This window comes from Fusarium fujikuroi, chromosome FFUJ_chr08 (assembly GCF_900079805.1).
Source record: "Fusarium fujikuroi IMI 58289 draft genome, chromosome FFUJ_chr08".
NCBI classification, from domain to species: Eukaryota; Fungi; Ascomycota; class Sordariomycetes; order Hypocreales; family Nectriaceae; genus Fusarium; species Fusarium fujikuroi.
Genome location: NC_036629.1, coordinates 1,409,292 through 1,546,495, shown reverse-complemented (window position 1 = coordinate 1,546,495; position 137,204 = coordinate 1,409,292). Strand labels below are relative to the sequence as shown.

General features: G+C 45.4%; 39 protein-coding genes; 16 read left to right on the top strand and 23 right to left on the bottom strand.

The window, feature by feature from the left end:
- Positions 1-3,471: 3,471 nt before the first annotated feature.
- FFUJ_12282 (putative translation initiation factor FUN12-like protein) lies at positions 3,472-7,938 on the top strand (the record flags this gene model as incomplete). XM_023581869.1 has 5 exons in its annotated part: positions 3,472-3,702; positions 3,906-5,126; positions 5,179-5,588; positions 5,755-6,071; positions 6,125-7,938. 5 exons carry the CDS (start codon positions 3,472-3,474, stop codon positions 7,936-7,938), a joined length of 3,993 nt encoding a protein of 1,330 aa, XP_023434491.1.
- Positions 7,939-8,755: 817 nt separating this feature from the next.
- Positions 8,756-12,114, top strand: FFUJ_12281 (putative translation initiation factor FUN12-like protein; the record flags this gene model as incomplete). XM_023581868.1 has 4 exons in its annotated part: positions 8,756-9,223; positions 9,305-9,799; positions 9,854-11,814; positions 11,868-12,114. 4 exons carry the CDS (start codon positions 8,756-8,758, stop codon positions 12,112-12,114), a joined length of 3,171 nt encoding a protein of 1,056 aa, XP_023434490.1.
- Positions 12,115-12,930: 816 nt separating this feature from the next.
- FFUJ_12280 (probable heat shock protein Hsp88) lies at positions 12,931-15,723 on the bottom strand (the record flags this gene model as incomplete). XM_023581867.1 has 5 exons in its annotated part: positions 12,931-13,212; positions 13,267-15,232; positions 15,341-15,372; positions 15,520-15,581; positions 15,711-15,723. 5 exons carry the CDS (start codon positions 15,721-15,723, stop codon positions 12,931-12,933), a joined length of 2,355 nt encoding a protein of 784 aa, XP_023435163.1.
- A 2,183-nt stretch (positions 15,724-17,906) lies between these two features.
- On the bottom strand, positions 17,907-20,328 carry FFUJ_12279 (probable chitin synthase D; the record flags this gene model as incomplete). XM_023581866.1 has 3 exons in its annotated part: positions 17,907-20,010; positions 20,071-20,237; positions 20,296-20,328. 3 exons carry the CDS (start codon positions 20,326-20,328, stop codon positions 17,907-17,909), a joined length of 2,304 nt encoding a protein of 767 aa, XP_023434489.1.
- Positions 20,329-21,529: 1,201 nt separating this feature from the next.
- FFUJ_12278 (related to regulator of nonsense transcripts) lies at positions 21,530-25,310 on the bottom strand (the record flags this gene model as incomplete). XM_023581865.1 has 8 exons in its annotated part: positions 21,530-21,817; positions 21,870-22,166; positions 22,219-22,500; positions 22,551-22,705; positions 22,758-23,049; positions 23,097-25,129; positions 25,193-25,237; positions 25,292-25,310. 8 exons carry the CDS (start codon positions 25,308-25,310, stop codon positions 21,530-21,532), a joined length of 3,411 nt encoding a protein of 1,136 aa, XP_023435162.1.
- Positions 25,311-27,014: 1,704 nt separating this feature from the next.
- Positions 27,015-29,795, top strand: FFUJ_12277 (probable nitrate reductase; the record flags this gene model as incomplete). XM_023581864.1 has 2 exons in its annotated part: positions 27,015-28,830; positions 28,888-29,795. The coding sequence occupies 2 exons, from the start codon at positions 27,015-27,017 to the stop codon at positions 29,793-29,795; spliced, it is 2,724 nt and encodes a 907-aa protein (XP_023434488.1).
- Positions 29,796-30,122: 327 nt separating this feature from the next.
- On the bottom strand, positions 30,123-31,676 carry FFUJ_12276 (related to vacuolar Ca2+/H+ antiporter; the record flags this gene model as incomplete). XM_023581863.1 has 4 exons in its annotated part: positions 30,123-30,882; positions 30,938-31,144; positions 31,201-31,339; positions 31,397-31,676. 4 exons carry the CDS (start codon positions 31,674-31,676, stop codon positions 30,123-30,125), a joined length of 1,386 nt encoding a protein of 461 aa, XP_023434487.1.
- A 1,839-nt stretch (positions 31,677-33,515) lies between these two features.
- On the bottom strand, positions 33,516-36,987 carry FFUJ_12275 (related to helicases; the record flags this gene model as incomplete). XM_023581862.1 has 2 exons in its annotated part: positions 33,516-35,434; positions 35,487-36,987. The coding sequence occupies 2 exons, from the start codon at positions 36,985-36,987 to the stop codon at positions 33,516-33,518; spliced, it is 3,420 nt and encodes a 1,139-aa protein (XP_023434486.1).
- A 656-nt stretch (positions 36,988-37,643) lies between these two features.
- FFUJ_12274 (uncharacterized protein) lies at positions 37,644-39,209 on the bottom strand (the record flags this gene model as incomplete). XM_023581860.1 has 4 exons in its annotated part: positions 37,644-37,715; positions 37,775-38,172; positions 38,303-38,801; positions 38,862-39,209. 4 exons carry the CDS (start codon positions 39,207-39,209, stop codon positions 37,644-37,646), a joined length of 1,317 nt encoding a protein of 438 aa, XP_023434485.1.
- Positions 39,210-40,319: 1,110 nt separating this feature from the next.
- Positions 40,320-41,357, bottom strand: FFUJ_12273 (related to Yip1 domain protein; the record flags this gene model as incomplete). XM_023581859.1 has 3 exons in its annotated part: positions 40,320-40,569; positions 40,623-41,193; positions 41,279-41,357. The coding sequence occupies 3 exons, from the start codon at positions 41,355-41,357 to the stop codon at positions 40,320-40,322; spliced, it is 900 nt and encodes a 299-aa protein (XP_023434484.1).
- A 653-nt stretch (positions 41,358-42,010) lies between these two features.
- FFUJ_14913 (uncharacterized protein) lies at positions 42,011-44,115 on the bottom strand (the record flags this gene model as incomplete). XM_023581858.1 has 3 exons in its annotated part: positions 42,011-43,665; positions 43,730-44,026; positions 44,088-44,115. The coding sequence occupies 3 exons, from the start codon at positions 44,113-44,115 to the stop codon at positions 42,011-42,013; spliced, it is 1,980 nt and encodes a 659-aa protein (XP_023435131.1).
- A 4,472-nt stretch (positions 44,116-48,587) lies between these two features.
- FFUJ_12272 (related to `extra sex combs` protein (WD-40 repeat family protein)) lies at positions 48,588-50,696 on the top strand (the record flags this gene model as incomplete). XM_023581857.1 has 10 exons in its annotated part: positions 48,588-48,650; positions 48,701-48,737; positions 48,819-48,895; positions 48,953-49,027; positions 49,084-49,209; positions 49,275-49,295; positions 49,352-49,513; positions 49,574-49,633; positions 49,683-49,783; positions 49,832-50,696. 10 exons carry the CDS (start codon positions 48,588-48,590, stop codon positions 50,694-50,696), a joined length of 1,587 nt encoding a protein of 528 aa, XP_023434483.1.
- A 33-nt stretch (positions 50,697-50,729) lies between these two features.
- FFUJ_12271 (uncharacterized protein) lies at positions 50,730-51,938 on the bottom strand (the record flags this gene model as incomplete). Its single annotated transcript, XM_023581856.1, has 1 exon — positions 50,730-51,938. The coding sequence occupies one exon, from the start codon at positions 51,936-51,938 to the stop codon at positions 50,730-50,732; it is 1,209 nt and encodes a 402-aa protein (XP_023434482.1).
- Positions 51,939-52,396: 458 nt separating this feature from the next.
- FFUJ_12270 (probable NADH-ubiquinone oxidoreductase) lies at positions 52,397-53,216 on the bottom strand (the record flags this gene model as incomplete). XM_023581855.1 has 3 exons in its annotated part: positions 52,397-52,457; positions 52,511-52,615; positions 52,675-53,216. The coding sequence occupies 3 exons, from the start codon at positions 53,214-53,216 to the stop codon at positions 52,397-52,399; spliced, it is 708 nt and encodes a 235-aa protein (XP_023434481.1).
- A 596-nt stretch (positions 53,217-53,812) lies between these two features.
- Positions 53,813-55,140, bottom strand: FFUJ_12269 (probable BAR domain protein; the record flags this gene model as incomplete). XM_023581854.1 has 6 exons in its annotated part: positions 53,813-53,848; positions 53,913-54,044; positions 54,101-54,701; positions 54,773-54,855; positions 54,915-55,038; positions 55,097-55,140. The coding sequence occupies 6 exons, from the start codon at positions 55,138-55,140 to the stop codon at positions 53,813-53,815; spliced, it is 1,020 nt and encodes a 339-aa protein (XP_023434480.1).
- A 768-nt stretch (positions 55,141-55,908) lies between these two features.
- Positions 55,909-57,948, bottom strand: FFUJ_12268 (probable amino-acid N-acetyltransferase; the record flags this gene model as incomplete). XM_023581853.1 has 2 exons in its annotated part: positions 55,909-57,657; positions 57,715-57,948. 2 exons carry the CDS (start codon positions 57,946-57,948, stop codon positions 55,909-55,911), a joined length of 1,983 nt encoding a protein of 660 aa, XP_023434479.1.
- A 1,738-nt stretch (positions 57,949-59,686) lies between these two features.
- On the top strand, positions 59,687-61,039 carry FFUJ_12267 (uncharacterized protein; the record flags this gene model as incomplete). Its single annotated transcript, XM_023581852.1, has 1 exon — positions 59,687-61,039. One exon carries the CDS (start codon positions 59,687-59,689, stop codon positions 61,037-61,039), a length of 1,353 nt encoding a protein of 450 aa, XP_023434478.1.
- Positions 61,040-61,382: 343 nt separating this feature from the next.
- FFUJ_12266 (related to gamma hydroxybutyrate dehydrogenase) lies at positions 61,383-62,362 on the top strand (the record flags this gene model as incomplete). XM_023581851.1 has 2 exons in its annotated part: positions 61,383-61,427; positions 61,484-62,362. 2 exons carry the CDS (start codon positions 61,383-61,385, stop codon positions 62,360-62,362), a joined length of 924 nt encoding a protein of 307 aa, XP_023434477.1.
- Positions 62,363-62,773: 411 nt separating this feature from the next.
- FFUJ_12265 (putative H(+)-transporting V0 sector ATPase subunit e VMA9) lies at positions 62,774-63,135 on the top strand (the record flags this gene model as incomplete). XM_023581849.1 has 3 exons in its annotated part: positions 62,774-62,784; positions 62,846-62,929; positions 63,006-63,135. 3 exons carry the CDS (start codon positions 62,774-62,776, stop codon positions 63,133-63,135), a joined length of 225 nt encoding a protein of 74 aa, XP_023435161.1.
- A 228-nt stretch (positions 63,136-63,363) lies between these two features.
- FFUJ_12264 (related to ARV1-involved in sterol uptake and distribution into the plasma membrane) lies at positions 63,364-64,378 on the bottom strand (the record flags this gene model as incomplete). XM_023581848.1 has 4 exons in its annotated part: positions 63,364-63,827; positions 63,878-64,034; positions 64,087-64,140; positions 64,244-64,378. The coding sequence occupies 4 exons, from the start codon at positions 64,376-64,378 to the stop codon at positions 63,364-63,366; spliced, it is 810 nt and encodes a 269-aa protein (XP_023434476.1).
- A 637-nt stretch (positions 64,379-65,015) lies between these two features.
- Positions 65,016-66,896, bottom strand: FFUJ_12263 (uncharacterized protein; the record flags this gene model as incomplete). Its single annotated transcript, XM_023581847.1, has 1 exon — positions 65,016-66,896. The coding sequence occupies one exon, from the start codon at positions 66,894-66,896 to the stop codon at positions 65,016-65,018; it is 1,881 nt and encodes a 626-aa protein (XP_023434475.1).
- A 1,658-nt stretch (positions 66,897-68,554) lies between these two features.
- Positions 68,555-71,736, bottom strand: FFUJ_12262 (related to cutinase transcription factor 1 beta; the record flags this gene model as incomplete). XM_023581846.1 has 4 exons in its annotated part: positions 68,555-68,621; positions 68,674-71,273; positions 71,503-71,527; positions 71,588-71,736. 4 exons carry the CDS (start codon positions 71,734-71,736, stop codon positions 68,555-68,557), a joined length of 2,841 nt encoding a protein of 946 aa, XP_023434474.1.
- A 2,583-nt stretch (positions 71,737-74,319) lies between these two features.
- FFUJ_12261 (probable protein MCD4, required for GPI anchor synthesis) lies at positions 74,320-77,522 on the bottom strand (the record flags this gene model as incomplete). XM_023581845.1 has 6 exons in its annotated part: positions 74,320-75,095; positions 75,146-75,254; positions 75,311-75,446; positions 75,496-75,683; positions 75,729-77,284; positions 77,342-77,522. 6 exons carry the CDS (start codon positions 77,520-77,522, stop codon positions 74,320-74,322), a joined length of 2,946 nt encoding a protein of 981 aa, XP_023434473.1.
- Positions 77,523-78,400: 878 nt separating this feature from the next.
- FFUJ_12260 (uncharacterized protein) lies at positions 78,401-79,909 on the bottom strand (the record flags this gene model as incomplete). XM_023581844.1 has 3 exons in its annotated part: positions 78,401-78,618; positions 78,671-79,090; positions 79,144-79,909. 3 exons carry the CDS (start codon positions 79,907-79,909, stop codon positions 78,401-78,403), a joined length of 1,404 nt encoding a protein of 467 aa, XP_023434472.1.
- Positions 79,910-80,553: 644 nt separating this feature from the next.
- Positions 80,554-81,877, top strand: FFUJ_12259 (probable MSP1 AAA ATPase protein; the record flags this gene model as incomplete). XM_023581843.1 has 4 exons in its annotated part: positions 80,554-80,580; positions 80,646-80,916; positions 80,977-81,349; positions 81,397-81,877. 4 exons carry the CDS (start codon positions 80,554-80,556, stop codon positions 81,875-81,877), a joined length of 1,152 nt encoding a protein of 383 aa, XP_023434471.1.
- Positions 81,878-82,804: 927 nt separating this feature from the next.
- Positions 82,805-84,193, top strand: FFUJ_12258 (probable cystathionine beta-lyase; the record flags this gene model as incomplete). XM_023581842.1 has 2 exons in its annotated part: positions 82,805-84,049; positions 84,098-84,193. 2 exons carry the CDS (start codon positions 82,805-82,807, stop codon positions 84,191-84,193), a joined length of 1,341 nt encoding a protein of 446 aa, XP_023434470.1.
- A 761-nt stretch (positions 84,194-84,954) lies between these two features.
- Positions 84,955-85,323, top strand: FFUJ_12257 (uncharacterized protein; the record flags this gene model as incomplete). The annotated part of the gene is made up of 1 exon (XM_023581841.1): positions 84,955-85,323. One exon carries the CDS (start codon positions 84,955-84,957, stop codon positions 85,321-85,323), a length of 369 nt encoding a protein of 122 aa, XP_023434469.1.
- An 814-nt stretch (positions 85,324-86,137) lies between these two features.
- Positions 86,138-87,622, bottom strand: FFUJ_12256 (related to TMS1 protein; the record flags this gene model as incomplete). XM_023581840.1 has 2 exons in its annotated part: positions 86,138-87,514; positions 87,572-87,622. 2 exons carry the CDS (start codon positions 87,620-87,622, stop codon positions 86,138-86,140), a joined length of 1,428 nt encoding a protein of 475 aa, XP_023434468.1.
- Positions 87,623-88,431: 809 nt separating this feature from the next.
- FFUJ_12255 (MCH1-like monocarboxylate permease) lies at positions 88,432-90,305 on the top strand (the record flags this gene model as incomplete). XM_023581838.1 has 5 exons in its annotated part: positions 88,432-88,521; positions 88,581-88,944; positions 88,982-89,582; positions 89,635-89,768; positions 89,824-90,305. The coding sequence occupies 5 exons, from the start codon at positions 88,432-88,434 to the stop codon at positions 90,303-90,305; spliced, it is 1,671 nt and encodes a 556-aa protein (XP_023435160.1).
- Positions 90,306-91,063: 758 nt separating this feature from the next.
- FFUJ_12254 (probable sphingosine-1-phosphate lyase) lies at positions 91,064-94,496 on the bottom strand (the record flags this gene model as incomplete). XM_023581837.1 has 2 exons in its annotated part: positions 91,064-93,907; positions 93,972-94,496. 2 exons carry the CDS (start codon positions 94,494-94,496, stop codon positions 91,064-91,066), a joined length of 3,369 nt encoding a protein of 1,122 aa, XP_023434467.1.
- A 2,323-nt stretch (positions 94,497-96,819) lies between these two features.
- Positions 96,820-100,009, top strand: FFUJ_12253 (related to DNA mismatch repair protein PMS1; the record flags this gene model as incomplete). XM_023581836.1 has 4 exons in its annotated part: positions 96,820-96,894; positions 96,944-98,251; positions 98,314-98,398; positions 98,463-100,009. The coding sequence occupies 4 exons, from the start codon at positions 96,820-96,822 to the stop codon at positions 100,007-100,009; spliced, it is 3,015 nt and encodes a 1,004-aa protein (XP_023434466.1).
- Positions 100,010-100,210: 201 nt separating this feature from the next.
- Positions 100,211-102,099, bottom strand: FFUJ_12252 (uncharacterized protein; the record flags this gene model as incomplete). XM_023581835.1 has 3 exons in its annotated part: positions 100,211-101,626; positions 101,682-101,877; positions 101,936-102,099. 3 exons carry the CDS (start codon positions 102,097-102,099, stop codon positions 100,211-100,213), a joined length of 1,776 nt encoding a protein of 591 aa, XP_023434465.1.
- Positions 102,100-102,656: 557 nt separating this feature from the next.
- FFUJ_12251 (related to NADPH:adrenodoxin oxidoreductase precursor, mitochondrial) lies at positions 102,657-104,196 on the top strand (the record flags this gene model as incomplete). XM_023581834.1 has 3 exons in its annotated part: positions 102,657-102,809; positions 102,866-103,324; positions 103,375-104,196. 3 exons carry the CDS (start codon positions 102,657-102,659, stop codon positions 104,194-104,196), a joined length of 1,434 nt encoding a protein of 477 aa, XP_023434464.1.
- A 72-nt stretch (positions 104,197-104,268) lies between these two features.
- On the bottom strand, positions 104,269-105,370 carry FFUJ_12250 (probable electron transfer flavoprotein alpha chain precursor; the record flags this gene model as incomplete). XM_023581833.1 has 2 exons in its annotated part: positions 104,269-105,015; positions 105,074-105,370. 2 exons carry the CDS (start codon positions 105,368-105,370, stop codon positions 104,269-104,271), a joined length of 1,044 nt encoding a protein of 347 aa, XP_023434463.1.
- A 904-nt stretch (positions 105,371-106,274) lies between these two features.
- On the top strand, positions 106,275-108,434 carry FFUJ_12249 (related to nucleosome remodeling complex subunit RSC8; the record flags this gene model as incomplete). XM_023581832.1 has 4 exons in its annotated part: positions 106,275-106,368; positions 106,427-106,495; positions 106,544-106,962; positions 107,010-108,434. The coding sequence occupies 4 exons, from the start codon at positions 106,275-106,277 to the stop codon at positions 108,432-108,434; spliced, it is 2,007 nt and encodes a 668-aa protein (XP_023435159.1).
- A 1,963-nt stretch (positions 108,435-110,397) lies between these two features.
- On the top strand, positions 110,398-112,352 carry FFUJ_12248 (probable carnitine O-acetyltransferase precursor; the record flags this gene model as incomplete). XM_023581831.1 has 3 exons in its annotated part: positions 110,398-110,440; positions 110,506-112,168; positions 112,226-112,352. 3 exons carry the CDS (start codon positions 110,398-110,400, stop codon positions 112,350-112,352), a joined length of 1,833 nt encoding a protein of 610 aa, XP_023434462.1.
- A 391-nt stretch (positions 112,353-112,743) lies between these two features.
- On the bottom strand, positions 112,744-114,614 carry FFUJ_12247 (related to adenylate cyclase-associated protein; the record flags this gene model as incomplete). XM_023581830.1 has 6 exons in its annotated part: positions 112,744-113,187; positions 113,238-113,497; positions 113,568-113,761; positions 113,811-114,133; positions 114,211-114,502; positions 114,568-114,614. The coding sequence occupies 6 exons, from the start codon at positions 114,612-114,614 to the stop codon at positions 112,744-112,746; spliced, it is 1,560 nt and encodes a 519-aa protein (XP_023434461.1).
- Positions 114,615-115,159: 545 nt separating this feature from the next.
- On the top strand, positions 115,160-116,263 carry FFUJ_12246 (uncharacterized protein; the record flags this gene model as incomplete). Its single annotated transcript, XM_023581829.1, has 1 exon — positions 115,160-116,263. One exon carries the CDS (start codon positions 115,160-115,162, stop codon positions 116,261-116,263), a length of 1,104 nt encoding a protein of 367 aa, XP_023435158.1.
- A 943-nt stretch (positions 116,264-117,206) lies between these two features.
- Positions 117,207-118,523, bottom strand: FFUJ_12245 (uncharacterized protein; the record flags this gene model as incomplete). Its single annotated transcript, XM_023581827.1, has 1 exon — positions 117,207-118,523. One exon carries the CDS (start codon positions 118,521-118,523, stop codon positions 117,207-117,209), a length of 1,317 nt encoding a protein of 438 aa, XP_023435157.1.
- Between the last annotated feature and the right edge of the window lie 18,681 nt (positions 118,524-137,204).

Genomic DNA, 137,204 nt, shown 5'->3' with positions numbered 1-137,204 from the left:
CATGTAGGGCCATCATTAACAGAGTGAAGATAGGTATGCACGGAACAGTCACCCGTTAGATGCTGGCCCTAGCATGGCCAAAGGGATCTGGAAGTCTCCGACAACGGCTTGGCGTAACTGACATGTCGTGTTCGAGGTACAAACCATTGTGAGCCACATTTTACAGGGCCGGCATGAAAACAACTTCCCCAGGAGCTACAGACAAAGACTGACTCGCGCGAGCTGTGATGGTCTCAAGACCAAAACCCAAACTTGAGTCTTCTGCTGTAGTAGTTGTCAGCTTGGAGCTTTCCCTAGCTCTGGAGTGGAGTTGATAATTGAAGTGTCCGGAGTACGGGTAGAAGTGTCGAATCTAGTGCCGTGGGGGAGAAAATGGAGTGGATCACAAATCCTGGCTCAGATCAGTCCCACTAGTACAGCTTTAGGTAAGTTTGGATTTTGAGAGCTGATGGCGACTAGCCTAGTAAGGTAGCTGGGGGAGCAAGAAGACTTTGGACATTTAGCTGCGATGATGAAATAAGCAAGTCTACAAGACCATTAAATTCATGCAAGACTTACCTAAATCTTTTCATCACTTAGAGCATATTGCAAGCTCCTATAATCCCCATGATAGGAGATCTGCAAATTGGGGTAGTAATTGCAGTTGGTGCCAGAGTGCCACGGGAAAGACTGTGGCTGGTTTAGAGATGGCAAAAGCCCAAGAATAGGTTCGTTCTCGAGATACACTCGAAGGTCCCCGAATGCTGAGACCTCTTTGTAGATCAAACGGCATTAATAAATAAAGAAAAGCACAAAGCCATTTGATTGATTGACTGGCTAAGCGTCATTGTGACTGAGTTCGTGCCCACTTGGTCCTTAGGCGACTAATTCAAGTCGGTGTGACCAAAAAGGCAGAAGGGCATACTCTGTGTCTCGTGTGAGGATGGATGGTGATGACAAAAGTAAAGGGACGGAAGCTGAGACACTTGGCTGGTCCAGGCTCGGCCTAATGGCTGCTGGAATTCCCACAATCGTTCTTCTGGATGATTTATTAATGATTTCGGGAATGTCAAGAGCCGCTCAGGGTGAGAATGTGATATGCCGTTGGTTGAATCGGAGCGAAGTCCCATGTACTAGACTAGGTTGTCTGTGGTCGGCCCAGCTCAAGAAGCTCAGCTAGAGCTAGCTTTCTTACTAGTCGATCGGTAGGAAATGACGAAGCTGACAAGAAAGATAGTCGAAATAGTGCATCCCCTAAATTCTAGTAGTTATCCGTGATTTCCTATACGTAGTACGTAATTCGGACAGCAACTTCCTCTAAGAATCGAACTGCAACACAACACAACGCAACGCAACACAAAGGCCGATGTGAGTAGACAGCCAACCACATGAGGTGTGGTTGGCACCCGTTTGACCTAAGAAGAGCCGCTCGAGTTACCGACCCCCTGGTTCTCGGTCGCCTCTTGCGGAGTTTTGGAGTGCTCAGGTGCTCATCAGAACCGAGCTGATGAGCCTTGGCCGACTACCAATTCTGCTGCATACCAAACTCCAGGGTCATGCTTCATGGATGCTTTCTCAAGAATGTGTGGCTGTCCTTGTGAAATAACAGGGATCGGCCGAAGTTCGAGGATTCTTCACCAGTCTGTCGAGATCAAAGGCTCTTCCCTGCGATGCCGGGTATCAGATCGTCATCATTGACGAAGATGGTACGTTATGCACAGGGATCTAGGGTTGAACATGTGCTGTATGTGTAGGTATATGTACGTAAGCACAAAAATGGGTTCTTCTTTGGCTGAATAGTAGTCGAGATTGGTTCTGGGAGAGGGATTATCAAACCTCCGTGGGGGTTCCACGAAGCAGTCCTCTACGGAGTGCTCAGGCGGAAGATTCTTCTCAATCGCAGTGAATGGAGGAGGCTCCAAGCACACCTACCTGTTGGTTGCACACTACGATACAGACTAAAGCAGACAGGTGGAAGGTAGGTAGGCACCTTACCGACTCAAGGTACTAGAGTTTTCATGGGAGTTACCTTGGACTACCTGGCCTTTATCACGGAGGCAATTGGTGTCCCAGGGCAATTCTGAGTAAGATACTATGGGCAATCTTACAATGTTGCTTGAAGTTGCTGGCCTGGTTCCATAGGTAGGTAGGTAGTATACGCAAGGTACCTTAGTACCTAGGGTGAAACCGGGTCGTCCAGCTATCATCACTCAAGGCAACTTGCAGGTGAACAAGGATTCATGGCGCGTCGAGCATCAGAATTTGACCTTTTTAGTGCTGGGGACAATGATTCTTTTGTGTCACTCGTTACACAGGGAATCTTGCAGGGACCCGACTGGCGCTAAAAATCTATCCGCCGCTCGAGATCTTTACGGCAGAAATGGAAGTGGAGGGCAATCAAGTGGAGTGGACCTCGGGCTTCCATGTCGCTTCTTAAACTTTGATTCCCGTGGAGCCTCACACGCCTCGCCTCGAATCTCTCTCTGTCCGACTCTCTATCTCCCTCTCAGACCAGTCTGATTCTTATACCGACTCCACGCCCATGGTGGCTCTCATTTCAATTCAAGTCCCGAGATTGATTCACCAATCCTTGGCTATAAGTGCCAATCACTGAACGAATAGGGCTTCTGTCTAACACGCTGCCCTGACCTGATCAATGATCGATCCATCCTTGGAACAACTCACGCCTCATTCTAATCTCCGCGGTGTCTCCAAAAACACGCACACACACACACAAACCTTCACAGCTCAATTTCTTCTTCTTCTTCTTCTCTCTCTTTTCTTTTTTTTTTTTTTTTACCTCACAAACAAGAATTGGTCGTCTCTCTATCACCCTTGATTGTTAGTTTCGCCGGTATCTTTTCCGAGCTCAAAATATTCGCGCTTTCGATAAATACTGCATCACAGATCGAGCCAGCTCACTTAGCCCTGTACGACTTCCTTAGCTTCTCTTCCACCCGCAGTCTTCTTCCACCTGGATTCCAACCTTCAGGTATCAGATACAAAAATTCCTTATATCGCAGCTAGCCCACTGCCTAATAGAGGTTGAGACTTTGTTCAAGCTTGTTCATCGACCCCCTCTTCCATGACACTCAGTCTTCTGCAGCTAAATCGTCATTGTCGAAACCAGGAAACTGCTGTTAGGCGTTAATCAGGCGGCCTCACATTGGTGTTGGACCGTCGCGCATCTTTCCCCACTGGACAAACGCCAGCACCAACAACAACAGACCAACATTGTACAGCACAGTCAGTACATGCAGTAGCGAGGCACCTGGCGTTTGAGTCCGTTCAATGCTTGCTTTCTCGATAATCTGGCCCCCCTCACCTGATTGTACTTCGACTCGGCATATTAGCTATCACTGAAACGTCACCAATGTCCTGCGTGATATCCTTCGCTTCATCGTTTTGACAGCCTCCTGCAACCATCACTCCCGCCATTGGGACATCATCCGCCACCTATAACTCAATTTCTAATGCCATGAAGCGGACAGAATGGCTTTTCAGAGCAGCGTTCTTAGAGATGGCGAGTGGGTGACGCAGACCGTTAACTTTCAAGATGCTTTGAACGCTTCTTCGACCACACCCAAAGCTGCCTCAGATCCAAGTCTCAAGGCACCTGAGTGTGGAATACTCTCTAGGACTGTCGTTGAGAGCCCTGTCGTTCATTGGATCCTCCCAGTTTGCTTACGATTGCGCTCTCACAACGACATCGCATTCATTGGCGTAAGTCTGCTGTTTCTTCCACAACCTTCGTATCCAAGCCCCATATGCTGGCGTCATCCCTGGCTGTGGCCATTTAGACTGTGATTTGAGATGCTACGGAATCACGCCTTTTCTGGATTACTTGTCCATAAATGTCGGAGCTTGAGCTTGATGTTGTTCCTCAATGCCTTGTCTAAATGCTGAGTTGTTGCTAACTAGCCTAGGATCGCTTCGTCCAAATCAGCGAACTCCGCGATGACGGACAAGTGCATGAGGTTATACGAAAAGCTGACTTTGGTACACGAATCCGAAATGCGATAGTTCTAGGAGGTCCGCCCAAGGGAGACATCCCTGACGCAGCCGCTGCTTCAACCAAGACCGAAGGCGCTGATGTTCCTATGAAAGATGTCGCAGAGGCGAGCGAAGCCAAAGAAGCCAAAGAAGCCAGCGAAGCCAGCGAAGGCGAAGAAGGAAAAGTGGCCAAAGGGGCCAAGGGGGCCAAAGAGGCCAAAGAGGCCAAAGAAAAGCGTGCACTACCACCACAGCTACTGGTCCTAATGCTCGAGACTGGTGATGCTGTTTTTCTCTTCATTCAAGAACTTTTCGATGGGACACTGCGCTTTGAAACTACCACGTTTGAGAGCCCCAGAAATCTACAGTTCTTGGGGTATCACCTGTCCATTGACCCCTCGTCGCGATATATGTCTGCTGGATCCGCTGAAGGTGGATTCATTGTCTACGAGCTGGAGTCGCTGTCCCATATGAAATCTCAATATGAGGACGGCGGATCCTTGAAGCCTGTCAAGTCTACCCGCGTTCGAATAACGCAGGGCGTCATACACAAAATGGAGTTCTTATATCCACGACCGGAGGACGATTACCATATCATTCTCCTATTGATCATTGTTAGACGTGAAGTGAGTAAGCAGGCTCACGTGTCTCGCATGGTCGTCTACGACTGGGAGCTTGGCGATGAACTTACCGCAGTATTTCGGTCAGAGAAAGGGACACCACTGCCAAAAGAGCACCGAATGCCTCTCATGATCATTCCCCTCAAAGTCAATACTGCCTTCTTAGCAGTTTCAGAACACTCGATTGGCATAGTAAAGAACGCATTCACAGGGCAGACGTCGTTCGATACCTTGGAAACACACTCCCCTCAACAGACTAAGTTGCATCATGGAGCTGCCGAACCGCTCTGGACCACCTGGGCGAGACCTTTTAGGATTAACATATACCTGGAGAAGATGGATGTCATTTATCTGGCTCGCGAAGATGGCGTTATTGCACATATTGAGATCGATTCGCGAGATCTAGTTCCAACAGTTATGACTCTCGGAACCATCAGCACCAACATCACAACCGCTTTCACTACAGCTTATGATGTCTTCTCGGATGTTTTGATAACTGGCGGCGACTCTGGTCCAGGTGGAATCTGGAAGGTGGTTCGCATTGTCTCTTTGTATCTTGGCCTCAGCTAACATCCGATTTGCGCAGCTTATCCCTCGCAAAGATCCCCAACAAGTCAGCATCATTCCCAATTGGTCTCCTGTGGTCGATTTGGTCACGACAGATACCAATATCTCCTGGAGGAGTAATAGCAGGAGGAAAGATCTTTCGACGAAACGCAAGGTATCATCAAACTCAAGACCGAAGTCGGATCGCATCTTCTGCACGTCCGGCCGTGGGCCCCGGTCGAGTTTGACAGAATTGAGATGGGGCATTCAGGCACGGATCGGCCTTGAGTTCGACCATGACCAACATGTCCGCCAGTCCTGGATGTTCCCAGTTGAGGCTCAAGGAGAGCGAGGCTTCTACGTAATTTTGTCACTGCCGCATTCTACTGATGTCCTTCACTTCCCCGCTGATCTCAGCAATGCGAATGCTCTGTCGCCAGAGGCCTGTCCGTTCGATACATCGTCGCGAACAATCTCGGCATGTCAGACAGAACAGACCGTGATAATTCAAGTCAGTGAGACCTCCACGTGTCTTGTTACACCTACACAGAGGCGAGTATTGACAATCCTGAATTCATTCTCTTTGATTCTGCGACAGCAGCTAATAGAAGTCTAGCTCACGCTACAATCATGGTGAAGTCTGTGGAAACCCTCTATTGCTAGCTGAACATGCGTGCTGCACAGATGATATTGTAGTGATATCCTCAAATGGCGCAAGCGCTTCCCAACTTGATGTATTGCTGGTTGACCAAATGAATCTGAAGCACTCAACGTCCATTAATGCCAAAGGAGAAATAACTTGCATTGGTCTTTTCAAGACGTCAGCACAGACCTACATCATTGCAGGTTCTGTTACGGAAGGGTTGCCACTCTTGACTATATACTCGCTGGCTGGCCTTGAAATTAGCAGCAACGCCCCTCAGCCAGACCTTGGTAAGTCTGATGTTGGCTATCGATAAAGAATGAGTTTGCTGAAGTACTCGCAGTTACTCCTGACCAAAAAGGCCACTCTCATATGGAAGCATATACAAGTGTGCTAGCCATCCATGATACCGCTGAGAAGGTCATCTTGGTGCTTGGCACGAGAAGCGGTCATCTTGTGACGATCCTGATACCAGGAGAGGATATTGCGCATTACTCACTTTCAATTGAACAGATTGGCATTTCACCAACCAATGTATTCCCGGCATCTAGCCTCTTTGATGGAAAGCAGGCCTTTTTCACATGCTGTGACAACAGCCTATCCATTATGACGGACTTTTCACCAAAGGGTAGTAGATTCAAGACCAAGACCCGAATCTGGGCAACCGACTCGAACGAACCTTCAATGTCATCACCCCCCGTTCATGCAGCCTTTGGCCTCCAAGGCAGCCTTTCTGGATACGAACGCCATATGTCCCTGATGTTACTATCCGGGACACGAGTTCTTCTCGTTGATATATGGCCGCATGTTGGACCTGTTCCTCGCAACATTCTTCTCGGCGGAACACCGATGCGCGTCATCTATTCTCAGACCTGGAAGGTCTTGGTGGTTGCACACTTGAAGGATGATCGCCCGACACTCTCCTTTATCGATCCCGAAAGTGGTGCGAATGTCGCAACGGCAGCTAACAAGGATAAGCAGCCGTCCGATTTTATTTCCGGCCTAGGACATCTTGGCGACAGGATATTTGGTCTCTATGAGTGGACCTATGTCAAAGATGGGAAACATTTTCCCTTCATCATCGTAACCACTCAACATGGTCGACTGATGATTGTGTCTGTGACAGCGGTCAAGCCTGAGAGCGACGATTGCCCGACAAGAAAACTACAGTTCTGGACCCGATATAAGAAGAAGGGTTTCGCCGAGCCTATTTACACAGTCGTTGGAGACGATGTGGGTCTTCTATTTTGTGTTGGAAAGGTTCTTCACTGGGAAGTCCTGGACCTCGCGGAGAAAAAGCTCAAACCTATGAAGCAGTTCAGGCTGGATTCTCCAGCCACAACCCTGCGTGTGGAAGGCACAAAAGTCTGCGTCTTGACTGCCCAACACTCCCTTCAGGTCATTGACCTGAACGTGGAATCGGAAAGCAGTGACCCTTCTATTATCCACAGCGACCGAGTGACTCGGTTTACGGGGCATGTGATAGAGATGGGAGACTCTGAAGAAGAGCCAGGTAAGTGGCCAGTGAGTCTTATATCCACGGCGCAAGCAGGGTTTGCAGGAGTTTGGATCCCATGGAGTCAACGCCATAAAGAGTTCGAGGTTGTCGTCGCAGGGCTTTTGCCGACATCTATCAGAAGATTCCGCAAGGGCCACACTCGGCCTTTCTGGTCGGCTGTTGACCGCCAAAAACGGTACAATACTTTGTTTAGCACGGCGGATCAGGCAGACATACTGGGAGTGTCTATTGATGGTTCACTGCACCAATTTTCATTGATAGGTTTGGATCTTTGGCGGTTCCTCAGATTGATACAGAACTTGGCATACCAGGACAAGGAGATTTGCCCCTTCGTCCGGAACAGTTACTCGTCCGGGGCCAGCGATCTGGGGATGGATCTGGATCCAGAGCTCGAGCCCCGGCGTGCCCGGGAGATGATGCATATCGATGGTGACTTATTGCAACGTTGCCTTGATATGAGTGCGCTGGAAAAGCTGGTGTTGATTGGGGACGGGATTGATTTGTTTTGCGAGTATTTGGACGGGATTGACGATGGCATATATACCGAAGGTTTCCGAGAGACTGGCTCTCAAGGACGAAAGAAGTACATTGAGCTGGGCTATGAGATTCTCGAGTATGTTCTTGCTCTAGCAATCTGAGTTGGGAACATGTCGAATCACGTGGAAGGGCATTTAATATGGTATAGATAAAATAACGACTCTTGACAGTAATAATCAGATTTGTGAGTCAGATCATGACTAAATTTGACTTCTGCCTACAACGTCAGGTCATCTTATGCTCAAGGCTTGAGGCTTCATCTCATCAAGTTTGCGCGTTGGTGAAGGCTTACATAATATGGCACATTCACAAAATAATCATGATTCCGGGGGTTTTTGTCATTGCCCCGCACTAACTAGACTGAGCATCTGAGGTCGGCTTGAATTACCTGTTGCCAAACGTTGTGACTTTTTTGAGAGGGGCAGACGGAGCAGACCAAAATTTAATGAGTGACAAGTGCGTGCGAGACAGACATGTCGTACGCCTTTTAGAGACTGGACATGTCACGAGAACAATATTTAAGAGTCTAAAGATTCGCCACCGAAAAGAAAGCCCTGGAGTACGGATACAGTGGTTGCCCGCAGCATTGCCCCGCCTAAATTGGTAGCCCAACCCACCTACTCGCACGCTTCAACCTGGCCTGACCATATAGTCTAGGCGTGCGTTCGATCCTCTCTGCCTTGCTTGCTTGATAGTGTGTGTGCGCGTGCGTGCTTGAGAGAGTGACCGAGACCACGGAAATTTAGTCAGTAGGTTGCCTCGTTCGTCTGGCACAGTTTTGTAACGTTATCTTTTTTTGGGCTTTGGTACTTTGTTTCCGCCTAGGTTGCCCCCAAAAATTCCATAAATAAGGAACGTTTAGCCCCGCCAACCTTGACGACTGTATCTCGAGTTTCACCCAACAAGACAACCGCCGAGATGCCGCCCAAGAAGAAGGGAAACAAGAAGAACCAGCAGGACGATTGGGAGGCCGAGCTGGGCGAGAGTATTGCCCCGCCTGCCAATGCCAACGGTACCGATGGCGACGCCAACCCCAACGACGACGACGATGATGGCGGTGCCGGTGGCCTGATGGCTACTCTGCGCAAGAACAAGGAGAAGCGCAAGAAGAAGGGTATCGTCGAGCCTGAACCCGAACCCGAATCTGAGGCCCCAGCTGCCCAAGAGCCCCCCGCCCAAGCCCCCGTCGAGGCCAACATCGACGATGAGTTTGCTCTACCCGAGAAGAAGGGCAAGGGTGGCAAGCAGAACAAGCAAGCTGCCAAGAAGCCCGAGCCTTCTGCTGCTGCTGCTGCTGACGATGCCGCCGATGGTGGCCGTATTCTGACCAAGGCCGAGAAGGAGAAGCTCAAGAAGGAGCGTGAGAAGCAGCGAAAGAAGGAGCAGGTACGTTACAGCTACACCATGGATATAGCATGGTTCTATTCTACCTAAATACAGCCTGCTAACAACCCGACCCCGCGATAGGCCGCTGCGAAGAAGAAGGGTGGCGCTGCACCAAAGGCTGCCCCTGAGGTGGAGGAGAAGCAGGAGATTGCCCCTGTTGAGGCTGCTCCCGCTCCTGAGCCCGCCGCGGGAGGCAAGAAGAAGAAGCTCCCTGCCCATCTTGCTCTGCTCCAGAAGCAGCAGGAGGAACTCAAGCGCCAACGAGAAGAAGCTGCCAAAGCCGAAGCGGAAGCGAAGGCCCAGGCTGAAGAAGACGAGCGCCTAGCTGCTGAGGAAGAAAAGCGACGCGAGGAGGCCAAGGCCATCAAGAAACAGAAGGAGAGGGAGAGAATCGAGCAACTCAAGAAGGAGGGCAAGTATCTCACAAAGGCCCAAAAGGAAGAGAAGGCCCGAAATGAGCGAAAGCTTCAGCAGATGCTGGCTGCCGGTATTCAAGTTGGACCTGCAGGCGAGCCCAGTGAGAAGAAGTCCAAGCCTGCGGACAACAGGAGAAAGAAGGGCCGCGCCCAACAAAAGGTATACCTTGTGATAAAAGACATCGAGAGATCAGGATTCGCTAACCCCAGGCAGATCGATGAGGAGAAGGCTCTCGCAGAAGCTGCTGAGCGAGCTCGACAAGAAGCTGAGAAGGCTTTGAAGGAAGCTGAAGAGAAGGCTGCCCGTGAGAAGGCCGAGGCCGAGGCCAAGGCTGCTGCCGAAAAGAAGGGTGCCGAGAGTGATGTGGAGGATGATTGGGAGGCTGCTGCTGCTTCTGATGACGATGTCAAGGACAGCTGGGATGCCGATTCTGACGATGAGGCCGAAAAGGCCAACGGCACATCGGAAGCGAAGGCTGAAGAAGAGTCTGGAGACGAATCCGAGGAGGAGTCTTCCGATGATGAGGCTGCCACAGCTGCACAGTTGGCGGAGGAGAAGCGGAAGCGAGAGGCTGCTGAGCGTCGTGAAAAGGCTCACCAGGCCGCCCTTGCTGCCCGATCCAAGGATAACCTGCGATCGCCTATTTGCTGTATTCTGGGCCACGTCGATACTGGAAAGACAAAGCTCCTGGACAAGGTCCGTCAAACTAATGTCCAAGAAGGTGAAGCTGGTGGTATTACACAACAGATCGGTGCCACGTACTTCCCTGTTGAAGCCATCCGACAAAAGACGGCTGTTGTCAACCCTGACGGCAAGTTCGAGTTCAAGGTCCCCGGTCTTCTCATCATCGACACACCTGGTCACGAGTCCTTCTCTAACCTCCGATCTCGTGGTTCTTCGCTCTGTAACATTGCCATTTTGGTCGTCGATATCATGCACGGTCTCGAGCCCCAGACACTCGAGTCTATGCGCATGCTGAGAGAGCGCAAGACTCCATTCATCGTCGCCCTCAACAAGATCGATCGTCTCTACGGCTGGAAGCAGGTTGCCAACAACGGTTTCCAGGACAGTTTGGCTCTCCAGAGCAAGGCTGTCCGCAACGAATTTGAGACCCGCCTCGAAAAGACCAAGATTGCCTTCGCTGAGCAGGGTTTCAACTCCGAGCTCTTCTACGAGAACAAATCCATGTCAAAGTACGTCTCGCTTGTGCCCACTTCGGCACACACTGGCGAGGGTGTCCCTGACATGTTGAAGCTCATTGTCCAGCTCACTCAAGAGCGTATGGTTGGCTCTCTCATGTATCTCTCTGAGGTCCAGGCCACTGTGCTCGAAGTTAAGGCTATTGAGGGTTTCGGTATGACCATCGATGTAGTCCTGTCCAACGGTATCTTGCGAGAAGGTGATCGCATTGTGCTGTGCGGTACAGAAGGGGCTATCAAGACAAATATCAGAGCACTGCTTACACCAGCACCCATGAAGGAATTGCGTCTCAAGTCCGCCTATGTACACAATAAGGAGGTTAAGGCTGCCCTAGGTGTCAAGATCAGCGCCCCTGGTCTAGAGGGTGCCATCGCTGGCTCACGCCTGATGGTTGTTGGTCCCGATGACGACGAAGACGATATTGAGGATGAGGTTGAGTCCGATCTTGCTGTCCTCTTCAACCGTGTCGAGAAAACTGGTCGCGGTGTCAGTGTCCAAGCGTCGACTCTTGGTTCGCTCGAGGCTCTGCTCGATTTCCTCAAGGACTGCAAGATTCCCGTTGCCAATGTTGGTATCGGCCCCGTTTACAAGCGTGATGTCCTGCAGTGCGGTGTTATGTTGGAGAAGGCACCAGAGTATGCCATCATGCTCTGTTTCGATGTCAAGGTCGACAAGGAAGCACAGCAGTATGCAGAGGACAATGGCATCAAGATCTTTACAGCTGATATTATTTATCATCTGTTCGATGCCTTCACCAAGCATATGGACGAGCAACTCGAGAAGAAGAAGGAAGAGTCCAAGATGCTTGCTGTCTTCCCTTGTGTACTGAAGCCCGTCAAGGTCTTCAACAAGAACGACCCCATTGTTATTGGCGTTGATGTCACTGAGGGTCAGCTCCGAATCAACTGTCCTGTCGCCGCTGTCAGGAATAACCCTACAACCGGTGCCAAGGAGATCGTCAAACTGGGCAGAGTGTATGTTTCTAGATCCTCTCCTCCCTCAAGAACCCCTATTAACAGTCTTATAGTACATCAATTGAGCGAGAGCACAAGCAAATTCCCGTGTGTAAGCGAAAGGAGCCTTCTGTCGCTATCAAGATCGAGATGGGTGGCAACCAGCCCATGTACGGCCGCCATCTGGAAGAAGACGAGACCCTTTATAGTTTGATATCTCGAGCCAGTATCGACACCCTCAAGGAATACTACAGAAAGGAGGTCAGCAACGATGAGTGGCAGCTCATCATCAAGCTCAAGCCCTTATTCGACATTTCATAAGTAGCCAAGATTACAAAAAGTTAAGAACATGGGTGGTGTGAAGCTTCTACCTCATCAATCGCGCCGGGAGCTTGGCTATATCCTGTCCTGGAGGCGAAACTCAATGTTTCGATAACATGCTGACAGGACATCAGGTTGCAGCCAGTTCCCTTTGCGTGGAGAACAGTTCGAGAAATACAATGCATATCAAAAAGAAGAGAATAGGAAAAGAAATTGCATCAACTTGTTTGGAGGAATTGTGTACGGTGTTGATTTACATTTTTGGGCAGTAAAAAAAGATTGAAGAGACGTGAGTTGAAGGGCAAGGGACACCCTCAAGGCAACGTAGTCGTATAGAGTAGGGCTCTTTATTAACGAGGGCTGAAATGACTGAATCTCATGTTTGCTGTTGCTACGTCACGAGTGTGAACTGGATCAACGTCACCTGCTAGGTATTCAGTCCTATATGCCCTCAGCCGACGCTCGCTTCCAACTCATCACGATAACACACTTGAATAGTGACGGAAGAAACTGAACCAAACTGGAGTGTATGGATCCTAACTACTAACTTAAAAGTAAAAAAGTGGTCTAACGTTCGGGTTACATATCCGTCATGATGATCCGGGCCCCTTTCTTCCAACAAAACAAACAAAGCCGTTTGCAACCATATCGCATGTTCTATTTCTCCTTCTCCCAAACCCGGTGCCCTTTCTTTTTTCAACATCCGTAATCTTTTTAAGCGTCATTCATCTCATCGCATATCATGCAAGCATCACACACGCAGAGCCGACCGAGCATGCATCTGCAGTGTTGAAATTCCCTCCCTTTATTTATAATTTACTGCGGGTCGGCAGAGCCCTCGGTCTCCTGTTGCGGAGCGTCGGCATCCTTCATCTCTTGGTCGGCATTGACTTTCTCGGCTTCCGCAGCCTTGCGAGCATCCTCCTCAGCCTTCTTCGCAGCCCGTTCGGCCTCGGCTTTCTCCAGAGCGGCTTGTCGTTCCGCCTCGACTTTCTCAAAGTGACGCTGGACAATGGGACCAGCCATGGCGCGGATCTCGTCAATCTTGGCGACATACACACCCTTTGTGGTATCATCACCCTCCTCGTACAGCCAATCCTAGAATTGCTATTAGTATGAATCTTCGAGCTATCAGGGAACTTGTGAACATACCTCTGTGGCCTCAAGCTTGGCCTTGATGGTCTGCTTCTCCTCTTCGCTGGCAAACTCAGAGTACTGCTCGTCGAGCTTGGCACGGAGGTCGTAGATGTAAGCCTCGAGCTCGTTCTTCTTCTCCTCGGTATCGGCAACAAGCTTGTCCTCCATAACCATGGCAGCCTCCTTCTCGAGAAGGCTGGCCTTGGTGGAGTCGTCAAGAGAGGCACTGCCTGTGGAGATGGGCAGGTCACCCTTGCGGACCTGCTTCTTCACCTTGCGAGTCTTCTTGGGGGCATCCTTATCGGTCTCCATGGCCTTTTGGGAAACGAATGTTAGCGATCGGGGTTCATAATTCGATTCTTCTAAATGTTCTGGAACAGCGAAAGCGGGACGAGACGAGTCGATTTCTTCATCATCATCGAGTCGCGGGCGCTTTGCAGGATATGCTCGGCTATCATCTCCAACGGATGCGGACGATGAAGAGGCCGAGTCCTGATCTTGGACATGGGGGGAATCATTGGGCGCCATAAACGGCTCGGACAAACTCACATCGGGATCCTCGTTAACCTCCTCCTCAACCTCCTCCTCCTCGACGTAGTAACCAGTCTCGACGTTCAGGACGCCGTGGATGTTGACACGGGCCTTGAGTTTGCAAATCATGAAGTCGTCCTTACCATCGGCCTTGACGTTCTTGACAGAGAAACGGCCAATCCAGGGGTTAGTCTTGCCGGGGAGTAGCTCAGGCTGGGCGTATCGGGCCTCGAGATCGAAGGGCTGTTTTCGATAGAAAGTAAGGATCTTGGTCGAGGGCATGACGTTGCCCTTGTTGAAGACAGTCAGGCTGGTGTCCTCGTCAGGAATATCGGGGGCCTTCTCCCAGGCGAACTCGATGGGGTAGCTGATGATGTCCTGGACAGAGAAGTCTCGGACACGGAAGACAGGGGAGAGAATGGCACAGCTGAAGGCAGAACCACGGGCAAGAGCCTCGTCGGCGTTAAGAGTAAACGAGAGAGGCTTTCCAAAGAACTCCTGAATGCGCTCCTTAAGAGCGGGGACACGGGAACCACCACCAACGACCTCGATAACATCGATATCGTCCTTGGTGAGCTTAGCCTGGGCAAGGGCCTCCTCGAGGGGAAGGTGGGTTCGGGCAAGGAGAGGCTCGATCATGGCCTCGAACTCCTGGCGAGTGATCATGGCAGAAGCATCAATGTCGTTCATGAGAGACTCAATGTTGACAGGAGCTTGTTGGTTGGCAGAGAGAATCTTCTTGGTCTTCTCAGCGGCGGCGATGGTACGGGCAAGGGCACGGCCGTGGGTCATGATGTCGACCTTGTATTTGCCCTTGAACTCCTTGGCGAGGTGGTCAACCAGAGCCCGATCGAAGTCACGACCACCGAAGTCCTTGTCCCAGGTTGTGGCCTTGACAGCGAGCTCACCTTTCTTGAACTCAACAATGGAGACAGTGTAGCTGCTGTGGCCGATATCGACGAAGCAGACACGGCGGGGAGCCTCCTCAGGGGCAGGCAGGTCGAGCTTTGTGATGCCCCAGCCAAGAGCGGCGGCTGTGCCGTCGTTGATGAGACGGAGAACACGGAGTCCAGCAATCTCGGCAGCGTCGATAAGAGCACGGCGCTGGACATCAGTGAACCAAGGAGGGACACTCAGGCAGACGTCTTGAACAGGCAGCTTGAGCTCGGCTCCAGCGGTCTGCTTGATCTTGCTCAAGTACATAGCGACCAGCTGAGTGGCTGTGAACTTCTCCTTCTTGCCCAGGTAGTTGATTTCAGCACCGACCTGGCCATTGCAGTCGGCCAGAGGAGCGGTCACATATTGCTGCTCAATCTGAATATCGGGGTCGTTGAATTGTCGGCCAGCAAGACGCTTGAGGGAGCTGACAGTGTTCTTGAGGTTGGAGATTTCCTGGGTCTTGGCGGCCTCTCCAAGGTAACGAGACTTGGGTCCGAATCCTACTAGGGAACTTGGGAATAGAATTGTCAGTATATATGTGTCTGATAAAGGAATGTTGTGGAGGGTTATTTGGCCGCACGCGACAAGCAACGGGGTCAAACAAGAGGTATAAACATACGGAGTTGCTCGGTTTGAAACTTCATTGGTGACCTGTACAAGACAAACGAAGTCAGTTATGGGGAGCCCTTGCAGTTGTCCATCAATCCCGTGAGAAGTGTAGGGGCGACGAGGAAGAAGGTATGGAGGGGCAGGGCAGTCGACTGGGATAGATGGCGGGGGTTATGAGGGTTTACGCACAACATCGACACCGCGGTTTCGAGCAACGGCGATGACAGTCTTGAGGGTTCCGAAATCGATACCTATACAAAGGAAAGCGATCAGTCAGTTTTGGTGTTGTTCAAAGTTGGGTTGTTCCTTGTGAGGAATAGCGATTGGCCGAGCACCGCCAGCAAGAAAAAAAAAGTGAGTACTCGGAGGGCGTCACTTACCAACGACACTCATGATTTCGACGGGTGGGGTTTGCCCCGAGACACGGTATTAAAGTAGAAAGAGGAAGGGGGATGTAAAGTTGAGCGATGCGCGGGAAAGCTCAAAAGAGAAGAAGGAAAGCGATCACAAAAAGGCGGGAGATAGAGGGAGGATCGTGAGAATGGATAAGATAGAAAGAGTATGGAGGGGAAGAGTAAAGGTTGGTAGGGTATGAATGGCTAAGGCAAGGTTGGTTTGGTTGGGCGGCGGTTGTTTATGGCCTGGCCTGGTCCGCTGGCGCTGGGTCAATTTTTTTTTGGTGGAGGGGCAGCGAATGGGGGATCCTGTTCAACGGGCTGCACTGTACTGAAATTTTCAATGGTTCAGTAGCTACAGGGAAGTGCCACTGTATCCAGTACCTGCGGGTCGATGTACGATGTGGCGGACCTGCAGTCAGAGCGATGATGTAAACCAAGTATACACTACTTGAAAGCCTTTCGCGATTCGATTCTTTTCTTTAAGCTGTTTCTAGAAGATGCGAAGTTTCGTTTCTTCAAAAGAGTTTAGAAATGTCTTCCGAAAAAGATGTCCTTCGACTTTTTATAGCCATGATAGATCTATCTGGTGAGGATAAACCAGCGCAATATCTCGCTTGTGGTCACGTTGGACAGTCGACTAGACTTAGCAGACCCTAGAAACGACGATAGATTTCTGTGCGATTCTGTCACCAGATCCAACAGCTCCGAGCTCTGTACGCAATCAAATTGCCTTACAGTGGATATCAGGGATTTAAAGCAGATACAGAATCTCCACAAAAAAAGAAACGCAAGGCACCAGCATCAGCCACGACATTACATACATGGTATGATACATCACAGCAACTACTAAGGTACTCGGACCTAGGTAGTAGGTAGGTAGGTAGGTAGTGAGTGATACCCTTGACTCGAGCCTTGGCCTCAGGGAGCAAGAAAACACTGGCTGGACCTTAATAGAGGATGTCAAAATAAACTTAGTTAAGAGTCCTCCAAGTTTAGACTAGATGTACCTAAGCATTTTTATCACTCAGGGTCAAGGTCTTGAGTTTTCTTTCCTCCCCTAGCTTGGATGAAGCAAGCAAAGATGGTGAATGCCTTTCCCCCCTCCCCTGTTGTCCTACCAGGACAAAGTACACCTCAGCAAGTACAAATTGAGTTGTCATGCCCCTCCCCCGCTAACAAGGCAGACACAAAGCTTTGTTAATGGAGGGGCACAAACAGTACAGAAAACCCCTCTAAACGGGTGAGAGCCCCTCTGATAACGATAAAGCAAGCAGCAAGTAATAATATGGAAGTCTTCTATCCATGGATGAATTCCTCGCTACCTACTAGACCTAAGCTCCTTTAGTCTAGTTAGGTATTCAACATGGCAAACTTGACTATTCCATCACATTGAATCCCAGCGCACTCCTAACCCCAAACTGACGACACAAGAATATTTCCATCAAGAATATTGAAGAAATTTCGAGACTACTTATTTTGGTCGAGCTCAACAATACATACCACCACCTTAAACCGGGGCTAACCTCCGGGTGTGACTAAAGACTACATTTGCATGATCTTGACACAGCCAAACAAACCGTGCCAAGCTGTTCGAAACTAATATCATGCACTTTTCACTCTTGTGCTCCGCCAACTTGGAAATGAATTTTCAGGTGATCGACTGGAATGGACTGGACTAACTCACCGACAAAACCCTCATTTGTCTCCCCGGAACACCGAACCGACAATTTGTCCATGAATTAACAGGAGTAACCTCATGTTGGTGACATTTGTTGAAATTGCATATACATCAGGACGCCACATGTCAGTGAGGCTATTCCGTTTGCTCTCGCCCTACCCCGTCCATACTGTATCCGTAGTTGGTTGTGCATAGTAAGTGATAGGGTCACTTGGAGCATTCGACCCCGGTCAACGAACGACCTGCCTGACCTTCACTGTCTTCATCTCTCTTGTGCTGTCATGATGGCCCATGCAGCTCCAGAATTGCGGGGTAGATGTGGGCTTCACCATGTTTGGATCGACAGCCATCCAACGCAAAACCTGCTGTTCGTTGTTCGAGATAGCTTCACTTTTTATACTGGATATGTATAGTCTGAGAATGATGAACCACACAAGCAACTGGCTCAACCTAAGCAATATAAACACTGGCTTGATCCAGGTATAACCCATTGCCTTATTCTAACGGCTTTTCTTCAGCCTCCCTCTCGTCATTCGACTAGCAAACGACATGTTTGATCCAAGCCTTGTTTGTTCCCCTTCAAGGCTGGTACCAATGCTTCTCTCCGTAGAATTTCGACAACGAGATTCAACTGGCTCATCTTGGGCGACCTGATTGTATTCGATAGGACTTCGGGAAGTGGTCATATCTCCCGAAATTTCAGCACGCCTCATAGATGAAGCCGAGAAGCCGTGGCTAGACTGGATGCCCTCCAAATCCCTCACTTGAGAAGCTCGGTCCTGTATTTGTTGTGCAATCTCATACTTTCGAATGTTTTCCTCATCCATCAGGAGCTTCATTCTTCCCTGTGTTCCAACTTCGAGATCCGCACACTCTTGAGGCTTCGAAAACACGTGGGATGTTGCTTTCCCCATTTCAATATCCTCTGTGCTGGTATCGATCTCATCTGGATGAGCATATGTTCCCGATGCTGTCTTCTGACGTGCTGAGAACTTGCCATCAATCTTGTCTGGTGGTCGCACCACGCTTCGAGTTCGTCCGAGTTCGGTGGTTGCGGTCGACTTACGATTCGAGGGAGCCCTACGTGCTTCGTGTGCCGCTTTAAACGTCTCGGGGACCACGTTTAGTTCGTCTCCCTGTTTCTCAGCTTGTTCCACTGCTTCTCTTGCTGTTGTGTGAGCGTCCGCCGCCGCCGCATCGGCTCGTGGCCCGCCCCAAGTTCGCTGCCCTGCTGTGAATATACCGTAAACCATATACAGCCAGTTGTAGAACGGATTAAGAATAAACATGAGCGGGTAGAGCCAGATTTTGAATCGGCGGAGCTTGGCTCCAAAATACAGCATCAGCAGCCAATTCAGCCCCAGGGAAACAGCAATAAACCCCACAGGAAGGTCGTCCACTTTCTTGACTGTAGTTATCAGGGCCAAAACCATGATGAAGAATAGTAATGCTGTTGTTCGGATGGTATTCTGCATAAAACGAACCAATATGAGAACGGGGTAGCGCTTCCACAGGCGCCAGTCCGTCAACATACAGACCTCGTTTGTGATGAAGCCTAGAAACCATCGGCGCCGCTGCTTAACCAGGGACCGATATGTTTGCACAGCTTCGGTTTTGCAAAAGGCCGATGTGCACATCTGGATCTGGTACCGCTTCCTGGCTCCAATCATGAATAGATGGGTTAACCAGCGATCTTCTCCCAAGTGACACTTAGCAAAATCGAACAGGTCTTCACAGTGCTCTGTTTTGTCTACAAAATAATATTTGGCCATTCTTCGAAAAGCTGAGAAGCGCAGCATCGTCAACGCTCCCGGGAGACAAGTGACAGAACCACAGCCAGATTCGACGGTTCGTTCAAACAACTGTCCATGTATGTATTCCATGTCTTGTAGCAGGGTAATGATGCTATGTTTTTTCGTCGTCGATGTAATGACGCCTGTCATAGCCAGCATGTCTCTAGAATTGCCAGGGCTGAGCTCCATGTCGTAGATAAAGTTTTGTAGGCATACCTTGTCTAGGATACAGTCGGAGTCGATAAACAGAATGAATAGATTGTCGTTCCGCTTGAGATACTCCTCGTACACTCGGTCGATGAGCTTGAAGGTTACTTTCTGGCAGTGGCGTTTTCCTCCATGCTCAAAGCGTGAAATGGTTACACGTGCAGACCGATATGTGACATCAATACTCGTGGGGTATGTCTCCATCTTCATGGACACACCAAGTTTATCGATAGTGCTGAGGTACAGTTCGTCCTCCTCCACCCCGTCGAAGGACAAGAAAACATGGATACAGGCGGGTGGGTAATCGCATTCGACAACTGATTTGACAGCTTTGAGGAGAACCTCAGGTTCCTCTCTGTAACAAGGCATGACTATGACGACCTTTGGCGCAGTAACATCATCGAGCACCTGTTTCATGCGCTTCGTTCGACCGAGTTGATTTGTCACGACTTGGTAGATACAGAACAACCATGGCACTGTCAGGAGGATCGCGAAGGCCCAGAATGCAAACCACTGGAGAAAAGACACCATCTCTTTCGGCCACAACTTTGTAACAGTATCCGGAAGTGGCAGCGTCACCACCATGATTGGGAGGAATATGACCCTAGACTTGATATTAGCTAAAGCCATGTTGTATTATGTTACGGGATGGGGCACGGCTTACCGGAGGAGAACAAAGACAGTGCCAACAATGATGCATAAGACATTAATGGACCAATGTTCTGCCTTCTGAAAGACTTTGACGAGACAGTAGACGAACGCTGCCAGCCAGAGAAACCACTCGAGGCATGCCATCAAAAGCACGATGCCGACTATACTGGTGTATATAACCTGGAATGATCAAGTTAGTGCACATGACGGAGAAAAACACTGCAGAATGCCAACTCACGTTTTGCAACGGCCAGTCCTTCAGTAGGGCCATGATTGCAGAGCGGCATTACCTCCTCGTTTGACAGCAGTCGGCAGGCAACGGAGAGACAGAGTCAGTGAAACAGATGGAAACAGTTCGTAAACTCGACCTGGCGCACGGCGACCACTCCCCAAAGATTCGTGTGCTGGAAGCCGTGCTGGACAGTGACCATGGGAGACAGGAGTCAAAGAAGCACGGGGCAGTGCTCAGAAAGGGGCCGTCTCTTAGGTTGGAGGCACTGCCTTGAGGTAAACGCCCGGCGGGTGCCCGCAGAATATTGCGAGGCTTAGATGAGTCAAACTTGGTGACACAAGCCAAAACGATTAGGAATGAAGTTGAAGGAGAGCAAGTACCATGAATATCAGAGGAAACTACCTTCGGAAGCTGCATAAGAGGGAAGGTGCGAAGAAGATGCTGAGGACGGAAGAAACATAGAATGCAAAGACGTTCAGATCCCCGTGGGAATTCAAGGCAGGATTGTCCATTTAAAGATCAACAAGAACTGGGTGCCATCCCAACCTCGTCATAGTTACACATGATCTATTGCCTGTCAAAAGGTGGACTAATAAGCATTGGTCGATCTGGAAACGAACAAACACGCACAAACCAGTATCAGCGTTAGCATTTCCACTCTTGATTAACTCAATGCGTCCGCCAGGTCCAATGCTCTCTAGCATCAAGTTCAGTATTTCAATCTCAAGCTACAGCGTACTGATAACCGGCAACCGGGTAGGAATTCAAATGCCTTCCTTAGCTATTCATCTGCTCAAGGCATTTTGGGCGTCTAAACATCCTCAACTCCAGGCGACGCATGCGCTTCTGGTGTGCCTTGTCCCTTTCATTTCCTGGCAAACACGTTGCTGCGTCGCGCGTGTGCGACAGGGTCGCTTTCCGACGTCCAAGCTTATACCGCGGAAGCTATCTTACTGCTGCGAGAATACTTCAAGTAATGGAGCTAGACTGCGTGAGGCCGCAGTATTGAAGAGCACAGCTTGCATCAACGCCGAGGAGAATTCAGCTTACTGGACAGCCCTTCGCGCGACGTGCAAAGACGGCACGAATGTGGTACAAGGTTGGTTCTTGATCACAGCAGCCGTGAGCATAATTCGGAAGCGAAGAGACGGTCATCGAGTGATGTTGATTTATCGTTAAGGCTGGTGGTCTCCTGATTAGAAGTCTTACCCATTCGAATATCTTTACCAGTCGACATCGCTCAGTTGGAGTTTACGAGATCTTTGGCTCTTATCCTTGTTCGATCTCTCCAACCGATTGTGGTAGAACGTCGCCGGTCGTTCGTTGCCTGAATTAATGTGTGAATATCGGTGTTGTGATGAATTTGTGTGGGTTGAGGGTCTGTACCACCATCCTGGTCTTCATTCTGCTGAAGATCATAGTTGAGCACCAAATTCTTGATGCGCTGTTGTTCCTCCCTTTCAGCCTGTTGCTGGTTCTTCATTGCAATAGCAAAGGTAGAATCGGAGGGCAGTTCGACCGTCCGTGTCTAATTCCAGGTCAGCATTTAGAGAACGGCACAAAGTGGCAATGTAAACTACCTGCTGGCGGTTGCCCTTCTTCGTCAATAAGGAGAACGCCATAGTATGGCCAGGAGGAGATTCTCCTTCGCCTCCCTCTGTTGATGTGGCCTCGCGATGTTTGGACCGAACTGGAAGTGGCACATCAAAGAGCTGCTTGCGCTCAAACTTGCGCGACTCGAGACTTTCAGCCATCATCTTGGCATACTCGCGCTCAAAATCAGCCTCATCCTCAGGGTCAACTTCCTCCTCTTGTCGAGTGACTACGATGGCTTCCTCGTCAAAGGTACTGTCGTCGTCGGAATCTTCCTCTACGTCCTGTATTACATTTGTCAATCATGGCCAAGTATTTCGCATTTAATTGACTTACCTCTGCCTCCTCTTCCTCAGAAGCACTGTCTTCGTTGTCGTCGCCATCTTCATCATTGTCCACGTTGTCATCGTCCGACGAAGCATCGCTTGTGGCATCATCCACGTCGATTCCCTTGTCAACGCCTGCCGACTTCTGGTCTTGAGCAACGGCAAGTTGGAAGGCTTTTACGGCCTCATCCAAGCTTGTGGCAAGTTTCCATTGTGGCCGAGTCAGAGCAAATGTGTCTTGAACCAAAAACTCGATATCCATTGGCAGGGACACTTTAGTGAAGATGTAATACTGCCAGAGTGTCGGTTAGAGACAACAGAAGGGGGGGTGAGGGATCATACCTGGAAGAATGAAAGGAAGTAATCCAACTTCTTGCCCGCTGCTCCGCGGTTGAAGAACATGCCGCAGGTTTCCAGCATTGTAGATACAAGTCGGATGCGGAAGAAGTCATCGGGAGGATCGAGTGGAATATATTTACCAGGAACAGGTGGGCCGCCTGTAAATTCAGTCAGTTGATGGACAAGTTAGTAGTCTAGGGAACGTCTTACCATATCCGAATGTCATAATCTTGTACATGGTGTCAAAGATAACAGGATGTTCAAGCATACGGTAATTATAAAGCTCGCCAAGATACTTGACTTCGGCAATACGTCGCTGATAGAACCTATAATCATTCTGCTCGAGACCAAACGTCATAGACTCGATCACGTTATCGATAACCTTGACCACAAAGGCAGGATGGTAGCGATAGAGCGCGCTGAGCAAGATACCAAGAAGGTGAACGTTTCCGTACTTGACCTTTCCAGGCTTTGAGAACACCTTCTCCAAGATGGCGACAACCTAAAACTATCAGCACTTGTTCATAAAATACTATTTCTGCAGCATACCTCTGTCTCCTCCCAGTGGAGCCTTCGAATCTGCTTCAAGATCTTGCTGTAATTTCTCTTTGTCATATCAACATAGATCATTTTGCGAACAAATAGCTCCATGGGAGTGCGTTCCTTCTGCTCGATAGCTAAACGCTCTGGTGGGTCGACGTAGTAAACAGCGTTATCGATGAGCATCCGCTCTGGTTGTCCAATATGCTGGACGGACTTCTTGCGCTGCAGAGTTTCAAGAAAACTCGTCATACGAGGAGCTGTTTCAGGGTTTCGAAGGAGATACCGGCCGCAGTTCTCAATGAGGTTGCACAAGATCTCAATGTTCATGCGTGAAAAGTCATCGAGGCTGACTTTCAGACAATGAAAGACAACATGCTCGGGCACAATGCCGAATTTTGTCAACTCAGCAAGATACCGTATGTTGCTCAGACGGACTTGTCCCAAGAAGTCCTTTTCCTTTCGTCGTTGAAGGCTTCGAAATTCCGCATCAAGGTAATCGACCAGGCCTTTTGGAACATCTGGCATATATCGACCCAAAGTCGCCACAAGGCGAGACCATGACGGGAGTAAGTCGCTACGGCCCTTTGGAACTTCCGTCAGGGCCTTCACCAGTCGGTTGCGAGAAGCCTTGGAATTCAGGAAGCAGAAATCGATAGCTGTCTGGTCTGCGATGTCCTTGTTGGTCAACTCTGGTAGACGCGCAAGCAGAGCATCGACTTGCGCTCCAATGGTTCGGTTAGCGATAGATGTGGACTGGTCATCAGCAGTCTCGGCAGTCTTGGGGGCTTCCGAGGCCTCGGATGGGTCTGCCTTCTTCCCAACTTGTTCGTCCGTGTCTGTCTTCTTCTTTTTGCCGTCCTCCAGTAAAATAGCTGGCACCTTGCCTTTAAGATCAACCAGATTTTCGTAAAAGCGTCGCTCATCTTCATCCTCCCAGATTCCGGCACCATCTCCCATGGAACGAAGATAATCGCCAGTTTTGACGAGACCGATAGACCCGTTGGAAGCGGCGAATGAATCATCTGAGTCTTTGAGGTCCGGCATTTCGGCCCCAATTGCGTCCGCAATAACCTGTGCGTTGGAGACGAGGCGTTCTTGAGCCTTGACCTGCTTCTCATAGTTCGCCTGTCGGTCTTCAAAGACTTCACCAGACTTCACATATACTTCGGCATTACGTCGAGCTTGCGACTGTATCGACTTCTGATCCCGAGTGATATGGCCCTTAACATCATCAAAATACTTCTTCAATATGCTTCTGAATCGATCACGCATTTCGGGTTCGGTAAAAGGCTGATCTGCGTCAGGAGACGCCTCATTTCCACCATTGCCATCCTCGGCTTCGTTTCCTTCAGTAGTGCCATCTTCCTCTACTGTCTTTCGGCCATCAGCGCCTGTTGGTTTTACCCCAAGGATATCCCAGCTGAATGACTTGACAAAGATGACAAGAAGCGGAAGGTTGGCATGTTCGCGGTCGTGTCCAAGCAAATCCTTAAGTACTTCGAGAGGGAACGGTTCCGCGCCGGTGCCTTTGTTCGTTCGGGTCTTCAGTTCGGGGATCTTGCCTGCGGCTCCTTTTGTTGCATCGTCGGGCTTGCTGACATCGTCAAGGGTCCTGATGACGCCAACAAGCCACAACTCGGTCACTACACGAAGCAGTGCGCGTTGTCTTGTGATGCGCTCCTTCTCTTCTTTCTCACGAACCTCTAGTGCCAGAGCTTTGAGGATACCCTTATCCGGAGTTGCCATCCCTTTTCCGAGAAGCCAAGCTAAGTATTCCGTAAACTCGTGAGGACCAAATCGCTGATGGAGAGCACTGACAATCTCCACGCCGGCCTCGATCTCGCCAGGCGACTTGAGTCGGCATAGCCCCTCATAGCAAGCAGATATGATCTCGGAAAGGTACTTGTGTAGGCTCAAAGTTCGGATTTCCTGGAGGAAGGTACTGAGGGTAGCGGCGGTGATGGCTGTTCGCAGTCGTTTAATGAAAGCGGTATTCTTCTTGAGAGACGAATCGAGAGTCTTTGCAACAGGGAACAAGTCTACGACAGGAGTTGTTAATAGAAGATGGCGGGGGAGTGGTGGGGTAGACAGATGATTCATACTAGATTCGCCATCCCAGGCCTTTTCGTTCAAAGTGCGCAGTTCGCCTAGAGAGATAATTAGCTACTATACAAAGTAAGAAGGGTGGTGAGAGATTATACGCTTCCTTGCGCGATCCATGGCGGGTCACGGTATGATTGGAGGCGATTCGCGACCTGGTAAATGTTCTAGATCGAATGTGAAATGGGTGGAGGCGGCGCTACATTCAGCGCAGACTGCCTGCTAAGGGATATATTTCCCCAGAAATTGATGCTGTAGATAAGGCAACAGAGCCGACATGGGTGCGTCCGTCAAGCCAGGACGGGGGATATGCAATGTGGCAGGGCTGGTACGCCAGGGCAGTCAGTGTCTGTTTGAGGTTTTGCTGTTACCTGATTTTGAAGTCGACAGCGATGAACGGTAAGGTACAGACTACACCTAAGGGTGGAGGTGCAGGTGCCCAGGGTGGGGTCAAGTTTCGCCTGCCACCAAAGTCATATTGGTATACTCCGTACCTACTAGGTAAGGTATAGGTAGCCTAAGCCTGGTACATAATGGAAGCTTTGATTTCTACCCCATGTAAGTCAGGATCAGTAGGTACATTTGAACGAGGACTCTAAGATACCTCTACTGAACTCACAATTAATTTCCAGTCACAAGATAGGCAGGTAGGTATTTAAGGTAACACAAGACTTTGAGGTTTGGGCAATTACCAAAGCTAACGCCGCACTAAAAGCGTACTCAGAGTTAGGATTCAGTCATCGCATCGCGATTTTATTGAGAGTTGCAGACTATAAGACATATGATTGGGAAACTAAATATTATTGTAGATTGATAATGAACCCTACCGGGTGGTGATCAGCTCTAGGTTAGGCTACTCGTCTATGTGTAAACAGCATATACCTAAGTATAAGTGCCGCGCTGTCGGGCTACTGTAGTCGTTACTGCCGGGTTTGTGTTGAACCAAGTACCGGAACAATGTTCTAGCGTCTGTCCTCCATGAAGGCCTTGATTCGATCTTGGAGCTTACACCCATATGAGATCGAGTACCAAACGTTATCGGCGTATCTGAAAATGGAAAACCATCCGAAACTCACAAATACATTATTTTGGTTCTTTAAGGTATCATAAGCCATTGATTCAGCAAACAATTCCAGCCTATGCAGAGTATAACATCATATCATTCAAGACAACTTAGACATCCATATCAGTTCCTGTTTTATCATAATCCTTCATCAACCTCAACTCTATCCATTGATAGTATGACCATGGTCAATTCTGGACGGAAAATGTGCCCACAGTCTTGAGATGTTTAGCATCTCCGGGCAGAAAACTTGATCACCTATAATCCACGAGACATTACCGACAAGCACCCATCTATGCGCTGCCTTGCTTCCCACTATCTTGATCCCCTTATCAGCCCAGTTGCAATGTGGGCCCTCGGTGATTCAGACATCTCCGGGGGCAATCAGCTAAGGAACAGACGTGATTCGCCCATCGCCTCTATCTCCTGATAACGCATACTCTTCAACCTCCGCGGGATCAGACCAGAGCCCAATGCATCCACTCAATCGTAACTTGCATCTCCTCGCGGGAAATAGAGAAACACGGTATCATGAACTAAGCCTCAGCAGACCCAAATGGAGAACCTCAGGGGGGTCCTAGACCAACGAAACGGACAAGCGGCAGTGCCATCACGTCAGATCACCCGCGATAAGACTTATTATACTGCACTTTCTGCTGCCTCTTAGACTAATCTTCAATTCAAACAATGCTATCAATACATACGGCTGTGTAACCATTCTTGAATCCTCTTCACAACTGGCACACATATCTTGATACACTATGGAGACTCCAACAACAACAATAACAACCCTCCTACATCAGGAAAAGATCCCTGAAAACTCTGAACCAATCTCAGCCCATACACATACCCATAGCCTTCCTCCTACTCCTCCAGGAACAGCAAAGCCATCTCGGATAGGTAGCTTCCACGATCTACAAGAACTCTCATCAATCGAATCCCCTCGTCTCGACCATATCAAGCCTTATCCTCTACCTCCAAAATGCTCTCCAAAGTCTGTCCTTAAGGAGGATCTCAAAACCCCGGACAACTTTGTTGAGAGAGATCCACGCCTCATTCGTCTAACTGGAGTCCACCCGTTCAACGTTGAGGCACCCCTGAGCGACTTATACGACGAAGGTTTCCTAACCAGCGAGAATCTTCACTATGTCCGTAACCACGGACACGTGCCTAGATGTGAAGACGATGATATCCTCGACTGGGAGTTCGAAATAGGTGGCCTTGTCGAAAACCCCATCAAGATGAACGTACGAGATCTCATCAACGACTACCAGCAATTGACTTATCCAGTAACATTCGTGTGTGCTGGAAACCGTCGCAAAGAGCAGAACATTGTTCGCAAGACCAAGGGTTTCTCTTGGGGAGCTGCCGGCCTGTCAACAGCTCTCTGGACCGGTGTTGCCATCGGAGATCTGCTTGCTGCAGCAAAGCCCCTGCGTGGAGCCCGGTATGTTTGCTTCGAGGGAGCAGACAAGTTACCCAATGGCTATTATGGTACCTCCATCAAGCTCAACTGGTGCATGGATCCTAACAGAGGTGTTATGGTGGCTCACAAGATGAACGGCAAGACCTTACATCCAGACCACGGCAAGCCTGTTCGTATCGTCATTCCTGGGCAAATAGGTGGTCGAAGCATTAAGTGGCTCAAGAAGATTACTGTCACACAAGAACCCAGCGACAACTGGTACCACATCTATGACAACCGAGTCCTACCCACCATGATCTCGCCGGAAGAGAGTGCAAACTTGCCCGAGGTCTGGAAGGATGAGAAGTATGCCATTTATGACCTAAGCACTAATAGTGCCATTTGCTACCCTGCCCATGAAGAGAAAGTCTCGCTCACGGGCGCTCCGGCAAGTTATAAGGTGCGAGGTTATGCCTACGGTGGTGGCGGAAGACGCATTACACGAGTCGAAGTTACCCTTGACAAAGGTAAATCTTGGAGACTTGCCAACATCCGATACCCAGAGGATGACTACCGCAACGCCCCTGAGGGTGATACCCTCTACGGGGGGCGTGTCGACATGTGGTGGCGTGAGACATCATTCTGCTGGTGCTTCTGGGATCTTGACATTCCTCTGGATGAGTTAAAGAGTGCAGATGATATAATGATGCGTGCTATGGACGAGGCTATGAACGTACAGCCTCGAGATATGTACTGGAGCGTACTGGGTATGATGAACAACCCATGGTTCCGAATCGTGATCCATCAGGAGGATGATGCACTTCGCTTCGAGCATCCCACCCACGCTACTCTAAAGATCAAGGGCTGGATGGAGCGAGTCAAGGAGGCCGGCGGTAATCTTACCAACGGCTACTGGGGCGAGAAGGCTCCTGGTGAAGTTCAAGAGGTGGTGGTAAAGGAGCCTGAGAAGCAGATCTGCATGACCAACCCTCAGATCAACCGAAAGATCACCATAGAAGAGCTCAAGGCGCACAGTGGTGAAGAAGAGCCTTGGTTCGTTGTCAAGGGCGAAGTGTACGATGGCACTCCTTACCTCTCTGGTCACCCCGGTGGTGCAGCATCAATCTTTGGTGCCGCTGGTCAAGATGCTACTGAAGAATTTATGGCCATTCGTAAGTCCCACCTAATCATACCAAGTCCATTCAAATGCCCACTAACATTTGCATCAGACAGCGAGAATGCAAAAGCCATGTTGCCCACATATCATATCGGCACCCTCGATGAAGAATCCCGTGCCATTCTCAGTGGCGATGCTACCAAGACGAGCGATGACGCAAACCGAGAAGTATTCCTCCAGTCCAAGACATGGAGCAAGGCTATTCTGGATAAAAAGACATCCATCTCACCGGATACAAAGATCTTCTCCTTCAAGCTCAACCACGAAGGCCAGAAGATCGGCCTCCCCACTGGCCAGCATCTTATGATGCGTCTCCGCGACCCTGCCACCCGTGAGGCAGTCATACGCTCATACACACCGTACTCCGACGGCTCAGATTGTGGTCGTCTAGATATTCTTATCAAGATCTACTATGACACTCCTCAGCGAAAGGGCGGTGTCATGACACAAGCGCTCGATGCCCTTCCTATTGGTCACTGGGTTGACTTCAAAGGGCCTACGGGCAAATTTGTCTACCAAGGCAATGGGCTCTGCACAATCAATGACAGAGAACGTCGTGTTCGCCGTTTCATCATGGTCTGTGGTGGTTCTGGAATTACTCCTATCCGCCAAGTACTCCGCGCCATCATGCATAATCCTAACGACACGACACCATGCCTAGTCTTCAACGGCAACCGGAGTGTTGACGATATTCTTTGCAAGGAAGAGCTCGACCAACTGGAGGCTGCCAACCCTGCAAGATGCCGAGTCGTCAATGCCCTCTCTAACCCTCCACCAAAATGGAATGGCCTCAAGGGTTTTGTGAACCAAGCCCTGGTTCCTGAAGAAATGACCCTACCCAAGGCAAGCGGCGAGGGTGACGAGTTGGTGCTTGTTTGTGGGCCTCCACCGATGGTTAAGGCTGTTGAGGCCTCATTTCTGGGCATGGGTTTCAAATCAGATGATTTTGTATTCTTCTAAAAAATCTTTGGGCGATGATCTGATGGTCAAAGTAGACTGCTTATGTATGTAACGATGTTTCCTCATAAGGAGACGTGAGGAAATTGGCGTTTAGAGGATATATAATTTTTTTATTGGGGGGGGGGATTCCTTGCCAGCTCCATAAAATCAGAGTTGAGGAACGTACATATGAACAAACAATATACTATACATGCTTCCACAACCAACTCTGTGCATCTTTGCCGACAGACTATCCTTGAGCAAAAACAAACTGGAAAGGGACTCCTGGACATAAAATCGTAATAGGTTAAATAAAACTGGTGCTATCAAACGAATCGGTGAGCTTTATCAATGTCCACCCTCAGAACTACTTTCAGCACCTCCCTCAGATCCATGGCCAGTTGGATTTGGATAGTAGTATGCCGCAACTGCGATTGCAACGTAGAGAATAATGAGCAGAAAGCCTTCCAGGTAGTTGCTCTTCTGATCTTGAAGGAATCTACCAACGGTTAGAATGGCGAGGATGAGCATGACGAGATCGAAAACTGCGAAGTTGAGATCAAGACCCTTGTTGAGTCCCCAGCTGACAACGACGGCAAGAGGAGCGTTAAAGAGAGCAGTTTGTAATGTAGCCCCGAGCACGTGGGACATTGCCAAATTGATTTGGTTATCCCAGGCCTCATCGATGGCAGTCAAGTGCTCCGCCAGCTTCTCAACAAGTGGAACAAGAATAAGACCCATGAATGCGTCACTGACATCACCCCGTCCGATAACATGTTCGATCTGCATGACGAGAATAACCGCCGTCCAGGCAACGAGACCCACGGCAATGACCAAAGCGATGATGCACTCAGTGAGGGTGAGCTTGGCCTTGGCTTGGTCCTTGTGCTTGTCCCGATCATTGTGCTCATCCTGTTCGAATACAGCAGCGTAAATACCATGGTGAGTTCGAGCCTGATAAAATACATATACAAGGTAGGCGATGATCAGAAGAACCGAGATGATGCGCGAGATTTGGAGTGTCTTGTGATCGAGGTTTGCGCCGGTAAGGGAATCGCCATTGCCAACACCGTACTCGAAGACAGTGGGAAGGGCAAGAACAACACCACTATGAATCAGTCAGTTATTGAAACCAGGGGAAAGGATGCGGAAAGTAAACTGACGCAGTAAGAAGGAGTCCGCTTCCGGCTTCGCTGATAGCCTCGTTGAATTCCTGTTCTTCTTTCAACATGCCACCAACGAAAAAGCAAGCACCGAGGCAGAGTAGCATGGTAGCAAGAATTGAACCCATGATGGCAGCCTTGATAACGAAAAACATATCCTTGGAAAGAAGAACCATGAAAAGTATAATTTCGACGATAGAACCAATGCTACAAATGAAAGAATTAGTTATTGATTCTCGGGCCCACATCCATGAGGAACATACGTGATCTCGAGAAGGACACCCAAGACATGAGGCAGCTTTCGTGAAAGCTCCTGACCAGCAAATCCGATCAAATTGGCACACGGGACCATGGCGATGTAGGCCAGCGCGAAAATGGTGATATGATTATCGGGCATAGCATCTGATACGCGTGAGTCAAGTCTACACAGGAGACGAGATGTTTGTCGGAAAGACTTACAGCGAACAGCAATGGCAGCAGGGACAAAAGGCCAGAGAAAGTTGCAAAGTAAACTAGCTCGACTGGTTGATCTGAACGAGATCTTGGAAAAGTGAATGGGATGGAAGCCCTTTCGGCCACTCTCGCCCGCAGGCTTGATATATCGAGACATTTTGCCGTTGCCGTGATGTCTTTTCTCCCCTCTCTTGTGTTCGCTATATGTATTTGGAACTGGGAGAGTACGGTCGTCGGATGAGACTTGTCGCATGTCGGGAGAGTTGTATGAGCGATGTCGAGGCATGTTGGCTGCCTTTTGTACTCCGTATCTCAGTTATGCTCACTTCACTTCAGTGCAGTACAGTTCAAGTACAGTTTTCCCAAATTTCCGAGAGAGAAGGGTCGAGACCAGGAACTAGGACCTGGGGGCTTGTGGGAGGGAGCCAGCTGCCAGACCGCCCAGGGTATACGGATTGGATAGGTAGTCTAGGTACGGATAGTGTGTGTTTACTTGCTGCGGTTGGAGTGGTTCTTAGTAGAAAAATAAAAGGGAGGAGAAAGAGGACCAAGCGCGTAACAAAAGAGGGAAGGGATGGATGGATGGATATAAATGGATGCGACAGAGACGAGGAAAGCACTGCTGTAACAAGGCACTCGCGTCCTAGTCGATCCTCTACCTATTCAATGGATGCATTGCTGTCCATAGCACAACATGTTTCACACCTCCCGTCTCGGCAGCTAACCCCCCCTTTTAGATCTCTCGATCCATTCACGGCTTCATCTAAATCTCCCAGTAATTGTACATAAAAAAGACTCCTTGACCCTCGTGAGCCAATGAGATAGCTCCAGCATGATGAGGATGCGGTCACCCACAATGCTTGTGCCCTGCCAAGTTTCGTCTCTAGCAGGCCAAGCCGGGCCCAACCGTTAATTTTCGGGGGGTGCATTGCTTGGCGGTGCCTTGGATCTCACCCTAGTCTAGCTACGTCACTGACGCTTTAGCCACTGTCCAGCGGGACAACATCATTGTACGTACAGAGCAGAGCTAACTAGCATTTCTCTTACCATTAAAAGCAGTCTTATCGCGCTCTCACTCGTTCTTCTATCCCTGGCTCTACTCGTCATACCAACAGTGGTGTCCTACGTAACTAACTAACTTACTAACTAGTGCCATTCAAATTATTCTTGTTTTTATCCTTATTTCACATCCTTCACACTTTACCCTTCCGAGGTCTAGACCCAAGCCATCTTACCCCATACAGGCCACTTAGCAACACCAAGTCACACCGCAGACGCTAGACTTAGAAAAGGCCTGTTCATCAGCCAGACAGGGGCATTTATTCTATGATCCCCTGTGCCGGTTTCCCGTCTACCGACACTCCCATTCAAACACCCATCTCTTGCGGCTTGACGCCTAGAAGGAGGCTTCATATCGAATTTGCAAGCCAGTATGCAAATCCTCTCTTGCTACAGTAGTTCCTGTGTAAGATTCTGATATCACAAATGCCAGAGCTGACAGCCTCGCTCTGTTTGTGCCGCTAACCCTGAACAATTTCTGGTATCGTTGGTGCACATCACCATATGTGAGCAGACAACGCAGTAGAGGAAAGAATCAAGACCCCCTATATGCTTATGATGATACTAGGACTGCTACCAGAGCCAGACGAGATAAATCGTGACTACCGGGGACGTGGCGTCAAGTATTCGACAACATTAGAAAGGGCGTCCCTCGGTTCGCCCAGCATTCGGTTGAGTTGCAGCCATTCTGGCAACCCCATAAGCCGAAGTATGTATTGCTACATAGTCGATATTATAGTTTGATGTATCTTGCCATGGAAGAGGGACATTCATCTTGGGCGAGAACAATCTTGGGATTCGAAAGCAGAAGTACGCCCTGAAGGATAAAAGGAAATTAAAAAAAAAAAAAAAAAAAAAAGGAAACTTAAAGAGTCGAGAAGAAGACGAAGTTTGAGCGTGGACCACACATAAGAGAGACTGGAGATCTAAATTCATTACTCGGAACAAAGGTAGCTATATACACTGGGGGGGGGATGCAAGTAAATCCTTTGCCAAGCCGGCTGTAATCAAAGCAGTCAAAAATAACAGTGATAGCAACACGTATCCTCAGGCCTCATGTTGTTATTTATCCGTTGTTATCGGTAATGCTGCGGTTCTCAAAGGCAGTCTCTTTGGCCCGGTATGGAACAGGTTCTGCCAGAACGACTGTCTCGGTACCTATGGGAATGTTTAACTCTGGACCCATCGGCAGTGACTCCATATCAATCTCGACGTTCAACAGAGTCTTGAGAATCACTTGACTACCAACTTTACTCATCACTTCGTTCGCTTGCTTGCACAACTCCGATGCCACACATTCAACACAACCTCGCTCACAGTGACAGTCTTCGACCCGCTTCAACGCATCCCGTAGTAGTTGATCGACATGGTCAAATGCTTTCGTGCTGATACCTGATCCTCCTGCACCACCTTTGGCATCGTAGAATGTTAACCGTGCTGGTCGCTTCCGCTGTGATTCTTGTTTTGCAAACTCTTTCACCGCCGTCTTGCACTCTGTTCGTACATCACCAGGCATGCTGATAACGAAGGCTGGCAGTAGACTCATAATGGCATGCTCTGCAGCGTGTATCGCGGCGGCAATGTGAAGACGTCTCTCTTGGAGAATTCTCATCGCCTTCTTAGGCACATCGAGCCACATTCCCTTGCTGAAACGTATGACTGGTGGATTGTCTACATGTACCGCATCCAACACTCGGTTCTTCTTGTCGACCTTGAAGAATCCAAACACGTTTTGCTGGATCTTGATTGTTCCATAGTAAGCATGCGATCGAGAACTCGAAATTTTTCTGATGGCCTCTGTCTCCGTGGGATCGATATCAGTATAATCACGCTGAACAGTTGTCCACTCAACCTTGACCCTTTCCACCCTGGCCATTCCTTTGTCAGGCTGGAAGTCTCGTACAAGGTAGGGATTACCCTGGTGAAGAAAAATGGCTCCATCATAAAGTGTAAAAGTTGCTCTTGAGGCCTCCAGCTCCTCCAGAACAACATTCCGGCCATTGGTGATGTCTATGATAGCAAAGTGGTCATCTTCTGTGTCTCGTATAGCAACATACTTTGCAGGGACAGGGCGAAATCGATCATGGCAATGATAAAAGCCCATGTCATCTTTGATTAGGCGTTCCATACAAATCTTCGGTAAGTCTTTGCCAAAGTATTTTGCATCATTTTTCGGGCGTATTGGCATTTCATATGCCGCGCATTGAATGTGTCCTTCACGCACAAGCATATTCTCCAGATCAACTTGCAACTCACAATTGGGCTTTGTGAATAGCTCGTCTGGATTCTGCATGTAGTGCTGGTCTGTGGCAAACCCGTCACCAACCAGTATCGAAAGTGAATCCTTGTTGCGACGGCCAGCACGGCCACTTTGTTGTCGCAGGTTGGCAATCGTATAAGGGAATCCCCACGTCATGACACAATCAAGGGAGCCTATGTCAATGCCGAGCTCTAACGCAGTGGTTGCAACAATTCCAAGCAGTTGACCTTGAAACATTTCAGTCTCGATCCTGCGGCGATCTTGTGCTGTATAGCCGCCACGATATCCCATCACCAGATTGGTACATTCTGGCCGCCCCAGGTTCTCGAGCTCCTGCTTGATGGTGCTCACGAGCAGCTCACATTGCGCCCGAACTCTGCAAAATGCAATGATCCTCACACCTCTTAGCATCAGGGCACAAAACAGTCGCGCGCATTCAAACTTGGTGCTGCCGCGGCCAGATGCAGGATCGCCAGGGTCTTTATATGGAGTGTTCCAGCACAAAAACTCCTTCCGTCCTGATGGAGATCCATCGTAATCTATCAGCTGGACGTGTTCTATGCCGAATATTGTTTTGAAGTGTTGCTCTGGATTCGCAACTGTAGCAGAACACGATATAAATTTGACACGCCGGTTTCCCACGGCGGCACATATTCGCCTCAATCTTCGCATGATGAAGGACATGTGAGACCCCATTTGACCATTATAATAGTGCAACTCATCCACTGTTGACGATTAATACGCATATATAAAGGGTCAATCAAAGGAAGCGCTTACCAACGACATATTTCAAGTTCTTCAGGTAAGATCTCCATCGTTCTTCTTGGGGTAATATGGTAATGTGAAGCATGTCTGGATTAGTAAAAATTATTCTTGCTTGCTCCCGAATCTCATTGCGCTCAATCATTGGAGTATCCCCATCGAATGTCTGTACCATAGTCTCTTCAAGACCAGGCATATAACTCATCATCTCTTTCAAGCTCCTCTTCTGGTCCTGTGCTAAGGCTTTTGTGGGGAAGATGTACACTGCTCTGGAGTTGTAATCCTCTTCGAGGGCACGAATGACCGGGAGTTGGTAGATCAAACTCTTGCCAGAGCTTGTCGATGTTGATACTACAACGTGTTTGCCATCGTGGAGACTGTTGAGGGCCTCTGACTGATGCGCATAGAACTGTGTGATTCCCTTGGCGTTATATAGAGCGTTCACCAAATCCTGGCTCAAAAGAAAGTTGAGGTCCCCATAAACAGCCTCCTGCTTCTCAAATACTCGATGCCCATCAGGGACAATCTGTCCAGTATACCAGGGGCTCTCCTTGAGCTCCTGTACGATTTCTGGCACGGTCTTTCGTTCCTTTGGTATGCTCTCTGGTATCGAATCGGCTGCCTTGTCCGGGGCAAACTCTTCTTGGGCAGAAGGGGCCGGGATGTATGCCCGTGTTTGTTCTTTGAGAACTTCAAGTGGATCAATCCCATCTTCGGAGCATTCATTGAGGAAGGCATTAATAGCATTAGTGAATCTTTGGTTACGCCTCTCGATCAGATTGGTCATCTGTTTCTGGCTAAAAACAGGCATTCTCAGCTGCTCGTCTCTCAATTTTCGGTTTGGCTTCGTTGGCTCGCCAGACTTGCCTGGGACTTGTCTCTTCAGATCGCCATCGATGAATTCGAGAAAAAGGACTTCTCGTCCTGCAGGTTCAAGATCCCGATCATGTTGTTTGTCAAGGCCATCCATGCCAGTGTACCCGCCCACTGACGCATCATGCGCAGGAGCCTGAGACCTGAATGATTTGCCAGTTCGGAAGACGTCGTCCCTTTCAGTGCCTTTGACATCAAGTTGTAGCATGTTCTCGTCGACATATGCAAAGAAAAGACCCTCAGGGCGAATCGCTACCATGGAAGCAATCTCATCGACCAGTAGTTCCCGCTTGATATGGGCTTCAACGGCAGATTTTATAGTGTCAAATGTCGTGGCGAGATGTTTTCGTGTGGTGCAAAAGGTGTAGACAAGATTGAGAGCTCGATGCGTTCGTTCAACCTTCTTAAACTCTTCTGGCCATTCCACAGAACAGGGTACGGCCAAACTGCTGGCTTCTTTGTGAAGGGTCGGCCGTGCTTTCCTCCCCTTTCCTCCCCTTCTAGATTTCGAGTTGCTCGGCTGACTTGAAGTCGGACTCTCGGCTGTTGAGTCCTCGCCACCATCACGCTTGCGTTTTGCTCCTGGCAGTGAATATTCTGTGCTAGGACCAACTCGGCCTGATATTTCCTTGCGTTTTGTCATGTCATTAATGGGAACTGAAAGAATGTGCGAGGCGAGGCTGGGCTCATGATAAAATCAAAGCCGTTTCAATACGTGCAAGTGCGACGTCATGCACGGTTCGAGTCACGAAATTGATGCCAAATCACGTGCATTGATTACAACATCACCGACAGCAAATGTGATGAGACATACAAAGCCTACCTACCTTAGCAGAAATGCAGATGTTATTGTATCAATCGAAGCGTGTTTATTTGTACGAATATGACTTCATGGCCAGCACATAGCTGTAACTCAATCTCCATCTACCCTGTCCAGTGTCCAGTGTCCTGTGTCCAGGACTTACACTAATGGCTTCCCAATACCATTGTTAAAGACACAGCAATGCTCCCCAAATGATGGCTCTTTATACACAATTCTATCCATGGTTCCGTACAAAAGCCAGAAAGCGATCAGGCTCTCACGGTGCATCGTATCAGCATGTGTGCTCCAAGCTGGGCACGACTTTCTGACCTTCTAATCATCTGCCCTGCTTGCCACTTGCATAAACGGCAACTGGCTGGACTAGCTCCCCTCATGTATCAATGCAAATCCTCGTTTGCGATTCTATCAGGGCTCGAGGCAGGGCATCACCTCTTTATGGGGGTTTAACAGCTTTGCAAGAGCTTTCCAAACAGTGACTAACTGTTCTGGAGTTCTTTTTGAATGATTCCAATCTCATTCATGAAAAGCTTTGCGTTGGCAGCTGACATCTACGTGACATTTGTCAGTTCCAAGTAGCGTATAGGAAATCCAAGGCATTGCGACTTACTCTCATTGTGATGCTCACGGGTTTGGACTGTTCACCCTCGAAAGCAGTGAAGAGGATGCCAACAGACTTCAATGAAGCCTTTTCTTGGAATTTCATGGCGGCGACAAGCGCTGTGTTCAAAATGACTCGATGTGTTTGATCTTGGCGCATGATGAGACGGGCAACCTTGTGGCCTTGGGATTCTCCTGCAGCCTCCTCGTCCACTTCTAAAGCGGAAGCATCAAATGATCCGGGGATAACAGCGCCATTTTCGTCGTACTCAACACAGGCCTGAGGCACATTAATTTTAAGCATGCCCGCACCTCGTTCTTTCCAGCCGGCCTCTTTGTCGTGGTAAAACATCTTGGCTCTTACAGAGACAACCGTTGCCTCGCCGGCTTCGCCATCGTTGACCTCGACTGGTAACTGTTAGAACTAAATTGACAAAGAGATAGATATGAAACTCGCTTTTCTGCAACTTAGGCTTCTTTTTCTCGTCGGATTCCTTCTCTGGCGAAACAGCACGTTCGGCTTCAGGGGGCTGCTCACTCTCCTCTCTTTCTTCTTCCTCTTCGCCACCGTCCTCGGATTCACTATCCGGGGCTCCAAATGGCTTTGCAGGTTTCTCGCTCTTGAGGGGCTCCGCACCAGGCGCAGCGAAGCTCGAGAGAGGTTTGGTACCCCCTAGAGCAGACCCAAAAGTGCTTCCCCCAAAGGGGCTTCCATTGCTTCCAGTTGATAACCCTGCAAAAGGCGACGCTCCTCCTGAGCTTCCAAAGGTCAGCTTAGGTGGCGCGGCAGGCTGTGCTGTTGTAGATGAGGGCTTAGAAGCAAATGAGGTAAGCGAGGGCTTTCCAGCAGCGAGTGACCCGAACGCACTTCCGCTCTGAGAGGCACCAAGAGAAGCAAAGGGCGAAGTCCCGGACGACAGCTTGCCAAAGCCAGACGCCGCGAAAGCGCTAGCCGATGTTTGCCCTTGGGACTGTTTTGTCGCTGATTTGCCGGCTTCGGTGTCTTTGGTCACCTCGCTGGAAGCAATCGTTGATGGCTGCAGAGAAAAGGTTAGTCCAGCCCCTACACTTGGCAAGTAAAACTGCGGTTAGCATACCAAATCTGCATCTTCGTCGCGATGTCGCTTCTTCTCGGGCTCGGTTCGTAGAGCTCTATCCTTGGCCGAGTCCGATGATGCCACACTGTTCGAATCGTTTTCTTCAGCATCTTTGCTTCCTTCTAGTTGGTCATGCGCGCGCTTCTTCTTAGGGGAGGCGATTTGCTCCTTCAAGTCATTATCGGGCGCATCCGATGTGTTGGCAGCATCTTCTGGACCAGACGTTGGAGGGTCAGAGATAGAGGATTGCTTTAGTTCACGACGAGTAGCGCGAGTCTCTGCGTCTTCCTTGGTCTCGACGTTGAGAGGTTCGTTCTTGGGACTGGCATCGGGAGCGTCGTCGGCCATGGCGTCCAAAGGCTTGGTGTGATGACGGAAGATCAACGACAAGAGGATTGGGTTTGATAAGGGGAAGATGCTGAACTTGAGTTTATAGCGGAGGATATAGAGCAAGACATGTAAGGTCCGAGAATCACGGGTGATGTATGAGCAAAAACATGCGCTGGACTTGGAATCAGGCTGGGCGCAGGTTGTCTGAGTTGGGTCACTCTTGGATGTTGGAATCGAAGGTTGTGTTGAGCGCTGCGTGGAACCAATCAAACACATGCAGAATCGCCAATGTCAAAATAACCAGAGCTAACCAGGTACCTAGACAACTCAGCCTAGGTACTGTAGCTAAGGTATTCACCGCCCGCCTAGCGCTAATATCCACGCCAGCAGGAGGGGTAACAATGGAGGATCGAGATTGGACGTCATTTTCACGATTAAACAAAGACAAAATGATCACAGACAGTTGGGGAAAATGTGAAACGCCCCGAAATACTATATATAAATTGGCTTTGTACTGAAATTTGATCCTTAACCATGACTTTGTTCCACCTTAAAACAAAAACATTGCCTACTTAGGTACCTTGCCTTGACCGATCTTGAATGGACCAAAGCCCGCCAGTTCATATCTGATGTGCAGACCTAGTGCTTCTACTCCGGGAGCAGGGGTTGTAGCATTGCTTGAGGTTCAGTTGTCACACAACAAACAAGTTCGAACTACTAATAGTATCATTGATGAATGTGTGGCCATCTCATTATCAGCCTTTCATATGCCTAGAAATCTCAGTATCTAGGATAGGATAAGATAGGACCCAATAGCTCGGTACCGTATCTGCGCGTTAATCGCTCCAGGATCTGTTCCGTTTCGGGAAAACAAACAAACAAACTGCCATATTCGACAAAGCATACCATGATAAAAGTGATACATGTTTGCAAAGAACAGTTTAAGAACCCTAGGAATCAGTCCATGACTCCACTCCATCACCGAAACACTAAACATCGCAGTCCTAGTCAGGTTTCGGTTCGTTTCAAGTAAGAATACATCAGTCTAAATCAACCATTCTAACCACTCCGTCTTTTCAAATCGCAGCAACTTCATACCGAGTCACGTTTCCTGATAACGAGCCCGTCTTAGCTGATAAAGCACAGACAGCCAAGACCGAGATAAAAGACAAGTAGAGGGTACACTGCAATGGCAACTCGGTTCTTGACAACTCCGCTGCCACCTAAAATGCTGACACCAGCAGCCAGAGACCAACTGATGAGGACGATATAGATGGGGATGCGAGCGATCCAGTGAAGGCCGAGGGCAGACATCATAGCAGCAAGAACCAGGGGGAAAAGCGTGTATCCGATGATGCAGACGCTCTGAGCGAAGGAGCTTTGAGCAAGTTAGCGAATTTCACATGAGCAAGCCCAGACAGCGAAACATACATGTTACCACCCAACAGTTTGATCTGTAGCGTCACGACAGCCTCACCGAGCCAAATCATAGCAAAGACGCCACTGAATACAGCATCACGCTGTTCAGATCGAGCGGTGATGCTGAGGAGAACACTTAGAAGAAGACAGAAGATCAGAGGGCCCCAAAGATCCCAGTCGCGAAGACCAGGAGTCATGTTGCTCTGGAGCAGAGCCTCAGCATCAACCATACGGCTCGCCAGTCCAGTGAGTTCTTCCCTTGTCCCTGAAAGACCAGCGCCACGGATGCTGGAATAAGCGCCGCGCAGACCTCCCTCGTTATCGAACATAGTACCACCCAGGAGATAGCGCGGGTAGAGCACTTCTCTGAGCTTTGCCCAGACAGCGAGCAGGTCGCGACGCAACGTATCCCATACGGACTCGTCAATTGTATTTTGAGGAGCTCTTCGGTCTTCTCCGGGGATTCGTGAGGTCAGATAACCTTCGTTCAACGGTCGCGATGATGAGCTGGAGCCAATGTTGCCTGTCAAGGGCTGACGGGTGTTGTTGGTCGCAAGAGGGTCGTCAAAGTCGTTGAGATCGGCTGGATCTAGGTCAGTTTCCACGGAGTAGAGAATAGAGCTCTGTATGTTCCAGCAACAATAAGGGCCCAGTGTGCGATCTCTTACCATCATCAGGGTCGATCAGGTCGTCCTCATCCTCCAAAGGTGGGTTGGCATAGTGCCCTCGAGCGTTGGAAGCTGACATGATATGTAGAGTATCGTGTCGCTCGGTATGAAAAATCGGTTTTGTAATTAGTTTTGTGGTGTTCTTTCCGGCGTCACAGAGAAGTCGTGTGAAAGCTGATGAATATGAAGCTGACGTACGTATTTCTATGTAGGTAATAACGGCGAAACTTCCACGGTCGCCTCTCCAGAAACGGGCCCCTTGATGCAAGGTGGCCCAAGCTTCCCTTTCACTGCAGCCAATCACAGCGCCGTCCAGGTCAGGTACGGGCAGGGGAGCCTCTAGGTAAAGAGCATCCGTTGAATGACAGATAATTCTGATTCAAACACACATTTGCTATACGAGAAATGGAATCTCTTCTTTGAAGCGCGAAGAAATAAAAATATATTAACCACCTTCCAGGCTTTTACTAATTCATATTGTCTGACGATTCTAACGGCATCATCTCATTTCTCGTCACTAGCGTACAACATCAGTACGACTCAGAGCTTCTTCGTGATTGAGAAACAAGCCTACAGCCACTGGGCTCTTTTGAGTTACTGGCTAATAAGTCAAAGCTCATTGACAAACACACTATTCAATCCTTCCCCTCTCCTTGCATTTGTTCAATATTTCATGATCAATGATGTACGTCTCCATAATACTTTCCAATAGACCCCACCTCGAACGGCATATTAATGCCATCCGTTTGGAGGATTATGGGAATGATCCTCGGCTGACGTGGTGGGAATTTGAGGGTTTCCAAGCCAATGCTGCCCATCGCTCAACTGGCTTGTTTGTTGGTTCACTGAAGAAGCCGAAATATTGGAAGGATCTTGATGGTGTTGACGGCTGTTCTGGGCAAATGCCTCTTGGTTGTGCTGATGAGCTGATGGTTGTGAATACCATGGATTACCATGGCCATTGGCCGCACGGTTCTGATATCCCAAACCAGTCGTACTGTAGTCTGCTGTTCCCTCCATTGAAAACTCAGTTGACACCGAGTCCTGATTATGGAACGATGGCTGCTGTCGTCGGGCCTCTTGAGCCCATCGCTGAGCAGCCTGGTTGTAAGGCCCTTCGTAAGAGGCGTCTACCGCTTCAGGGTCCCATATGGGGAGACCGTCGGGAGGTTGAGCCTCTCCTGACGGTTGGCCATGACCATAAGATGCTATGTTTCCGTTGATACCCACAAGGGCCCAAGCAAATACGGCAACATCTCTAATAGATTGCATGAGCTGATCCATAGGGGGGCCACCAGCAGCTTGAATACCGCTTCGCGGTGGCATACGGTGCGGTGCATACGGAGCTTGGAAGTTGAGAACAGCTTCGTGAGGATAGCGGGGATATACAGGTTGTTGCGCCCAAGGAGCAGCGAAAACACCGTGGTCGAAGGTGGAAGGAATTTGGGGAGGCTCAACACTGGGAATCTGGGGTCTTGCTCGGCGGAGGATGACGACAAGACCATCAGAGGTACATGAGACGACCGCTTCCAACTCGACAGAAGGTGCCAGGTGTCGTGCTGGGCGAGTGCGGGATCTGCGTGCCTGGGACACGTTATCCTCAAGTGGTGGCGGCGACTGTGGTGTAAGAGGAGTCTGGTAACGAGTTGCTCGTGAGCTAGAGCCCAGAGCATTGGAACTCGTAGTGCGGGATTCACCTGATGTTTCGTTGGAAGTAATGCCATCCTGCATATCCACATCAGGTTCTACCTTGATGGAAGGACCTGCCGAACCCCGGTGGGAGTTGGAGTTGGAATCGAGGTCCATGGCACCATCCAACTTAACACCACCTCCCTCAGAATCGCTGGAGCGGCGGCTCTCAGCACGTCGTTGCTGATTCGGAGCCATCGAGCCGCTTCCAGATCCATTCTGGTCTAGGGACGGATTGTTGGTGGTGCCGGTTCTAAAGTGACGGGGCCCCTCGCTTTCATTTCGTCCACCAACACCATCAATTGTCGACTCCTCATCAACATCGCTGCCTTCTTCCTCGAAGTCTTCGGGTCGTCGCGGATCGCGAGACCAGAATCGCAAGTAAGCAATGGAATCGTTGGCTTTCGCACTCTCAATGCACTTGAGTGCATCATCCAGGCAGGTCTCTCGAATACATTCGTAGAAGCTTTTATGTTGAACTTGATCGGCAGGAACGCCGAGGATGGAGGCGACAGCATCGGTTGCAAACATAATAGTCAATGTCCTAGTAAACCGATTAAGGATAAGAGCAGCTCGGGGTTCACGCTCCACAGGTGGCAACCTGAACTTGGGGGACAGGTGTTGCAACATGTGATATCGTGGGTCTCGAGGAGAGCGTGAGAAGAGACGCCGGACTTGTGGTGCGTCCAGGGCACGTCCTGAGTTCTGTTAATATATGGAAAAGGGTATATCAAGGGGGCAAGGTAACTGCGGTGAACATACTCTCACTCTTGGCGTCACGCCTGTAGATACTTATACAAGCAAAAAGAATATCGTGGACGATTGAGAAGCAACATTCACTGCTTACCCAACGACCATCATGAGAGCGAAGACGTGCATAGTGCAAAACGGCAGCCTTGTCCAGCAAGACGCCACGACTATGCACGGATCGCGCATACGGGATTTCATCCGGATGAAAGAACTCAAAAGCAGACTTATTGATGACGTCCTGTGGAGAGTATCCAAGAATTTCAAAGATGGAATCAGACGCGTAAAGGATATTAGCGTCCGGGTGTAAATCTGGGCGAGAACGGGTTAGTGAAGGTCTGAGAGAGAAGACGCAGGGACAGAGATAGCTCACTATGTATAGTCAAGAAAGTATGCTCCATGAAGATGACGGCGCAAGAGCAGCGAGCTCCGCAACGAATTGGCCTGATAGTAGAGTTCTAATTGAAAGCGAGAGATTGCAGTGTGCAGGCCAGGCGTGTCCAGTGAATGTTGGCTAATACCAATCAATGGTCACTGGAGAGACGAGTATTGGATGATTGTTCGAGATCAGAGTTTAAGCGAGTGCACGAAGGGACTCGACAGCGTATAAATCAGAGTCGAAGAACAGGAGAAGTGATGTAAGTGGGTTGGAGGTCTCCCACCATCGATAAGTCTAACTCGCTAACTTGAGATAGTGTCTTTTGGCGTCAACTGCCAGAGTGGATCTAGTTGATAGTAGGTGTGAGACTTTGCGATCTAGAGGCGGGTAGTGGAAGATAACTTGGATGACAGAGCACGGACGTGGTAATCAAATCCGAGGCCCTAATGATATGGGTTTTAGGGACTAGATAGGGACTAGAATAGAAGTACAGTGTTTGGGAGTTGTTCAAGATGAGGCAATTGTTGATCTGGTGATACAGATCACGAATCTCTTGAGGGAGAAACTGAGATTGACGATAATGGACAATCGGAGAGTATTTTGGACAAGTAGTAAATAGATAGATGCTCGGGTACTGAAATACCTGCCAGTTGTAGAGTTCTCTCTATGGTGCCTAAGAGCACTGAGGAGAATGAAGAATGGGAATAAATTGAATTGTTGCGACTGAAATAGACAAGTGCGGACAGCGAAGAAATATATATAAAGCGACCAAGAGATGGCTGTCAACTGTGAACCAGGGGTGTGCACGAATCCAGTCTGGCATGGCCCCGGAGCAACGCGCATCCGGGAATGGGGAACTCAACAGTGTTGTCTGTATGTATCTGTATGTGAGGCTCGACAAAAACAGGGAGTGAAGGGTGAAAAATGAAAAATGAGATTCTCCCCTGGGCTTAACCGGGGGCTTGAAGAGGTAAGGTTGGTTGGTTGGTTGGTTGGTTGGCTGGTTGGTTTGCGATGGATGTTTGCCATTTAATTAGAAGAGGCTGTCCACACTCGGCGTCACAGCTGAAAGATTTGTTAGTTTAGTGCTCGACTATTCTTCGAGTCCAGTCCTGGTCTTTTGGCTTGATTTTGAACTGCTCCTGAAGTCCCCGGATCGCAAATGATATCGTCAACGATATACTTGAGAGACAATGTTGTTGTCGAAAAAGAATCGTCATCCTCAAGTACCTCGTCAAGGAGGCTTATGCATCTGAGACAAGGTTGTTTGCAAGGTATATTCCAACCCCATAACACAAAGGCTCAAGGCTAGGAGGAACACGAAATGCCACTTGCAGCGATGGTGAAGAAACCCCGAAGTTCGTCGGATGCACCGTTGACGGGCGGCGGATTTAGTTACCGTTTGTATGTAGGTACAGTACCGTCCTGTACCTCGACTACTAAGGTACTACCTAGTACCTACTATACCTAGGGAGACTCGACTCGACTCGAAATGAGGCTGCATTTCTGGAGGGTGGCCACGATGTGTTACTGGGTTACGTATTTTCTGTGGTCTTGGTATTAGGGAAAAAGCAAAGAAGCTCAACGCCATCCTTGACACTCAGTGGTGGGCGAGTTTCGAGAATAGAGACAACAAGAGTCTCTGTCTCTGCTGCAGGTTTATCCGGTTGGGGAACCCAATGAATGAATGGAGAAAACAATTGGGACAGCCAACCAAGCCACCAACCCTTGAAAAGCTGAAAGGAAATGGCTTGCAGTCCTCATTGTTCTCATGACTCGAACCGCGCAAACTTTTTGCTAGGTTCGTCTATTCTCGGTACATGTTCTTTCTTTACCTTGGTGCTGTGGCTTTCTTTTTTGATGGCGGGGAAGGGAATGAGGAATGACGTTGAACAGAATGACGAGTAAGATTCACGACCATCTACGGAAGAGGAATAGCTGTCAATCGCCGAAAGACGGGAACCACAATTAATCGCCGCTCCGATGTCGAAACAACAGAGCTTAAACAGGGATCGAGCTTTTTGTACTATCAATCGAGAAATTGGCTTTGTTCTCTCCGATACTTCTCTCAATTATCACTCAGGGATACATATTAGCTACTGCATAACATATAATTTCAGCGTTTCAAGATGAGGAATAACTTCTACAACAATACAGGACTATTGTACCCGGACCAGCATATACCTCTTGTGACACAATTCTTTGTTGCCTCATCTGTAACAGGCAGTCTCTTCCTATCTCTCCATGAATACTAATCGTCACACTTTTGCACGACCAGATCCTTCGTTTTTGTCTGTTGTGCCACAATATGCCATGCCCCCGTCCGTCTCAGCATGCCGCGTTCCTCGATACTCCACGCAACAGCGTTATCACTAAGGAGGGAGCAGCCGTTGTTGCTTTTGTGGCCACCTCGGTAATGCTCTGCCTCTAAGCAGGTATCTTTTGAGGGCGTATCCATCGAAAGACCCTTGCCCTAGCGGAGTGTAACTCAGACCCGGTCTTGGTCCTGGTCTTGGTCCTACTGTAGTCTAGGGGCCGAAGCCCATTATTCAAGCGCGGGATCTGGACGTCGTCGGTTGACGGCGCCTTTCCCGTCACACAACCCTTTGGATAACAGACAACGGGTGGCTAGGTCATTTCGCCCTTGCTGAAGCCACAAGAGACCAGTGGACGGATGAGTTCAATCCCGGCCCAGCCCATCTCTCGATGGAGCACCGTCTGATACTGCAAGACGGTCCTTGTGTCCCTCACTAGAAGCTAGGCGAAGTTTATCGGGAAGTCGTTGCGAGGACCCTTGAACACCCTAGCACGTCAACGCCCGTGCTGCCATGGTGAGTGGGTGGCTTGGTGTGCTCAGTTGCCAGTCCCTGACATTGATGATCGACAACTAACTACATAGGACCTTGATAGTGAGGCTAGCGTGACGGAGGCTTGATTGGTTGACAGGTAGCCATCCATTCTTTGTGCATCAAATGTTACTCTGGTCCTGAAAATGTAGCCAGTAGTCACGAGAGTGCAGGCTGAAACATAGCAAACTGAATTAGACATGAAGACTGGCAGACATCTTGAGCGTCATGAACAGGAGAAAGTCTTCAGATGAAGCGTACAACTTCTAGATTTATTCATGGTCACGGGATCATGCATCAATGCTACACACAGGATTGCGAGACGGATACGAGCCAGAGACACGCCGATGCGGGTGTAATGAGTGACTGTGCGTCAGAATGGCAGTGAGTTCCTTCAAAACACCACGTTTGGATCGGATACGATGAGATCAGGCACTCGGCTGTGCAAGGTGGTGATGCCGGTAGGTGAGATTCTGTATGGACATCTCACAGCTCCGCAATTTCGAGGTGTATGGGTAATAACATGTCCGAGCTCACGACATTCGTTTCTGCGGTGTATGTCAAGACTCATACGAGGCACCAAGAGGGTGATTCTCTACCTTTGCCTTTGGTATGTAAAGCCACAAGCTCTTGAACTTGGAAGCTGGCATTCCAGAGGTGACAATTGCGCAACTGACTTTGAGGATGATTCTGCGGTGCTGCAGGTTCTGCAAGGGAGACTGGATTCAAGATGTGAACGACATGTAACAAGAGGAATGATTGGTGATATGTACTTGGTGCAAGAAGAGTACAGTATTCTGCAACCAGGAGGAAATGCTCCATGGCCATCACGATCCATCTCTTGACATTGACAAGAAGGACTAACCGAAACCCAAAGCAAGCTGGCGGCCGTTGAGACGTACGTTAGATACCCGTCATTGGTCTGGGTATCTTCGCTTAGTCTGATATTTGACTCCTCAACCTAGGTATTTTTATAGAATCCAATTTCAGACTGTCTGATGGTAGAGTATCTCAGGTAGGTATATAGATTTAGCGAAGTGAGGGAGGAAGAGTAGGAGCCTCAGCTCAGGTGGGAAGTAGAATCGATTGCTTCGCCAATGAAAGCTCCCGCTCGTCGATTCAACCAACCAGAGCCTGCGCTTGCTCATCACTCAGATCCACTCTTCCTACTAAGTTACCTTTAGTCGGCGCTCTTCTTTCGACAGCACAACATGAAATCAACGTAGCATCCATCATTCAACTCGACGCGCATCGCGTTGATGATTATTCTTCTTGATCCTGGATTTTTGACGTGAACGGCAAAGCAAGATAAATGGCGGCTTCTTAACCATATTATTAATTCTGATATTCGCGACTCAGACCCCAAAGATTTTGTTTCTTTTCTTGTCTCAAGGCGCTGCTCTTTGAGTTCTCGTCAACGGCGTTTACTTGGTTGTCAGTCTCCCAACCTCGCGTCTCAGACTGAAAGCCTTCAAGGATACAGCATTAGGCAGGCAAGCAGCTTTCGTCTACACGCCCAAGAGGAGAAAACGCTCTCGTCGTCTCGCCGCGATTCTCATACCACCCTGTGTGCAACATTGTAAGGCCGTATCTAAGATTCGTTGCCATACCATAATCTTTAACGGTCACTGTTGATTAGCCAGCTAGTATGGCTATCGCCGATGATAACGCGTTTGAGCTTCCCAAGCTTCGTTCCTCGTTCTCGCTAGAAGTAATTATCAGCAAGCCCCATAGAGTCTTTGAAACTAACAAATGCAATAGAACGATACAGAGTTTCTCGAGAATGACAACGTTGCTGGTATAACCCCTTTTTTTCATTACACTCAATAGTCAATGCATTGTCTTTTCTAACGCGAGAACTATCTTTTCTAAAACATAGAGTTCTTCGATGTGAAGTTCTGTCCTTACCAGCCGCTTGATGCTCAACCAGTCTTTGCCGCTATCAGCAAAAAGCATGTAAGCCTCCCCTCAGCCTGTTCAATGCTGACGGAATGAGTTCTCACACGTGCCTAGGTGGTTATCTGCACCCTATCTCACACAGCTGACAACAACCCATGCGAGGTCCTCTCGGTAATCAGAGATGATGATGTGCGTATTGCTTAATGTGCTCTGCCTGCCCATTGCGGTTTGATAACATTGTCTAGGATGAGGCTTCCGCATGCTGTTGTACTTGGACAAAAGATCCCGTAACAGGCGCCCCCTATCTATGCATTGGTGGAGTCGACGCCAAAGTCAAGATCTATGATGTTGTGAACGGGAAACTATACAGGGTATCCTCTATTCCAGGGAAATGCTGTGCAATGGCAGTCGCTGACTCTTTCTTGCTTGATTCTAGTGCCTGACTGGCCATGGAGGTGTTAGTTCATCAGCTCCAATTTGTCATGCCTTGACACAGAAACTCATTTGAAGCAGGATGTCAATGATCTAGCAACTTCGCCCGCAGACCCGTCTATTATCGCCTCCGCTTCTGGTGACACGAGTATTCGTGTCTGGAGTCTTGACCCAGTCCACGCAAACCGGCCCTGCTTGGTTATCCTCGCCGGCGAAGGGCATTCATGGGATCTTCTGAGCTTGGTGAGATTTTTTACTAATTTCATCATGGTCTTCCTCTTGAATGCTGACAATTGCTGATAGGCTTTCCACGACACTGGCCGGTACATTCTGTCTGCTGGACATGACCAGATTATCAACCTGGTAACTATGCTTCAACAAGCTTCAGGCGGACATTTCTGATTCATCAAAGTGGACGCTCCCAGATCTCCCCACCGAGGCCATCACCACCCCTGTCCGTGTCCATTACCCTCACTTTTCGACCTCAGCAGTCCACAGTGGTATCATTGATTGGTAGGTTCTGTGTTCATATCTGATGATCTAGATGCTAACACGGTATAGCGTGGCCTTCTACGGTGACTATATCCTTTCCAGGGCATGTCATGACAATGTTATCTCACTTTGGAGAATAGAGGGTTTTTCTTCTGCAAATCCTCCCCCTCCCCAGAGCATGGCGCCGACAGCTCAGACAACCGTTCCAACCAATTACGATGAGGCGAGCCGTCTCACACGTTCAGCGTTTGTTCCAACGATGTCTCCCCAGTGCCCTTCTCAGTATACCATGCTACTGCAGTTCCATACCCCCAACTGTGGCCCGCAGTTCTTCATGCGTTTCAAGCTACATTTTGTGCCGGACCAGCATCCAGTTTTAGCATTTTGCAATGCTGGTGGGAACGTTTTCTTCTGGGATTTTGAACGTTTGCTAGCGTATCGAGAGTTCATGGAAGTGCTGAAGGACCCCAACAGGGACAGGAGTAAACCAGTTCCCCATCCAAGTTGGATGCGGCTTGTGAAGGGTCGACCCCCCAAGACGGACTCTAATAAAGGCCGGAGCGGAGGGGCCGACAAGGACATCCCGAGCGCCTTTCGGGCAGATGCAATCAGGCTGAGCGAAGAGATTGGCGACTATAACGCAGAGACCTTAGAGACCTGGGCGTCGAGGTACAGCCAAGAGGATCCCCATGAGCCATTAAAGGCACATAAGACAGAGTCTTCATCTGCCAACTTTGTGGGTCGACAGGCAGCTTGGAGTCCCGGAGGAGAGTGGTGTGTCGTGGTGGGAAGCTCGAATCAGGCATTGATCCTCCAGCGCTGGGCTAACAAAGGGTCAACATCAAGAGCATCTGCCTCCGCGTCCGCTTCTGTATCTGTATCTGCCCCTCCGTCCGCTCCCACATCTGCCCCTATCCAAAACGGTACGAGTTAGTATGGCGGCCGAAGGATGCGTTGATCATCAAGACTAGAGACCCCTAATCGGTAGACTTGAGTAGAGTGGAATGGAAGTATCTCCCTCGACATCACCTGAAGGGTTCAAAGCTTTCCATGCAGCTTTGTCTAACTCGCCTCCATATGTGATTATTCTCTCCAGATGATTTCTGGCACTCTGTTGTTCCGCCAGTCTTGCTTTCTGCGCTTCTTCGGCCTGATACTGCGAGACGGGGCTGATGGGAATAACTAGGTCTGCAATGTAAAAAGAGGCCATGGCGTGCAATCGAAGATAATGTTGATTCCTTGAGTACGGCATATCCTGCATCAACACATCCATCCTCTTCGTGATGTCCTTCATGATGGATAATGCTTGGACTCGCAGCTCGTCCTTCTTGAGAAGTTTCCTCGCTTCCACGCTGTCTGTTTCGTCACTTGCGATGCTTTCATCATTGCCGAAAGACTCTCGGCGAGACTCTTCATCAATCTCGCTCTCCAGTCGATCAATGGCCAGTATATGTTCGGTATGCGTATTGTAGATTTCGCAGCTAAACAGAGCAATCCAGAAATCCAAGGCTGAGACGACCTTTGGGGTCTTGTAGTCATAGGGATGCTGCTGTATCAGTGTATCGAAGTAGGCCTTGACCTTGCTCATATTAGCAGCCCGGCCCCATCTCTTGGTAGATTTCAACTGATTCTCATGTGAACCATCATCTTGCCGTGAAGTGTCTTCACCTTCACGCATGAGAATTTCTGCACCCATGGCCCAGAGATCATGATGTCGAACATCGACAAGGAGACCAGAAGGACGCAGCTGCAGAATAAGGCCATATGCACGAGATGCCTTACGGATCTCTCCTCGATCAAGGAAGTAGTGAATAGACTGTAGGAGGACATCAAAATGACCGCCTCGTTTACGACTTTTGGATTTCTTAGACTTTGGGCGTGCTGCTTCGTCTCCTTCCGTTTCCGGGTCTTCATCACTCTCAGCTTCAATAGAAAAGGCTTCATTAGATGAGCTACCCCGATGCGGAAAGTCGCGTATGCGCTGTGAAGGGTTCTCATCCGTTTCTGAGAGGCCGGCGACAGCGAACTGGGCAACTACACCAGGAGAATGGCTGAGAGGGTTGATGGAGCTTTGGGGCTTTGAGCTTGGAGAATCGACATCTGTTGTTTCTGACCGTTTGCGTTTGTTTGATCTTGATTGTTGTGAGAATGATGGCGGATCGAGTAAGGAGTCCATTTTGCGATGGAATTATGAGTGACGCTGAGGTTGATGCTGGTTGATGTAAGAGATCTTGAAAGTCCTGGTAGGCAAGGTAGGTTAACTAGTAGTTACCCTAGGTATCTACTAAGTAAGACACAAGGCCCCACTGAGGTAGCTTACCTACCTGTACCTAGGTATATCGTTGCTTCGAATTGCAGAAAGATAAACACTTCGGCTGCAACTGTCTTCATACCTAACCTGATGCAATGAACACGCAGGATGAAAACTGAATACACCTCGGCTTGGTGAAGGCGAAGCACGTTAAAGTACTGTTAGCAGTTGATGTCATGAATTCACATCCTGGTTCATCAGGAGAGCTCTTAGGTTCATTTCTAACTATTGACCCAATCACCAAGCCCAGCATAGTCATCCTATGTACATAAATCCCCTCTTCTTTTACAATCAGTTGCTTCATCTTCCACTGCTGGCTCTGTTTAGGTTCGGTCAAAGTAAGTCCACTGACCCGGGACCGGCTTCTCCTCGAGATCCTCCCAGCTATAAGCTTTTAGTAATAATTCCAGGCTGTTGATATAATCGTTGCAACTTACACCTTGGTCTTCTCCATGGTCTCAACTAGCTTAAGCTCACCCTCGGCAACTTGAATAACCTCCTCGATAAGGCCAGCTCCAATCTTCTGCTCGAGCTCGTGGACCCTGTCGTGCGAATTAGCCGGCTTGTCACTTCCAATTATGAATGTCCAGAGATAACGTACTGGTCGGCAGTCATCTGAGGCTCATCCTCCCACTCAATCTTCTCATGATCTTCGAGAGGCTTGCGTTCTGCCCAGGTAACCTGGTCCTCTCGCTCCTTTTGTGTTCGAATTCCCTCGTACTCAGGGCCCTCATCCTCCTCGCCATTCCACTCCTCGACTCGAATATCGCCCGCCTCGTGCTTTCGGCCCACCACAAAGATCTTGTCGCCGAGCTTAACAGTATGAGCTTCGCTACCATCAACGCGACCACTGGCTACTCGGAACTGGGAGGAGTTCTTGCTGACGAGCTCCTTGGCGCGAACCGCCCACTCGTGGTAACCTGGAGGGATCATCTGCTCGACGAGGGACATGCGGTGCTTGGTGACAGCCTCAACGGATTGGCGGTACATGGAGGTCTCGGGGATGCTCTGGAGCTTGCTGAGGGTTGTGCCGTACAGGTAGAGGAGGGTCGATCGGGGCGTGGCATGAGTCCAGAGACCAGTGAGACCGGTGGGAGTACCGGCCTCTAGATAGCGCGCAAACACACGAGCTGTTGGCCTCATCCTGAAGAAGTCAATTGCAATTGCTTCGTCGTGACTTTGTTGACGGAATGGTCAGAGGAGATTGAATTGACCTCATTGGACTCTAGACTAGACGCCCCCAGCATTGACGTCTCAAAATGCACGTGCGTGCTCACGTGACTCTTCAAGCCATGACGAGTTAATGCCAGATCATTGAATATGCAGTTGTAGGTACTCATAATGGCCAGGGACAACTCAATATTTTGCATTGACGATATGTCGCAGTTGTGCATGTCAGCTATTGATCGAGATCATGTAGGTCTAATATCGTTGAACCCATTCACACCACATCACCGGTCTCTACATCTTGGAGCTAGCAATAGACTCATAAAGTCCGTTGCAAGGATAACGAAGAAAGAAGCCCTCAAATCTTGAGTTTATTGATATCTCAATACTTGAATCAAGACAATATTTTATACCTTCCAGGCATATAACTTGGATCCTGAGTAAGAAAACTGAAAAAGAAACACAACACGCGTTGCATTCGCTCATATCATGGACGTAAAGTCCGACTCGGCGTTTGCATGCCGTGTGTTTGAGCGACACATAGTTAAATCACACATCCCTTTGTCACTAACTTAGGAAGACTCCTCGCGGCTCTTTCGGTAAGCGGCCTGTAGCACAACATGTCAGCCCCTTTCTACGTGTCTATGCTCAAAACCCAGAGGCACGACGCACTTCTTGCTCAGACTGGAGGCCCTCGATAACGGGGGCGAGCTCGGTGAGAATCTCGTATGCCTTCTTGTGGTACTCAATCTGGGCGGAGACAAGTTCGGCAAGGTTACGCAGGGGCTCAGGTGTGTCGAGAACCTGATTTGGTCAATACGGTCATGCTGGATGATTAATTGTTTTGGGAGTAAACTCACATTCTTCATGACGCCAACGGCCTCCTCGGTCTGAGTGACAAACTCGTCCTCAGCCTTCTCGATTTCCTCCTGGGCCTCAGGACTCAACTCTTGCTCCTCATGGGGCTGGTCGCCATGGGCATGGCCACCCAGCTTGAAAGTGGTACCCTTGGCATGAGCCTTGACGGCATCCAGAGAGAGGCGAGAGTTCTCAACGTTCTTGCGGGCGCGGGTAGCGAAAGTCAAGTTGGTGTTGAGGGTAGTGTTCCAACCAGCGAGGAAACGGCTCTGGATCTGGGCATCTTGGGCAAGACGAGCCTCACCAACACGCTCGCTGGCAAGCGCATACTTCTCCAGGGCGGTTGCGAGGGGATCCTCTCCGGCGCCAGTGTGGTGCTGGTGGAGGAGCTGGCTGCTAGCCAAACTGGCACGAGCGACAGCATGGCTGAATGTCTTAGGTTGAGGCTTGGCGGCGGGAGGGGCGACGAGGGCAGCCTGGGCTTCGGCGGGAGAGGTAGCAGACGAGAGGAGGCTAACCTTTTCGCTGACGGTGCGGCCAAGATCCTGGAAAGTCTCCTTGATGTTGGGTGGGTAGTCGTAGGCCTCGTTAGAGTACTGGGAGCTATAAAAGCATGTTAGATCACCAACACCCTTGGCATGTGATGACGCAGACAGATTATCCAGTGGACTTACGTCACAGCAAGCATCTTCTGGTGGGCTTGCTTGAGGGCATCGACGCGCTTCTCGAGATCGATGTAGTCAGGAGGGAGTTGGGTCTATAGGCCACATGTAAGAACACCAGCTGCGCGATAGAGTGCAAAACGGCTCAACCCACCTTGTCCTCAGTTTGACCGAACTGCTCCTTGGTATACTGGAAGGTGCGCGACGCAAAGGGGGTGATAGAAGCCCCAAGGTTGCTGTTTGAGCCTGGTGAGCCTGAGGTTCGATCACGGCCAGCACTTGGAGGAACAAGATTGCGCAAATGTGCTATCTCGTTAATTCCAGGGGAGCACATACGAGAGGTTCTTTCCAAGGTTGGTTCCAAAGTTTCCGAAATCCATTGTGTCGGTTTGTCCGGGATAATTGAGTATTCGATCGGTTGTTTGATGCGAGGTCGATTGAAGATTTGGAGAAGTGAAAAGGGGATGCTATTGTTGCGTCAGCGTGGATTGAGGCAGAAGTAGGTGAGGTAAAGGTGAAGGTCAGGTAGGTACTTAAGGTCTGGTTAGAGATATGGGAACGCTGTCACAAGAGAAAACCCCACAGCAGCAGCCCCGGTATTGTAGCTGACTGGAGCCTTGAGTTTTTCCCTTTTCCAGGGGCTCGAGGGCCTTACAGGCTCACCACTTCACAGGCTGTGTCCCCCCCCCTACAGTTGAGTCCAAGCATCCATCCCAGGACATCCATTTAAAACGGGCCCGCCTAGGCGAGTGCAGATCTCGAAAGGTAGGTGGCCCTAGCTCTTCTGATACAGCAAGGTACCGATGCAAAACTCCCTAATAATCAGCCACAACTTAAGGGTAGCTCAGATCAGCCACGACCGCACGAAACTAATAGACTACCTCTAGTAGGTAGGTTTCTGCCTACAAAGATAAGCCGCTTTGATGACGAGTCCTCTTGACGAATCCCTTTTGTAGGGTGTTTTAACCACAACGAATCTGAAGCAGGAAACCACAAGTGAGAGGGTATCTATCGATCAATTGATAATTGTACTGGATGGGATAAACAATAGATCCGATGTTCTTTTAGACTCCGTAAACATTGCTCGTCGAAATGCTTGTTCCGCCTCTTCCTCTTCGAATTGCATGAAAGCTCTATATTCCCATCAATCAATCCAAAATGTGTTTATTGTCAGCCCAAGAAGGTTCGACTCCCCTGCATACCGACTCATAATCTCGCAGCATGGGACTTTGGCTGTCCAAATTGGGTGTTGTCCAGAACATAGTCCAGTTGCACCCAGACAACTTACTGGTACCCAAAGATCGCTCAAAATACCATTTGTTCACCGGGTTATCCTTCCGGCTTCTCCACGATACACCATCGGGGAGACAGCCTCGCACCATAGCGTTGAAAACAATATCAGCGCAACCACCACTGCCCTGGCTCTTCCTCAGGACGGCAAATTTGTCTAGATACGGGACGTAACGGCCTTTCTCGTACGCGGTCTGGTCGTCCAAACCTTCGGGTTTCTCCCACGTCAGGATGGCACCGCCTTCGTATTCTCCAGCGATGATCACGCCGGCCAGATTCTCGTTGACTCTATTGAGATAGTCATCTACATCCAGTTTTCTGCCAAATGAGTCCTCGATGAGATGGACCAGTCGAGGGAGGTCGATGCACTTATCGGTCAAGCGGAGTCTCGGACTTCCAGGCTTGGGCGGAACCCATGGACTCTCCCGAGGGTGAGGGAATACTCGAAGAGGCATACCCTTTTTAAGTAGAGTTGAGCCTCCAGACGCCCCCACTGTGGGTTCCCTACCAGAATTCGTTGGTGCGCGCGCCATTGGGAGGGACGACGAGAAGACGGGCTTGTCTGTGAGAAGGTTGTGCAGTAGTGGGTTTTTCTTCCTCCGAGTTGTTACTATACCACCGATTCCAAAGAGAGAATCAGACCCGGTAGCTTCGTTGGGCTCAAATGACGTTTTCATAAGATTGGCCGCAGCGCCGGGTGTAGTAATGAGAGCAGATGAAGTATGAGGTAGCATCGCCAAAGCATCTTTAGCAAGGGCCAGATTCGCAGCATGTGCAGTGATCGAGGCGCGGAGGTCCTTGTCGTCTGCTAGGGGGGATCCGTCAGGGCCCATGAGTTCTTTAAGAATCGGTTCATATTCTTGTTCCAGGTTAATGAACCGATGGGATGCACCAGGCCGGCCCGTCATTGGTGTTGCCCCAAGTGGATCAAGAAGGATGATTCTCTCTACGAGAGCAATGGGTTTTGAGGGGGCAGCATCGGCCTCAGCAAATGTGTTAGTGGTATTGGATTGCACGCCTGCAAAGTACCTAGTGAGAGCCAGCACGATTTGATTCGAGTCGGCAGGCTGGGGCGGACGGGTTTCATCGCGGCTGGCCACGGAAGGGATAACCGGCATCATGCGGTGATGCAGAATGTGGTTGATAAAGGCAGGATCGTCAAGTCGGATATCAGTCGTCTGTGATTTGCCCTTCTGTCCGACGGGTTCCGAGCACACAAACGCATGCTTTACCACACGAGCGCCATGTTCTCCGAAGCTGTCGATGGCTTCACAGAGGCGGAAAGCCTGGTCTTGGAAAGTCATGCGAGATTCATCAATGCCACAGTCAATGACTACGACGCTCAAGAGCCCGAGCTTGCGCAATTGAGACAGCGTATTTGCTACTCCCGCTAGAGTTGTGGCATCGATCTCTTGTGGAACCCGAAGCTTCATAATAGCAACATGCGGAGGTGCGATGTCCAGTGGTTCCGTTTCCTGCTGCGGATCACCCTGGACGAATAGAGGTGCATCAGTGAGAGACTTTGGATTCTTGCCGGTGTACTTCTGAAGATATCCTTTGGCATCTCGTTTGGTAGCTGATACCTCCAAGACGGAGACAATGAAGTCCTGGTAATAATTAGATCAGTCGTGCAGTGAATAAGTACTGAGTTTCAGGTGGCATACTCTATCAATGGCCTTTTTCTTGGCCAGCGCTGTAGAAGCTGCCGACATGCGACGAGTGGCACCTTTGCCGAGACATGGCAACGAGATGGTATTGCCGGATTGTGAAGCAAAGCCGCGATATCGGGATCGAATCGGGGTCGCAATGCTATTTGAAGATACTATGAGGCGTGAGTCCGTAGATGGTGCACAGTGGCCACATCGAGGTGCCTGTTTCAATACGCGGGGCCAACTCATGATGTCCGGTGGTGATGACCTCGTGCCTGGTTCTTGGCAGGCCGGTACAGAATAAGGTAATAAAAGAACTTGGAATAAGTCTTTGTCTTAAAACAAACACCTCCCCCGAATGACCTGCGGTTTAGTGAAATATAGGCGGCCGTAGGGGGAGAAAGCTCAATGTTAGCTGCAGAGCATCGCTGGGCAGGGAACCCTAGATGAGGGAAAGATGCAAGAGAGCAGTCGTGACAATGCTCTGCTTTCCCGTGAGTCAAAATTGACCGGCACTTAAGTTATCAGATGGCCGGGTAGTGGAGGTGTAACGACTTTTTTTTTGGTTGGCAGCATGTGGGCGATAAGCTGATAAGCCCCCAGGTTATGCCGATGTCGCTGAAGATGACGATGCCGTTCCATATGACAAGAGAATGAAGACTTGGACCTATAAGTAAGGTACTGACCCATGTAATTAGTAATAGTAGGTAGTAGAAATGAGTAATAAAATAGAGGTTGCCTGTTATTTTGCCTCGTTTTTATGGTTGCATTGTTCTCTTCTACCAACGAGGCTAGCCACTTACATGGCCACTACCAAAGGAAGACATGATATAAAGCTCAACACAACCTACCTAGTTTGACCCTTTTCATAGATTGGCATATGTTCAATCTTCCTCATAGTTTGAAGCTTTCTGGTTTCCGCACATATCTCGCGGACAATATCAACATACAATATCCCTGTCAAGCACTAACGAGTCCCCCATAATCGAAGAGATCATAGTCGAGCGCCGTGTCGATAATATGTAGCACATTAAAGCAGCGACTGTTTACAACAATGAGCCAGCAGTCCATCTATCAATAGTAAATAGATATTTATCCAATACCAGAAGAGTTTCGTCAACAAGATAGATTATTTGCATAGAGCAGTTGTGCCTATGTCACGATCCTATCCTCCTTCATGCATCCAGAGTGTCTGCTTCGGCCTGAAAGGAAAGAATGTTATTGAGAAAAGGCACGGCAACACCACCGCATGCAAAAAGTCTCGCCAAATATATATGTATGATGAATCATGAATCATGCTCTACAGCTTGAAAATAGATCTCTTCCTGTCACATGTAAGTGTGGCCCAACCTCGCGGCATTATGCGGCAGAGGCTGATATTGAGCCTATTAACTCATGTTGTATTCGCAAAAGGAATGAACGGCGTTTTGATGCCGAGTTTCAGCTTTTAACGCACTAAAGCCACAATATTGGACGGCCTGTCATTAGCGCGAACTGATAGCATTTCAATAGTCTGAATCAGAGCCGATATATCCGGTTCAACTCGAGACCTTCCCTACCTGTAAGACTTACAATCCTTTGACTACAACATGCTATTTAATGATTAGGTATTGCTTTAAAATCCGGAAAGACTACGAGATTTGCCAGTCCAGATATGTATAATGAAAGCCTTGTTGCTAGAGTACTGGTTGATACAGCAATATAGCCAGGTATTAGTTGATGGCCTGATGATGGCAAGAAAACGATGTGATGGTTGCTGTGGCAAAGGCTGCAATGTCTATCATCACCGCCCTACCTGAACAGCAAGTCAGAGGCCATTTCCAATGCCATCTTTTCAAGGGTCCAGGGCGAGACCCCAGCTCTTCAGGAGATAAGGCTGACTGAGGTAGAAAGAGGGGAACATATATGGGAATGTGATTCTCGTTCTGGTATGTTTCCTTTGTTGCATCGATCTACGCAAATCGTCTCTTTCGGCAAACGGCGCACCATGATCATTACTTCGATAGCCACGGCTGAAGTCCGAGTAGTTCTTCGTGTATACTTCCTCATTGTCCTTGCCCTGACAGGCTTCTTTGTGCGCAGGGTTCTCCATGGACGCAACAAGCTTCGCATATTGGGTGGAGGTAGCATTCTGGCCTCGCAGGCACTCAACTCTCTTGATGGGCTGGACCTTTTACTTGCTCCCCTGAAACTCCGAGCTCTTCCTAATGGTGCTTTTGGCTTCTCCTTCTTACTCTTCTTGTTTGTCCTGGGAAAAGCTGCCGATCTTCTCACCTCCTACCTCGTTGTCAATCACTTGATTCAATCACGCTGCTCGTTCGGTCAGGGCCTTGTATTTGACGATGGTACAAATCTTCCCATGCCGCCATTCAATGGACGGCCTTTCCAAGTTGTGCAGAATGCACAACTGTTGGCCGTCAATAACTCATGTCCTTATGGTATCTACAAGAAGCTCAATACCGATTCAAGCTTCTGTCCAGAGAAGAGAGACATTCTCGGATCATGGAACTGCAACATCGCCAACGACCAGACACCGCAGAGCTGGCCATCTGGAACGAACTCTTCAGATATCACTCGAGACATGAATCAGAAGGGACTGATATATGACAATGGATACGTTGAGCAAACCCAATGGTCCTCCGGATTCGTGAATCATCTCGTTATCTGGAGCACGTCTGCAACTCTCGACAGCGACGGGTCTTTGTGGTCTGTCAAAGCAGCCGTCGAAACAACATACAAGTCAGAGGATGATATCCAGCTCACTCCACTAACTTGCTCCGTCTCGGCATCAGGTGCAGAGCAAACCATCAAAGACATGGCATCTGGAACAACTCTAAAAGAATGGGTCCCAACTTTCCAGGGTTTGATGTACAACGGCTTCAATACCTCCGCCATCCAGGACGTACAAGATGCACTGGCGATACTGTTGAATACCATGACTATGATATCCGGCGGAAACAACTACCTTCTTGCTGAGCCAGGAGCAGGCCAAGACAAGACCCAGGGATGTCTCGCAAGAGCGGCGTACGTCCCGACAGTTATGGTGGTCATCTTCCTCGCTGTGGCAGGTCTTGGTGTCACAGCATTCGTTGCATGGTGCATAACCTCAATCCGTCTATTCCGATCCCCATCTGAGTTGGAGGCACTCCCTCTGAGCGCTGAAGAGTGGGCAACGTTTGCGGCGAGAGGATACCTCAGTACTGCGAACAACAACCACGATGTTGTCGTGGCCCCAGTGGAGACATATGAGTTAAAGAGCTTCAGCGTCGGATTCTCTCAGCCTAATATTGGAAGAATAGGCATGTTCCAGACCAGGCAAGGGAATCTTTTGAATCAGTGAAGTTTTCGAAACAATGGAATTCCTTTGAATCAATTAATCAGCTATATATGTCCTTATGTTTACTTCTTTCGTGTTTGCATGACACTGACGAATGCTGGATATCTATACCCCATACAGCTTACACCTCCACCCAACTGCATTGCATCACAACGGAACCAAACTCCACATCATTCATTATTCCCGCAGACTTGTTGGTTCTCTTACTTGGAATAATTTATAAGCAGATAAAAAAACTACTTATTTCTGACTTGTTCTGCTGCATTGTTGTATGTCTAAATAATCTCAGCATACTAACCGGTAGCTCTAACGTCTGAGACTAATCACCACGGCCTAGCTCAACACGATGCCTCCCACACTACTATGGATTGGACTCGGGAACATGGGGAGGGTAAGACTCATGTTGCTATTTTAGAAAACGAAGGAATGAAAACTAAATGGTGACAGGGAATGAGCAAGAACATCGTTGAGAAGGGCAACTTGGACGGTCCCCTTCTCTTGTACAACCGTTCATCTCAGAGGGCCACTGACTTCAGTGCCAAGTTTCCGGCTGGCAAGACTGAGGTCGTTGAGTCCCTCGCCGACGGCGTCTCGAGAGCCGATGTCATCTTCTCCTGCATTGCCAACGACGAAGCCGTTCAAGAAACCTTCAAGGCGATACTTGAGGAAAACGTCAAGGGTAAGCTATTCATCGAGAGCTCAACAATCCATCCAGACACCACCGATGCCATTGCAAAGGACGTTGTGGCCAAAGGAGCCGAGTTCGTCGCTGCTCCTGTATTCGGTGCTCCTCAAATGGCTGAGGCTGGTCAGCTCATCGGTGTTCTTGCTGGACCTGCTGCCAGCGTTGCAAGGGCAAAGCCGTGGTTCAAGGGCGTAACTTCCAGCAAGGAGATTGATCTCTCGGATAAGCCTTACAGCAAAGCCTTAACTCTGAAGGTCCTTGGAAACACATTTATCCTGAACATGGCCGAGCAACTCGCTGAGGCGCACGTTGTGGCCGAGAAGACAGGTCTGGGCACTGAGGCCATTCATCAGATCGTCGACTCAATCTTCGGTGGGCCCTACGCTGCCTATAGCCAGCGTATGCTCACTGGCGACTACTATAACCGTGATGAGCCTCTTTTTGCAGTTGAGCTCGCCCGAAAGGATGCTCGACATGCTATGAGCTTGGCCGAATCTGTTGGTGTGAGACTTCGAAATGTTGAGGCTGCTGATACGCATTTGGCGATGGCTTACGAACATGTGGGCTCATCGGCAGACATGGCTGGAATCTATGGGGCTATTCGAAAGGAATCTGGTCTCAAGTACGAGAATGATGCTTAGATGTTTGCATATAAGCGTGTGTGAAGCTTTGTGAGTACCGACAACCTATCAAGAAAGCATTGTATATACAAACACTCTCAACTATTTGTCCGCGTACGCTTGGTAGTATCATATAGACATCGATTCGATACTATTTACTTAAGAAGGTATATTTATTGAGTAAGTCATTATTAGAATTCAAGTCCAACGTAGACTGCCTCGAGGTTTAGGGTAGCTAGCTTGGCGTTTCCGCTGACTCAGCCTGGACCTTGAGTGATGCAACCAATTCAGCTACAAGCTCTCAATCATCGAATACACCAACCGTTAAGCAAGCTCCTGTATCCCGAACTCAACCCAACCTCTTCAATCACACGCTTTCTCCGATCGATATTTCCCTGCCGGCAGGACCAGACCCGAAACACAACCTCAATCATGGCTCAAGGGTACGCAACGACGCAATCCCTCTCCTGTAAACGACGCGTGTAAGGTCTAACCAGAGCGCAGATACGCCGTCTTTATCGGCCTCGTTGTCATTGCCGCCCTGTGCGTGGCATCGTGGTTCCTTGCTCCCAAGGGCGAAAACCAAGTGTCGGTCTACCAATCCCGTCGATGCGATGCATGGCAGGCTGCTTGCGACAGCACAGCTGACCCTTTCTTCTTACAGACTCTGGCGATCCTCTGCTATCCTGGCCATCGTGAGCTGCTACCTTATGTGGGCGATTACGTTCCTCGCCCAACTTCACCCTCTTATTGCGCCGAGAAAAAGCGGTATCCGAGAAGAGCACCTCCACTAGATACCCGTCTAGAATACATGCCAAGGAAGAGCTGGAAAGATGACGAGGGCTGTTGTGATGGTACGGTTGTAAATTTACATTGTTGGACTTTTGAAACTTGAACTGGTATTGCTTTTTATTACATATGGAGTTGGAACGCCTGTTATACCAAGCCAAAGACGCACTTCGCAGACCATCATTTTGCTTTGGACAATTCCCGTATGATTACTTGGTTTCAGTGATAAATGCCTACCCGACAGCAAGACGGCCTGCCCATTCCTTCGCATACATCAATAACGCCCATAGAGCTTTGCCGTCTGCTGCCACGCCACTTTCACCTATCGAGTCAACGTCGGCAAGGCCAGCAGCGAGCAAAACAGCCCGGCCGACCACCCAGCGTGAAGCCGCCCCTGCGATAGCGAGTAGACATGCTATGGCATAGTTGCAATCAAGAAGAATGCGTAGCGCCTCGACATTGTTGGCCACGACAGCCCAGCCAAGTGATCGAGCTGAGGCGGGAACGTCATAATCCCATATCACCATCAGGATGGGGAATAGCTTCGTGGAGGATGATACTAGGAGAGCTGTAGACACTGAATTGGGCCTTGTGTACTGAGGAAGAATGCCAAGAAGGTTGAGGGGGGAGAAAGCGGACGATGTGAGGAAGCGTATGCTCACATGGAAAGCTGCTGTCGAGAGCGCGCAAAAGATGACTCGGGCACGAGTTAGTTTATGATCAGAGCTGTCTTGGGAGCCATCTTACGGAAGAAGAGATATTGAAACACAATCGGTTGTTGTGAAAGTTTACCCAGGTTGCTTGCGCCTGGGATGGCAGCAGGCACCATCTGCTTCTCCAATCGTGCCCACGTCAGGTACACATCAAAGAGAAGGAGAAGAGTGCCTAGACGGATAACCGAAGGCTAAGAAGTCATTAGTAAGGTACATATGCCGTACTCTTTATTCATCACTTACATCTAGGCGATCATCATCCCGCATCAAGGTATTGTATAGTAAATGTCGATAGACCTACACCTGTTAGTACATGAGAAATAAAAAACACGCAGTGAAGGCTCGCCTGAGGTTTAATCAGGACTAGATCGATAAAAAGCACGACAAAGTCATGTTCGACATACTTGTCGCAGAAGCGGCCACAGTTGCGACACACAGTGAGTCGGATATTGTGTCCGCTGGCCTTGTCTCCTGCGCCAGAATATGCTGTCCAGAGCGTCTTGACAGGATGTCTGCATTCGATGCAGATTGGCATATTGCCCCGTTACTAGGCGGCTTATAAGGATTGACCATTAATCAGTAATTTAACTGGGTGTCGTCTGGCTAGCACCATATCATGGCCGGGCGGTTATTGATAGTAGCGAGCGAGTCGTGGTGTTTAAAGTACTACAGACGGTGCGAGCCACGAAATTGACAGGGGCTCGGGGATGACGTGGAGATAAGGGCGCTCGCTACCTTGGGATAAATGCCACCCCCTGATTTGATATTCATGAATATTGAAAATTAATGAATACAACCTACTCCGTAGCTACCTGCCAAGCAAGTGCTTACCGATTGCTTGAGCCACTTATCAACAACTGGCATTCTATTTCTGAATTGTGCAATGTTATTGCTACCTACCTATAATTGATCATAAGCTCAAGATCAACCTAAGTATATCTAGATGTATATGGTATATGCAGTCCTAAAACCTATTAGAGTTTTAGAAACACCCCAAGTTCTTCAAATTTGTTATAACGTATGCAGTACCAAGTATCCTGAAGAATTGCGAATGCCCCCCAACGCCTCGCAGCTTAAGACTAGCTCCAACAAACAACGCCCGCTTGTCCCTGCCCAGGCATATCTACATGATTCTCAGCGATGGATCCATTTAGCTCAAGCTCTGGGGCCTCTCAGTCGTCTTTATCACCCTTTGCCACCATTCGTCCTCGAACAGCGCCCTCACCTTCGCTTCGGCTACTGCTCTTAATCTGTAGCGACTCCATGAGGCTGGTCGGTGGTGCCCCGGAAGGACGCCCATCATCACTACCGGTATCTGTCAATTCTATTAGATCGCCGTTTCGTTCGGGTCTGCTGCCTTCAGGCATCCCTCGTATCCTATCCAGTTGCGAACTTGGCTTGCGTGACAGGGCACCCCTAAGCCACGTCTCTACAGCCGCAGCCGCTTTGTCCAGTCCGTTGCCCTGCTGTGTTGAGCCGATTTCTTGGCCCTCCCCTGATGGGTTCTCAACTATGCTCGATGATTCTCCTGATTTAAATCCAAAATGGGCCTTTTCTGAGCCCATAATAGACATGGAGGGTATTCCCTCCAAGGTGAGCCCAGGTAAGTGCTTCTTGGTCCATGTGGTGAGATAGTCCTTATCCGGACCAGGAGCCCGTGTACTCATACCCATGGAGCCAACACCACCAGGCCGACGCATCCAGGCCGGCAAAGTTTCGCCACCTTCGCTGATCGTACCTCGTCCCGGACTTGACACAACGGTGCCAGAAAGCTGGGGTCGGTGACCGAGGGAGCTCTGGCGACGAGACGAAGTGCCTGCAGATCCAGGAGGGTTACTGTATAGATCAAGGCTCTGCCGTGGCGTCGAAAAGGTCGAAACAGTCCTAATGCTCTTCTTTCGTCGAGGCGGGAAGTAACCCATAGCGTTCCTCGCAACCCGTGCAACCTCGACTGGTTGAGGAATTGAGTCAATTTTTACCCAACGTACATGTGTCCACGGTCTTTCTTCTTCAGAAGGTTGTGTCGCTGACGGCGTTCCATTAATTGGCCGGCTAAAGAAGTCATCATGAAGTGCCGATGAGTTCTCTTCCACTGCAGGTGTTGGCGCAAGCAAGTCGACACTATGGGCGTTGTGCCACGAGGGTGGATCGCATGGCCGCCCTCTCACATCGCAGGCATCAACGGGAATTGTCAGCCATTTGCGCACCTGGATACTATCTCGTGTCCAGAGTCCATTGGCCTTCCTGAACGCATCCTCTCGACACTGGTATTTCAAGATTATGCCTGCATATGTATCACTGGATTCAACCTTATGAATGTAGACCAGGTACTCTTGAGCCTGGGATTGTTCGGGAGTCGATTCGTCGGAATTACGGCGTTTATGATTCCCACTGACATCCAGTCCACCGTTGACGCCATCATGGCTTTCCAGCACCATGGCTCTTCTCGCAGCCTTCAGAGCCGTTTCCCGCTCTGCCAGCGAGCCAGCGCCCACATCATTCAGGTTTGGTTCCTGGGGAGGAGCTGGGCCCCAAGCACCACCTGGCTTCTTCATACTACCACTGCCGGAGAAGTCCCTGCCCCAGGTCCCGGGTCGAGGGCCTGCTCGATTATGGGACTGAGACCTTCTAGCTGCGCCATTGTCACCTGATAGGAGAGAGGAGGTGAAACCCTGGATCGAAGCCCAGCTTTGCGTTAGCGAATCGTTGAAGAAGTTGCTCAGATTCGCTGCGCTATTCGTGCGATGAGGGGTAACACCTCGTTCTGAGGGTAGCGGACTCGTGGAGCGGCTGTTGGCAGGGCTCAAAGCTGTCAAAAGGCCGTAGCTCCGCGCAGGAGATGGAGAAGCAGTAGTGTCGTGAACATCGAGGTTACGGCCTCGGCGGGAGCGGCTGGCTTCTCGGGAAGTCGCAGTGTCACTATCGTCGTCGAAGGCACTAGCAAGACGCCGGTTTCGTGGGCGAATAGAGGTAGAATCCGATGTGTTGGCGGGTGCCAGGGCTGATGAGGACCGATGCGGCGAGGGCCGCACAGAGCGTCTCGGTTCGGTCATGATAGTCGCCAACTCGGCGACGATGGGTGCTCTCGGATTGTGCTGTGCGGGTGCAGCTTTTACATTAGTGCGCGGCACTTATGGCACAGCTACCAGAGTCCGTATTCGCAGTCATTCAGTCGAAAGAGGGCGACGTGTCAAGGAGATGCTGAGGGTCGAGGAGGCGAGATAACAAGGCGGAGATGGGATAACTTAGGTCAATGGAGGGTCCTTCCAGGGATCCCCGATTGCTAGCGGAGGCGATGAGTAAGGTCGAACGGAGCCGATTCTCTTGGTGTTTAAATAATGAACGTATTCATGCCCTGCTTTGTGGCTGGCGATCGTGAGGGAGAATATATCTCAGCGGTCGTGGCATGGATTATGCTTCGTCGTGGGATATGATTGAGGTGGTCGTTCTAACTCAGGACAAGGTTGCTGGCTCCTGGCCCACCGAAGCCTACATGGACAGGTAACTAAGGTAGGTGTAGCCAATGCTAGATACTACCTACTATACCTAGGTACCGAGTAAGGTACCTGCTTAGGATTAGGGAGTATCTTAAGTAATCCATGGGGCCAAGGTGGCACTCAATTACAGCCCGGTATCATGGAGGCCAGACCTTCACGGACTTTGCACGGCCTGGACCGAAGTGATGCAAGCGGCATTGACTCGATCAATTCCAGTTCCAGCTCTTCATTCCAATCATTCCAATACAAGCTTTTTCACTACCTGATTTCCATGCTGGGATTTGTTGCTCAAGACGACATGTTGTGCCCCAATCAGATAATTTTAGAATGTATACATAACCAAAGCCCTTCGAATTAGCGAGTAATGGACTCGCTTTAGGTTGTATGTGTTATCGATTTTGGGGGCCGCGTGGAATGAATCTCCCGACCCACGTCCACCTTTTTGCGCTCAAGATTGGCTGATGTTTCTTGCCTAGCGTCACGGATCACAATGAACCCCACTGACCAAGGTGACTTTGGCCCCTGAGAGCGGCCCCAAGTCACTGAAAACCCTTCCAGAAGGCATCCACACCAGAGGCTGAGACTGGGACCCGGGGCAGGCTCCCGTTAGAAACGACTACATCGTCATTGACGACTCCATGTCCCATGATTATTGGGGGAGGGTATGTACGATTTGCGCACGTAGTGAACTCCTAGATGGGTATAAATAGTTCTTTTAATATGAAGTTAAGAATATAGCGCCTTTGACAATAATAATCCTCCATCATTGCTGCTTCTGTCTTCGTTATCCCCAAAGCATACCACATCCAGTTAACATGTCATAATGCCCTTTCAATATAATCTTGCCTGGTTTATGACCTCCATTTCTACTGATGATCTTCTGTGCACCATATAGCTATGATAGTGCCTGGCATCTTCTATTGTCTTCGACAAACAGGGTCCAATTATTCGTCATGTTTTGTCTCAGCGGCGCCGTGACAAACCCGTTCCCTGGCTCCATATCGCAAACTTGAGGTTTATCAGAGACCGTGTTCAAGACATGCCCTGTTGCTCAACCACCTAGACAAATCGCAAAGTGCAAGGAATAGTCATTACGTGGTCATCGGCCCAGCTTTTCTCAAAGACATGAGTTTGTTTACTGTTCGTTTTCATCCAGAACAACTGCAACATCGGTGAAGGCCACCTCAAGTCGATCTGTCCCCATTATTCATTTTTCAGCCGAGGGGCATGTCAAGGTTAATATGATTAGCGTCGGTCCCGTTGATGCCAAAGAATTGGAACCTGAGACATCATTAGCCCGTGCGATATAAACGCAGTATTTCATGAGACTTACCAGTCTTCGACATTTAGTGTTGTTGGCACCGCTTGCCCTGGTCCCGAGGCAGTGCTCCAACTGTCTGGGCTCTGTCCTTCTGGCAAATTCGGATCCATGTTTGGCTGCCACATATTCGAATGTCCCTGAAAACCTTGGGGCATCATCCCATTCCCTCGTTGTTGATAATGTCCGGATTGTTGGCTATGCATCCCGCCTTGTCCGTTGTTCGGAGGTACTGAGCCCATTGCATTGTGATCGAGATTGGAGTGTGTTTGTGTTGGTGACAGGTTAGGGAAAGCTGGCATGGCAGCACTATCTGGGAACAACTGGTCAGGCTGGAAGTTTTCCCAAAGGGACTGTGATAAGTTTGGAGAATTCCTCGTAACAAGATAGAGGTCAGGAGGTGTTGGTGGTACAGAGAATGATGGGTTGAAGGGTGTTGCTGGCCGAGTTTGCGGGCGCGAGTTCGTCCCTCCCATGAACGTATCTGCGGCACTCTGTCGCGCGTTAGGTGACGTGACTGGTGGCGGCTGCATCGTGCTTCCCGATTCGACCTTGACAGCACTCGGAGTCTGGGGGCGCGACCTCTCATACGATTCTTGAGGCTGAGGAGTAGTGGTGCCGAAGTCGATGGCCATGTCGTCGTACTTCCGCTTCGGCGCCTCGGCCTGTCGATTCTGTTGCTGTTCAAGATGCAAGAGACTTTGGCGCAAGTTCCGGTGTCGCTTGCCCTCAGCCCTTTGTAGCCGCTCTTCCAGTACTTTATTACCCATGATGGACTCGAAGAGAGCATAAACCATCTTGCCAACAAGCCAAACTCGCGAGATCTCCTTCATGGCCGACATGCAGCTGCGCAGTCTATCTTGTGTCACCTGCTGGATCGATGGCACTGGAGACTTCATCTGATAGACGTGCATGATGAGAGCAGAAAATAGACTATACACAACAAAGGCTGGACAATATCGCAGCTGGTCATGTGCGGCGAGGTTTTCTACGATCGATGTGATCATAGCTGCCGCCTGAAAAGCGATGTTACGTGAGGGGTAAGGTGAAGGGTCGGGCAATCGTGATGAGCCACCGGGCGGCATATGGGCTCGATGTAGAAGACATAGCGTTGTATAGTAATTTGAGTGTAATAACGCGGACCAGAAATGATGACGAGGCATCTCCCAATAGACAATTTTTGGGCAATTTTGTAGCCAGTCAGCTAAAGCCATGTCGCTGTGTGTGAGGTCGATAGCATTTCGTTGTCTTCCTTTTGATGCCACGGAGTACTGCTGTGATAGAACCAGGCCCATGATTTCGCACAGTTTGACGTATTCGAGAAAGAACTGCACGTGGATAGGATCAGGAGGATACTCGCTTGCTCGATCAACCTCGTCCTCAATAAAGTCGTCTTCAGTCAACATCTCCACATCTGCATCGTCAAGATTGATGTGAACTGGGCGACCCAGAGCAACTGCGACCGAGCGATCGCGGGTGAAGAGGGACCACCATATGCGCTTCCACAGCCTTTTGTCTGCTCGGCTCAGTTGTGACTGTTCCACGGATCGATGCATGCCTGAGCCTTGCGCAACAATCGTCGCCACACGACTCCAATAGAAGACATTTTTAGTGACGTCTTCTGGCCCTTCCCAATACCAGCCCATCAAAAGGAGAGATTGAACAATTGTCACACGATCGTCTTCATAGTTTGCGTCGTACAAGGCCTTGGCACGTTTGTAGAAAGTGAGAGCAGCAGGAGTCGTTGAACCGTTGGCATCCATCAGCTGTGGGTTGTTACAGGCCCGAGTACCCGCCAGAAGAACGGATTGAAGAAGAAGTAACGACGGTGGGTTCTTAGGGTCTCGATATTGTCGCATGAAGCGGGTACGATTGATGACGGGTACGATGGGATGCACCCATTTGAAGTAAGCGTCGATGAGCTCGTCGCATAGTGATCGTGGAGGCAGTAGAAACGCCCCTCTTTGATGTAGGATATCGATTTCGACGTTGTCAAGTTCAGTAAGTCGAGCTCGAGAGCCGCGGACGTTCTCAGGCAGTGGATAATGCACAACATCTGCTGAGCCTTGGCGATCATGGACAAGTAGAGTCAGATTGGAGGATTCGCCAAGGTATGCAACCCGCCCAGCTTCGGTAATGGGAGCGCGTGTAAACTTGGGTTTCATTACAAGGTCAAGATAGGTCCCACTGTCGACCTCTTCTTTACGTGCTTGAGCTTCCGTCCAGTTGGTGGGAGGTGTGCCATTGTTGGAATGATATACCGAAGGAGCTCGCGGGGTGAGTGATGAGGTGCTCGAAGGGGCCACAGGGCGCGGTGAAGGGTCTTCGTTTGCATCGCCGCGATCGCTACATATCACGAAGCCTCTGGTCAGCGTTGAGGATCGAGTAACGATTGGGGGCGCATTCTCATACCTATCGGAGTCTTTATTGGTTTGGCTGCCAGAGCCCTGTGTCTTTTTGCGCTTCGGATTCGGGATACGACACTCGATCTGGAAGGCAACGCAATTGGTGCAGGGCACACCAAGGCTTGCGGCGTCGCATCGAACCTGCAGAATATGATGGTTAATGTTGCTGTTTGTGGTGAAGTCGAGAACCAATTGGGTCGCTCTGGACTCCTATAAGCGAATGTTTGCATTTACCTTTCTAGCGTGGCAAGTCTGTGGAAGCGTTGATTAGCATCATGGTCTAAACTCTTTTCTCAAGAAGAAGATCATCTGTACAGCTGTCGCGGATGCCGTGATAAGAATCATGATGAAGTGGGCTGGACGCCAATGCCTCGGCTCATGTTGAGGGGCAGGCTCTCATGGGTGACTAGGTTCGGCAGAAGTCTTCAAATGTGCTTACCTCGCATGCACGCGATGCTCGCTGTCTGTTAAAAGAACGGGCTTAGTACTTGCAACATCATATCGAGTATAGAACGGCGACTCACCTTCGAAAACTCACTCCGCCAGCGGAAGTCGATGTTGAGGTGCTTGGAGCGGGAGGAGCTGGTGCCGACGACTGTGAATCTGGCTGCTGCTGCTGCTGCTGTGGTTGCGCCTGCGGCGTGCCGCTGCCTGACGACATGTCCACGTCCATGGAATCGGAAATGTCGGGGGCGAGGAATTGAAGCGGAAGCGGAAGCGATCGAGAGACGTCAAAGTCGGTTTCGAAGAGGGGGACAGGACGGGATGGTCGAGTTGAGAAGGCAGTTAAGGTAGGAAGGTAACGTTAAGGCAAAGCAGAGCCAGGCAAGGCAAGGCAAGCCAGGTTCCATGCAATGGATTTGCGCGCCAGGGCAGGCAGACAAAAAGAAGCACTGACACAACCTAACCACACCTACCTCGCTAGGTACCTAGACACCACAGCAGTAACGTAGGTACCTCACTGTCCTGGACCAACCTCACTGGACCTAGCGGGTTTGGTTTGAGCGAACCACACCAAAACGGCAGGTCTGAAGATCTTCGATTGGATCTGGCGGGACTGAGCTGGGTGAAATGAATGAAATGAAACCCTCGGGTACAGACTCCTTGGCTGTAACCTCTACTGCAACCTCGAGCCTTGAAGTCGTTTCGATTTTGAACAACGAAAAGCGCATAGCAGGGGGTCGGCTTCTATGATACCGCCCAGCAACAGCAAGACTCCTAATTGTAAGCAACGGGTCGGTCGGTGGAATGCCCCCGCTGTAGTGGTAATAAGGGATTGCCTTAGAGGATACGGAGTTCAGTTATTAGGTAGGTAGTGGTTAGTGGTTAGCTTGACAGCTACCAACAATGGAATGGAACCGGCCGAGGTGCGCTTTAGCGGCGGGAGCAGGGATATCCATACGTAAATTAGAGATCTGCCCAGTCTTGAAAGTCGCGATGAACTAGTATACGGAGTAGTAATGTAGAGACGGGGAAGATGCTTTCCTAAGTAAAGGGGAGAACGAGAGGTTTAGAAGGATTAATACTGCAGAGAATGACAAAGCATCGACCAACTAACCAATAATCAAAACGTATTTGTCTCGGAGCATGTAAGAAAGGAAGCAAAGGACAAAATGGAAAGGAGAGGAATAGCGGGAGTGTCGGGGGTGCGCGGACCTCCAGATTCTCAACTGCACTGCGGTTCAAGGGTGGCCCTGTAATGTCGGAGATGGTGGACAACACCTCTCCACTATGGGCCCGTCCACCTTCCGGTGTAAAGAACTCGGCGCTCAGTTCAGTTGAAGAGGGTCCACAGCTGTATGGAACTTCCCAAACCGTGTCAGTTGCTAATTGATGCCGTATCAAGTGCAATCCCCGAGAGAGAGGGTAGAGTAATACATACCTACTAAGTTAGACACAACGATTTATGAATATCACAGTACAGAACAAGGCCGGGCAAGATTCAGAGACATCTTCACATCAACCAATATGAGGAATCCTGCTTGATAATATTCATGTGAAAGCCTAGTCAGTCGTCTCACATCCTTAGTATTTGACTGCCTTGTTAGATCCAGGAGAACATGGTTGGCAATAGAGATTACCAGTATCTAAGATTGAATCCTTCTCATCAAAACCCGGCCCCAATGATCCATCTAGAACTGCGGTGTGAGCGCGTGACCAGTCTCTCAGAGTGCATGCCTGCAGTCAGAATTCAGAGAGGTGCAGTCTGTCAACGTTTCACGCCTAAAAAGAGTTTGTGCATAAAATGAAGTCCCCACGAATTGATCGACAGTTGGACCGTTTGGATCATGATGAGACGGCGGGCTGTCTTGTCGACGTCGTCATGGCTGGCACTATGTGGTTCGTGGCATGTGAACGTCTTGAAGACTTATGGCGGCGGCCCAAGTTCCTAATTAAGTTTGGTCTGAACAGTTGAAGCAAGTTCACTAGTCGAAACAGAACAAGTCGTGGCAAAACCTGGGGAAGCAACTTTTGGTGAGATTCTTGTTCGAGCTGAGTTTCCACGCCAAAGTTCAGTGCCTGACGTAAAGTTCGAGGCTGGATAAAGATCTATGCATGCTCTATGTGCCCACCATTCAAGGCACTACTAGGTATACATGTATCTACTAATCGCTCCTCGTTCTCAAAGTCCCATTGTTTCACTTAAGCTTTTCACATGAAAATGGTAACTTACTGGTACGTACAGTACGCCCACATGGTGAGGCCCCCGCAAAATCCGACCCACACCTCCGGGCTTCCGAATCGGTCCCCAGATTCTTCTCAGCCGGCCCTTGCAACACCGTTAATTCGTTGTGATCGTGATGGATGCGCAGCTAAACAGAATACATGTTGCCAAGAATCCTTAGACGCAACCTTTCCATGAACCTGTCACCCTGGAATCCGGCCATCTTCCGGTAGGCTTTCCCTTCAGCCCTATACAGCTCGAGGCTGTGCCCCTGTAGGATGTCACATGTGTTCATACTCGTATGTATTCTATTCAACCCTGATGTCACTTCGCCAATGCCAATGAAAAGTTAGATATTCTAGGAGAGGAAAGAAAACTCAGGACCTCGATCCTGAATGACAAAAAGACTTAGGTAGTATAGCCTAAACTTAGGGGACTCTCAACTAAGTTTATTTTAGCACCCTCTACTAAAGTCTTATGTTTCCTTGCTCCCTGAGGATATTGTTGGTGACTTTACTATGTAAATTGCCAAGAGATCATCATTGTACATTGAACGAATTTTCCTTTGCAGGAAACATTTACTACCCATGGCTACCGTGCAAATGTCTTTGACGTAACCTTGCCTTTTGTCTCAGGCTTGACGCCATTGGCGGCAGCCGGTTGTTCATGTTCGACTTGAATGCCAGCGATGAATGCCGCACTCACCAGCTCGAGTGCCGCGACAAACACACACAAGAAACTGGCGATTGCAAAATGTGTGATCGTTGAACCAATTTCCAGCCATGAGCCCTCATCTTTGACAACCCAGAAAAAGTAGAGTGTCAAAACATCGCTGACTGTGAGGACGACCATGAAGAGCGCAGATGGTGCAACACCTAATCTCTTGTTCAGAACTCCCAAGTTCGCTGATATCAGGAAAAATGGAATAATGATCTTGAGAATCAGCAAAGCACCCTGCGAGAAAGGATCAAACACTGGGATGAGCCTCGATACACTTTCCAAGCTAAACGATGAGATGGAAGCGATATTGCCGGTACTGAAGAAGGCTGACTGTAGTAGAACCATGAAGAACAGTGCTATCCGAGCATCTGAGAGGGTCAATGGCCGGAATGTACCCAATTCGTGTTTCTGCTGCTCAGCGACAGCTGCCTCGTTCTGAGCCTTGCCCTTTGAGAATGCATGTACCGCGTACTCGAGGCGCACCCAAGCCAATAGAGTGACGCTGAAGGCCACATAGAATAGGCCTTCGTATGAAATTGTCAAGATGATGAACGTAGGTGCGCAGGTTAGGAAGATGATTGCAAGGCGATGCATGTAGTGGCTGTTAGGCTGTAGCCGATATGCCAAGGGCATGAGGAGCGACACGACTGATAAATGTTAGTTACATACGACCATGTATCAAATCTGATTGACTCACCCAAGACGACCCAACCGACTACTTGGTTGCCCCTTGGGAGACCGAGCTTGGCTTGCAGTGAAGTGGCACTGGAGTGTGTGACGAGTATTGCAAGTACGATAAGGCCAATCTGAAAACTGTATGAGCGGTGCAATTCTGATATGCTCTATCATAAGTCAAACTTACTTGAGTACCAAGGAGTGTTCGACTTGTATGGAGACGCTTTGATTTGCTTTTGAAAGCGGTGAAATCCGAGAGAATAAAATCTTCGAGAACCAAGTATGCGAGACCGATGACAGTCATCAATCCACCGCCAATCAAACTTTCTAATTAGTGTCTGTAACAATTCCTGGATTGAAGATAAAGCTTACATTAGGGATACATTTTCGACCTTCATCGCGGGTAGAAGGGTGAAAGTACTCATAGCCAAGCAAGAAAAGAACCACAAGAGGGTCAGGAATCCATGGGACTTCAAGAATGAGACACCCAGCGTCATTGGCCAGAAAGCACCCAAGACAAAAAGCCCAGTCAGGACCTCACGATGAATGTATCCAATGGCCTAGGACTAGTAAGCAAAAGGCCGAGTGACATGAAGAGAGCTTACCAGAGATTGAATGATACCAAAATAGAGGACAACATTGAAAATCAGCGCTGCAACCGCACCACCAGACTTGACATTACCAAACAGATTCTTGAAACCTTTGGTAACGCTGGCTCTTCTAGCATACACCTCTTCCCAAAACAAAACAGGGAAAAATGCATACAGATAGTACGCAGGTGGGGATTCAGAGACGACGAAGGATGAGTAAAGAGCGACAAGTACTGAGGAAAAAAACGCCGATCCAAGCAATGTGCGTTGAGGGGGAATGCTCTCCTGAACCACATATAAGGAAAGGACGGTGGTGGTCGCATAGGTCATCCATCCTAAATAGCCAACGGTGATCAAAGCACGTAGGAACAACCAGTCATAAGTCTGCAGGTAGCGAAGTCCCTGAAGCCCAATTTCCATCAGAGCGTCTGATTCTTCAATAGCCTCCTCGAATTGACCAGCGTCAACCAAAGAGCGAATGTGAGCAATGCGCTGCTCAGGGCCAAGGTTCTCATTGCTCAGAGGTCCGTAAGCCTGGTAGCGGAGCTCCACGTTTCTCTTGCTCTCTTCCTTTATACGGTATTGCTCAAGAATTACCTGAGCATTGACCAGGGAAGCTTGTGCCTTTTCTTTTATGTTCGCAGATAGGAAGTTCAAAGGAAGTTGCCCCACGCCGTTCGCTGGAAACTCAGCGCCGATAAGATACGACATCAACGTTGCGACATCAGCCTGAGCAACATCATGTCTTCGAACATGGTCCAGATTCCAGTCTGAAGAGTACTCATCATGGCCAGGGGCAGTATTGTCCGGATGCAACTCGGGAGTGGCAACTCCAGAACCCCATGATATGAGAGGAGTTCTGGTATTATTAGGGTGTCCATCGCCATGACTACCCCAGTCTGTCATGCCGTGGTCGGCTGTAAAGACGAACGCAGTCCGGTCATCGGCATAAAAGCCTTCGATGAGCTCTACCATCTCCTTCACACCTTGATCAACTACTTTTATATTGTGCAGGTACTCTTTGGAGTAAGGCCGGTAAGAGTGTCCAGTAGTATCCAGGCCGAGCAGATGGAGGAAGAAAACCACCTTGTCCTCGCGAAGAGCGGTATTGAGGGTCTCGTTCGTCGCTGCTGCGGCGAAGAAGTCCTTGACATGGTCGAACACCCAGTAATCAAGCTCCGTAGCATCTTTGGAGAAATCCTCAAGCTCAGCTCCATATGCAAATGCATCCACCCTTCCTGGGACAGCGCCATGTTGGAACATTGGCAGAATATCGGGACTTCCCCAACTCCAGGTATGTCGACTGCGATTGAAAACACTATCGAAATTAACCGGGTTCATTTTCCATCCTGTCGCAACGGCAGATACATCCTCGTACAAGCCGGCAATGAGGGCCACGTGGCCGGGTCGGGATTCCGTTGGCACACGAGTATGCGATACGCCAAAAGTACCATGCTCAAGCACTCGGGAGCGAAGGTAAGGAGCTAGCGGACGAGGGACGAGGTCTTCATCGGATTCGGGGTATGGTTCGGGGTGGGCTTGAAATGCTTTGTCGGCTCGCAAACCGTCGCCTAAACGTACAGCAACTTAGTCGCACTGGCCAAATCACGCGTTCTGATCCAACTTACCAACAAATAGTACAAGGCGATCTGCAGGAGTCTTTGGAGATTCATCCGTGCGCTCAACATTGAACAATCGCATGCCTGAGACAATCGGGCTGACAAAGTAAATGTCGAAGATCGAAAAGATATAGACCAAATGGAAAGCGACCGCAATGGCCATGAAGCCAATGCGGCTGAAACCAGCCATGGCGACGTAACTGATATGCTCCGGTGCGTAGTTGCAAGTATAGACAGTTCGAATGATCGACGATGGGTTGTTCGGTGTAAGTCAGGGGGTGGAAGACGATGCTATATCAAAATCTAATGGTACCACATAAGTTGAAAGTGCCTTGAATGAGAAGACAAGAAAAATAGAAGCAACAAATATCAAGAGAAACCAGAGGCATTGAGCAAATCCTCCTTGATCTCGTCAAACAAAGAAGTAATAAGAGACAGTCTCCATTGAGTTGAGTTGCAGGTGGAGGTCAAGACCAGATATAAAACCGTGGCAAGAATTGGAATGACGCTGACGAGGGACGCGTCTATCCGACAAATTAGTGCAGGACCCCATCTGCAGGGGAAATACGCTAGTGGCCCTGCGCTACAACCCCGCTGGCTTGGGCCTGGATGGTCCTTCAGCTTTTACACGTGGTTTGCTGCATGAAAGTCTCATTGGATCCAAGCCTCCCATCCCGTCGATGTAAAATCGAGCCCGGGGCTGGTATCAAATCAGATCAGCCAGAGGGCGGGAAACCCAAAAGATTAATAGGCACAAGCGATCGTGAGAGAAATGGTCCTGGAAATGTCAGCCATTCTATGATCACTAGTCCATGGCCTACCTCACGCACCTTGACGGATATTGGAAGTTTGCAACCTTGATAAACGAACGGTGTCGAGAAACTGTTTACCAACAAGGTTCTCATTGACGCCCATATGGTATCTAAGGTAACCGGACCCTCTATCTAGAATCGTTACTAATCTATCTTCATCGAGTGCTTGCTCGTACACACATAACGCAGGAATAAGTCTTGGGTATCACTAACAACAGGCACATCCTACCGCAACAACGAAAACTAACATATTCTACTATCTGGACAGGTCCTCTGCCAAAGATTTGCTGACCCTCAAGTAGAACTTGGGCGCTTGAGACCTGGGGAAGACAATTTCCTCTGTGAGATAGTCTGGAAGCATTTCCATCAGCTCCATGTCACGTCCAGCGTCTAGCTGTGGTTGATATGTGAATTGCACATCCTCGATGTTGTCTGAAGTATCGTCGTTGTCAACTGTGAGTTTGAAATGAAGGGCTGGCTGCAGTCAGTATACATATGGAGTGAGACCATCGACCATTAAACTTACTCCCATTGCGCCCAGTCTGTATGCAATCGAAAGTGTCTCCGATTTCTTCTTGCTTTACACCACGCATGATCAAACCTGTCATATCTGCGTATAGGTTTTCCTTCGCTTGCGCAATGGCTTGTGCAGCGTGTGCAGCCTCTGCCTGTGCTGTGCGATTGGCTGGCCCCGAGGCTTTGATAGCGCTTCCTGGAACTCTGGTGTTGGCATTTCCCGATCTCACAGCGGCCAATTTATTTGAAAGAGTTTTGATTTCTGCCTCGGCTTCGGATAAAGAACTGTTCAGGGTCTCAATGTTGCCCTCCAGATTCTCGGCCTTGACCTCGCTAGCTTCCAGTTGCTTTCGAAGCTCTTCACCCTCCTTCGCCAGGGCAGTCTGTGCAGCAAGCTCGACCTTAAGCTCAGATATAAGCTGCGTAGCGGCTGTGGAAGTCAGTACAATGTGCGGCGCAGAGGAGTTCTTGGATGAGACTTACCCGCGGTTCGCTCTTCAGCTTGTTTCTTAAGTCGATCGAAATTCCGCTCGGCTTCTCGAACGCCAACCTCACGAAGATCCCGATGGCGCATCTCGAGAGCCTCGTACTTCTTGGTGAGTTCCCCCAGCCTCCTCCGTAATGCGGCGTCACTGGTACCATAGCTAGACCATGACTCCAAGGGCTCAGCCGTTCCTGTAATAGAGTTGCGATCCTCGTCTTCTTCCGGTACGGCGTCAAGTTCCATAACGTCTTCTGCTTGTGTCTCCGGAATCTCTTCAATGGGTGTGGTTGGTTGTCGCGGGGGTCGACCACGTCGCTTAACAGCACTTTCAGGAGCAAGTATTGAGGGCTCGCCGTTCAGTTTCTTTGGGTGCCCGCGCAACCCCCTTTTCGTCTCAGTCGCAGGAATACTTGGAGGAACTCCAATATCTTCAAATGTGACCGTTTCATCTGGGGCGAGTTGTTTGGTCTTGCGGCCTCTTTTCGTGGCACCATCGCTGATTTTGCTTGTGGCAGCGGGTTGCGCAATTACTTCAGGTACATAGGCGAGCTTATCGGCGCTGTTTCGACGCGTCGTTCGAGGTGCTGTTTTGATTACCTTGCTGGCCGTTCCTGGTGGTCGACCGCGGGGCTTCTTTGTTGTACTCATGGTGCGCACAACTGCTTGAAGCTCAGATTGATCAAACATGTCTAGATCGGGTTCTGAATCTGAAGCCACGAGTCCAGCAAGGCCTGTTGCAGGCTTTGCGCGCGCGCGTGGTGGCATGGTTACTTGTGTCGGTGATCGCGGATAAATGTGTCGCACAAGCACGCGCAAGAGAAGCAGTTGCAAAATAAAAATACCCGAGGAATAGGGACAGCTGAAGGGTTAAAATCGAAGAATGCGCGACTACAATGGCATGGATATCAATGACAATTATTGCGAGTGATGGGCGGGGATAGTAATGCCGGAGGGGACAAATCCAGATCAATGCTGAATGTTTGGATCTCATTGGGGTACCATCCATGTAAACAAATGGGCTTAGAGACATCCATGGATCTATGGTCCGTGCTTTCACTGGCGCTAGCCGCCACTTACCGCTAACAACGGGATGTCGGGCGGGCATGTGCCAGCGCATTAGGTTCCTGCCGAAACGCGCATATTGATTGATCTTCCATTTTAACTATTCTTCAAACACCGAATTTCAGCCTTCGACCTTTAGACCTCTCAACGCCTTTCCAGGTGACGCCGGCAAAGGCGATTTTTTTGTTGAACTGGAGCATCTACCCCCAATTGCGACTTGATTATCGCGTGGCAGCCATCGCCCTCTTGCCACCTGCTCTCCTGGTCATCTCATGCCATCCGAGTCAGCCCCTTGGCTGCGCTGGGTCTTCGGCATGGGGGAACGACGTAAGCTTGGCGATGTCGCCATGGACATATTGCTCTTTGCGGGCATGGTAAGTGCAATATTTCTAAATTCGCTGTTGAATGCGAGGGCATCGTGCTCACAGAAGTCTGTTAGATGACGGCTGGCCTCTATGTGGCTCGAAATTTCCTCAACCCTATCCTGAGCAACATTGCCGACCCTGATAAAGAAAAACACGAACAAGCCAGACGTCAAGCTAAAGCGCATCTTGAGCGGCTAAATCGACACAAGAAAGACGGACTGGATTATGGAGATGACAGCGATTCGAGAACGGGGCCACGACCGGAGGACCTGGTCTTGAATGAATACGAGAACCTGGTTGCACTTGAAATGGTCCCTCCTGAGGACATCTCTGTTGGGTTTGACGGTGAGTGAGCTTGCAGGTTGAGGCCTTATACCTTTCCCCGTAATTCGCTAACAATCGCAGACATCGGCGGTCTGGATACGATTATCGAAGAACTGAAAGAGTCGATCATATACCCTTTGACGATGCCTCACCTTTACTCTCACGCCGCACCTCTACTCTCTGCTCCCTCTGGTGTTCTTCTATACGGTCCTCCGGGTTGTGGAAAGACAATGCTCGCTAAGGCTGTTGCTCATGAGAGTGGTGCTTCTTTCATCAACTTGCATATCTCGACTTTAACAGAGAAATGGTATGGAGACTCGAACAAGATTGTCCGCGCCGTTTTCTCCTTGGCCCGAAAGATGCAGCCTGCTATCATTTTTATTGACGAAATCGACGCTGTCCTCGGTACTCGTAGAAGTGGTGAACATGAGGCCAGTGGCATGGTCAAGGCCGAGTAATTACAACAATCACATTTAACTAATTGACACTAACAAAACTTAGGTTCATGACTCTGTGGGATGGTTTGACATCCTCGAATTCTTCAGGGATGCCTGCTCGAATCATGGTCCTTGGTGCGACCAACCGTATCAATGATATTGACGAGGCCATCCTTCGTCGTATGCCAAAGAAGTTTCCTGTCACGCTACCAGGAACAGAGCAGCGACGTCGAATTTTACAGCTCATATTGCAAGATACCAAGATGGATCCTGAGCATTTCAACCTCGATTACGTTGCAAGAATTACTGCTGGGCTCTCTGGTAGTGACATCAAGGAGGCCTGCCGAGATGCAGCAATGGTGCCCGTACGAGAATACATGCGGCAGCATCGTGAGAGTGGGCACGCGATGTCGTCCGTGGATCCCAGGCAATTCCGTGGCATTAGATCAGATGATTTCCTCGGCCGCGAAGGAGGACAGATCAAATTGCAACCAAAGCGACGGTCGAGCGGTGTTGAGGAACTGATTGCGGAGGAACAGGACTAGCATGATGATTACCTAGCAAACGATTCAGGCTAGCAACAGCCGATAATGTTGAATAGAAACACTCAACCCTGGCTATCACCTCACCAGTCATTGTCCAATCAGCAGCATCACGAAGTCTGCTTCAGGCTTGCAATCGACTATACCATACCGCTCGCACTGTCCTCCTTTCCCCCACAAACTGAAAATATCCGCCAGGACTGAAGATACGATCACGGTGCTCAAGTCGGGGCTCGGTTCCGTCCTCCGGGGTTCCCGTACAGTGCGTTTCACTAATTAGGAACGCACAGCACGCAATGGGCCATGATAGTGTCTGATCACGTCATTTGCGATACCCCACTATAGGTTTCTGGGGTCCGATAGCAATATACCTTGTCCTGAGTACCAGCAGCCGGCATTCGGCAGGTATCTCAGCATCAATCGCCCTCCGTTGATCGGTCGGATGACCCAGAAGAATAGCGGTGGGCGGGACCCAAACCGTCACAGTGGATTCAAGCAGAACTATAGGGCCCTAGGGCCTCCTGAAAGATGGTGCAAGATCCCCTGTAATTGGCGCCGTAGTTGCCCTTGTACAGAGCGCAGCACTCACATTACATAGTTCATCCAGTGCAGATAATGAGTTTTGAGTTTGTAGACCATCTTCTCCAGCCCAGACCGCCGACAGCGGGAATGACTCCCCGACTCCCGAGCGACCCTTCTCTTCCAAGCTCTGACTCGGCAAGTCTTGACCTCTCCCCTCCAGAAGCTCTTCAATCCCTCTCGCTTCAATCATTCTTCAATTGTATTTGAGTTTCGCTCTTGTCGCATAATTTCCGTTGCGATTTCTCTCTAGCGCCCGCCCCTCCTCCGACGTACCTAGAACCATTCTCCCCGTCATCACCTTCATTCAGCTCGACTTCGACACATACGCTGCGACTAAATTTATCGAGAATGTCTGCCCCTTCGCCCACTGACTCTGGCAAGTCAGCCAACCCTCTTAAGCGAATTGACAATGAGGGACATGATCTCCCTCCATCTCCCGCTCCGTCAAGCCCTCGCAATGGTCGCAAACGCTATGCCCTCGCCACAGAACTTGTATACACAGATAGCAAGGACCAATATGGAGCCTCCAGCGTTCCCATCTATCAGTCTGCCACTTTCAAGCAGACATCAGCCAGCGGTGGCCAGCAAGAATATGACTACACCCGCTCTGGAAACCCCACCAGAACCCATCTCGAGCGACACCTCGCAAAGATTATGAACGCTCAGCGAGCGCTGGCTATCAGCTCGGGAATGGGTGCTCTCGATGTCATTACTCGTCTACTCCGACCTGGCGATGAGGTTATCACTGGCGATGATCTCTACGGTGGCAGCCACCGTCTGCTTACTTACCTAGCTGCCAACCAAGGCATCATTGTTCACCATGTCGACACAACAACCGTTGATAGCGTGCGGGCACGCCTCTCGGAGAAGACCGCCATGGTTTTGCTAGAGACTCCCACCAATCCTTTGATCAAGGTTGTGGATATTCCATCTATCGCTCGCTTGGCACATGAAGTCAATCCCAAGGCGCTCGTTGTTGTTGATAACACCATGCTTTCTCCCATGCTGTTCAACCCTCTTGATGTGGGTTGCGATATTGTGTACGAGTCTGGAACCAAGTACCTGTCTGGTCACCACGACATTATGGCTGGTGTTATTGCCATGAACGACACTCAGATCGGAGACAAGCTATTCTTTGTTATTAACTCCACGGGCTGTGGTCTATCACCAAATGACTCTTTCCTGCTCATGCGAGGTGTCAAAACCTTGGCTATTCGAATGGAGAAACAGCAAGCCAACGCTCAAGCCATTGCAGAGTTTCTCGAGTCCCGTGGCTTCCGTGTTCGATACCCTGGACTCAAATCCCACCCTCAATACGATCTGCATTGGTCTATGGCTCGCGGTGCTGGCGCGGTGCTCTCGTTTGAGACTGGTGATCCGGCCGTTTCTGAGCGTATTGTTGAGGCTGCCCGCCTCTGGGCCATCAGCGTCAGTTTCGGCTGTGTCAACAGTTTGATCAGCATGCCCTGCCAGATGAGCCATGCCAGCATCGACGCCAAGACTCGAGCGGAACGACAAATGCCTGAAGATATTATCAGACTGTGCGTTGGTATCGAGGACCCGAATGATCTGATTGAGGATCTCTCTCGCGCTGTAAGTAACGATCATTGCCATATTGGGCAAAGCTAACAGACTATACAGCTGGTTCAGGCTGGTGCTGTGACCGTGACTTTGGATGGTTTCCACGCTGCTGGTGCAGCCAAGGAACTCGGAGAAACGCCCCTTGTCATTCAATGAGCTACGAAAGCATCGCAAAAGAAGGGCCGCGAAAGAACAGGCAAGGCCAATGCAATTGAGCCTCAAGGAACATTTTGATTTTTTGCAAGCGAAGTCGATAGTCTGTTGATTACCATTTCTCTACCGGACTTGTCATGGTTCTCGGCCATTGACGGGGTGGTGGCAAAGGGAAGTTCACCGCCGTATACCGCCTCACCGGCATTCATATCAATAAAAAGTAAAGGAAAAGAAGGCCTGTATTATCATCTCGAGCTGGCGTTGGAAGGGATGAACAATGGAGTTAGATTTATTTGTTTTGGGAACCTGCAATAGGTTTGAGACAGATCCAGAAATACGAAAGATTCATGATCCAAACATACCGGTCTGTTGTATCAGAATCTCGTTGATGCTCAAGCGTTCTCGACTTGTCTCGTTGATCCAGGACGCGAGCATATGGCTGCCTCTTTTGTCTTTCTCTCCAGGCTTTGGATGATTGTCCTCGGTCGATATGACTAGTCTATCTCTTTTAAGTGCGCTGGTATACACGGTCAGTGCAAGTCTTGGAACGTGAAGAAAAGGACCCGACCTTGTCGCTTCTCTCCCACTTATCTCGACTTTATGTGGCATCGAGTTCCTCCTATTGCTGTTGCTAGTGGTGAGTTTTAGTTTTGGCCAAGGGTATTGCTAGTTCAGGGGTCCGACACAAAGTCGTCCCCCAGATTCTCGGGCATACACTCAGGTGTATATTATACTTCGACAAGCGATATCCCCACGGGCTGGTCATGCTGAGCTTCGATCTCAGCTACTTCCAGCACGTCCTTACCACCAGCCTCTCAGTTCATCACCGTCATCATGATAGTCTCGGCATCGATATCTCATCAAGCCGCCCGCATTTGGTTCGCGAAGCTACGCGAGACCTCAGACCTGAAGATCGCGCTTATGCTGCTTGGGGTATGACGGCGCATCCTCAGGAGAAGGATATTCCATCACATCTCATATTCGACGCGCATCACGCACCTCGTCACGGGCCTGGTCACGTTGGTGTAACGAAATGTACCCCGGGGAATTCAGAACCAAAGCCGTATAGACATAGGGGTGGTACAGGCGACAGCGGTCGCACGGAGTACTTGCCGGTCAGAGTCGGGAGTTGATAATGGCCTTGGTGTAATTTCTGAGGGTGAATGAGAAAAGAGTGAAGAGTGAAGAGATATCAAAACACTTTCAACCGCACCAACTAGGATCGAAATGCCTGTTAAGCTAGCAATGTAACACCAAACATCATTTTCCAGCAGGACAATATATATAGCCTTAAAAAAGAGGTCCAGAACTCCCCGTCTCATACTCCCAATCTCGCGATAGCCTCATCATAGCACTGTGAGGTATGCTACATAATAGAGTATTGCTCTGACTATCCCCTGGCGCCTCTTCTGGTGCAGCACAACACCAAAATCGCCTCGATAGCCATACAGGCCAAACTTCTAAATATTCTTTATCATTGATCTAGACTCATCCACGTGCCGGGGCACGCTTAATCCTGCTCGTCAAACTCTCCTGCCCCCTTGTCCAGTGTTACACGACTCTGGAGGTGAATGTAATCAGATGAAGTAACAGCCCTTTTGATATCTAATCTCCGTAGTTCACTCCTGATTTGAGTCAGGTCCTGTTTCCTTGTCTACTATGTCTCATTGCATCCGTCACTTGCAGGTTGGTCCCCGAGACATGCATTGAGATGTCTAGGGTCCGTTCCTACGTGGCTCACCGGTGAAGGAATACGTGCATTTTGACCATCAGCTGAGTAGGCACCATGCGGAGTGTTATGCTCCGAAACATGCTCATGACTCATATTGAACCCTGGGTACAATGATTCTTTATTCATATAAGAAACAACAAACTTAAACACAGTCTGCCAAGCTAAATATATACAAGCGCGCTCGCCTCAAAACTCCGCCAAATGCATATCACAGCTCAAGAAAAGTCAAAACGGTCGGGAAGGACAACAGGCGCCACCAAAGTCCACGTATACATGCCGTAACAAACCCAGGCACTAACAATCTTGACCCAGCTCGCAGCGTAGGTACGGCCAACGGTCGCAAAGTCACCATCCTTGGTAGATTCGTCAAAGTTCATGGTGAGTAGAGTAGCCACCCAGGCAGTGGCCAAGAAGAAGATGATGTGGAACACTGAGTAACTGTACTGGGTCCTGTTTCGCTCGTCATCTCCTGCAGGGGCGTCCCCAGCATCACTTTCGTCATCGGATAGCAGGGCGTCAGCTGGGAGGCTGCCTTCTTCGACAGCTCGACGCAAAGCCTCAGCTCGCATTTCCCGACGAGCACTGGGCTGTTGGGTCACAAGTCCGTGCTCATCGTCGTCGGGCAACTGTATTCCATTCGAGTTGCCAAGTCCGAGACTCTGGGTTGCGGCTCGTGTGGTAGTGTAAGCAATAGTGAGTAGAGTGACAATTGCACCAATAACGATAGAGGTTGCTCGTGTTCCCTGTCCCTGAATAAGAGGGTTGCACTCGTTGTTCGGCTCCATTGACACAGCTGACATAGTCAAGTATGTGCAGTAGACGGCAACCATAGCAGCTTGAGCAAGTCCCGCCTTGGGATTGAACTCTTGAACAGTAGGGTTGACGGAAATGACCGAGATTCCGAGCCATAGAATCAGATTGATGGTGATCACAGCCTGGTTCATAGAGCATGAACCGCGAGCAAAGAATATGTACTGCACAATAGTCATGGCAAGCGATCCGATATACATGCCGAGAGTAGAGCCAATCAGAACGAATCGCCAAACTCTTGAGTCAGTATCCTCGATCTGAGCCAAGCAATACTCAGCCCAGTTGTGAGCTAGGTCAACAAGCAAGATGAGTCCGAGTAAAAGGAACAGCATGGCTGCGGCGAAAGCAATGTAGTTGCCCCAAAACAAGAAGAAGCTGTCAGGAATCAAAAAGGATAGGACAACAAAGGCGAGCCATGCGATAACCTTGGGGCCCCAGTAGCCGTTCTGAATAGCAGCACGGGGGTTTTTCGAAGTTGCGACACCAAATAGTAAACCAGCAAGGATGAGATGGAAGAGACCAAGCGCAAAATTAATTCGGTGAACCGCGAACCAGCCATGGCATTCACCAGTCGGACAATTAATCGTAACGTAGTCGAGGGTAAGTTTCTGGAGTTTCTTGATGGCCCAAGGCGTGAGCATTATCCATGCGATGATCGAGTTGACGAGGAGGAGGAGCGCGTATGCGATACGGGTTGCGATACTATTGCCGCATTTGCCGCAGGCGCTACAGACCATGGAGCAGGTCGCAGCGCCGCAACAGCTGGCAGCAAAGGAAGCAATCTGATGAAATTATTAGCGATCGCAGGAGAGGATGATTGGAAAGGATGGGTAACATACGGTACCAATGCTGGGTACCGCCAGAAGCGGCAAAGACAAGAGGGCACCCATTGCGACGGCGCGCGACGAGGTTGTGGACGTCTAGTTGAAGTCGGGATTGGTGAATTTTTGGTACACAAAGGTTTCGTGAGAGATGAAGCAAAGCAAAGAGACCAGAACCGGTGGCGTGAATCACCTTTTAAGAACGGTGCCTGATCTGTCTAGGTAGAGCCTCTAGAGGATGTTGGAGATGGCAGGATACATGAGGCTACAATCAAAGAGTGTCCACGTGAGATTACGTCGTCAGGGAAAGCCGAAGAACGGAGGGGGGTAGGTACTCCGAGTATGTGGCTTGGCATTCGAGAATGTGGCTGTCCCCGGCATCCGGCCCCAGTATCATGCATAGCCTTCCTAGGTATGTACACACAAGGGCTAGTCTCGGGATCTTCTCCGCGCTCAGTTGTACAGTTCGTCCCTGACTCCCTGTTATCATTGATCAATTACTAAATCAATCAACTTCCCTCCACTCCCGTCCCGACTACGTGAGCGAGCCACGAGATGCTCCATAGTATTCGTCTCCCCTAACTAACCCATTTGTTCCTGACCTTATCAATATCCGAAATATTCCTTTATACCTTACTTACATTAGCCACGTGCGCTACGTTGGGTACTCTTCTTACATCAGGAGTTTCCTATCTCTCTCTTTCTGTCCTCCCCATTATCGTCCAGCAAATTGGGTCAGCATCATCCTCGCTGGCCAAATGTTAACTTTTACTTCATAGAAGCGCGTCCCCTCGTCTTCAAACTACCTACCTTAGATCATATTCAGTCACTCGACTATCATTTACTTAGCCTTATTCATTTTGTTTTTTGTCGTCAAGATGCATCAAGACCAGCAACAAAGCCTCTTTCAGGCCCGTATTATTGCCAGCGTCGCAGCTACTATTTTATCCCTGGCTTGTGGTACCAATGTTGGTCTTCTTTCAGCAGCTGTATCATTGTTGAGTAAGGTATCTAACGGCAACTATAGTATGTCTACTCAGCTTGGGCTCCGCAATTTGCGGAACGACTCAAGTTGTCGTCTACAGAGAGTAACCTGATCGGCCTGGCTGGCAACCTGGGAATGTACACCTTGGGAATGCCCATCGGTATATTCGTTGACCATCGTGGTCCTCGGCCTGCTGTCCTTGGTGGAGCTATATTTATGCTCTTTGGCTACTTTCCTCTGCATCAAGCCTACCATCGTGGATCAGGATCAGTCATGTTGATGTGTCTCTTCTCTTATATGACCGGCTTAGGTGGTTGTATGGCATTCGCTGCTGCTGTCAAGACGTCTGCTCTCAACTGGCCCAACCATCGGGGAACCGCCACAGCCTTTCCTCTGGCTGCCTTTGGTCTAAGCGCCTTTTTTTTTCTCCTTCATAGGCGCAGTCTTCTTCCCTGGAGACCCCAGTGCTTTCCTTGAGCTTCTTGCTTGGGGCACATTTGGCCTTACTTTTGGCAGCTTCTTCTTCCTCAAGGTCCATCACGAACAAGCTGAGTATGAGGCTGTACCTGCTTCGGACGAAACCCCCAGTATTCCATCTACCGACCCCCAACAACTCCGACCAGGCTCCTCCGATGAACCAAAGCCCTACCGCTCGTCTCGAGCAGAGGACGAACCCGGTATGTTGACTAATTCCAGTAGTAATAGCACCAGCACCAGCACAATTAGGAGCTCCCACGCACCCGCTGTAGCATCCTCATCAACCGCCCCCGCCAACACCCCAGATCCGACGGGCTCTCCTGGAATATCATTTGCGCCTGAATTTGGCCTTGTGGTCGCCCCCGAGAATCCCGAAGACCTCGAGGTCGGCGAGACGTCCCCCTTGATATCTCGAGCCGGACATCCCCCTCTTGGAAACAGTGATATTAATAGCGGTGGATCTCATCATGTAGACATTCGGGGTCTTGCTCTCGTGCGCAGTGTCAGTTTTTGGCACCTTTTCGTCATCATGGCTATTTTGGCTGGTGTTGGTCTCATGACCATCAAGTATGATTAGCTCCCATCGCTTTTCGGATTGCTCAGCTGACCATGTCTCAAGCAACATCGGCAACGACGCCAAGGCTCTTTGGAAACACTACGACAAAAATGTTACTGACGAATTTCTCGTTCATCGACAACAAATGCATGTATCGACTCTCTCTATTTGCAGTTTCTTGGGTAGACTATTGAGTGGTGAGTCGCATGACAACCCTGGGCTTGTTTCCCTAGTTCTAACCATAGGCTTTAGGCGTGGGTTCTGACTTTTTGGTGAACAAGCTTCACGCCAGCAGGCTCTGGTGTCTTGTCGTCGCTTGCGCAGTCTTCATCTTCGCTCAAGTGTGCGCATTGAATATTGAGATCCCACAACTCCTCGGGCTGGTCTCGGGCCCATCAGGACTCGCCTATGGATTCCTATTTGGCGTTTCCCCTTCTCTCGTCGCCGAAATGTTTGGTGTCCGAGGATTAAGCCAGAACTGGGGCTTCTTGACCATGGCTCCTGTTATTTCGTCCAACATTTTTAATATCTTTTATGGAAAAATCTATGACCAGCATAGTGTTGTTGGACCAGACGGTGAGCGTTTCTGCTCAGTTGGACTCGAATGCTATCGCTCTGCTTACTGGGTTACCCTCATCTCCTGCTGCGCGGGAACGGGTATCACTCTTTGGGCGATTCGTCACCGGCATAACAAATATCTAAGAGCAATGGACAAAGGTGATGAAGAGGATTAGGAGTGCTCAACTGTGGCATGCGTCGAAGTTTGTGACTTTTGCCTCATCCCGGTGGCATTCCACTAGATCGTACTTGGAGCTTCAACGGCGTTTATGAAGGATTACTCTCCTGAGCTTGGGTTTGCAGTTGGGACGTTAGACGAGAAGATAGACTGGCGTTTCAATTTCACAATTAGGCAATAACTTGAACGTTATCATGGAGAAAGTCTCTTTGCAGATTTATATTAAATCAAAGTTGACTGTTTCATGATTGATGATGCCTTGTTCACATATCCAAGGTCTTATTTCACAATCATCAAAACGAGGCTCGACATTAGAATTATTCCACCATCCTGCCATTTCTAAAAATGGCAGCGTTTGAACAAGAACCAAAGCCAAAATGGGCAAAGGTGACTGACGACCTGCAAATGAAGCCAGGCGCTTCCAACATTCCCTTTATTGTGCCATCTACCCATAAAACGCCGAAAACAATGCTCATATCGTGGCCTGGTGCCGAGAGGAGGCGTATAACGCTGTCCATCCGCAGATGCTCAGTAGACGTTGATTCCGAAACCATGCAAAATAAATAGGTATTACCGGGCAAGCCCGCGCTGCAAACCAACCAGGAAGAATAGTAATTCGTGGGAACAGAAAACAAAGTAGGAAGTGTATGGTTCGCCGAATGGTCGTGCCTTGTACAATGCTACGCGATGATACGCACAAAAGCGTGGCAACACGAGAGATTATGATCCACAGGATGATCATGGTCATCGAGTCCTTCATAAAGAAGTTTTGGACTTTTTGTGTTCCTCCGTTGGGCTGCTTTCAAAAATCGCGCCGAGTCCGCTTAGGGAGAAGGGGTCCTTAGTAGAATGCAACACGACTAGCCAAGCAGCAATGATGTTCACCAAGTAGTGAAGCATATATGCGTGAGAGATCCCATACATGGCGGCGTAGAGCGCTGTCGCGAAAAGAAGCAGGCTTGTTACATAACCAAAAAGTCTACCAACTTGGGGTACCATCTTGCCTGTTGTCAGATTCTCCACAAGAAGGATGAAAGGCATTATTGAAAGAACATTATGGTGTGAAGAAAATGGCGTGAGCCAATGAACAGCCAAGTTGCGAATCCATACTGCTAGGATGGGTAGGTTGATCGGGAGAATCCACAGCATTAGAAGCAGGACAGAGTGTGCATAGTGGTAGTAATTCGAGTTTGCATCCGAAGGGGCATTTTCGTTGATACGAAGAGCTCGTATCACCGTGAAAAGCTGCACCAGGCATGCCACCAGGTAGGCAAATTGGTAGGGAATGAATGTCCAGACGAGGAACAGCAGAATGGCTGTAGTGATCATGCGCCTCTTGGGAGTCGACGGGACAAATGCAGGTGTTCTCGCCACTCCATCCTCTTCAGCTCCGCTTGAGAGGGAGAGTAGGGTTAGAGCCCAATAAAGGACGCCAAGGACGTGCGTGAAGACTTTGGTCACGTAGTGAACCAAGGCACAAACACCAATGCAAACGACACCAATCAGGGGAACAAGAAACCAGAAGAAGGGATCGTCCGTTCCAATAAGAATGTCGTGGCGATGAAAGTCAATGGATAAGGGCGCAGCAGGCGCTTGGTACCACCATCTGCCGAACCAGGTAGCTGGAACCCCTTCCATTGACATCGACAAGAGCGTCAGAGATACGATCAGTAGCGGTATCGACTGACGGAGACACAAATCCAGACTCTGTGAGAATGAGATAAAAACTCCTGAGCTGTCGTAAACACGGAACTGCTTGCGCAAAACGAGAGCAACAGTTAACATAGGGAAAGCGGCAAAGACGGTCCGGTACCTCATGTAGAGCTTGCCGAGGCTGCCCCAGAAATCAGGCTTGATTTGAAGGTGAATATTTGAGCCGCATGAAGGATCTGTCCAAACTTGAAAGGTAACCCCCTTTTCAGCCCCAGATTCCAGCGACGGAGGGAGATAGGGAGCCACGCCATGCAAACTGACATCGACAGACTGAGCGTTGACAAAATACTTGGACTCGTATGGCCGATCAAGATATTGTCGGACCAAAGGGCTGAAGAGGGCCTTTTCAGCTTGGCAATGGGGACTTGTGATTTCCAGCTTGTAGGCAAGAAGAGCCGACTGCAACGAGGCGATGTTGACCTCTGTAGTCAGAGGCCGGTTTGCAGGCAGGTCCACGGTGATTCCAGATAAAAGTAGTTTCGCTAGACTAGTGTCTTCTTTCTTCGAAAACGCAGACTGATCGCTGAACTCGGCAATCAAGAAACTGCGCGTGCTTGAAACAGACTTCTCTATAATAGCCACAAATTGGTGATCGGGCAGCTGGTCGAGATCATATTGAAGGTATGAGAAAGGGATAATTTCTCGCTCTCGGTCGAGGTAGAAAGGATATCTAGACGAGGCTGTGGACGCAGGCAGCAGAATCCGGTCTGAAGCAGCGTTCTTACAAGCAAGCCTGGTCGAACCACCATCCTCGGTTGAGAGATCAATTTGGAATGGATATAGCGATGTGGCTTGCCCAGACTGGAAGGGGAATACGCTGCAGAACAAGACTTCCAACTTGCCATTTTCACCAGCTTCGTCTAAAGCAGCATCCGTAAGAACAGTGAATCGTTTGACCTCGGGAGATCCCTGCGGTGGGATGGGAAGCAGATGAGCTCGAGGTTTCGGCTGCTGGCCGATTTGACTAAGGACGAGCCGCTGTCCTGCTGGAAGAATCGAGTTTGAGTCGTCGCTCAATGTCAGAAGAGTGGTGGCTTCTTTCAGTGGCAAGTCCTTTTCCATAGTTGGCTCCATTCCTGTCAGAAATCGCTTTTTGAAAGTCTTCATTCGATCAGCTCGCGGCTTGGTTTGCGATCCTCGATGAACATCGACGATATCATAGAGAGTCTTGGTGATGACTTTCCGAAACTGGTCACACCAAAGAATAGCCTGGTGGTCCATACTTGTCCAGACAGTCGGTATACCGGTTGTGAAGACAGTGAAACCATGTGTTGGAGGGACCAGAGACTCGAGACTTGCATAATCTGATGGAACAACCGTGTCTAACCCACCGCCGGCGATCGAAACCAGAGTAACATGCCACAAAGGGTTGTTGTTTGCCCATTTTTGCGAATAAGCCTGACGCCAATAATCGTTGATCTCATCGTAAATTTGAACTATTTGCCCGTCAAAAGTGACAGGGGGCCGAGCATGCGGTGCCGACATTGTGATAATGGTGTTGATCGAATTCGTTTGGTAATTAGGCTGAACAAGCATAGCTCTTGCGACCACTCCGCCCATAGAGTGTCCCAAAACGATAACTGATGTCGGATCAGGGAGGTGGCCCCCTCGAGTTGCGCGTTGGGGGTCAGAGTAAAGCGACAGTATGTAGCGAACAGCTTCATTAAGGTATTCGGCTTGGTCGAGAAGCGTCTGGCCATGAAATGCTGTGATATCCTCGTTGAAATCCACGGTAAAGAAATCTAAACTCCGGACGCCGGCATCAAGAGTCCCATGATCGTGCTGAAGGCTATTGTGAAAGTAATTTGCGGCTTCGGCAGCGATTGGACGGACCTGCTTGTAGCTGCCTGCGTTTCCGGGGATGAACAAGACAGGGATGCCCAGAAGCTATCAGCATGCGAGTTTAGTTACCAAACGAACGAGATGTTGGGCGAAAGACGCTTCGACGTACCTTGTCCGGTGGCTCTATGCCTTGTTCTCGATACAGATACAAAGAATACTTGGTTGCAAAGCGTGTATGCTCCGTATCAAACTCGGTGAAGCGCACATATGATGGGCGCATGTACGACATCCGGCAACCCTTTGGATCGAGTTGACTGGTCACAAGAGACCTTAGGATACTGATAAGAATGACGATACCCAATGCAGAAATGAGCAAAACAACGATGGAGAACCGTGGACGGGGTATGCGTCGATTCGGCGACGGAGACTGTGTCGGTGTCCTAGCGAGAGCCATGTCGGGGGTTGATGGTGCTGCAAGAGAGGTGGGCTTCAGGGCGGTGGTTTGGCGAGGCTCTTCGCGAGGCTGGCCGTTTCTGCCATTGCGATCGTTGGAGGGCTTCCAATTAAGACTACTCGGTCTTCGAGCTCGCGCGGGTGATATGCGCGTTTTTGAATTAGGATCGGGGTCGGGAACATCGGAGTCGAGGGAGGATTCGTCACCGTCGTCGGCCGACCCGGGGGAGCGCCTCTTCATGGAGAAGGCGCGTGAAGACTCGCCGCGAGCCTGAATCGAGAGGAGGCAGAAATGAATATAGAGGGAGAGGTGCTTACTGCCCAAGTGTCGAGGGTCGCGGCGATCTTTAGGTTAATTGGGGGCGGCTTCGGTAAACGTGGTCAGGCCAAGGCTGAGGTCAAGGTTGAGGTCGAGGTCGAGGTTGGAGGTGGAAGCTAAGATTAAAGATCAAGGACGAGCGAGCCAACGACGCTTACAGTATTCGCTTGGCTTGGTAGGACGGACAGGTTTGGTAGGCAGAGCACTACGAGAGAAATCCAGCAGGGGTTTTATTTTAGTGAGGGTCGGTGAAGGCGCGATTGGAGATTTCGTAACAGCAGAAGACCCGTTTGCGACAAGATGCAACCGGGGGTTGTGGTGGTTTGACCACTTTCTAGACTCTCCAACATGGATCCAGTGCGAGGTAGCGACGAAACGAATATTCGTCCAAGCTTTTGCAACGACAAATACAATTAAATAGAAACAGCGAGAACGACAGTGGCTGCAGCCAATTTTGAGTGGTTAGCGAACGAACAATTTGATTGAAAGCAAGATGAATGTTCAATATAAAGGTAAGTTACCTACCAGTAGGTAGGTTAGTGAGCAAGTACAGAGTCGGGTACTAACTAACTACCTATGCCGCATGCCGATTCCCCAGTCCCTTCTGAACCCAATGAATGTGGGTGGGAAATTGGATTGGATGTGTCGATGGCTTCTCCCACTCATCAGCCGAGTCGGAACCACTAAAACGTTGTGTGTCCCCTTTTTTCCCCTTCCATGGGGGCTGGTTTTTAAGCGCCACACATTTGGAGAAATCTGTGCCATTAGCGGGAGAACCCCCAACAAGCCATGGATGGAAATTGACAGGGAATTGGTCATCAATCACCTCGTCGTCCTGTCACTCACTGCATCGTGGCAGGGATTTTCTGCAGCCATTTAATTACAGGCTCGTCAAACGTTTTCTGAAGGATCATTTGTGAAGCCAAGCTAGTGTATCTACGGATACGGCTGCTCGCGTTTAAAATTATCATGTTCACAGCCGGTTACTACCGATTCTGCTGGGCAAACCCCATTATGTCTCGACCAGCCTTTCGATTAATGCTCATAAATGGACTGGGATAGCGTCACAAACGCTTCATCCACCCTTTGCGCTGAGAGGCTGCTTGGCCCTCAAGATAAGAGCCAACTGCGTCACTCCAAATGCACGACAGTTCACAAAGTTCTCTAGCTCCGCAGCCTACCGCCAACGCCTCTCCCTCTTTAGTCCCGCGTTAGGCTGCAAGTAGTGCCTCACCGAGCCCGTCTTCCGTCTTGGCCAGTGATAGCTTCCTTGAACTCAGAACAAAGGTTGGAAAACAAGAAACTTGACATGTCTTACCCATCGAAACTGGGACGGAGAATCGGCGCCTGTGGGTTCTTGTTCGTAGAGCCGCATCTTGAGTGGGTTTTTCTTAGTACCCAAGCCAACGTACCCAGGCACCTACTAGGCTAAGCCTTCTCCATGTGGACTCAGTACTTGTAGCTCTACAACCTATATCTAGTGAGCTACAGAGTTAACACTTTTAGTTGACTGTCAATATCGGAAGGCTGGGAACTCAGTTCTTATCTCCTTCTTGAGCCATTGCTCTCGAAAGCGAAAGCCTCAGGACGTACTCCGTAGCTCCAGTGAGACTGTCTGATGCAGGCAAATCCAAGGCCAGGAGACCTCAATCGAATGTCTCCTATGACCTATCGTTATCCTTCATCTTCCTTCTGATAGCGTGAGACTCAGCATAAGTACTACAGATTCATGGCTCTATTTCGTATCTTGGTTTCTGAACCAGTCCGAAGCTGTCTAGGAGCGGGATTTTGGACATGCAGTGTCACCCTCTCCATGCAGGCACATGACGAAAAAGAAATCTCACAGGTCGAGGCTTCCGTCTGACGCAAAATCATCTCGTCGAGTGCATCTAGGATTCTAGGTGACGTACCTACGTAGCTAAGTACCTACCTTAGATGAATTCACGGGGATTGGCAACCCGTTATAGGAATATGTGATAAATGAGGGAGTACCTTATCTTTCCATGAGCGGTTAGGTAGGTCCTCCATCCATAATCCAATTTGTATTCATGCATATGGCACCTCCCGTCATGATGAAAGATAGACGGACCAGATGAGTACTTGAGTCTGATTTCGAATTTGTTTTTTTTTAAATTCTGCACATTTGCAAAAGAAATTAAAGCTACGGTCTTCTCACAACCTTCAAATGGTGCCGTAATCATAGTCGCATTGAGGTCTCATCACACTTGGCTGCGTTATTGGTATCATGTGCAAGGTCCTGCGTGAACCTCTGTATGAAAAGGTCCACATGGCAACTATAAAACAGATCGATGGACGCACGGTACATGGCATATTCACAATCGCCTATATCATTATGCTAACTTTCCCAGGTTCATCAGATCCAGTCCGGCCAGGTTATAGTCGACCTTTGCTCTGTTGTGAAGGAACTGGTTGAGAACAGCGTCGATGCTGGGGCAACAAGCATAGGTGGGTATCCGACCGTTCCGATCGAACAATCCATCGGCAGCAATAAATGGAGTATTCTGACTGACCTTCCCACAGATGTTCGTTTCAAAAACCAAGGACTTGATCTCGTCGAGGTGGCTGACAATGGGTCTGGCATCGCCCCTGCCAACTATCCATCAGTAGCTCTCAAGCACCATACGTCAAAGCTCTCTTCATACTCGGATATAGCTACGTTAGAGACATTTGGTTTCCGGGGTGAAGCATTAGCCTCATTATGTGCTTTGTCAATTGTGAGCATCACGACTTGCCAGCAGGGCCAAGCTCCTAAGGGGACCAAGCTCAGCTTCGAGCCATCAGGGGCCCTCAAAGGAACTGCAGTTGTTGCAGCTTCAAAAGGCACAACCGTTTCAGTTGAGCGTCTCTTCCACAACCTGCCTGTTCGTCGGCGTGAGCTTGAGCGAAACATAAAGCGAGAGTGGAATAAGGTCATCGCCCTCCTTGGACAATACGCTTGTATTCAAACCAATCTCAAATTCTCCGTGTCTCAGCAACCAAGCAAAGGGAAAAGAATTCACCTATTTTCGACCAAGGGTAATCCGACCACAAGAGAAAACATCATCAATATCTTTGGTGCAAAGACGATGACGGTCCTTGTGCCCCTCGATTTGACTCTGGAAATGCATGATTCCACAGGCGGTCCAACTCTGCAAATTGACCAAAAACACGAATCAAGCTCTAGGGATGTCCGTGTCGTGGGGCATGTTTCCCGGCCTTCTCATGGTGATGGACGCCAAACTCCAGATCGCCAGATGTTCTTTGTGAACGGGAGGCCATGTGGCTTGCCCCAATTCTCAAAGGCATTTAACGAGGTGTACAAGGCTTACAACAACTCACAAGCTCCTTTTATTCTAGCGGATATTCAGCTCGATACCCACATGTACGACGTCAATGTCAGTCCAGACAAGAGGAGTATATTGTTACATGATCAAAACATACTGCTTGATAACCTACGCACTTCCCTGGCAGCCCTTTTCGACTCGCAAGATTACTCAGTCCCGACCTCTCAGCTCTTGCCCTTCAAGAACCGCACCGAGAAGCAGTCAACTACTAACACGTCCTTCAAACCATTATCGATCACTTCTCAGAAGCCTCTGGATGATTCCCAGCCTGAAGTCGAATCAGATGGAGACAATTACGAAGGCAGCGCCAATGACAAGGTGCCACTTGGTGCCGTAAGGAGGGTTGGCGGGTCAAAATCATTAGAGAAAAAGATTAATAGTCAAAATCTGATCAGTGGATGGGTAGAGAGGGGATCAACGTCGCGGCCAAAAGACCGAAGCGCCACAGCGTCAACTTTTGCACAGAATCAAAAACCATCCGTACGTCCTTCCATGAGGCGAGAAGAGCCAAGCCTCTTTATCCGGAGTCCCTCACTCTCTTCAGGCAGTGATGAGAATGATGCTGGGAAGCCACTCCCTGTGCGCGATTTCAACAAGCAACTGAAAGTAAACAGTGTTATGAAGACTGGCTCTTCTCCCATTAAGAGGAAATCATCAGAATTGCTTGAGACTGAGCCCCAGATTCCTGCTACGAGACCACTGAGGCGTGGACAAGTCGAGAGCTCCCACACTAGCCCGGCGAAGACGCCACGGGAAAAGACAAGATCTGAGGCCGCTACGATAGTCATTGGTGATGAGATCATACAGGATGTTGCGAGTACCCCTGATGGTCATGCCAATAATGTGGCTGTTTCTGAGGACGAAATGGAGGTTGACGATCCAAAGCCATCTTTCGGAAGCCGCCTGACACAGATATATGCAGCTGGCAGCGGCGCGACAGAAAGGGAGATATCTTTTCGTAAGGAGAGAGCGGGCAAGGGTGATGAAATTTCCGATTCTGAAGGCATAGATACAAACAGCGACAGCGACACATCCAATGCGAACAAGGATGGGAAAGCTGTCAGTGAGCCAGCTATTCCGGTTGCTGGGAGCGATCGACTAGAAAAACAGACGGAAACAAGGGACTTGTCTGATATTACGCCCTTCACATTTGCGGTTGAACCTGCCACAACGGATCATAAGACTCAATCTCTCAAGTCTAGTGTCCGGAAGAAAGAGTCTACGGCCCAACTACTACAACACCTACGAACGGACGAAAGTCTCATCAAGCTGGTGTTGGAATCATGGAAGAATAACCTCAGTCCAAGTCAAGATTGTACGACTGTCGATGAAGAAGTGACAGATCTTGCGGCAGCCAATGCGGAAGAGAAATTGTCACTTACTATAGCTCGCAAGGATTTTCTAAAAATGAAAATAGCCGGGCAATTTAACATGGGTTTCATCATCGCAACACGTCCCGCGAGCACCAAATCGGAGGAAGACATCGAGGTAGCTCAGAAGGACGAGTTGTTTATCATTGACCAACACGCAACAGACGAGAAGTATAACTTTGAGAGATTGCAAGAGATCCAGACAGTACAGTCTCAACGACTAGTTCACCCGAAAAGGCTAGAGCTGACAGCACTGGAAGAAGAAATTGTGTTACAAAATATCCCTGCCATTGAGGCTAACGGGTTCAAGGTCCATGTCGACATGACTGGGGATGAACCCGTGGGCTCAAGGTGTGAAGTCCTGGCGCTCCCCATGAGTCGTGAGGTGACCTTCTCGATCACTGACCTTGAAGAACTGATAGCATTGCTTGGTGAGGAATCATCTGAGTCGAAGCATATTCCCCGTCCCTCCAAAGTGAGGAAGGTGTTTGCATCAAGGGCATGTCGCAGCAGTGTCATGATTGGGAAGGCTTTGACGCATGGGCAAATGGAGACACTTGTGCGGCATATGGCAGAGTTGGACAAGCCTTGGAACTGCCCGCATGGCCGTCCAACGATGAGACATCTGTGTCAATTGGACTCGTGGGATGCGAAGGGGTGGAGGGACGACAACTTGCAGGCTCCATCGGTATCTTGGCGAGCGTACTTGAATGGCGAATAGTACTGTTCAGTAGCGGTGCGGATGTGGGAGAAATTCATGATTTGAGACTTTTGTATTATCAAACACCCAAACTACCTAATAAACTACATATCCGGATATCTTGCCATGTCTCCAAACCTTATCCTTGCCAAACATTCAAACTTTGACGCATCCTGCATTTAAAAATCATCAACAAACACTGAAACACATATCCCCCTGTTCTCATCTCCTTTCCGTGAGGGGTTTACGGCCATCGAGAAAAGAATATCGGTTCCCTGCCGCTCGGCCTTCTTCTACCATCTTACCACTAACATTACGTCGTCCATATGTCGTGGAAGTGTTCTGATTGTAATCATTACCCGTGGAGACCTTGCGATTATCACTGCCAATCATAATAGGGGGGGTTGCACTCTGAAGTTCTCCGTATGATCTCGCATAAAACTCAGATTCTGGTTGAATAGAGCTCTGACGGTTGCCGGGAGCCAATCCGGGCTTCTCATCAGCGATATCCCTGCTCGCACTGGCACGTCTCGCGTTTGTGCTGATATCGGTTAATGAGTTCTTGAACGGGAAGAATGGGGTCTTGGCGCGAGGGGGGGATTTGCGTTCTTGCTGTGCAGCAGGGGGGTTCAGGCGAAGGGGGTGAGGGCGAAGCTCATCGCCATTAACACCAAGGTCGTAAGATGGGTTGTTTTCATCACCATATTCGGAATCAGAATCGTCATGCGCGTATCGTTGAGCCAAGGCCTCATATGACTTGTTTTCGCGGTTCGCAGCACTTGTCTTCGCCGCTTCCAGTTCACGGTTTCGTTGATTCGTTCGGGAGATGAGTGAGTCGGTAGGCATCCAGGTCTCGGTAAATCTAGCCGGGCGAGGTTGGCTATGCCTGTTGTAGCTGCTAGATGGGCGAGATCCTGCCTGGTCGTCGAGGGGGATCTCGCTATAGGCATCGTGGTAAATTGAACGGGTGGCAGTAGTTCGTGTGGTGGCCCTTGAAGCAGCCGAATCGCGACGCTCACGACGAGGACTTCCAGGGCCTCTCTGGTACTGTGGAGGTGGGGGGAGCTTGGTACGGGAGTCTCGAGTTCCAATTGTCGTGCTCGATCCGTTGCGGGTATGAGTGAAAGGAATGGCGCGTGGTGCGTCAATGCCATCATGAATACCTTCTTGAGGCACGAGAGATTCCCGGCGAGCACTTCGGGGCGTCGACAGGCGGGCATCACTGTCCATAGTGCTAGCGGTCATCACCGAGGACTTGTTCCTCTTGTGCATTGGTCGAGCAGTCAAGTGACTCTCGAGAGGGTTCATATCAGGAGGCATCAAGCTGATCTTGCGGAACATGAAGCCCAGCCAACCAGCAATCGCTAAGCTGATGAGATGGAGACCACCGGCTGCAACAAAGGTGTAGAAAAGAACAGGCTTGAAGGTATTCATGAGCGATTGGTCCGAGAGGCGGGTAATCCAGTCTTCGCTCTTGGTGCGCACTGATAGGGCACCAAAGGCGTAGAGAGGAGCGACACCAAGATCGGTGACGCCGCAGAAGAGCTGGTAGGATGCAGAAGATGCAGGCGATCGTCCTGCAGCGTTACGAGAGAGATGATAAATCCCGTAGATGCAGTGTAATATCACAACGCCAGGCTAGATCATAAGTCAGATACAGCTTGCGAACATTGTTAGAGTATTAGGCTCTTACGGTAATTCTCATAACCCAGCCCTCCAGACTGGGCACCTTGTCAATCAGGATCATCAGCGTAAGCAGTCCAAGAGCTGATACTAGCTGCAATACGCGCAGCCCAGATTGAACATGACGGAGCCATTTGATGAAGCGCTTACTGCGCGGGCTCATAGAAGCATACTCGTTGGTCCTATAGGTAAGAACCTGGTGCATACTGAGGAATAGTTAGTTAGCATTGAGATCCGGTGCTGAGGCAACGCCATAGTACTTACTCAGGATGCGTGTTGAAAGACACAAGCGGTCCATTGGGCTTCTTTCGTGGCTTGGGAGGTTCCCAGCTTGCTCTTGTGACAGCCTTGGGATCAAACTTGGGCTCCGGGAAGCGCGAGTCGCTGTGGACGGCGCTGTAAAGAAAAGGCGCTTGCGACGGAGCCATGTCTGTAGTCGCAGCGCGATGCGCTTGAATTTGCGCGATAGTGAATTGTTGGTTGAGGGTGCGCCTCGTGCTGGAACGAAGACAATATGATATGGGGCCCGGGAAATGGACGGTTGTTCAATCACGTACAACTGGCGAGTCGTTATAATGAGATTGTTTGTTATCCGAGAAACTGGGGGGCCGAGGGGGGGGTCTTGTTGAGAACAATGGTGTCGCATGTATGTCTCTGACGAAACTTGTGTACATGGGGCGGGCCGTGTTGGCACGGCAACGTGACGTCTGCGCTGCCGCATTCTGTAAGTCGACGCCGCATCGGAGGTCGGACCCCAGCCAAGACCGGTCGGCGATAGACCCGTTGTTCCTTGGGTGAACTCGTTCTCTGACTATTTAGGTACAGTATATAGAATCATCATCACCAGCCGCGAATGATGATGTGCTTAATAGCACGGCACTGCCGTCGCCTCAATACAGTGCCTCGGGTTTTCAACGTAATTCCTGCTCAATGTTTCTCCTCTACGCTTCAGCAAACTTCTCGATCTCCGGATGCGCCATTTCGCATGGCAGTAGTAGGATCCGGACCCGCCGGTTTCTATACTGCCTACCGGGTAATGGCGAAAGTGTCAGGAGTGAAAGTTGACATGTATGAGAGTCTTCCCGTACCGTTCGGTCTGGTTCGTCATGGCGTTGCTCCAGATCATCCAGAGGTCAAGGTGGGTTACCCTACAGAACAACTAGTAGACTAGGATACTCGCTCACACAACAACAGAATTGCCAAGATAAGTTTGATGAAATTGCATCGCAGCCCAATTTCACATTCATTGGTAACGTTTCTATTGGCCATCCTGGCAACTCCTTGAAGCATTGTACAGTAGAGTTGCATAAGCTAATGCGGCACTACGATGCTGTTCTTTTCGCATATGGAGCATCCCAAGACAAAAAGCTCGGTATCCCAGGCGAATCGACCCTCAGCGGTATTCACTCAGCTCGCGAAGTTGTAGGATGGTACAACGGTCTTCCTGGATGTTCGGGCTTAGACCTGGACCTCTCACAAGCCGATGAGGCTGTTGTTATCGGCCAGGGAAACGTTGCTCTCGACGTTGCACGAATGCTTTTGGAAGACATCGACGTTCTCAGAAAAACAGACATTACAGAGAAGGCGCTTGAGACGCTGTCGAGAAGCAGAGTCAAGAGAGTCCATGTAGTAGGAAGAAGAGGGCCGATGCAGGTAGGTCTCGCTATTGATGGCTCAATCATCACACCTCTAACACATGACAGGCTTCATTCACCATCAAAGAGGTGCGGGAACTCATGAAACTAAGAGACGTGGGGTTTTTACCCTTCAATCGATCCCTCGTTCCCGAGGATCTAAAGTCTTTGCCACGTGCCTCAAAACGACTCATGGAAGTCCTGTTGAAGGGCTCATCAACCCCCAACGAAACAGCCTCCAAGTCATGGTCTCTGGATAGCTGTCTCTCACCAAAGCATTTTCTCGGAAACCAGGATGCTCCATCCAAGGTGGCAAGTACTGAATTCGACATTACAGAACTCGCAGCACCATTTGACCCCAAGTCATCTGTCAAAGCCACTGGCAAGACCGCTATCCTGCCATCTGATGTTGTCTTCCGCTCAGTTGGATACAAATCCGTAGCTCTGCCTGGGTTTGCTGAAATTGGTATTCAATTTGATGATCGTCGCGGCGTCGTCGACAACGACGGCCTTGGTAGAGTGACGAGGATGGTTTCTGATACACATGCTGGGAGTGCTCACAATGAGAGGGTCCCCGGAGTATACTGCGCCGGTTGGGTCAAGAACGGCCCGACTGGAGTGATCGCATCAACTATGCAGGACGCCTTCACGACAGGTGAGGCGATTATTCATGACTGGCTATCAGGCGGTCGCTTCCTCAATGCTTCAAATCATGACAGTGTGACAGGGTGGGAGGGCCTGAGACACGATGCTGGGCCATCAACATGTCGAGCCGTTGCTTGGGACGACTGGAGACATATTGACCGCGCAGAACGAGAGCGTGGGCAAAAGAATGGAAAAGAGAGAGAGAAATTCACAAGCACGGATGAAATGTTGGCTGTCCTCGAATAATACCAGAGACGGGCACTTTAACTGTTTGTATATTACATCACTCTGTACTTCACACCCCGTACATCTAGATGCTTAGGAGCTCTTGACCTTCTCAGTCAGCTCAGGTACCTTTTCGAATAAGTCACCAACCAGACCAACATCGGCAACCTGGAAGATGGGAGCATCAGGATCCTTGTTAATCGCAGCAATGACCTTGCTGTCCTTCATACCCGCAAGATGCTGAATCGCACCCGAGATGCCCACGGCCATGTACAACTGAGGAGCAACAACCTTGCCTGTTTGACCCACCTGCAGACTGTTATCGGCATAGCCACTGTCAACAGCAGCACGAGAGGCACCGACAGCAGCACTAAGGGCATCAGCGAGGGGAAGCATGACCTTGTCGAACTCCTCCTTGGACTTGAGACCACGGCCTCCGGACACGACGCGGCTTGCAGTTGAAAGATCAGGTCGGTCTGACTTGGCCAAATCTTCCGACACCCACTCAGTAGGTGACTCGGGCTTGGAGTCGACTCCATCCTCGACGGTGGCGGAACCTCCCTCTAGAGGACCAGCAGCGAATGCAGTTCCTCGAATGGTGATGACCTTGACAGAGTCTGAAGACTCAACGGTAGCGATCGCGTTACCAGCGTAGATGGGACGGACGAATGTGTTCTCGTTCTCAATTGCTGTGATATCTGATATCTGCTGCGAATCGAGCAGAGCGGCCACTCGAGGCATGACACTCTTGCCGAATGCAGTGTGGCCTGCGATGACGTGTGTGTAACCGCCTTTTTTGATATTCTCAACCAAGAGGGGAGCATAGTTCTCGGGGAGACCCTTGTTGGAGAGTTAGTGTTGCGCGCGTGCAATTAGATCCATGAACCTTTCCACCAACCTTCTCATATGCACTGTTATCGACAGCAATAATCTTTTCCACGCCCTCAGCTTTGGCAATCTCCTCAGCCACGGACTTGATGTTGTTGCCAGCAATAAATCCGTGTACTGGTCCACCCAACTTCTTCGCAGCTGTGAAGGCGCTCAACGAGCTGTGGTTGAGTACACCATCCTTCTGTTCGAGGATTGCCAATGTGGATTGCAGGCGCTGCCGTTGTGCGCCGAGGCTGTAGGCGTGCGCGCGCGCCATGAGGCCAGTGGCCCTTTGTGCCAGCACTCGTTTCGCGGTCGGAAGCATCGTGAGGGTGTTGTTGGGTTGTGGTGATGGCAATTCAGCTGCCCTCTCCAGGTCCAAGAGTGAGTAATGTAGGTAAGGTCAAGTCGGCGACGGTTGTTAACGGCCCGAGGTCGAGGCCGCTTGCTCTACCGCCGCCATCGGCCAGACCGGGAACCGACGGCATGTGGATTAAAATGCCGAATCGGCTCAAGTGATATCCATTCACATGACAGCTTGAGTATCATAAAACAGCTACATTGATTTGTCTTCTAACTAAAGAAGATATTCGCGTCTCTATATGATGCTTCATTCTGTTGATCTGAGACTGGTTTGTCATAAATGTGTAAGACGGTACCATAACGATAACCGCTATAGGCTGGATCTCAGTCTGCGTCTGGACGTTTAAGAACTGCGTTGACAAGCTCACGACTAAACCAATTGACCAAAATAATCTCCTCGGGAAACCTGACAAGGCTGCATATAGAAAACAGCTGCAGCCTCTAGAAACAGGAAGCATCTGAACTATCAATCGTTGTCATGTGGATCTCGTTAAAAGATTAAGCTATCTAAGGTAGGTACTACGGAGCGGGCCAGTGCAAAATGCTTAGCTAATACATATATCACGTGATGAAGCTTTTTTCCCCTGGAACTGCGCGTCAAGATGTCACGAAGCTGAGGCCAGTCAATTCGCGCCAAAATTTCTCCAAGACGCGACCCATTTCATCGCCAGACTCCATCAACATCACGACGCTAGCGACATCGAATTCTCGACGACGTACGAACAGTCATCTCTCTATTTTGTGATAATACTGTTCGCCAAATATCGAACAATAATCTGATTGTGCGCGCTCGATTGATTCGCCGTCCTGAACTACCGCTCGCGGTCTGATCGCGATAACCATAAAGATGGACGACTCTGCTACATATGGCTCGCCTGGCAACGGTGCGTCGCCCAACCAGCAACCCTATCCTCGCCCGACCTCTCCTGCAGCCAGAGTCAGGTGCAGGCGACAGCGAAGGTAAGTGCGCATTGCGATTGCTGCTCCCTCGATTAAACACGTTGCTCACGGGAAATAGACATCCAGATGTCCGAGGGATTGGCCACTGAGTCAAACATCAAACAGGATAGTACAACTCCTGCGCCAGGTAACCAGACTGTTTGAATTATGATGCAATATTTACTGAGACATCCAGCTCGAGGCGATGAGGAGATGAACGATGCGCCCGCTGATGATACCAAGACGAAGGACGACGGAGTGGCCGCTACAGAAGGTCAAGAATCCAAGTCTAAGGAGGTCGTTGAGTCGGCTGCTCGCGACCATCTCATCGCGCAGACTCACGCGATTGTCCTTCCCAGCTACAGTACCTGGTTCGATATGAATGCTATTCACGAAATCGAGCGTAAAGCTATGGCCGAGTTCTTCAACAACCGGAACCGGAGCAAAACACCAGCTGTCTACAAGGATTATCGCGATTTTATGATCAACACATATCGCCTCAACCCTGTTGAATATCTGACAGTCACAGCCTGCCGCAGGAACTTGGCTGGCGATGTTTGCGCCATTATGCGCGTTCATGCCTTCTTGGAGCAATGGGGCTTGATCAACTATCAGGTAAGGAGCCTTATCACTACATTTTTAGGTTTTCTGACATCCAGTAGGTTGACGCCGAGCAACGCCCATCACACGTTGGACCACCCTTCACTGGCCATTTCAAGATCATATGCGATACTCCCCGAGGCCTACAGGCTTGGCAACCCTCTGCCGACCCTGTGGTTCTGGAAGGCAAGAAGAGCCAAGATACCGACCAAAAGGCTGCTGCTGCTGCTCCCGCTAAAGGGGAGCAGAACCTTGAAATTGGACGAAACATCTACGAGGCCAATGCCAAGAACACCCTCATTAACAAGACTGAGGGCAAGACCAACGGTGAGACGCCAGCCACCAATGGCGCAGCTGGTGCCGATGATGCCACTAAGACCCCCATTGCGAAGGTCCATTGCCACCAGTGCGGCAACGATTGCACTCGGATATACTATCACAGCAACCATACAGATGCTAACCCCAAGGCTAAATATGACCTTTGTCCTAACTGTTTCACCGAGGGTCGTCTCCCCGCCAATCATAACAGCAACATGTATGTCAAGATGGAGAACCCCACCTACACATCGACCTTGGACCGCGATGCTCCCTGGACGGATGCCGAGATCCTGCGACTCCTTGAAGGCCTCGAGCGATTCGACGACGATTGGGGTGAGATTGCAGAGCATGTGGGTACCCGCACTCGGGAAGAGTGTGTTCTCCAATTCCTTCAGCTGGATATTGAGGAAAAGTATCTGGACTCTGAGGCTCCCATCAGTGCCCCGACTGGCCTGTCTCTCCTTGGTCCCCAACAAGGACAGCTTCCCTTCAGCCAAGTTGATAACCCCGTCATGTCTGTCGTCGGTTTCCTTGCTAGCTTGGCAGACCCAGCCAGTACAGCAGCGGCCGCAAGCAAATCCGCCGAAGAGCTCAAGCGCAAGCTCCGCAAGCAGCTCGACGGTGACAAAGCCGATGACGATTCCCAGGCCAACGGTGACAACAAAGCCAAGAGTGACTCTATGGATATCGACCTCCGACAAGAGACCACGATGACTACAACCACAACTACGACTACCACCACCACCACAAATACAAATGCGCTTGCATCCATTCCTCTGGCTTCGATAGGGGCTAGGGCTGCCGGATTTGCCTCCCATGAAGAACGCGAGATGACTCGCCTAGTTTCCGCTGCTTCAAATGTGACGCTACAAAAGCTTGAATTGAAGCTCAAGTATTTCGACGAGATGGAGGCCGTCCTGCGGGCGGAGCGTCGAGAGCTTGAACGGGCAAGACAGCAATTGTTCCTCGATCGATTGACCTTCCGACGTAGGGTTCGAGAAGTGCAGGAGGGCCTGAAGGCTGCCGCGGCTGTTGGAGGCGAACGAGGCGTACGACTTGCACAAGAAGCTATGAGCGAAGGAGACCGGTTCAGCTTCCAGGCTGTCCCAGGCGCCCAGGCTGTCCCACCTCCAAGCAGTGATGCCCAAATCAAGAGCTATGAGGCATGATGGATAGAATTGAGACTGGGTAGCGTGAGCTCTAATTAGGGGAAAGCACTGTTTGGACACTTGGAATTAAAGTCACGGCGTCTGGTTGGTATAAGGAATTGAAGTGCCGGGATCATCGCCGATCTCAAGCTGTGCCACTTTCTGTCACTTAATATGAGCTGCTTCTACGCGATGCTGGTACAATTGTGACGGGTGAGATTGAAGCATAGCCTTATTGAGGGTCTCTACAGCCCCTGACTTGAGACAACTTGGGAGATTCTTCAAAAAACAACTTGGCCACTGATGGACACAAGGCCTGCAAGTTAATCTCGTCTTCTGAGGATGGTGTACTAGTACATGGTATAGATGCTTTGGTGGGTTTGTCGCAGCAGAAATTATTTGGTCAATGAACGGTTGGGTTGTAAATTGGCGAATTGGAATGCTTTATATTAGCTGTTATGTTCTCTACCTATCTCCCTCCCTCTCCCTCTCTCTCTTTCATTTTGTAATCCATGGCTCTCATATTCCACTGTGTATGTTGGGTTTTGCTGTTTGCAACAATGCATTGAGATAGTTCACATTGTGAATGACAGACCACATCGATGGTCGGGTAAACGGGAAAGAGACAGTATATAAGGTAAAGTGTAATAGATCAAATTCCCAACACTCCCTCCAAATGGCGATTTAAGGGTTTGGAAGATGCCAATGGGCCAAGGGAACAAGTAACATCAGATGGAGATGAGCTCTCTCCACTTCCCCACGATCAGGGAAAACTGGGGTGCCCTAGATCCAGGTTTTGACATGTTAACTATTGTTTTCTTATGGCACAGTGGTGAACTCCGTAGTTAAAATTGGTGGACTAGTTTTGAATAATGACTGGAGGCATCCATGTGAGCAATTAAAATAGAGCATAATAAGCTGACTACCTTCTGATAGAAAAATGCTTCGACTTTGTCTAACCCTTGTAGTTGGGACCGACGATGCCTGCTTAGCCACTTACACCTGAATACTACCAGTCGGTCAGGTTGGAGTAAAGAGGCTCAAGTGATTGCCTCGGAGATGGTGGATCCATCAGATACATGCACGACATGATTGGCTGGAAAAGGCATCCCCAGCCCCGGGCAGGCCACCTCAGTCCCACCCGTCGGCCCTTAAAAGTTCGTACCTCGGCCCAAGGCTTTTGAGGGGCCCGGGTGACGTCTCGGTCACAAGCAAGCGTTGTATTAACTAACTACTCCATAACAAGTCTCGTGCCAGGCTGATATCATTGCGTCTGTCCATCCCATACCATACCATACCATCCAATCCAGTCTAATCTGGTGACCCTTGTCCCCTACTCCACGATCGACTCCATTCTGGAAGCTTGCAGTCTTCTGAGCCGAGGCCAGAGCAATAAGCGTCTTGTGCGAAACCGGCACTATTGCTGTTCCAATATTGAGCCCCGACAATATTTGTCGCATACATACATACATACATACATATCTACCCCAACTCTTTTCGGCTGTCGCCTTGACGTTTCCTACTCTTCTTCTTTGATCGCTTGTCTTTCGCGTTGGCCATGTTGTTGACTTCAGCCCGCTCGCCCGCCCTTAGGAACAGCTTCCGTAACCTCACCAAGACACGCGCTGTAAGTCAACCCCTTCGCTCGTTATAAGGCATCGTCACATGTGGTCGACAAAGAGAAGAGGCATGGCAGTCCATCGGCTATCCTATCCTATCCTATCCTATCCTCTCCTCCTCTCACTTCTCGCTCATGGATGGATGTCGAGTCATTGGCGGGCGGCAGGCTAGGGTCCTAGGATTGCTTGCTTGCTTGCTTGTGATTGAATGCTCCACTCGCCCGGATCCATGATAGACGGATCAACAGGCATCACAGTTGCTCTTCCACTCAAGTCGATCGTCTTGGCCCATTTCACCATGAAACGCGCCTACTCTGACCGATAAACGTATCTGACAATCTGAGAAACAGGCGCAAACTTTCATCATGGCACCCACAAAGCGAGCCAACAGCTCCGCCGCCTCCTCAGGTATGCGCTATCCTCCGCAAACCTGAACCTTTCGGACCCAACGTGCTGATGCAAATTACGAGTAGGCTATGTTGAGAACCACTCCAAGGGACCCATGCTGCGATGGCAAGACTCCCTTCCTAAATTGCCCGTCCCAACACTCGAGGAGACTGCGAAGCGTTATCTCAAGTCGCTCCATCCCCTCCTATCTGCCAGCGAGTACGAGGCAAGCAAGAAGGCCGTCGAGGAGTTTATCCGCCCTGGTGGTGTTGGCTCCAAGCTTCAGGAGAAGTTGATGGCCAAGCGCGAGGACCCCAACACCAAGAACTGGATTTACGAGTGGTGGAACGATGCGGCCTATCTCTCATACCGCGATCCCGTCGTCCCCTACGTCAGCTACTTCTACTCTCACCGGGACGACCGACGAAGAAGAGACCCCGCGAAGCGAGCTGCTGCCATCACAACATCTGCCCTCGAGTTCAAGAAGCAGGTTGACGCAGGCACCCTTGAGCCAGAGTACATGAAGAAGTTGCCTATCTGCATGGACAGCTACAAGTGGATGTTCAACGCTTCCCGTGTTGCGGCTAAGCCAGCCGACTACCCTGTCAAGTTCCCAGCCGAGGAAAACAAGCACATTATTGTTATTCGCAAGAACCAATTCTTCAAGATCCAACACGAGGTTAATGGAAAGCAGCTCAACACGTCAGAGCTTGAGCAGCAATTCAAGCGTGTCTATGAGCTTGCCCAACGCGTTCCTGCTGTTGGCGCTCTCACCTCAGAGAACAGAGATGTCTGGACTGACGCTCGTGACATTTTGCTCAAGGCCAGCCCCAAGAACAAGGACGCTCTGGAGGCTATTGAGTCGTCATCTTTCGTGGTTTGCCTCGACGATGCGGCTCCAGTCACACTCGAGGAGCGTGCTCACCAATACTGGCACGGCGATGGTGCTAACCGCTGGTACGACAAGCCTTTGCAGTTCATTGTTAACGACAATGGCACTTCTGGCTTCATGGGCGAGCACTCCATGATGGACGGTACTCCCACCCATCGCCTCAACGACTACGTCAACGACCTCATCTTTGGAAACAAGCTCGATTTCTCAGATCCCAGCATCCGATCCAACTTGCCTGAACCACAGGTCGTCAAGTTCGACATCACAAAAGAAGTACAGAGCGAAATTGATCGCGCGACCAAGGACTTCAACGATGTCATCAGCAAGCACCAGCTTGCCGTTCAGGCCTATCAGGGTTACGGAAAGGGTCTCATCAAGAAGTTCAAGTGCTCTCCTGATGCTTACGTTCAGATGGTTATCCAGCTCGCCTACTACAAGATGTATGGCAAGAGTCGACCTACTTATGAGTCTGCTGCTGTCCGACGCTTCCAACTTGGACGTACTGAGACATGCCGAACTGTCTCTGACGACTCCGTTGCCTGGGTCAAGTCCATGTCTGATTCCTCCATTGACGAAAAGACACGCGTGGATCTCTTCCGCAAAGCCATCAATGCCCACGTTGAATACATCACCGCTGCCTCAGATGGCAAGGGAGTTGATCGACATCTCTTCGGTCTTAAGAAGCTTCTCGAGCCCGGCCAAGAGGTCCCTGCCATCTATCAGGATCCCGCATACAGCTACTCCAGCTCATGGCACTTGTCCACCTCTCAGCTTAGCTCAGAGTTCTTCAATGGTTACGGTTGGAGCCAGGTCATCGATGCTGGTTTTGGTATCGCATACATGATCAACGAGAACAGGTATACATTGCCCCCCAAATTCCCAATGGAGAAAGGAGTTTACTAACATGGCGATAGTCTCAACTTCAATGTCGTTTCCAAGGGTCTGGGCAGCGACCGCATGAGCTACTACCTCAACGAGGCAGCTAACGATATGCGAGATCTGCTCACACCTACTCTTGAGGCCCCCAAGGCTAAATTGTAAATATACTCACAACAACATATTTCTCAGGCAGAAGGAGTCTCTTGCTGTTGGATGGATTGGCATACTGTCGCGGTTCAGATCAACGGCGTTTTTACTTTTTGGACAATGTACTCTAGACTTGACCGTCTTTTTGTGCGCTGTCATATATAGATGGCACTAGATATCAGAGCGACATATTTTTAGCAAAGGCAGCATAGGTTACACAGCCAAAACAATGATGGATAAAAGTTCCAAAATTCTAAAAGAGGCGCCATTCACTCCCAGTGTTAGTTGCCATTACGCGTCTCGATATATGTGGTACGGGTCCAAATAACTACACACAGAAAATTGTTCGGAATATCCTATCTGTCCTACTCCTACATATGCGGATCCAAGGTATATACCATCTGCTTTAGCCGGCATGGGCCACAATTTCGTTGACCAAGTCTCCCTTGGACTCGTCGTAATAGGAGCAGATTTGCGAGGGTAGGGGCACCTCCTTATAGTCATCATCTTCGCCAGAAATAACGTTGAGGTTGACACCTGCTGATTTACTGGTGAAAACCTTGGTTCCTATACTCTCCTTGCTGAAGTAGATCTGGGCACTGTCGACCTGATCCAACATGGCAGTTGGGATGGTGCCCATGACCTGAAGAGCAAAGTTGTTGGCTTTGACAACATCGACTGTCGAAACAAGGGTATCAACGATCAAGGACAGACGGGTGGAATTCTCGACTGTGACCTGGTTGGCCTTGCCCCTGACAATGATGGTGGTGTTGTTGCAACGGCTGATGAGAACCGAGTGTGTAAGCGAAGCCTCGATCTCAATTGGCTCAGCCTCCTTCTCGTAGTTTTCCTGGTAAAACTTAGCAACATACTACCATACTTTTCGCACACAGAACATACAATAGTCCATTTATTGCCCTCTAGTTCCTTCTTGGCTGGCTTCTTGATACGCATACTCTCGGGCTTAGGCTTCTTGCCAGGAGCAGGGCTCTTACCCCTCTGGCCACTTGAAACCGTTGAGCCACTGCGAAGAGACGGATTCTTATGCGTCATTTCGGACTTGTCCACTTTACGCAGACCCTTGGTGACAGCATCGCCCTTGTTGAGCTCTGAGAAGACAGCTCCGAATCCACCAGATGATGCAGGCGCAGGAGCATCATCTGTCTTGATGTCGAGAACGAGGGGGGGGGCCAGGAGGAGGGGGAGGAGGGGGAGGTGGTGGAGGAGCACCAGCAGCAGCAGGTACCGGGGCAGCGGGAGCGGAAGCAGGCCCAGAACCAGCAGACAATGACTTGAGGACTTCCTGGGCAGGCTGGCCATTCGGATTCCATGGTATGCCTGTTGGGAAGTATTGCTTGACATAATCGACAAGATCGCGAAACATCTGATAGAAGCTCTGAACCCATTCGATCTGCTTGGGGTCCCTGATATTATGGTTAAAGGTGATCCGCTCAAGCCAGATGGTTGACTTACTTATCCTTCTGCTCCTTCAGTACTCTGTTTCCAAAGAATTGAGCCGAGCCAAGGCACTCGTCCACGTGCTTGTAGGGTCGAGTGTCAATAGTAACCCATGCAAGAACCATGATACCATCGGAGACAGTGCTGAGTTGCGTGTACATAGGGCTAGGACGGTTGGCGTCCTTGAGCTCGGTAACAGCCATCAGTGCCTCGTTTATGGGTTTGATGAGGCTCTCATATACTGGCAGATCAGGTCCGGAGAGGTTTGGCTTCTTCGCCTTTGTGGAAATCAGGAGAAATTTGCGCTGCTCCTGGAAACCAGATTTGACGAGCGCAGCCTAGTATTATACCATGATTAGTCCCTGCCCCGTAGAAGGTGTTGCGTATTCATGATCCATTAGGTGGTTGTGCGTACCTGCTCAGCGACCAATCCTCCTAGCTGGTGGCTCAACTTCACATATTTATCGACGGAAGTGTTTAGGAAAGCATCAAATTCCTCGATAGATTCTGGCAGCGGCTCGGTGGCAGGCTCGGGCTTCGCGGTAGCGGGAGTAGTGGCACTGGAATCGGAAGCGGCTGGAAGAGGAGGAGGAGCGGCTAAGGAGGGGTTCGGAGGTGAAGGTATCGCCTGGTTGAGAACGGCGGCATCGGAAGGAGGCTCGGTCGAAGAAGCGATGTCCTCGAGGCGCGAGGTTGCAGCTTCAAGTCTGGATGGCTTTCATCAGCGTCTGCACATCTCGGACTGACAACGCAACGAGTGTAAAGAGCTTACCTCTTGATAAGCGTAGTCAAGTTGTGCATCTGACTATTAGCAGCCATGTTGGACAATCGTCTGTTGGGTTGTTATTTGGTCGAAGCACCGGACTGAATGCGTTCTACTGAAAACAAAAGAAGGTGATGATATGCTTGGGCCCTTGAAAGAATAGTTGATCGGGTGGCAGCGACGTGCTCAGACAACAGGATAGTTGCTTTGTAGGATTGCGCAAGACGGAACGGCGAGTAGCTTTCGAGTTAGGACGTAGGTGCCTAGCTAATGCCACGCAGAAATGCAAGAAAATGAACAGCAAGCTTAGTGATTGACTGAATCAATGCTGTTTCTTTTCGCTAGGTACTTATGCAACTAAGGCCCTGATCCAATCGATACGAACGGGCACCTTCGATACGGTCCGGGTGACTTCGCCACTTGCACAAAAGAGCTGTTGTACCGGGTTATGCGTGACCCGCTGTACTAGCCCTAGTCGGTCTTGGGGGCTTGATCGATGAGGAAGGCGGTCAACAGGGGAGGGGCTAGGCGGTGTGACTGTCAGGAATCGTTTGAAGTTAGCAATACCGTTGTAGTCTCATACAATCAAGAACTTACGAAGATGCCTGCCTCGTCACAGCAACCTATGGCCCCGCCGGCCCGGTCCGAAGAAGAGATCTCAACCGCAAGCGAAAGTGAGGCCGAAGAAGAGATCGAGGTGCCGTCAAGTCAGCCTGCACCAAGTCAGTCTCTTCCCGCTCGACGTCCAACAGCACGACAGAATGCGTCCAAGAGAGCGACGCGAAGAGCTCCTCGGAGTGACATACAGAATCCCGGCTCGAAGGCACGGTGGACCAGGGACCAGATGGAGTATCTCCTCGAGAGCTACGGCGCGAAGAGGGTAGCTGGGGAGCTAGAGAACGAGAAGACCCAGCTGCTGAAGACTATCCACGCCAAGATTGGCTGTGAGCTTGCTGAGCGATATCCCCCGAACGTTTTTGACCAGACGAAGGTCGGTCGTAAGCTCGGTGAACTGCTGAGAAATTGGAAGGCATTCCTTGCGATAATGAGGGAGACGAGCGGTGCAGGCTACGACCACGAGCTGGGCATCGTCACCACAACCGACGATAACTGGGATCGGTGGGTGAAGAAGCATGGAATCGGGGCTGCCGCTATCAAGCGGAACGGGCTCCAGAAGATGGATCTGTATCAGCGGGCGTTCGATGGCGTACAGGAAGTCGGACTTACGGCTCTCGAGGTCACTGACACTTCAGGCTTGTTATCCCTCCGTAACGACATGGAAGAGTCTCAAATAGACTCTCAAATAGACGAAGACCTAGTGTTCCACAGTCAGCCATCTGCTCACGAAGCTGCACAGCGGCACTTACCCAGTCGGCCGTCGCCTTCGCCCTTCCGTGAAGTCACAGCAACTCCTGCTCCGTCGTCATCTCAGACTTCTCAGTTGACTTCCTCACCGTCAGGTCGTCCCTCGCACCCGACAACTAGCAGCTCTGGAGACTCTCAGTCGCCGCAGCGTGTACGAAGACCTCACCGGCATGTAGATCCACAGGCAGGGTCGATCGAGAAGGCAGTCTCCAAGCTGGTGACAAGTCGGGAGAAAAGTCGGAGACCTATCGGTGCAGATGACACACAATCAGCAGTGCAGGATGTACAGCAGAGGTTTCTGGAGAGAGCAGATGAGGGAGGAAATAGAGACCTTCTTTGACTGGCTGCTTGGGGACAGCATGCGTGCAGTCTTTTATAATAGTCTGAACGAGAGGATGAAGGAGAGACTTTTTTGTTCGAAGTCTGGATGTATAGTGCTTAGGAGTCCGCAGATTGATCTGGAAATGACACAGGATAGTGAGTTTGACTCGTAGAATAAGATGCGCGAGTTTGTTTTCCCATGAGGGCTTTTGTTCTGTTGGAAATGCAGTATCTTGATCCTGTTGTGAGGTTGAAGATGTGAAGCTTTTGGTGTAGCTGATGAAATTGGTGGAGGGGTTAGAAATCCCCTGCGGCCGGGTTATGCAGCTTTGAGTGACTGACCCACTGACCCGTAAGACTAGTCAAAAGCTGCATTTTTTCATCATATGCCACAAAAATGTGTAAATAGCTTCAATTTTTTTGAAATTTTGAAAATAAGTCAATTATACCTAAATTGAGATATGTAAAAAATTTGGAATTTTTCTGACTTCTGTAGATAATTCAATTTAATTTAGAAGTAAATCCCCAATTTAGCTAATTCCTCCACTAATGTGACTACTTTAGCGGCCGCCTGCTAGCGTGGCTACCCCTCCACAGCCGTGCCTCTGAATTGAGGTTATCATCAAACTGACCGGATATTGACCAAAAAGAGGTCTATTAGGAATTAAGCCGGGGGATTAGTCAATTATCAGGCGCTTCTGACGATTTATATATTTTTGGATAGCCCTGAAGCTGGAGATAACGCTCCAGAAATTTGAAGTAAAACTGAAGTCAATTGGAGACTCAACACCATGGTGATAAAATCCCTCCCCAAAGGGGCTCATTTTGAGAGGTTCAACCTCAACCGACCTGTTGTGCAGGCTAGGAAAAACGTGATTTGGGGGTCAAAAGGCGGGGTTTTTCATGATTATCACAGCTTCTTCCTAGCAGCTTCATTTTTCACCCACTAACCTCCCTCAACATCACCTTTCGAGCCGGAAATGCCTCGCTGCCTTCCATTCCTCATCACCAAGATGCTTCTCGTGCTTCCTTTGGAGAATAGCATTATTATATTGCCTCATTTCTTCAATATACGCCAAATGCTCTTCCCACTGATCTATCGCGATCTCATCTCTCAAAACCTCAGGGTCGCTGGGGAGATTATCTCGTGCCCAAGCAGTCATCGACTGTAGGTATTCCTCTTGTGCCTTATTCAACGCCGGCTTTTCTTCTAACGACTTCAGGAAATTCCACAGGCCTGTACAGGCATATACAATCAGGATCTGTTTATATATATCATATTCAGGCGGCGAAGAACGCATTATTCGAAATTTCCTCTTGACCCGACCGAAGGTCAGCTCGACGATGATTCGCAGTCGTGAGTGGCGCAGGTTGTACAGTTCTTCCTTATTTTGAGGTCCTTCCAGCGACACCTTCCAGTCGTTAAGATGATATCTGATGCCAATATAGGGGACTAGAAGTCCTGTACAGGCACCGAAGCCGGCATCCCCAACATAGAATCTATCGGCATACAATTTCAGGCTCTTCGACCGAGCATGCCGCAACAGGGAGGCGTCGTTGACTGATCCCTCGCAGCCGGCAAGGACGTACGAGAAAGTCCCGTCAAGGCGGACGGCACAGAGGACATTCTGAGTTATCAGGGACTTTCTGTTGTACCACTTCCTTTGACCTTCTTCAGGGACCCAAGCCGCTATGTGAGTACCATCTACAGCACCGATACAACCGAAGAAATACTGACATTTGGGCTTGGTTATAGGCTCGTGGCACACCTCTGTTGGCTCCGGTTGGACAACAAATGTCCTGTGGATGTCGGCAAACGCTTCGAGACCTGTCGCCATTATCCGAGATACAGAGCTTTGAGAGACGCCGAAGTGATGTGCCGCCGCCCGCTGCGTGCAGCCCTGACCGATGACATACAGGAAGATCATCAGCTTCAGATGTAAGCTTTGCCGGCTAGATCCCTTCATGCTTGTGTTTACACTGATCCAGTCAGCTAATTGATAGAATTGGACCTTCGTGACCCGAAGCTCCTCCACAAATCTCCTCTCGTGGCCCGTCAGCAGCTTCTGACCGAATTCCTCTGCTGCAGCCGACCCGCCGGGGTTGACGATCTCTCGGCGATCAAAAACAGTAGGGAAATGCAGCCTTTTTTTGTTCCCTTGCGATTCAAGGGTCTTTACAGCTAGCCCTATGATAAGTAGGTCTTCTTCCTCACTGTATCCGTCATCCGAGCTAACAGCATCATCATCATCGCCGCGGTTGGGGGCGTTATCAGGCATTTGGAGATCGTCACAGGCCGGGGGTCAGCCTCGCAGCCTCGTACGGATCGAACGAAACTGTACGCTTGTTTTCAACAAACGGCAAAACAAGCGGACGGCAGAAAAGCAGCCAAAAAGTCACCATTTCGGTTCCATTTGTTGCTGACCTTTCCCTATCAGGTTTACGGCAAAACAGGTACATTGCATAAATGCTGACCGGATCGAAAATCCCTCATCCATACAATTCATCACCAAAACCGGCCAATTTGGGAATAGCCTACTGTTCAGATTTTACGGACCGTATCGAAGGTGCCCGTTCGTATCGATTGGATCAGGGCCTAAGAGAGAGTCAATCAACAGACAATTGAATAGGTACCAACAAGACTAAGGGGAGTTTGCGGATTTGGCTCCTCTAGGGTGGATCCTCCTATTAGAGCTTAATGTGTCAGATTGGGAGAATAAAATAATTGCTTATATCTAGGTAAAACCTTAGCAAGATACCAGAAGTTAAGGGATTTAAATATAGAATTTCCTCTCTTTTAGAAGAAAGATAATATATAAGTTTTTTTTAATAATTAAAAGTCTTATTTATAAAAAAAACTACTATAAATATAACTAAAAAGGAAAGTCTAGTGCTTACTAAAGATATTTAAAATAATAATTAATTAAATAATTAGGCTTAAATTTAATAATAAGTAAATTAGCTAATATAAAGCCCTAAAGGTTAAATTAAAGAATAAGGATTTATAGGCCTATATTAACTTAATGGCATTTAATAAGCCTACCTTTAAGGTAATTATATTTATATCCTTTAATATATTAGCAGTAAAATAGTAAAGTACTATAATTACTAAAGTAATAACTACTATAAAAGTATTATCTTTATTAATATAAAAAATAATTATATAGAAAGTTAATCTTTTTATTATTAAATTAAATAGAAATTATACTAAATATAAAATATAGACTTAATAAATACTATATTTTATAGAAAAAGATTACTAAATAGTTACTATAATAAAGGCAATATATAAAATATATTTAAAGAATTATAAAAACTTAAAGAAAAAGATATTTATTATTTAAGATTAAGTGCTAGATATAGTAAATAAAGGGATTATAAGGCACTATTTTTTAAAAGATAATATTTTAGTAAAATAGGTTTAATCTCTTTATAATAAGTTCTCCTTAATATAAATAAAGTAAAAGTAAAAGGCTTATTAAATATATAAAGAAGTTTTAGTAAAACCTATATATTAAAGATATATAACCTATAAAGGAGTAAGTAACTGGCTTAAGTAATAGAGGACTTTAATTAATAAAGCCTAAAATATAGGCCTATAAAAGGCTAAAGAGGCAAATTAGTAGTTTCTTAATTTTATTATAGTTTTAAGGTTAATTCTACTAAAGTTATAAATAAATACCTATAGTATTACCTAAATAAATTATATTTAGTTTAATATTTTATTTATTAGTATAATAGCAGTAAATATTTAGTTAATATTAGTATTACTGCTAAATATATAGAGAGTTAAAGTAAGCTATAAAGCCTTTTTAATTAAATAAAGAGAAAAGGCTAAAGAAAATTAAAATACCTTAAAGAAATCTAGGTAAAAAGAATAAAAAGGAAAGAAATATTTTTATTAAAGACCTAATAAAGATAAGGCAGGAAGATATAAAGTATATAAATTAAGGTATACCTTATTAAACTGTTTTTATACTTTTCTTAAGAAGGCTTATATTAAGTTTAAATTAATATAGGCTTTTATTAATTAAATATAAAGAAAGATAGATAAAAATAAAGAAGGTATAGCTAATTAAATTAAAAAGCTAAAACTAAAAGGATTAATTTAACTATATTTAATTGGCTTTATTTAGTTAAGTATAGGCTTAATAGTAGCTAACTATTATTTCCTAAATAAAAGTATATTATTAGATTTAAAAGTAACTATATATATATTTAGAGATATAAAGTAAATAAAGAACTTTAAGGTAGTAGCCCTTAAGGACTTCTTTTAGTTAAAAGTAATATAAATCTTAATAAAAGGATATAATAAAGTATAAATTAAACTTAAGTTAAGTAATAGTATATTAAAAATACTATAACTTTATAATATAGCCTTATATACTATATTAGCTATAAACTTAATATTATTTATTAAGCTAAGAAAATAAAAAATTTAGTAAAATATAAGCCTAAAAAATAATTATTTATAGTATTTAAATAGAAGTAAATTTAATAAGGTCTTAAAGATTAAAAGGTAATAAATACTTAAATATAAGTATTTTCTTTAAGACTTAAAACTAATATAAGCTAGATTAGCAGTAAATATACTTTCTATCCCTTTAAAATAGTATATATATATAATATAGACTAAAAGAAAGCTATTAAGAGGTAATACTTTAATATAGTACTTAAGGTTAGGCCACTTAGGGCTAAAGGCTCTTTAATATTTAGCTATATTTATAAAAGGAGTATAGATAAAGTTAAAGATTTTAATAAAAATATAATAAATAATTATAGTTAACTGTAATATATATAAAGTAATAAAAGCTTACTAACTGATATATTATACTTCTTAAGAGTTAATTTAAGTTATAAGTTTAAGAAATTAAATAGCTATAGACTTCTATTTTATATTATTAAAATATATAGGCTATAATTTAATATAGATATTTATAGATAGAATATTAAGATTTACTTAAAATTATTATATAATTAATTAAATAATCTTTACTATCCTTTTAATATTAAAAGGCTTCTTAAATATAATAAAAGTATAATACTTTAAGAAAGTAAAGGTAATTAAATGTAATAATAAGATTATAATAACCTATTTATAAGTATATATTAAGATAGTTTAGTAAAGAATATAATATAAACTATTTACTTTAAATATATAGACTTAAAATAGTAATATAAAAAAAGTAGCTATAGTTATTATTTAAAAAAGTAAGGCAATAAAGGCAGATATAAAAATTCTAAAATACCTCTAGCCTAAATTAATAAAGGCAGTTACCTATTTTTATAACTATATACTATTAGTTTAAAGATAGTATAAGTTACTATATAAAATATTTTACTTAAAGTATATAGCTAAGCAGTTAGTAAAACCAGACCTATTATACCTTAAAGTATATAAATATAAAGTATTTATATTAATAAAAGATATATAACTATAATATAATAAATTATATTATTAAACCTCTAAAGGGTAGATTAAATACCTAATAGGATATATATTAAGTAATTTCTATAAGATTTAGAACCTATTAAATAAAGAGGTATTTTTAATATAGGATATTACTTTTAATAAATATTAATACTTTAATAGAAATATAGTAACCCTTTAAGATAATTTATAAGCTAAAGACTTAATAATAATAAAGAAATAAATTAAAGAATTAATCTTATTTTAATAAACTTAGCCTAATTTATAGTAAATATATTTAGTAAATAAAAAATTAAATAAAATTATTAATAAAAATATAAAATTTATAAGCCTTAAAGCTAATAACTTAATAAAGGCAGATAAGGAATTAAAACTATATATTTAGTTTAGATTTAAGCTATTATTAATACTTTTAAAATTACCTTTATTAAATTTCCTTTATATAATAGAAAATAATTTAAAGGTAAAGAGAGGTAATAAGTTAATAAGTAAAACCTTTATTAAGATATAAATAAGAAATTATATTCTATTTAATATAATATTTCTAGTAAGGATATTATAGTATAAAATATATATAAGTACTTAATAGAAGACTTAAGGTTATAAGAGTTAAGAAAGTTTAGCTAGCTTTAAGAACTTATTAAAGGGAGGGAGCTTACTTTAGCCTTTAAACTAATTTAATATAAGAAAGTAAGAGGCCTAAAGGGATAGGATAAGCTCTATATTAGGCAAGGAAAAAAGGCCTTATATTAATATATATTAAAAACTTCTAAAGAGGCTCTCTAGCTTATATATTAATATAAAAAGTTATTTATATTAAAATATAATTTAAAAGATAAAAAAAGCTTATTTAAAGAGCTATAAACTCTTTTAATTATAGATAGAAGTAGCTAAAATTATAATAAAGGGTTATTAAATATTTAAATATTATTAAGTATATATTTATAAGTTAAATAAATATAGAAAATTCCTAAAAATTAAGGTAAGATTAATAGTCTAAAGAGATTAATAGATAAAGGATAGCTAAAATATATATATAGCTATACTAGCTAGAATATCTTTTAGGGTTTTAATAGTAATTATAATTAAATTTAACTATAAGATACTTTAGTATAATGCAGTTAATATATTTATATAATTAATATTAAATAAAGATATATATATAGAAATGCTAATAGGTTACTAAAAACTTAATATAGTCTTTAAGCTATAAAAGGCATTATATAGACTTTAAAGGTTATCTCTTTTATAATAAAAATACTTTAAGAAAGGTCTATTATATATAGGATTTTATTAAGTACTTAATAAGGACTGTTATTAAGTTTAAGGCAATATAGTATTTTTCTTTTATATAAATAACTATATCTTTTATTACTTAAAAGAATAAAAAAAAAAGGCAAAAGATTTAATAAAGAAGTTATAAGAGATATATTATATTAAAGGAAGTAAGACTTTATAATAGTTTTTAGGCATTAAGGTTATAAGGGATAGACTAAACTATTACCTATAGCTCTCTTAAGCTATATATATTAATAAAATATAATAATTACTTTTAAATCTTCTATTAAAATATAAAGTAGTTATTTTAATAGTATAAGAAGAGTTATTACTATATACTAAATTATTAAGCTTAAAAAGTATAAATAGTTATTAATAGAAAGTAGGTATTATTATATATACTGTAATAATAACTTACTTAAATATTGCCTTTATAGCTAGCTAATTAATAAGATTTAATTAAAACTTAAGACTATAATATTATAAAGCAGTAAATAGAGCATTATAGTATTTTACTTAAATTAAAGACTTAGCCCTTTAATTTAAAAGTAATAATAACTTTACTATTAATAGGTTACTTATAGCCTTAAATATAAGCTTTACTAATAATTTAATAAACTATTAAAACTTATAAGCCTTTATTATATAACTATTTAAAGAAGTAATAAGCTAATAAGTAAATAAGTAAAATACTATAATAATATTTACTATAAAGGCAGAATTACTTACCCTATTATAGGCAGCTAAAAAGGCTATCTTTATAAGCTAGCTTATATTCTTATTATAAGTTAATCTAGAAGATAAGATCTCTTAATAAGGCCCTGCTAAGCCACTAAAGGTAACTATTTAATGCAATAACTTATAAACTATTTAATTAGTTAAAGAGGAATTAGTTAAGCTATATATAAAGCTATAATATATATAGATCTATAACTATTAGTTAAAATAAGAAGTAATAAATAGGATAGTAAATATAATATATATTCTATTAACTTAATTAATAGCTAATAGCCTAATTAAAAACCTTATTAATAAGAAATTCTAAAATTTTTTTAAGTAATTAAAGCTTACTAAAATTATAGTAATTAAATAGTAAATAGAAATTATTTTAAATTAAGTTATATAATAGAATAGATACTTAAAAGATTTAATTTAAATTTATTATCTCTAAAAAACTATTAAAATATAAAAGAGATAAAGCTTTAATAAATACTTATATAATTAATACTAATTATATAATAAAGACTAAAGAACTAAAAACCTTTAGCTAAATTACTTAAAGGTATAGAAAGGCTTAATAGTACCTTAATAATAGGCAGGAATAAACTGGCTAAAATAACTAATAGAAGTAATGCCAGTAAAAGTAATTAAAATATTAAAAATAGGGTTATTTAAATACTTATTAAATAAAGTATAAAGAGCTGGCTTAACTTTAAATATAAATAGAAATTTATTATAGGTCCTCTTGCCCTTAATAGAGATATCCTTATAGATATTTAGATAAAGGATTATTAAATAAAGGTAGATTATAGTAAAGATATTATAGATATAGAAAGGCATTATAGAGATAACCTAAATAGATATTTCCTTAAGAGTAAGTTTAATATTACTTTAGAAATAAATTAACTAAAAAATTAAAAAAGCCTTAATAAAAAATATATAGAAATAAAGCACTAAAGTACCTAAAGGTCCTAAAGGGATATAATATCTTAAGATTAAATTATAGCAGTTAAAATGCTATTACTACTAAAGGCAGGGTTATATATATAGTTAATAATTATTTATTAAGCTATATTATAAGACTTAATTGCAGTATAGGCCTACTAAACCTAAATAGAATTAAGTTTTTTATTAATAAAATAATCCTAAAGGCACTTAATTATTAGGTAGTAAGCCTAAATTATATTAAAATACTTATAAAAAATTAATAAAATATTAATAAAGACTTAATAATTAAAATAGAGAAATATATATAGAGTTATATTTCTTTTAATTATTAATATAAAAAATATAATATTTTAGTAAAAGGCTAGTATAGTATTAAAGAGAGAGATTACAGTAAATATTATAAATACAGTAAAAATATAAAATCTTATTAAAAGACTAATTAATTAATTAAACCTTTAGATTATAAATAAACTTTTAGAGAATATTTATATAGAAGTTAATATAAAATATAATAATAAAATTATTAAAAATTATAATTAAAGAATTTTAAAGATAAGTAAATAAGATATTAATAAAAGCTTATTAAAAATTAATAATTTTAATAAGGTAGAAAAATATAAATATTAAAATTTAATTACTAAAATAATATAAGTATAGACTACCTTATAATAGTTTACTAATATCTTACTAAAGTAATATAATATAATACTTAAATCTTTAAAATTAATATATTACTATTAGAATTATTATATACTAAAGAGGGATATTAAATTAAGAGAATAAAATAATTACTTATATTTAGGTAAAACCTTAGTAAGATATTAGAAGTTAAGGGATTTAAATATAGAATTTCCTCTCTTCTAGAAGAAAGATAATATATAAGTTTTTCTAATATAATGTCCTCTACCTAAAGACTGGCCACCTCTATAGACTGGCTACCTTAGCTAAAATACTAAAAACTTAATATTATAATTAATTAATAAATTATTATAATATTATATTTTTTATATTAAATAAAACTTTATTTAATAAATATTTATATAGAAATTAATATAAAAACCCTTAAGTTTTAATTTCTTAATTTTATTAGCTATTTTTTTTTAATTATAAAGTCTTTTATATTTATTTATAAGCTTTCTTTATTATTAAAATCTTTATAAACTTTATATTTAGGTTATAAATAACTTTTTTATATTATTTTAATTATTTTTTTTAATTTCCTTTATTATAAAATACTTATTTTTCTATTTTATTATTTAATATTAAAATTATAATAATTTAATTAATTATTAATTTTTTTAAAAAAATAGCCTAATAGTTAGATTTTATATTATAGAAGCTAGAATTTAGCCTAAAGCTTATTAAAGCTATATAAATAAATAAAAAGTCTTTAAAAGATTTAAATCTTACTTTTTTATTAATAAATTTACTATAATAGTAAGAAAAGGTATTTTTATAACTATTAGGTTTATTAAGACCTTTATTAAGTTTATAGACTATAGTTTAGTAGCTTTAAAGCCAGTAATTATATTAAATTTTATAATAGTTTCTCTTTAAGCTTTATTATAAATATATAGAAATATAATCTTATTAATATAATTATTATTAAAGATAGAAGTAAGATTTAAAAGAAAATAATAATATACCCTCTTTAAAGAATTAAAAATTATAATATTTAATAGCTAAAAGATATAAAAAGTATAAATAAAAAGAAATAATAAATATATATTATTATTATAATATTTTTAAAGGAAATCTTTTATAATATAATTTCTATAGCTATTAAAAATAAAAAGTTAAGGTTTATTTTTTCTATAAACTATATTAATAAAATAAAAACTTTTTTTAATTAATATTAATTTATTATTTATTTAGCCTTTATTACTATATATAAATTTTTAGTTTTTTAAGAAGTTTAAATTTTTAGGGAAATATTATTATTAAACTATTTTTCTTTTAAAAATAACTATAGGTTTTAAGATCTTTTTAATTATTAAAATATACTTAAGAATTATAATTTAAATATAAGAATTAGGCTAATAAATAAGTATTAACTTTTTTAATTAGTAATTAAAAAATAGACTATTTATTTCTATTTTTTTATTATTTTAATTTTATTAATATTATATTTATTTTTTTATTTGATTAAATATATTATTAATATTATAAAAAGTATAAAAAATACCTTTATTAATTTAAAAGAAGCTCTATAATATTAATTAAAGTTAATTTTCTTACCTTTTTATATTTTAATATTAAAACTTTATTTTAAAAAGCCTTATAATTAATTCTTTTTAATACCTTTTAAAAAGCTATTATAAATAGTAATCTTATTAATAAACTTTTTAACTTATTAATATAATATAAGGTATTTTAAATTAATTTAAATAATAATTTAATCTTAAAGACTCTTTTTTTAAGTATTAAAAAGCTTTTAATAAGGTTTTTAAACTTCTTTTAATATTATATTTCCTTTAATTTAACCTTAAAGTATAGAATAGTTAATACTATAAGCTTTAACTACTTTATTTATTAATATACTATTTATAACTATCTAAAGTATAATACTTATATCTTTTTTAATAAAAAAAGGCATTTTAAATTAATTAATATTAATTTAAAATTAATTAAAATTAAATTAATAAAGTTATTTTTTTCCCCCTTACTATTAGCCTTATAAGGCCATTAAGCTATTAACTTTATATATAAAGGCTTAAATAATAAGGTTCTTATAGTAGGCCTATATCTTAAAGATTAAAATTATATAAGATTTATTTACCTTAATAGTATAATTATTACCTTAATTAAGTAGTATTAATACTACTTACCTTTTAGTAGTTATATTAGCCTTTTTTCTTTATTTTAGCTAAAAGATCTTAAATTAATATATTAAGCTAAGTTTATTATAAAATATATTTCTTAACTTAACTTTCTCTATTAATTATAGCTACTAATATTAATTATAGCTATTAATATAATACTTACTATATAAAATAGCCTATAGCTATATAATTAAGTCTATTATATAACTAGCTATAACTTTAATATAACTATTAGGCTTATTTTATAGAAAGTTAATAAAGATAAATTAAAAAAGATTTATATAATAATAGCTATTATTAAAAAGAACTTCTTATTAAAATATTAATTTAACTTAATTAAAATAGTAATTTTTAATTATATATTAATTAAATTAATTAATTATATAATTTATTAGCCCTATTTTAATATAATTAATTTAAATTAAATTTATTATAAGTTATTAAATCTAAAGAAGCTAAAGAGAGACTTAAAAGAAGGCTATCCCTTTTAGTTAAATTAAATAGCCTTTTTTACTGCCTTTATAGGTAATTTAAATATATATAAAGAGTGGCTTTTTAATATAGCTAAAAGGGTTATTATAATAAAGGGAGTACTGCTTTTAATATAACTAAAGTATATAGCTAGTTTAAAGGTAAAGAGTAATAATAAGGAAAAGACTGCAAGAAGACAATAATTTCTAATTGCCTTAATTAGAAGCTAAATATATATAGCTATAAAGATTTAATTAAAATAAGGTCTTTATTATTAAATAGGTAATTAAGTAATTAATTTAATAATATTAAATATAAGGATAAAAAGTATAAAATTTAATTTAAAAAAGTATATTAAAACTAAGATATTAAGGGGAATCTATCCCTTTATATCTATTACTATAGACAGCCTTCTAACCCTACTAACAAGGCTAGACCTCTTACCCTGGAATGCTTATTATAACTATTATAATAGACTTTAGGGAGCTATTATAATGCCTTTTAATTTACCTTTTAAGGTATTTAAATTAAAATTAGGCCTTTATTACTATCTTTAGGGTCTTTAAAGCTTATAGTATTAATAGTTAAGTAGCCTCTTTAAAAGGCATTAAGGTCTATAGCTATATATTAAGCTTTAAGATTATAGTTTTTAAGTTAAAAGGAGTAAGTCTAATTCCTTTAAAACCCTTTTAAATATTATTTTCTATAAAGGTAGCTTTAAATATAATATAAAAGGTAAAAAAGAACTTAATCTTAAAAATATAAGTTATAAAGTATTTAATTAAATACTTTATTTTTTAGCTATAAGCCTTTTTTAATAGCCTAAAGTACTTAATATTAAGAGGCTAAAGTAAATAAAATATATAAGCTAGTATATAGAATATAATAATTTTATTCTCTTTATAATATCTCTTAAAATTAGTTAAGTAATAGCTTTTATAACTATTAAGGATTAAGAGATAATAAAGACTAGTTAATTAGTTAGTTATAAATTAATTAAAGTGCTTTAATTACTTAAGACCTAACTTATTATTTATTTACCTATTTTAGCTTATTATAATAACTTAATTTAATAAGAAATTATATTTTTAATACTAATTAATAAGGTAATATTAGCTTATATTAATAATAAATAGTATAATTACTTAACCTTTTATATTAATTACCTAAATTATAGTAATTTATTTTTAGTTTTTAGGCTATATTAATTTTAGCCTTTTTTATATTTTTAAACCTATAATAGCTATTCTAGCTATAATAAGGCCTATTATAAAGCCTATTTTATTAAAGTTCTAAATATTATTTAAATAGATATTATATTTTATAATTATATTTTATATAAGCCTAAATTAGCTATAAATAATAGTTAAATCTTTATATTTAGCTTTTTAATAGTTATATCTTTAAAATAAATATATTTTTAGCTTTAGTTATTATTTTATAAAATTATAAGTCTAGTACTTACTAATAGATAATATTTTTTTATTTTTTTAAGTTTATATATTAGCCTTAAAAGGTATTTAAATATCTTTAAACTTTACTATAATTTAAATATTCTTTACCTTTTAGGTAGTAAAGCTTTATTAAGTTAATATTATTAAGTTAGCTACCTTAATTATAGCCTAAACCTAAATGCACTTAATTTAGCTAGAAAGCCTTGCTTTTTAGCTAGCCAGAATCTTCCTTTTACTACCCTACTTTAAAGGTCTTATATTAACCCTTATAACCACACTTTAATTATCTAACATACAGTAAGTTATCTAACCCGACTTCTAATTGCAATTACTAATAATACTGCAGCTGCCTTATTATAATACTTAAAAGAAGCCTGCAGTTTAATCTTAATAAGGCTTATTTAACTAAAGATCTTAATATAATCCTCTTAATTAACCTATTTATTAATAGAAATAATTATATTAATCTCTATAATATAACTATAAAAATTAAATTAGCCTAAAAGTATATAGATAATATTAACTATATTAAATTAATAGCCTTTAGTTATAAGATCCTAAAGGTCTTATAGCTTTACTATTAATTAATTAATAAAGGATTCTTTAAGCTTAAAATAAAGGAACTTAATAAGCTTAAAGGTAAGTTACTTAAAGAGATAGCTTTAAGCTATAATTAGCTAGTATTTATTAAGGCTATTTACCTAAACAGCTTATATAATAAGTAGCTTAAAGGCATTAAATAGCAGGCCAAGAGGGTATTAAAAAAGACCAAGCCGCTATAAATACCAGGCTTATTATAATCTTAAACCATAAGAGTGCAAAGATAAGAGGGATGTATATTGCGAAATCTAGGATAAAAGAGGGGTAATTATAGGGTTTTATAGAAGGAAAATATATTAAGTTTTATATAGGTTTAGGCAGGCCGCTAAAAGTTAAAGACTATTAATAAAGAAAGGGAAAAATAGATTATACTATATAATATATAACTAATCTATAATTATAAAGACTAACTAAATATTAATATACTATTAATATAAATAGAGACTAATAGGTAATATATTATAATTAGTTAATAGAGAATTAGCTATTTCTTTTATAAAATGCAATTATAAAGGAAATCCTTATAAATTTAAATTAAAAATAAATTAGATTATTATTTATTCCTTTAAATTAAATAGTTTTTATAAATTTAAAATAGAATTGCATTATAATTAAATACTATTTTAATAGTAATACAGTTACCTCTTATTAATCTTATAGTTCTTTATAATATATTAGATATTAAGTTTAGAATTATTTTAAAGGGCCTAAAGTATAAAAAAAGTTCTAGCTTTATCTAAAAGTTATAGCATTTTTAGTTATTAAGAATTATCTAATTAGATAAAAAGTTAGATATAGAAAGGAAAAGTGCGGCACTTACTTATCTATAGCGCTTACTTATTAACTACATTACCTTAATATATATATTTAATTAATAGATTTAATTATTATTAACTTTATATTAATTTAGCTTTTATTAATTAACTTTTATAAAAGTTAATTTAATTTCTTTAAATCTTTAAATTTTATTATTATTTTACTTTTATTTTTAATTTTATATAACTAAAAGGATATAATATATATACTTAGCCTTAATAATTATATTATTAAATTACTTTTTATATAGGCTAAGCCTATTAATATAGTTAGGAAAGCTATCTCTTTTATATTAAAATATAAGCCTTTTCTTATAGCCCTTTTTAGCTTTTTTAACTTAAATAACTCTTTAACTAGCTAAACTAAATAAATTAAATAATTTAAACTGGCTAGGTTTATATAATTAATTAAATTAATTAAATTATAATTAAAAATATCTATTTTAATTAAATTAAATAGACTTTTTAATAAAAAGTCTTTTATAATAGCTATAGCTATTATATAGATTTTATAATAATTTTTACTGCTAGCTTAATTAAGTATTAATTTAATTACTATAATAAAGTTATAATTAGTTATATAATAGCCTTAATTAAGTTTTAAGCTTTTATATATAGTAAGTATTATATTAATAGCTATAATTAATATTAATAACTATAGTTAATAAAGAGAAAGTTAAGTTAAGAAATATATTTATAAGTTTATAGTTAATCTATTAATTAGTTAAGGCCTAATTAACATTTAAGTAAAAATATAATAAACTTAATTTAATATATAAAAAGGTTAATTTAAAATCTTTTAAATAAAGTAAAAAAAGAAAGCTAATATAGCTATTAGGCTTGCCTTATAGAGAGCTAATAAAAATAAATTAAAAAAGATTTATATAATAATAGCTACTATTAAAAAGAACTTCTTATTAAAGTATTAATTTAATTTAATTAAAATAATAATTTTTAATTATATATTAATTAAGTTAATTAATTATATAATTTATTAGCTTTATTTTAATATAATTAATTTAAATTAAATCTATTATAAATTATTAAATTTAAAAAAATTAAAAAGAGACCTAAAGAAAGGTTATTCTTTTTAGTTAAATTAAATAGCCTTCCTTACTGCCTTTATAGGCCTAAACTTAAATATATATAAAAAGTAGCTTTTTAATATAACTAAAAAGGTTATTATAGTAAAGGAGGTATTACTTTTAATATAATAGGCTAATTATAGTTTAAAACTATAAAAGTAAAGAGATAATATATTTATATATAGAGTTTTAAAATAAATATAAAGTAATAATAGAGTTTAAAGATTTAAAGGAATTAAGTTAACTTTATATAAATTAATTAATAAAAGTAAAATTAACTTAAAGTTAATAATAACTAGCTTTATTAATTAAATATATAATCTTAAGTATATAATTAATTAACCTTATATTTAAGAGTAAATAAAGTAATATTAATAAAGAAGCAGTAAGTTAAATTAGGGATTTAAGCCTTATAATAAAAAGTTAAAAGCTTAATAGCCTTATTAGGCTAATAATAAAGAAAAAAAATTAATTATAAATAGCTATTTTAATAAAATTAAATAGGCTTTTTAATAAATAGTTTTTTATAATAATTATAATTATAATAGTTATAACTATTATATAGATTTTATAATAATTTCTATCTTTAATTTAATTTAATATTAATTTTATTACTATAATAAGGTTATAGTTAATTATATAATAGCCTTGATTAGGTTTTAGACTTTTATATATAGGTATTATATTAATAGTTATTTTTAATTTAAATTACTACTAATTTATTAATATTACTTTATTTACAGTTTTTAAATATAAAGTTAATTAATTATATATTTAAATATATATATTTAATTAGTGGATTTATTATTAACTTTAGGTTAATTTAGCTTTTACTAATTAACTTATATAAATAGAGTTAATTTAATTCTTTTAAACCTTTAATTTAACCTTACTATTACCTTACCTTTATCCTTATATTAAAAGTAGTATCCCCTTTATTATAATAACCCTTTTAGCTATATTAAAAAGCCACTCTTTATATATATTTAAGTTACTTATAAAGGCAATAAGGAAAGCAGCCTAATTTAATTTAAAGGGATAACCTTCCTTTAAGACCCTTTTTAGGTCTTTTAAACTTAATAGCTTATAATTAACTTAAATTAAATTAATTAAATTAAAATAGCCTATATAATAAATTAATTTAATTAAATTATAATTAAAAATAGCTATTTTAATAAGGTTAAATTAGTACCTTAATAAAAAGTTCTTTTTAATAGTAATTATTATTATATAGATTTCTTTTAGTTTTTCTTTATTAGCTCTCTATAAGGCAGGCTTAATAGCTATATTAAGGTTATAGCTAGTTATATAATAGGCCTAATTATATAGCTATAGGCTATTTTATATAGTAAGTATTATATTAATAGCTATAATTAATAGAGGAAAAGTTAAGTTAGGAAATATACTTTATAATAAACTTAATTTAATATTCTTTTAATTAAAGTAAAGAAAGAAGGTTAATATAGCTATTAAGGGGTAAGCAATATTAATACTACTTAATTAAGGCAGTAATTATATTACTAAAGTAAATAAACCTTATATAATTTTAACTTTAAAGATATAGGCCTATTATAGGGGCCTTATTATTTAAGCCTTAAAATAAGAAGTTAAAAGCTTAATAGCCTTATTAAGCTAATAGTAAAGGAAAAAAATAATATTAATAATTATAATTAATATTAATAATTACAATTAATAAAAAAAAAGTTAAATTAAAAAATAGACTTTATAATAAACTTAGCCTAGTATTATTTTAGTCTTTTAGTTAAGGTAAAGAAAAAAGGCTAATATAGCTATTAAAAGGCAGTATTAATACTATTTAATTAAGGCAGTAATTATATTATTAAAGTAAATAAACCTTATATAATTTTAACCTTTAATATATAGGCTTACTATAAAGGCTTTATTATTTAAGCCTTTAAATAAAAAGTTAAAAGCTTAATAGCCTTATTAGCTTAATAGTAAGGAAAAAAAAAAGCTTTTATTATTATAAGAATTAAACTTTTATATTTAATTAAAAGTTAAAGATATATTTATTATTTAAATTATTATAAATTATATAGTAATTTAATTATAAAAGATTAAAAATTAAATTTAAATAATAGACTTATAAAAGAGGAATTATAATATATTAATATATATAAATAATATATTTTATTTTTAACTATATTATTAATTTAATAATTAAAGCTTTTAATTTATTTTTCTCTTTATTATTAACTTAATAAGGCTATTAAGCTATTAACTTTATATATAAAAGCTTAAATAATAATGCCTTTATAATAGGCCTATATTTTTAAGGTTAAAATTATATAAAGTTTATTTACCTTAATAATATAATTACTACTTTAATTAAGTAATATTAATACTACCTATAGGTTTATCCTTTAATAGCTATATTAGCCTTTTTTCTTTACTTTAATTAAAAAATTAAAATAATATTAAATTAAGTTTAATATAAAGTATATTTTTTAATTTAACTTTTAATTATAACTATTAATATTAATTATAGCTATTAATATAATACCTATTATATAAAATAGCCTATAGGTAAATAATTAAGCCTATTATATAATTAATTATAACTTTAATATAGCTATTAGGCCTACTTTATAAAGGGTTAATAAAGAAAAATTAAAACAGGCTTATATAATAGTAATTATTATTAAAAAGAACTTTTTATTAAAGTGCTAATTTAACTTTATTAAAATAGCTATCTTTAATTATAATTTAATTAAGTTAATTTATTATATAAACTATTTTAACTTAATTAATTTAAATTAAGTTTATTATAAGCTATTAAATTTAAAAGGCCTAAAAAGAGACTTAAAAAAAGGTTATCCCTTTTAATTAAACTAAATAGCCTTTTTTACTGCCTTTATAGGCTTAAATATATATTGTAATAGTTATAATAAGCATTTTAGGGTAAGAGGTCTAGCCTTATTAATAGGGTTAGAAGGCTATTTATAGTAATAGATATAAAGGGATAGATTCCCCTTAATATTTTAGTTTTAGTATACTTTTTTAAACTGAATTTTATACTTTTTAATCTTTATATTTAATATTATTAAATTAATTACTTAATTACCTATTTAATAATAAAGACCCTATTTTAATTAAACCTTTATAGCTATATATATTTAGCTTATAATTAAGGCTATTAGAAATTATTATTTTCTTACAGTCTTTTCTTTATTATTACTCTTTACCTTTAAATTAATCCCTAAAACCTAGAAAATCCTTTTTATTAATAGTTATTACTTAAAGGGATTTTAAAACTAATTAATTAAATAGAAAAAAAGGCACTTTTATATTACTAAAAGTTATAAATATATTAAAGAAAGAAGGTATTAAAATAAGAAGATATAAGGCAAAAGGCTATAATAATAATAATAATAAAATAATAACTTACTTATAAAAACTATAAATAGTAATAAATCCCTTAATTTTTAAGCTAAAAGTAATAATACTAAATATTTTATAAATATATAAAGTAATACTATAATTATAGAATTAAAATTATTTTACATCTTTATTTTATAAAATAAGGATTTTATATTTTAATAAATAAAAGGGAATAGCCTTAACTTAATAGTACTGCAATATAGCTATAATATCCTTAAGGGATACTTACCTTAAAAATAAAGTTTTTTTAGGATCTTTATATTAAGACTAAAACCTAAAAAGCTATTTCTCTTAAAGAGGCTAAAACTAATAGTACTTTAAAATTTTAGTAAAATACCCTTTAGAATTATTTAATTAAAAGGTCTTTAAGAGTAGTATTATAAGATATTTTTATATTAATAGTATTTTAAACTTTTATAAAAGACCTAATTATTATAATAATAATTAAGATAATAATTTTATAGAAAATAAATAAAAGAAATATCCCTTTAACCCTTTATAGAAAAAAGGCATTTATAAAAAACTTATAAAGATATTTTAAATTAATTAATTAATTAATATTTACTATAATAAGCTTATTTAATATTACTTTAACCTTTAAGGATATAGAAACTTAATTTATAGAGCCTATAACTCTATTAACTTAAGCTAGCAGTATAACTATAGTTTTTATTATAATTAATAATTAATTCTATACCTTTATTAAAGCACTTTATAAATAGTGTAAAAAGTATATTATTATTAATTAAGTTTCTTTATATAAAAAAACCTTCTTTAGAGAGAATATTATAGAATATCTCTATTACTTTAAGTATAATATTAATATTTTACTAAAGAAATATATTATAACCCTTAAGACCCTTATTATAAAGTCTCTTATAGGTAATATCTATTATATCTATAAAAGATATACTTAAGAGAAAGCTAAGAAAAACCTAAAGGAAATCTTTATAGCTAAAAATAATATAGCTATAAATAGCCCTAAAGCTAGTTTAAAGGTAAAGAGTAATAATAAGGAAAAGACTGCAAGAAGATAATAATTTCTAATAGCCTTAATTATAAGCTAAATATATATAGCTATAAAGATTTAATTAAGATAAGGTCTTTATTATTAAATAGATAATTAAGTAATTAGTTTAATAATATTAAATATAAAGATAAAAAGTATAAAATTTAATTTAAAAAAGTATATTAAAACTAAGATCTTAAAGGGAATCTATCCCTTTATATCTATTACTATAGATAGCCTTTTAACCCTATTAATAAAGCTAGACCTCTTACCTTAAAATACTTATTATAACTATTATATAGATCTCTATATAGTTTTAATATATACCTTTATACTTAAGAAATTATATTAAATAAGTAATTTACTAAAAGCAATTATATATATATAATAAGTCCTTTCTTTTTAGTAGTCTTTTTATAACTAATTAATTAATTAATCCTAACTTAAATAAAGCTTATAACCTATTCTATTATATTAATAAATACCTATATTCTCTTATTACTTTTAATTCCTTATTACTATTTATTTATTATAAGTTTAACCTAATTAGGCTTAAGGTTAAAAAGCATTAATTACTAAATTCTAAATATTATCTTACTAACTAAATCTTATTAACTCTATAGAAATAAATATAGCTTAAATCCTTAAAGTTAAGAAAAAAGGATAATTAGGTATACTTTAAATAAATAGCTTTTATAATTTTAGTTTAATAATTATCTTCTAAAAGTAAGCTTTAAGATCTTAAATTATTCTTTTAATAGCCTTTTTATCTCCTTTAGTTATCTTAATATAGTATATATATAATATATCTTTAATAATAGTAAGTTTATTAATTATAACTATTATAATAGGCTACTTTAATAAAGGGTTTAATTAAATTACTAGCTTTTAAGTTATAGAAAGCTATAGGCTTAATTAAATATTT